Below are 123,157 nucleotides of genomic sequence, written 5' to 3' on the forward strand. Positions count from 1 at the left end.
CCTAACCCTAACCCTAACCCTAACCCTAACCCTAACCCTAACCCTAACCCTAACCCTAACCCTAACCCTAACCCTAACCCTAACCCTAACCCTAACCCTAACCCTAACCCTAACCCTAACCCTAACCCTAACCCTAACCCTAACCCTAACCCTAACCCTAACCCTAACCCTAACCCTAACCCTAACCCTAACCCTAACCCTAACCCTAACCCTAACCCTAACCCTAACCCTAACCCTAACCCTAACCCTAACCCTAACCCTAACCCTAACCCTAACCCTAACCCTAACCCTAACCCTAACCCTAACCCTAACCCTAACCCTAACCCTAACCCTAACCCTAACCCTAACCCTAACCCTAACCCTAACCCTAACCCTAACCCTAACCCTAACCCTAACCCTAACCCTAACCCTAACCCTAACCCTAACCCTAACCCTAACCCTAACCCTAACCCTAACCCTAACCCTAACCCTAACCCTAACCCTAACCCTAACCCTAACCCTAACCCTAACCCTAACCCTAACCCTAACCCTAACCCTAACCCTAACCCTAACCCTAACCCTAACCCTAACCCTAACCCTAACCCTAACCCTAACCCTAACCCTAACCCTAACCCTAACCCTAACCCTAACCCTAACCCTAACCCTAACCCTAACCCTAACCCTAACCCTAACCCTAACCCTAACCCTAACCCTAACCCTAACCCTAACCCTAACCCTAACCCTAACCCTAACCCTAACCCTAACCCTAACCCTAACCCTAACCCTAACCCTAACCCTAACCCTAACCCTAACCCTAACCCTAACCCTAACCCTAACCCTAACCCTAACCCTAACCCTAACCCTAACCCTAACCCTAACCCTAACCCTAACCCTAACCCTAACCCTAACCCTAACCCTAACCCTAACCCTAACCCTAACCCTAACCCTAACCCTAACCCTAACCCTAACCCTAACCCTAACCCTAACCCTAACCCTAACCCTAACCCTAACCCTAACCCTAACCCTAACCCTAACCCTAACCCTAACCCTAACCCTAACCCTAACCCTAACCCTAACCCTAACCCTAACCCTAACCCTAACCCTAACCCTAACCCTAACCCTAACCCTAACCCTAACCCTAACCCTAACCCTAACCCTAACCCTAACCCTAACCCTAACCCTAACCCTAACCCTAACCCTAACCCTAACCCTAACCCTAACCCTAACCCTAACCCTAACCCTAACCCTAACCCTAACCCTAACCCTAACCCTAACCCTAACCCTAACCCTAACCCTAACCCTAACCCTAACCCTAACCCTAACCCTAACCCTAACCCTAACCCTAACCCTAACCCTAACCCTAACCCTAACCCTAACCCTAACCCTAACCCTAACCCTAACCCTAACCCTAACCCTAACCCTAACCCTAACCCTAACCCTAACCCTAACCCTAACCCTAACCCTAACCCTAACCCTAACCCTAACCCTAACCCTAACCCTAACCCTAACCCTAACCCTAACCCTAACCCTAACCCTAACCCTAACCCTAACCCTAACCCTAACCCTAACCCTAACCCTAACCCTAACCCTAACCCTAACCCTAACCCTAACCCTAACCCTAACCCTAACCCTAACCCTAACCCTAACCCTAACCCTAACCCTAACCCTAACCCTAACCCTAACCCTAACCCTAACCCTAACCCTAACCCTAACCCTAACCCTAACCCTAACCCTAACCCTAACCCTAACCCTAACCCTAACCCTAACCCTAACCCTAACCCTAACCCTAACCCTAACCCTAACCCTAACCCTAACCCTAACCCTAACCCTAACCCTAACCCTAACCCTAACCCTAACCCTAACCCTAACCCTAACCCTAACCCTAACCCTAACCCTAACCCTAACCCTAACCCTAACCCTAACCCTAACCCTAACCCTAACCCTAACCCTAACCCTAACCCTAACCCTAACCCTAACCCTAACCCTAACCCTAACCCTAACCCTAACCCTAACCCTAACCCTAACCCTAACCCTAACCCTAACCCTAACCCTAACCCTAACCCTAACCCTAACCCTAACCCTAACCCTAACCCTAACCCTAACCCTAACCCTAACCCTAACCCTAACCCTAACCCTAACCCTAACCCTAACCCTAACCCTAACCCTAACCCTAACCCTAACCCTAACCCTAACCCTAACCCTAACCCTAACCCTAACCCTAACCCTAACCCTAACCCTAACCCTAACCCTAACCCTAACCCTAACCCTAACCCTAACCCTAACCCTAACCCTAACCCTAACCCTAACCCTAACCCTAACCCTAACCCTAACCCTAACCCTAACCCTAACCCTAACCCTAACCCTAACCCTAACCCTAACCCTAACCCTAACCCTAACCCTAACCCTAACCCTAACCCTAACCCTAACCCTAACCCTAACCCTAACCCTAACCCTAACCCTAACCCTAACCCTAACCCTAACCCTAACCCTAACCCTAACCCTAACCCTAACCCTAACCCTAACCCTAACCCTAACCCTAACCCTAACCCTAACCCTAACCCTAACCCTAACCCTAACCCTAACCCTAACCCTAACCCTAACCCTAACCCTAACCCTAACCCTAACCCTAACCCTAACCCTAACCCTAACCCTAACCCTAACCCTAACCCTAACCCTAACCCTAACCCTAACCCTAACCCTAACCCTAACCCTAACCCTAACCCTAACCCTAACCCTAACCCTAACCCTAACCCTAACCCTAACCCTAACCCTAACCCTAACCCTAACCCTAACCCTAACCCTAACCCTAACCCTAACCCTAACCCTAACCCTAACCCTAACCCTAACCCTAACCCTAACCCTAACCCTAACCCTAACCCTAACCCTAACCCTAACCCTAACCCTAACCCTAACCCTAACCCTAACCCTAACCCTAACCCTAACCCTAACCCTAACCCTAACCCTAACCCTAACCCTAACCCTAACCCTAACCCTAACCCTAACCCTAACCCTAACCCTAACCCTAACCCTAACCCTAACCCTAACCCTAACCCTAACCCTAACCCTAACCCTAACCCTAACCCTAACCCTAACCCTAACCCTAACCCTAACCCTAACCCTAACCCTAACCCTAACCCTAACCCTAACCCTAACCCTAACCCTAACCCTAACCCTAACCCTAACCCTAACCCTAACCCTAACCCTAACCCTAACCCTAACCCTAACCCTAACCCTAACCCTAACCCTAACCCTAACCCTAACCCTAACCCTAACCCTAACCCTAACCCTAACCCTAACCCTAACCCTAACCCTAACCCTAACCCTAACCCTAACCCTAACCCTAACCCTAACCCTAACCCTAACCCTAACCCTAACCCTAACCCTAACCCTAACCCTAACCCTAACCCTAACCCTAACCCTAACCCTAACCCTAACCCTAACCCTAACCCTAACCCTAACCCTAACCCTAACCCTAACCCTAACCCTAACCCTAACCCTAACCCTAACCCTAACCCTAACCCTAACCCTAACCCTAACCCTAACCCTAACCCTAACCCTAACCCTAACCCTAACCCTAACCCTAACCCTAACCCTAACCCTAACCCTAACCCTAACCCTAACCCTAACCCTAACCCTAACCCTAACCCTAACCCTAACCCTAACCCTAACCCTAACCCTAACCCTAACCCTAACCCTAACCCTAACCCTAACCCTAACCCTAACCCTAACCCTAACCCTAACCCTAACCCTAACCCTAACCCTAACCCTAACCCTAACCCTAACCCTAACCCTAACCCTAACCCTAACCCTAACCCTAACCCTAACCCTAACCCTAACCCTAACCCTAACCCTAACCCTAACCCTAACCCTAACCCTAACCCTAACCCTAACCCTAACCCTAACCCTAACCCTAACCCTAACCCTAACCCTAACCCTAACCCTAACCCTAACCCTAACCCTAACCCTAACCCTAACCCTAACCCTAACCCTAACCCTAACCCTAACCCTAACCCTAACCCTAACCCTAACCCTAACCCTAACCCTAACCCTAACCCTAACCCTAACCCTAACCCTAACCCTAACCCTAACCCTAACCCTAACCCTAACCCTAACCCTAACCCTAACCCTAACCCTAACCCTAACCCTAACCCTAACCCTAACCCTAACCCTAACCCTAACCCTAACCCTAACCCTAACCCTAACCCTAACCCTAACCCTAACCCTAACCCTAACCCTAACCCTAACCCTAACCCTAACCCTAACCCTAACCCTAACCCTAACCCTAACCCTAACCCTAACCCTAACCCTAACCCTAACCCTAACCCTAACCCTAACCCTAACCCTAACCCTAACCCTAACCCTAACCCTAACCCTAACCCTAACCCTAACCCTAACCCTAACCCTAACCCTAACCCTAACCCTAACCCTAACCCTAACCCTAACCCTAACCCTAACCCTAACCCTAACCCTAACCCTAACCCTAACCCTAACCCTAACCCTAACCCTAACCCTAACCCTAACCCTAACCCTAACCCTAACCCTAACCCTAACCCTAACCCTAACCCTAACCCTAACCCTAACCCTAACCCTAACCCTAACCCTAACCCTAACCCTAACCCTAACCCTAACCCTAACCCTAACCCTAACCCTAACCCTAACCCTAACCCTAACCCTAACCCTAACCCTAACCCTAACCCTAACCCTAACCCTAACCCTAACCCTAACCCTAACCCTAACCCTAACCCTAACCCTAACCCTAACCCTAACCCTAACCCTAACCCTAACCCTAACCCTAACCCTAACCCTAACCCTAACCCTAACCCTAACCCTAACCCTAACCCTAACCCTAACCCTAACCCTAACCCTAACCCTAACCCTAACCCTAACCCTAACCCTAACCCTAACCCTAACCCTAACCCTAACCCTAACCCTAACCCTAACCCTAACCCTAACCCTAACCCTAACCCTAACCCTAACCCTAACCCTAACCCTAACCCTAACCCTAACCCTAACCCTAACCCTAACCCTAACCCTAACCCTAACCCTAACCCTAACCCTAACCCTAACCCTAACCCTAACCCTAACCCTAACCCTAACCCTAACCCTAACCCTAACCCTAACCCTAACCCTAACCCTAACCCTAACCCTAACCCTAACCCTAACCCTAACCCTAACCCTAACCCTAACCCTAACCCTAACCCTAACCCTAACCCTAACCCTAACCCTAACCCTAACCCTAACCCTAACCCTAACCCTAACCCTAACCCTAACCCTAACCCTAACCCTAACCCTAACCCTAACCCTAACCCTAACCCTAACCCTAACCCTAACCCTAACCCTAACCCTAACCCTAACCCTAACCCTAACCCTAACCCTAACCCTAACCCTAACCCTAACCCTAACCCTAACCCTAACCCTAACCCTAACCCTAACCCTAACCCTAACCCTAACCCTAACCCTAACCCTAACCCTAACCCTAACCCTAACCCTAACCCTAACCCTAACCCTAACCCTAACCCTAACCCTAACCCTAACCCTAACCCTAACCCTAACCCTAACCCTAACCCTAACCCTAACCCTAACCCTAACCCTAACCCTAACCCTAACCCTAACCCTAACCCTAACCCTAACCCTAACCCTAACCCTAACCCTAACCCTAACCCTAACCCTAACCCTAACCCTAACCCTAACCCTAACCCTAACCCTAACCCTAACCCTAACCCTAACCCTAACCCTAACCCTAACCCTAACCCTAACCCTAACCCTAACCCTAACCCTAACCCTAACCCTAACCCTAACCCTAACCCTAACCCTAACCCTAACCCTAACCCTAACCCTAACCCTAACCCTAACCCTAACCCTAACCCTAACCCTAACCCTAACCCTAACCCTAACCCTAACCCTAACCCTAACCCTAACCCTAACCCTAACCCTAACCCTAACCCTAACCCTAACCCTAACCCTAACCCTAACCCTAACCCTAACCCTAACCCTAACCCTAACCCTAACCCTAACCCTAACCCCTAACCCTAACCCTAACCCTAACCCTAACCCTAACCCTAACCCTAACCCTAACCCTAACCCTAACCCTAACCCTAACCCTAACCCTAACCCTAACCCTAACCCTAACCCTAACCCTAACCCTAACCCTAACCCTAACCCTAACCCTAACCCTAACCCTAACCCTAACCCTAACCCTAACCCTAACCCTAACCCTAACCCTAACCCTAACCCTAACCCTAACCCTAACCCTAACCCTAACCCTAACCCTAACCCTAACCCTAACCCTAACCCTAACCCTAACCCTAACCCTAACCCTAACCCTAACCCTAACCCTAACCCTAACCCTAACCCTAACCCTAACCCCTAACCCTAACCCTAACCCTAACCCTAACCCTAACCCCTAACCCTAACCCTAACCCTAACCCTAACCCTAACCCTAACCTAACCCTAACCCTAACCCTAACCCCTAACCCCTAACCCCTAACCCCTAACCCCTAACCCTAACCCTAACCCTAACCCTAACCCTAACCCCTAACCCTAACCCTAACCCTAACCCTAACCCTAACCCTAACCCTAAACCCAAACCCTAACCCTAACCCTAACCCTAACCCTAACCCTAACCCCTAACCCCTAACCCTAACCCCTAACCCCTAACCCCTAACCCTAACCCTAACCCTAACCCTAACCCTAACCCCTAACCCCTAACCCTAACCCCTAACCCTAACCCTAACCCTAACCCTAATTCTGACACCCTCTATGACAGGGACTGAACCTTGCACTCATCGTGCTGAGGGAAATACGCCGGTCACAGGGGGAAAAATGCTCTCTTCTTCCCAAATAAACCCTTTTTTGCTGGTAGAAACCGGCAGTGTTATATTTAAGGTAAACAGAACTAATAACTAAGCACGCCCGCAGGATAGGAGATCAACACACAAACACCACGTGCACATCTACACACTCCCGACGACCCATTGGAAAGAGAAGTGAAGACACGATCCCATTTACAACTGCCTCAGAAGGAACGAAGGGCCCAGGAGGAAATCTAAGCAGGAGGTGACAGGCCTGCTCTCTGAGGACAGGGAACTGGGGACAGAAACGGAGGAAGACGCACAGGGACGGAAAGCTACTCTGTGCTCCTGGAGGTGGAGGAATCGATCCTGTGACCACGTCCGTCCTGCCCAGAGCGATCTGCAGATCCAGGGCCATCGCATCGAACTCCCCACGACGCCGTCACGGACACGGGACGGACACCCCGACCCGCGCGCGGAGACGGGACGGACCCTGCGCGGCCAGAGCGGCGGGAGCGCAAGCACCGCTGGGGCACTTGCTCCCGGACCGCGAACCGCGTAAGGACGCGGCGGGAACCGAGTCGGCGCAGAGCAGGAAGACGGACGCGCGGCCCCGCAGGCCCGGAGCTCGGAGCGGGATGACCCGACGGCCGCGCGCACAGCCCCGCGGGGGACACAGTGTTACCGCGCACGAAGCCGCTCCGGGCCCTTGCCCCGCCGGGTCTCCTGAACACCGACCCACTCAGCATCCCCGCTCCGGAAGCTCCTCCTCCCCGGGCCTCGCTTTCTCCTCACCTGCTCCTCCCGCAGCGGGTCCTGAGGAGACGGGTTCTTGTCGGCGTGGACGCGGCCCCACGTCCTCCAGAAGCCGCCACAGCGCAGGTCCTGAAGAAGCGGAGCTCCTGTCACGCAAGAGGCGGCCTGAATGCGCGTGCGCACGCCCTTGTCAGGGAGCGGGGCTCGGGCGCCCCCTGCAGGCAGTGGCGGTAGTGCGGGACAACACTGGGCTCACAGGTCCGTGGAGGCAGCGCCCCCTCCTGGCCGCCCGCTAAATCCATGACATTTTGGAAATTGAAACTGAAGCGGAGCTCACTATCTCCCAACTTCGCCAAAAATAGTTATGGAACAATTAATTGGAAACCATATGAAATGAAATGTACACACAAACTTTACAACCTACACCAAAATTCACTGGACCCGCAGATAAATTCAAAAGGCGAACAGAAAGAGCAGCTCTTCCTGCCCACAGGTTCTGTCCCTGTGCTTCAATAAAATCACCTTTGTGCACCAAAGATGTTTTCAAGAATTCTTTCTTGGCATGGACTCAGGACCCCGCGAACCCCACTATCACCCCCAAAAGCCTCATCATTTATATGGCGCCCATCATGTGGGGCAATGAGTCTTTTCATCTGTACTCTGAGCTGGTGCAAACTTGATGAGTACTCTTTCCTTCCTTTGCCTTCATTTCAGGGCCTTTTGAGAAGAATGTTCTTATTGGAACACTTTCATGTCAATCACGCAGGCTGCAATCCCCTCAACCGTGGCTACTCTACGGGGAGAAAAAGCCTGCCTTATGGCTGGAAGTTAGTACCCTGGCCAGAACGGTAACATTTTTAAGGAACTAAGAATGACTATGAAGCATGACGCCAATAAAGCCCCTTGGAAATGTTGGCCTGATACCTTGCTTACAGAGTTCCCAGAAGCCTTACAAGGTGAGTAAAGAATGTCACTTCCTGGCAGGTGCAGGAACTTTAGGATACTTTGGGGAAATCATGAAGAAGAATCTGCCCAAAGCTTCAGGTTTTGCAGGCAGGTCTGACGGCAAGTACTTGGCTTGGCTTCTGGCCTAGACAGGCTACTAAAATTTCAATCTAGAGGTTCCTTATGAAAGGTTCCAGCAAAGCAAACTTTCAAAGATCTATAGGATCAATCACTAGTCTTGCTGAGCTTATGTAATTAATTAGGCCAAGTTTGTGAAAACTGGACTTGTTTTACAAATCAATTAGTGTTGATTTGGCTTCCTCTGGAAATGACGGTTTTTAGAGAAAAAAACCTATGTTTCAATAATGCACCTTCATGGATGTAAAATTCTAGTTCTGATACTCTACAAATATTGTTTGCCTAAGCTGGACAACTTGAGATAAACTTGAAAAAAAAATTGTCACAATAGCACAGGTATGGACAATCTTCTTGCTTATTATTCTTTGCAGATAGTAACAGGACCCAATGGGCATATGATTGCTTAAACAACTAAAAATGGGATGAACTCCTCCAATGACTGCATATGGAAAGTCTTTTCTCACTGTAGACCTATCAATAGATAGACTATAGTGTTTTGTTTAATTATTCACTTGAGGCCAGGTTAATTGATACATCTCTAAATGAATATGCAAGTCATAGCCTTCCTGACCCTGATCTGACAGTTACCAGAAGCCCACCCCATATAAACCCAAAAGACATGATGTATTTAAAGGCTTGGAAGTCTAATATAGCAGAGGTTTTAACTCCAAAATGGAAGGTCCCCTTACTGGGTTGTATTATGTACTCCCACTATAGTAAAATTAGGTCATTCTTAATGGATTCACATATCAAGAATTAAACCTGGACCTTCCTCACAGGAATCTAGTATGCAAGCTGACATGCTTTTGTATTCCTGTGAACCAGTGGAAGGCCTCGAATCTCTCTTCAAATGACAGTAATGGACTGAAAGAAAATTACCAAAGGTTTGTTTTTTCTTTTATATTTAGGCTTCTCTTTCTCATAATATGAACCCTATTTTGTTGTCTTTTCCAGTGTCTCCCTGCCTGGTGCCAACACTCCTTCACAGCCATAACTTCTAGAAGATAGCTGATCCTTTCTACTCAAGGAGGTTCGTATATGTTGTCTACCTTGGATTGGCTGCCTCTGCCAGTGGTAACTCCTATGTATAAATACCTTCCCCCAATTGACCAATATTGGCCCATAGGTAGGGACATCTCTATGCCCCTACTCAGCAGGAAGAAGTTACAGAAGATGAGACCTTCCACCCTCAGCAACCTCAAAGATTTTAAGGGCCAAAATTGTCCAGGGGGGAATGATGTGGGAAACAAAGGCAGAAGGAAATGGCAGATAAAAGTAAATTTCGCTATAACCTGCAGCCCATTGGCAAATACTTGAGGAAGGTTTCTCCAGGAACTCCCTACTGTCTCAATGCTAATGATTTCCTTAGGGGGAAAGACAATATTAGCTTGACAATAGCTAGTCCTCCAATATCCAGTGAGTCTTCTTTAGCATATGAAAATCTCACTAGAGGGACACCTGGGTGGGTCAGGCTCAGGCCCTGACAGCTCAGAGCCTGGAGCCCCCTTCAGATTCTGTATCTCCCCCCTCTCTCTGCCCCTCCCATGCTCATGATCTGTCTCTATCTGTGTCTTAATAATAAATAAACGTTAAGAAAAACAGAAAAGAAAATCTCACTGGAGACTCCCCCTGGACTTTATCTCCCCTGACTCCATAGTATATATGACCAGTCTTTCCTCATGGTCCCAGGGCAGCTCTCCCTGTCCACGGGTTCTGTCCGCATGCTTTAATAAAATCACCTTTTTGCATAAATAAATAAACTGAATTAAATTAAGTTAAATGCAAACACAAGGGGCGCCTGGGTGGCTCAGCGGGTTAAACGTCTAACTCTTGATTTCCGCTCAAGTTGTGATCTGTGAGATTGGTCCCACATTGGGCTCTGTGCAGATAGCACCAAACTCTCAAAATAAATAAACATCAAAAAATAATAATAATAAAACACACAAAGACCAATCCAAAAAAGAAAAAATGATAACACGGACTTTATAAAATTAAAACTTGTATTCTGATAAATCTTGTTCAAAGAACCAAAAGACAAGCCACACAGACTGGGAGAAAATATTTGCAAACCACGTATCTGATAAGGAATCTGTATTCAGAATGTAACCTGATCCTAAATCCTAGCTCTCAAGGTCTTCTAGTTCTAGGTTGGAACCCACAAACTCTAGTTATTAAGTCTAGTGCTCTCCCTAATGAGTCCTCTGGACAACTGGGTTCTCCTTGGATTTTCCACCGCCCCAGCCCACTTTAACCATTATCTCCAATGACTCAAGGCTCACCCTTGAAACAGGGTGATATCGAAAAAAAAAAAAAAACACCAGATGCCGAATAGAAGCGAGGCAAGATTTTATTCACGGCCAGGCCAAACCTGATCTCCTGATCTTAAGGAGAAAAGTGCAAAGAATGGCCCCACACAAAGGCAGCAGTGGGCTTATATGGATTTTAGCAAGTCAGAATACATCATTATTTGGCCAACCAATTACCAATTACTAGCTGCAGGGAGCAGCTAGTTTCATTGCTCTCTGCCACCTGTTCACATAGTGCCTTCTGAGCCCCAGGCCTGCAGATGCCTCTGTGGGCTACCCGGCCACATACCTGAGCTAGCACCAAGGAGTATGGAGAGCTGAGTTTTCTGACCTCTGACTTGGTCTCCTTCTGTGGAAAATGACCAAGGTATAGGAAGGGAATCCACAGGTGGGGAGCTGCCACAGGAAACAAATGTCTATCTAGCACAAGGAGAAATATCTAAGCCTCTGAATGAAGGCAGTATTGGTAGGGTTGTGGTTAAGGGAACAGAATGGAGGCCCCAAGCAGTATGGTCAGCTGGACCTGGTATCTCATAAGATGGCAGGAGAGGGTAAGAAGGACCAACTAGGTGATTCCCCAAGTGAATACATCAAGAGCAAACCACCCACATCTGGAAAGAGAAGGTATACATAGGTAAAATTCCTGAACATTTTTCTGGAAGCAGATGGTTTTTCTCTAGATGAGAGGCCTAATTCAAATCCCCTGCTGACACTTATGTGCCTCTAAATATGCAACTGGTTCTATAAACAGCACCTTCCCTGGTACCCAGGGTGGGATTAGAGGCAGGTTTCCAAATAAAAGCTTATTAATTCCCCAAACTCTACTGTTTATGTTTTCATAAAAAGAGGTTTAAAATATACATACTTTGGGTGCCTGGGTGGCTCAGTCACTTGAGTGTGAGACTCTTGATTTAATTACAGCTCACCATCCCAGGGCTGAGTTCTGTGCTTAGATTCTCTCTCTTTTATTCTGCCCCTCTCCCCTGTGCACCTCTCTCTCTCTCTCTCTCTCTCTCTCTCTCTCTCTAAAATAAAAAACAAAATTAGAAGTAGCAAAAATAATTTTTTAATTAATTAAAAAGTAAAATAAAATATTACCACGTATCTGCTTTGTTGGTGAAAATATTCCTGCAAAATTGTACCTAATTTACTTTTGTTAGTGAGTAGTGCTGATCCTTACACACACTAGGGATTTTACTGAGTTGTGACTATTGGAATCTGGAGGGTTCACTCTTTTAGAAAAAGAATGTTTAGCTCTCATGCTCCAAGGTTCTAAGAGCAGAAGGGAGCTTCATTCCTATCTTGGAGGTTCTAAGATATGTTTAATAAGATAAACCATCTTTAATAAGATAATCTTTAATAAGATAAACCATCAAGTTTGCTGCTTCACTAGGATTCACAAGACTCACTTTCAACTTATATGGGGGGTTCGGGTTTATTACAGCACAGGGATGAGTGCAAAACAACAGGAAGAATTTGTGCATTTGGCAGGGCCCAGAGAGACCAGGCACAAGCTTCTAAGCTCTTCCCTGTTCAGGGACACTCAAGATGTGTTTTGTCTCTAACAATAAACTACAGAAACATATGTGAAATGGATTTCCCAGGGAAATCCATCTGAGTCTCAGGGTCCAGGGATTTTATGGAGGAGGGCTGGTCACATAGGCACATCGGCTCCAATCAGTCATGGTAAATGAAACTCAGGACCCCAACAATGAAATCAAGTGCACATCATCAATCTTGATGTTTGTGCAAAGCAATTCTGACAAGCTGATGTGTCATGGCCCACTGCTCCAGATGTACAAAACAAAATCATCAACAGTTAGCATGAAGAACTTTCCCAAGGTCACATTCCCAGGAATTGAGCCAGTCATGATTTCAGGCTCCCTTGGAGATGTGCAAAGACTGAGCAACCAGACCTGCTGTGTTAGCTCTTTCTTCACAATTCATGCCCTGACCCTGGGTCAGGGGTCAGCAAAGTGGTAATAATTATTTGGTCCTTTTGATTTTTTTCTTTTCTCTTCTTTCTTTTTCTCTTTCTTTCTTTCATTTGTTCATTCATTCATTCTTTCTTTTGTAATCTTTTTCTTTCTGTAAACTCATAGAAATTTGTCCTTATTTTGGGTGTCATTAAATGCCACCATAGTCGAGATATTTTGTTCTTTTTTTTGTCTTTTTTTTTTTTAGAGAGGGAGTGAGCAAGTAGGGGAGAGGGGCAGACAGAGGGAGAGGGAAAGGGAGAGAGGGAGAGGGAGAGGGAGAGAAGGAGAGAGAGAGACAGAGAGAGAGAGAGAGAGAGAGAGAGAGAGAGTGAATCCCAAGCAAGCTCCATGCCCAGTGCAGAGCCCTATGTGGAGCTCGATCCCAGACCCCTGGATCATGACCTGAACTAAAATCAAGAGTCAGACTCTGAACCAACTGAGCCATCCAGATGCCCCTATTTTGTTATTTTCTTATTTGTTGTTTATCCCATCTGTTGAGGTTTGTTTCTGTTTTGTTTTGTTTTTTACAGATTTGTATTTTTGTATCTGCTATATCTACTTGGTTCTTCTTTATAAATTTTATGTTTGCTTTATGTTGCCATGTCCTCCTTTATCTTTTTTCATGTGTTATTACACATACTTAGAACCTGAACTACCTGAGGCTTTATGTGCCTTCTTTACACAGCTCTGTTCTCCAGATGCTCAGGTACTTTCCTCCCGAGCTGCTGGGGGCTGGCAGCCTGCACTGCTCTAGCTCATGACTCTGTTTGCAGATGTCTCAGTCTGCTCAGGTTGCCATAACAGAATACCAGACCACCTGGCTTAAAACAGCAGAAATTTATTTTCTCAAGGTCCTGGAGGATGGAAGTCTGAGACTGAGGGCTGGCATGGTGGGGTGCTGGGGAGAGCTCTCTTCCTGGCTTACAGATGGCCACCCTTTCACTGTGTCCTCACGTGGAGGTGGGAAGGAGGGAGAGAGGAGGGGGACTCTCAGGTGTCTCTATTTATGATGGCACTAACCCCATCTCAATGGCCTTACTCTCATGGCCTTCTGTAAATCTAATTATCTCCCAATGACCCCATCTCCAAATACCATTTATTGGGAGTAGGGCTTCAGTAGGGCATGGAGTGCCCCTGGGCACAACCTAGACTGGGCCTCTGTGGACCTCCCCCTGAGCCTTGCTCCCTTCCATGAGCTTCAGTGTAGGACAAGAGGCAGGGCAGGAGTGTGGGCACAGACCACCTGCTCCATCCACATCGTTTGTTGCCTGCGTGCCACCTCCACTGGGCATCAAGATGACTCAAAATGGCCCACCTTCCATGGACACTGGGAGGCACTACTGCTTCTCTGTCCTGGGTAGTAAAGGGGTCTGTGCAGTTGTCGGCAGGAAAGGCTCATGGCTGGGCTCCTTCTGACCTAGACAAGGTCGGCCTCAGGACCTCTCTGTTTGACACAGGCCAGCTGCCTCCTCCCAGCACAGTTACCTGCTGCCCACGGTGTCCTGGTTTCCATGGTGGTGGTTCAATCCACACACTTTCTGTTTTGCTGCTCCCCAGCCTCAGCATGAGGCCAGAACCTTCCCTCTTCCCATTTCTTCCAGAGGCCGCATGAGGATCTGGGCTTCTGGCAGGTCATGAGACAAAGACTCCAGAAAACTTGCAAATTCTTCAAAAGAGCTCTCCATTCAATCAAAGAAATCACACAAAATCTATTCCGAAGGTTGTCATTTGAAATATTACCATCCAGGGCAACTAACCTCAAGCAATACAATCTACTTTACAAGATAAGGCATTATACAAATTAAAAATGACTTTCTAGGGGGGCCTGGGTGGCACAGTCGGTTAAGCGTCCGACTTCAGCCAGGTCACGATCTCGCGGTCCGTGAGTTCAAGCCCCGCATCGGGCTCTGGGCTGATGGCTCAGAGCCTGGAGCCTGTTTCCGATTCTGTGTCTCCCTCTCTCTCTGCCCCCCCCCCCCGTTCATGCTCTGTCTCTCTCTGTCCCAAAAATAAATAAACGTTGAAAAAAAATTTTTTTTAAAAATGACTTTCTGAAAATTACGTATACTTTTTGAATCTGGATTGCTTAGAAGATTCTTTTGTTACAGATGATACTTCAGTGGTTACATAAAACAGAACAGATTATATATAGTTAAAAACTTCATGCATCTGCACTAAGAAGAAAAATACTGTTGTCTGGGAGCACGACAGGTGCTGCATCAGTGGCGCCCTTGGACTCTCCCTTAATGCTCAGACTTTGCCTGCCTGTGAGGACAGCAGGCAGGTGCTTCTTCATCTTTCCTTCCTGGTCAGCTGCCACCCAGACGGTCTCTCCGCAGCCTCAGCCCTAGCTGCACATTAGGGTCTCTGGGATGGGGGCCAGAGGTCAGTATGTAGTAAAAGTTCCCCCCAGGTGATACTGATGTGCAGCTGAAGACAGAATGTCCCCTCATACATTCTAACAGTGAAGTAAGGGATTCAGCAGTTATTATCTGTAGAAAAGAACAGGTATGATAAAATCTAAAATCCATAAAATAAAAAAGAGTATTTTAACAAATGGAATGTGGGTTTGCCCTGCTTTTCTCCTGGGGAAGGAAGCCTCTGTTGTTTTCCACTTCATGCTCACTCTTCTGAATTCAACAAAGGTCTCCAGACAGAAGAATGCTTCCCGCCTAGTGCTGGGTTAGGGATGCCCTACCCCCACCCCAGCATTCTGAGTCAGCTTCTGGAGCAGAGCCCAGAAATCTGCATTCCTGACTGCTCCCTGTTGCTGAAGCTGCTGGTCTGTGGAACACACTCTGAGTAGCAAAGCGCTAGATGGCACCACAGCCCAGAAAATGAAGTGCTGCTCCATCAATAAATGGCAAAATCTCCTCACCGCAAAACCCTTCATCCTCTAGGCAGGATCCCCCAAGACAAGACCATCATCCCAGAACCTGATGTTGCTCCTCCAGTGCTTCCAGAGTTGGGGTTGCTACTCTAATGTGCTCAAGTGCCCATTTTCCCCAAGTTCTAAGGAATCAACAGCACTGGTGAGAATATCAGAGTATCAGCCATATAGCCATAGAATTTTCAAAACTCAAAATTTGTTAAACTGCAAAATGTCAATGTACCAAGCCTACTAAGAAGCAGTTCCAAGGGAACATGGTTTTCCAGACTCTCTGTCTTTCTCTCCAACTCTCTCTCTCTCTCTCTCTCTCTCTCTGTGTCTTTCCATCTCTGTCTCCATCTCTCTCTGTCTCTGTCTCTCTGATTATCTCTCTCTGTCTCTGTCTGTCTCTGTCTTTCTCCTCCCCTTCTCTGGCTCTCTCTGTGTGTCTCTGCCTGTGTCTGTCTCTCTTTCCCTCCCTCATTGTTGGTAATTTCAGTATCCACAAGCTGCTCCTTCCTACACCCTGGCTTCAGGGGGCTTGGATTTGCTCAGCCCCAACCATCTTGCTGATCAACCCTTCTCAGCCCCCAATACCTCTGGGGTACTCTACACCTTGCCTTGACCAATGACTGCCCTCCATCATTTAGTTTCAATCATGGAACTCCAAGACCCCTGGCATTCAAATTCCAACCCTCTGGCCTCTCGGCCCTCCACCTCTGCCCTACCTCCTGTGCTATCCATAGATTTGGGCCCATCGCCGGAGGCATCTCCACCCATTCTGTCCACAACCAACAAACTGCAGTGTTCCTGGAGTTGTCCCTGTCAAAGTCACAATGACCTCCTCCTTGTCAATTCTGGCCTCTGGAGCTCAATGCTCTGGTTCCTCCACCCTTAGCCCAAGCCATGGAGGGGCCCCTCACTCTTATAGTCTTCACAAAATCCTGGTTAGACCTTTAACTGGAAAGTCTTTGGTGCACCCCTTTATACAGCCTAAGATGGCACATCCTCTCCACTCTCTTGGCCCCAAAGAGCCACAGCCCCAGGACAGACCTCTGGTTCCTGCAACCCCGGTCAGCCACTCCTGTCTGTGAGGTCCACCAGAGGGCCCCCAAAAGAGGAAAAGTGCCTCTACAACGCAGACCAGCCCTCTGAGTCCCAACCTCCAGGGACTTCAAACTCAGCTGCAGCCATTGTGACCAGATGTGTGTATATGAGAGGCATGTGCTGCAGAGAGCAGCCACAAAGCTGCAGCTGCAACACTTGGGACTGCCCTCCCCAGACACCTCCCCTGAGATGCTCAAGAGAACATGTGCACAAGGGACACCAAGGATCTGCAGCCAATGTTGCCAGTCCAGGACTTCACAGCCAGTGAAAGTTACTCCTGCTCCTGCCTACCCAGGGTGGCCCAGGTCCTTTGGTGGGCCTTCAGTGCTGCCCCTCCAACCTATGCAGTCACAAAGCCACTGGTACTTTCTGGGGGAGCCCACACATGTCGAGTGGCCCCAGGATGTAAGTTTGTCCCTCTCCTAGCACCTGCACACTGCCCAGCATAAAAGCGCTCATGCAATATCTATTTAATGAAAAATGGAGGACCTGGGACATTTTCCTGGATAAGTGTCTGTGGAAGAACAGGTCCTAGGAGCTTGAGAGCCACCCCCATGGCTCAGCTTCCTGCAACCTCCTACAGAATAACCTCCCATTGCCCCTACCCGCATGTGGACCCAGACAATAGGAGCCTTTCCTTTGCATTAAGGCACAGCATCCAACAAAGACAGAGTCCAAGAGAAGATGAGGTTTGGAAGGGGCTCCTCAACTCAACTACCCCATCCAGAGCTTGGGAGATTGGACTACAGGCAGATACAATCCCCCCTCCAGCCATGGCCTTTCTCTGCCCCAAACCTTGGTCCCACACAACCTTCGGAGCATCCTCACCCATTCAGCTCTATCTATCCCATGTGGGATTCCCCAGCCCATCTCTACAACATGGCATGATGAACAAGCATCTCCCTGTACCCCCACTCACATCCCCAAACCCTCCTCTAGATGCCTTCAGTGAGTGTAAAGCCCAAGCAGTACCGAAAATGGCTTGAAAGCACAGGGAAAGGAGACTAGCCTGGCCTTTTACTGTGGCCAGGGATGAGCCACGGTGAGAGTTCCTGCTGTGGGCAGGGACTTTCTTGGTTTGGATCTTCCACCTGCCAAAGGAGGGAACACTGAGCTGTCTCACCAGCTTGCCCAGACATGGGACAGAAGAAAAGAGGGAGGTGAGACTGGAACACTGTCAGCAGTCCAACATCAAAAACCTTTGCAATTAAGAGTCAGACTCTTAATTACAAAATCTTTTATCACCCCTTGGTTTAGGGGACAGAAAGGGATGCCATGTGATCAGACAGCCATTGAAAATTGGCAAGTTTCAGCCACATTCATATAAATATTGCTCCCTCCACTGCCCACCCTGAGGAGGTCACTCCCCTCAGGGCTGACCATCTGACCTGCTGTCAGGGACTCACCCCTCAGTTACCTTCCTTAAGTCCCGCCCTTCTCACCAATGTCCAGGCACCTCCTCTCCAACAACAGGGTCTGGAGCATTGTGACTGCAGTGACAAGTGCTGGAAGCAAGAGAAACTAACTCTACCAAAGCAAATGGGGATTTAGTGAGGAAATGAGGGCCATTCCTCACTGTGTTGAGGGTAGAAATAGACACTTGGTTAAGATGGAGTCCAGGCTGCTTCAAGAATTGTGGGTGCCACCATCACACCCTCTCACCACTGCCTTTGGTCCCTGGGTGTGTCTGCTCAAGATCTGAGTTCCAGGAAGAGAGAAACTGATTGGTCTAGGTTAGGTAGCGTGCCTGCTCCTTAATTCAACGGCTGTGACCAGTGGGCTGGGGTCCTCATACTGGCCCAAACCCTAGGCCTACCACTGAGACAAGGATGGGGAAAGTACTATAACCAACATTGCAGGCACCATCCTCAGAAAGGGTATGTGAGGAAAATGAGGTTCAGAGAAGTTAAGTAAAATGCCCAAGGTCACACAATGAGGAAGTGGTGATACATTATTCCTTTATGTATTACTGAATCAATTTGCAGGTATTTTTGTTGAGGATTTTTCTATGTTCATGGGGGGATACTGATTTGCAATTTTCTGTTCTTATGATATCCTTGTTTAGTTTGGTATCAGTGTTATCCTGGGCTCATAAAATGATCTGAAAAGTATTCCCTCCTTTATTTTCTAAAAGATTTTGTGTAACATTGATTTTAAATCTGCCTTAGGTTTTTAAATTTTTCTTTATTTTATTTTGAGAAAGAGAGAGAATGTGAGCAGTGGGGAGGGGGCAGAGGTAAAGAGAGAATCCTAAGCAGGCTCCATGCTCAGCACTGAGCCCAACATGGGGCTCAATCCTATGACCCTGGGATCATGACCTGAGCTGAAATCAAGAGTTGGACACTCAACCAACTGAGCTACCCACGTGCCCCAATTATTCTTTCGGTTTTTGATAGATTTTACCAAATGAAACCAGTTATGCCTGGAGTCTTCTTAGTGGGAAAGTTATAAATTCCACTTTTTTATTGTAATTTTGAAATAATCACAAACTTAGAGAAAATCTAGACATGCATTTGTGAGAAAGCTGCTAAACTGACACCTCATCACCCCTGAATATTTTGACACATATTTCCCAGAAACAAGAACTTTTTCCTACACAACTGTGGTGCATCCATGAAAATCAGGAGTTGCCATGGATGTAGAGCTGACACCTAATCCTCGGAATACACTCGAGTCTCATCCAACATCCCAGGAACCTTGCAAAGTGAAAGGGGCCCCTCAACATCCCTGCTGCACTCAGTGTCTTGTCACCAGTTCCTGGGGACTTTCCAGGATAACAGGCCAGTTGTTTGTGGAACGTGGAAGGTCCCTCATCTGGATCGTCTGACATGTCCTCATGATAGGTTAAGGTTCTCCTTCCATGACAAACATCCTTAGGTGGTGCTGTGCCTGTGTCCTAGCAGGAGGCATGCAGCTTCTCCTTGTACCACTGACAATCACCCACTGAAGCTGGGGTCTCCGGGGGTGTCCATCATAATACTCTTTCTCTTCTGAAATTACTAAGCATTTTGGGGGGGGATACTTTCAAACTATGTAAATATCCCCTTCCTCAGAGAATTGTCAATGTAATCACTTATGTAATTATACCTGAATGCTGTTACAGCTTCCTATTTTACTCAGTGCATTACAGTCTGTTATCTCACTGTTTATTTTGATGCTCAGACTATTCCAGACTTGAACAATAGGATGCCACCCAGGCTGGCTCCTGTGTCTCTGTGGCATGTCTCCAGTCACTCTGTGAGCACCTCCTTCCTTTTTGCACTAGATGTTCCAAGGTTTACCTTGTAATTTCCCTAATATGGCCCTGGAATCATCCACCTCTCCAGAAAGCTCTGGTTTCTTGGATGAAAGCTGTTTTTAGAAGTTAGGATCTGGGCTCGTTGTTATTGGATGTTATAGTTAGGTACTTTCTAGCTACTATCTATCTATCTATCTATCTATCCTTTATTATACACCTTATTATACCTTACTGTAACAGTACACCCCATTACTAGTTTCTACCTTAATACTGTTGTGGCCAGAGCACACAGAGTGGCTCACTTCTCCACAGAATCATGGCCTAGATTTCCGGTTTCTGTCTCCCCAGGTGGTGGAACTCACTGCTTACCATCTGCATCTGATCAGCTTCATTCTGCTCAACTTCTCAGTGCCTGAAAGAGTGAGCACTTTGAGAGGAAACAGCAGGAAGTCAGACTCTCTTCAGGGAGTCTCCTTGGGATTCAGATCCTCCAATTATTTGTTTCCTAAAGCATTCTAATTTAAACTATTAATATGACAAGTACAACAAAAGAGCAAATGAGGGAGTTTATAGTTTGACAGTTGATGGTGGTTCATATCAGAGGAAAGCCAGCCACTTGTGGGCACAGGTTTAGGAAATTTCTCCAGACTCAGACACGATGTCCTTTTCATGTTGAGAGGAGCAAAGGAGCTAAAGTGCTGCAAGTTCTGTCTTTGTTTCCTTCAGATGCCTCCTTCTATCTCTGCTCCTTGGCTCCACTACAGGCAGGTTCTACATTCCTCCTGCCTGGGTCACTTTTAGACAAAAACTCCAGGTTGAGTAGCTTTACCAAGCACCAAGGGTCAAATGCCACAAACTTGCATCAATTTTTCCAAACAAAGGGAAGAAGAGGAACACTCCCAACTCAGTATCTGAGGCTAGCATAACCTTGATACAAAAGCTGGACAGAGATGGTAAATAAAAGGAAAATTAAAGCCTAGTGTATAATTGCTAAGCAAAATATTATAAAATTAAACCTAACAATGTAAAATGCTATCAAAATATAAAACAATATTAAAGGATAGTACAATGTGATAAAATGGACTTATTCTAGAAAAGCAAGATTGGTTTAGTATCCAAAAATCAACTATAAGTAGGGGCAGCTGGGTGGCAGAGTCAGTTAAGTGTCCAACTCTTGATTTCAGTTCAGGTCATGATCTCATAGTTCATGAGTTCCAGCCCCACATTGGGCTCTGCACTGATGGTGCAAAGCCTGCTTGGGATTTCTCTCCCCTCTCTCTGTCCCTTCCCTGCTTGCTCTCTCTCTCTCAAAATAAATAAACTTAAAAAAATTTTTTTCATCAACTTAAGTAATTAACCATATCAACAGAACAAACAGAAATAACCCATATGATCATTTCAGTGGAGGCAGAAGTATCATTGTATAAAATTAAAAATCCATTCATAATAAAAAGAAAAAATTTTTGGCAAACTATATGAATAGAAGGAAAATGATTTAATCTTTTAATGTATCTTCAAAACAGTTATGCCAAACATCAGGCTTCATGGTGAAGTCATAAAATCTTTCTCCTGGAGACTGGAAGCAAAATACAAATAGCCATTTGCACTGAATGTTGTGCTGGAGATGCCACCCAGGCAATAAGGCAAGAAAAAGAAAGGAAATAGATAAAACTGCCATTAGTTATTGATTACATGATATGAATACTAAAAAAATCCAAAGAAGTCTGTAAGTAACTATTATGATTAATTAGCAAAGTGCAGCACCTGTGTGGCTGTCAGTTAAGCATCCAACTTCAGCTCAGGTCATGATCTCACAGTTCATGAGATCGAGCCCCACATCTGGCTCGCTACTTTTAGCGTGGAGCCTGCTTCTGATCTTCTGTCTCCCTCTCTCTCTGCCCCTTCCCTGCTGGCTCTCTCTCTCTCTCAAAAATAAATAAACATTTTAAAATGCAAAATCAAACACTTAGGAAAAAGCCTAATGAAATATGTGCAAGAAAAAAAAACATACAACATTATTGAGAGACTTAAAGAAGACCCAGACCAAAAAAAAATATTACTTGTCCATGGATTGGAAGACTCTATTACAAAATGTTAATTCTGCCCCCAACTTATCTATAGAATCTAAGCAATCCCATTCAAAATTCCAGCAGGTATTGTGGAAGTCAACAAGTTATTTCTGAAATGTATATGGAAATGCAAGACTAAAATAGCAAATACAATCTAAAAAAAGAGTAAAAAAGAAGATTTACATTACCAGATATTAAGACTAATAAAACCTACAATAACACAGACAGATGATATGGGCATAAGAATACACAGGGGCACAAGAGTGGCTCAGTCAGTTGACAGTCTGACTTCAGCTCAGGTCATGATCTCACAGTGCATGAGTCTGAGCCCCACATCAGGCTCTGTGCTGACAGCTCAGAGCCTGGAGCCTGCTTCAGATTCTGTGTCTCTGGCTCTCTCTCTCTGCCCCTCCCCTGTTCATATTCTCTCTCTCTCTCTCTCTCTCTCTCTCTCTCTCTCTCTCCCTCTCTAAATAAACATTAAAAAGAAATTTTTAAAAAAGAATAAACAAAGAGATCAATGAAACAGAATAGTGTTCACTGAGCACAACCACTTTGGAAAATTATTTAGCAGAATCAGGTAAAACTTATCATATGGAGATTCTACCACCCCATAAGTCCTCCCTCTCCTGGGCAAGTAACCGTGGCAGGTGGAATGATGGCACCCCAAAGATGGCCACATGCCAAGCCCCACAATCTGAGCATATATTGCTCTACATGCAAAAGAGAATTAAGGTTACAGATAGAATTAAAGTTACCTAATAAGTTGACCTTTAAACAGAGAAATTATCTGGGATTATTCAAGTGGCCCCAATCTAATGAGATAAATCCATGGAGAAGGAAGGCAAAAGAGTCTGTGAGAAGGACTGGACTCACCACTGCTGGCACTGAATATGGAGGAAGAGGCCATAAACCAAGGCATGTGAGTAGCCTCTAGAAGCTAGGAATGGCCCTCAGCTTATAACCAGCATAAAAATGGGGACCTCAGTCCTATAACTACAAGGAGCTGAATCCTGCCAAAAACCAAAATGAACAGGAAACAGCTTGTCCCCTGGAGTTGTTCTTTCCCCAGAAAGAAATGCAGTCCTGCTGACACCTTGAGTTTATCCTGGTAAGACCTATGCGAAACTGCTGACCCCTTGCAGAACTGTAAGAGAATTTGTGTTGTTCCAACCCACCAAGTAATTTGTAATTTGTCACTACAGCAACTGAGAATTAATACAACAGAGCAAACAGGAAACATGAAATATCCAACTACAGTCCATGCCTTGGCTCCTGAGTGTGCATGCGTGTGTGTGTAACTGGTAATTTCCCTAACTGGTAATTCCAAAGATGACCACTCTTAACATAATGCAACAATCCTTCTTTCAATCATAAAAGCACTCCTCCTCTCCCCTTGGGAGATGGCTCAGGACTGGGCCCAAGCAGTTGATTCTGCAGCAAGCCAAGGACTTAGAGGCGCTGTCTGTGCATCCTGGAAGGTACAAATGTGGAGTTTCCTGATCTTGCAGCCTCTGGGTTCCAAAGACTTAACAGTTAACCAGATACCTAACCTAATCAATGAGGGAAAATAGAATAATCAAAGTAAAAACTTTCTTTCACAAAAGGGAATGTAAATCCAGTAATCAGTGATCTGAGTAACACAGTATGTCCCTTTGGGTATGGAGGAAGTTAGGGACAGATCAGTGGACACCTTGCCTGGCTGGGTTCTGCCTGGGTGGAAGATTTGTTTCTGTTCCCTTCTGTTCTCTATGGCCCAGCCTGAGAGGGGTGTTGGGAAGGGTTATAGCCCGGGGACAACATTCTGAGGGTGGAGGTAACCATCCTGGAGGTGGCCTTGGGGAACAGTAAGAGGCCACTGCGCCAGGGCACTTTTTGCTGACACAATCTCAAACACTATTTTGATGCCAATTGATTTGTTTCCTCTAAGTCCTGCCATGACTACTGCCCCTGTCTCTATGACTCTAGTCAGTGGCTTCTGATCCAGCCTCCTCTCTGCCTCCAAGCAGTGGGAACAAAGAACTGAGGTAGCCAGGCAGCCCCAACCCAGTCCAGAACCCTGCTCAGGCCCTAGACCACAACCACATCCAGATGTATGGCAGATGCGGAGGTACAGAGGCAGGTGAGAACCTTTGTCAGGAGCAGGCACAGCAAGAGTGGTTTAGGAGGGTCCCAGGATCCTTCCCATCTCCCAGGCTATCACATCCCAGTTCCCAGAATACCACAGATTGTCAGTCCCCGCTCTAAATCTGCCTTAGTACAAAGAATTCAACTTTTGCAATTCAAGAAAGTAGGCAATTGCTGGATTGTACAGTGGCCCTGGTACCCTGGCCCCAGGCAGAGTCCATCTCTTAAATCTCAGGATGCTTTTCCACCTGACAGCTTTCTGCTGTCAAATCAGCAGGACTGAAACCAAATGGGTTGGCCTTGTACTGCCTCACCAGCAGTCTTGATAAATAGCCAACACTATTTACCTAATAACACTATTCTGGTATCTAACTAATATCTAACAACATTGGCTCCTCCACCAAGAGTCCTAGGCCCCAAGACCCAGTGCCCTTGCTGAATGATAAACACAGCATAATTCAATCATAAAATGAAACACACATCCTGGTTCTTTTAGGAAACCTACCAACGTCTCTTATCTAATTAATTATTACTAAGTTTTCCTTGTTATAAAGTCTAAAGAAAGGGGCCTGGTTTGATACATTATCTGGTCATCTGTTTTCAAGAAACACCAGACAGGGAAATTAGGCAAGAGCATCTGAACTCAAGTGGTTTCTAAGAATGAAGATTCCACTGAATCAGGAAGCAGAAGTTTTAAAAGTCTTTTCTGAAGAAAGATTGTAAAGGACTTAGAGACTACTTTTTCAGCACCCCGCACATTAGAAGTAAAGAGGGTTCCATGTGCTGATCTCTGGACCTGCAGCCAGATCTCTGGACCTTTCCAGACTTTGTTGGGACTGGCCTTTCCTCTCACCTGGGAGGAGAGGGAAGAAGGACTTTATTTATTTGGGGGTCTTCAGCTATGGCTGTGGAGGGACTGCACGGGCAAGGCTGGTCCTGAGGAGACTGAGACCCCTTTCCTGCCAACCTTCATCTCCTCCAGCCCCTCCACAAATGCCTCCCACTGCAGTTAAGAGTTTGCTGAGGTGGTTTTGGAAAACTTGAGTGCTGTTTTGAAGTCTGCAACAGCCTGGCTGCATGGTGCTCTCAAGACTGGGGCTCGGTGTTTCTGCCTCCACTACTCTAATCAACTTCATAAAATTCAAAGTAGGAATCTGATGCTGATAGGAAAATACTTAGATTCTCATTATGCTTTCTGAAGAATCCAGAGTCACTAATGTGTTTTATTACTGTTTTTTTTTAATGTTTATTTATTTTTGAGACAGAGAGAGAGAGAGCATGAACGTGGGAGGGTCAGAGAGAGGGAGATACGGAATCTGAAACAGGCTACAGGCTCTGAGCTGTCAGCAGAGCCCCACGCCGGGCTCGAACTCACAGACAGCGAAATCATGACCTGAGCTGAAGTCGGCCGCATAACCGACTGAGCCACCCAGGCGCCCCAATTACTGGGTTTTTTTTTTAAGTGTCCTGGATTAGTTGCCATTTTATGGACACTGAAAGAAAACAAAAGCACTTCTTGTTAATCATCCCCATGCCGAAGTGAGTGGTTTGAAGTCCTGAGGTCCCGGTAATGACCTAAAGGAAGGCAAGGAAGCTCCCCCTGGGATAGCCACACCTCACCTGTCACCTGTTACCTGTCACCCTGCATGTGGGAACGCTGGGAGGCATTTCCATTACTTACTTAATACCTGGCCCACAAAAACAACGCAATCATCTCACACACACACTCACACACACACACACACACACACACACGCACACACGCGCGCGCGCACACACACACGCAGCCGGTAGAATGAAGTGTAATGGCCCCTGGGCACAGACTTATGCAGAGGTTGGATGTCAGCCAGTAGCCACTGCTGTTCTGGAATAAACCTTCCTGGGCAGGCTCCTCTGGCCGCGGCATGAGCGTCGGGGCGGCCCGGCCGGGAGGGTTCCTCTGTCCGCAGCGACCACAGGTTCAAAGGGGCTCCTGGTTCAGTTCCGAGTCTTTCGCGCCCCCGCGACACGTCTCTCCTTGGGGAACCCCCTCCCAGGGAGCGCGTTCCCTGGCGCCCAACCGCACATCGAGGGAGCCCGTCGGGGGTCCTGCTTTCTCGAGAGGGGGTCCTGCTTTCTCGAGCAGACCTGCAGAGCGGAGGCGCAGCGCGTGGGGACGAGGCCCTCTCCCGACTCGTGCCGGGGGCTCGTTCGCAGACGAGAGCGCTCTCCCTGCGGCTGGTGTCGCGGACTTGCCACTGGCGAGTGCCATACGCACCTGCAGACGAGGAAGCCCGCGTTTGTCTGCGCTGAGGGCCCCTAGAGGGAAACCGGCCAATCGCGCGCCGCGGGCCCTCGTACCGGGAGGCGGACAGCCCTCGCCCCCGACCCCCGGGGCGCGCGCTCCAGTCCTGGAAACGGGTCGGGACGCACCCAGCAGGCAGCCTTCCGGGCGGGGGCGCCTCTTCCCTGGCGCTGGGCGGCGACGCCCCGGGTCCGCGCCCCTTTGTGCGGCCGCCGGCGGGCACCATGCTGTCCATCGGGGGCAGGTACGCGGGGAAGAAGAGGAAAAAGCCGGCGCGGAGGAGGTACTAGGGCCCAGGGGGCGCGGGCGGCGGGTGTGGGTCCCATGCCAACCGCACCCGGAGCTCCGCGGGATCCGACGCCGAGAGTACCGGCCTGGGGAGGGTGGAATGCGACGTCAAGATCCCCCAGTCCCACCCCAGAAGTATCTCTGGGGGTCTTGCTCAGGTCTGGGGGCGGAGGGCGCTGACTGAACGAGCTCTTCGGGAAGGGCGCGCGGGGTCTCCCGGACCAGGGCGCGCCCAGGAAAGGGTCTCCCGGGTCCACAATCCCGGGACCAGGGCGCGCACGCCGGCAAGGGAAGGGGTCCGGAGTCACGGTGGGAGGTTGGAAGGGAGAGACCTTGCGTGGATGGGTGACTTCCACACTTCACCCCCATTTACCGACGGGATGCCAAGGCCCTGAGCACGGTCCCGACGCGGCAGGGTCCCTTCCACGTTCCTGGCGGGAGAGATCTGTGTGGCCCCTGGAGCTGGGCAGACGTTCCTGAGGACAATAAATCACAAGCCTGTGGAGAGGACACTCCTTGGGCAGCGTCCTTGGACCAGATACCCCAGGGTCTGCGCGCGTCCCGGAGCGGCTGGGGCGGGGCCCTGGGGCTGGACCACACCTGGCAGCGAGGGCCTGGCGACAACCCGCCCTCAAAGCACATCCCCAGGAACGCAGAGACCCTCCTTCCACCCCCACCCCCTCCCCACCCCCACTGGCGCAAGGGAACCAGCTCCTGGAGGCGGGTCTGTGAGAAATTTCCAAAACCTCTCAAAATATCAATTCTAATTCCATGTCGTTTTAAAATACATAAAATGCCATGGTAGAAGTGAAGTACAAAGGGGAAAATAGCCCTTGATACCAGTGATAGGAAATGCTCAGAACAGGTAAATCCAAAAGTAGATCGGAGGTGGCAAGGGGGTGGGAGAGGAGAAGTGACTGCTAAGGGTTAGGGGTTTCTCTCAAGGTGCTGAAAAAGTTCTGGACCTGGGGAGTGGTGATGGCGATACAACATCCTGAAGGTGCTTAATGCCACTGAACGGTACACTTTAAAAATGGTTACATTGGTAAAAATGTATGGTGTTTGCATTTTACACAATAAAAAATATACACACCATGAAACTTCTCAGTAGGGGCATAGCTCAGAAACAAGCTCATCGTAACTTATTTGTCCAGGGCAGTGAAACCAGCCATCACTGGTTAATTGAAAAAAAAAAAAAAAGTTAAAATGGGGGGAGGCATCCCTAAATGTATTACATATACTGTACATTTTTTTTAATTTCACATTTTTATTTAAATTCTAGTTAACTAAAATTAACTTGGTAAGCTTGGTTTCCAGTGTAGAATTTAGCAATTCGTCACTTACATATAACAGCCAGTGTTCATCACAAGTACCCTCCTAACTACCTATCACCCATTTAGCCCATCCCCCACTCACCTCCCTCCATCAACCCTCAGTTTGTTCTCTATCATCAAGAGTCTCTTATGGTTTCCTTCTCTCTCTCTCTCTCTCTCTCTCTCTCTCTCTCTCTCTCTCTTTTTCCCTTCCCTGTGTTCATCTGTTATGTTTCTTAAATTCCACATATGAGTGAAATCATATGGTATTTGTCTTTCTCTAACTGACTTATTTCACTTAGCATAATACACTCTAGCTCCATCCACGATGTTGCAAATGGCAAGATTTCATTCTTTTTGATGGCTGAGTAATATTCCATTGTGTATGTATACCACATCTGCTTTATCCATTCATCAGTTGATGGACACTTGGGCTCTTTCTATAGTGTGGCTATTATTGATAATGCTGCTGAAAACATTGGGGTGCATGTGCCCCTTTGAATCAGTATTTTTGTGTGTTTGTTTTTTTATCCTTTGGGTGCAATTGCTGGGATGGGATGGAGGGTAGTTCTATTTTTAACTTTTTGAGGAACCTCCATACTGTTTTCCCGAGTGGCTGCACCAGTTTCCATTCCCACCAGCAGTGCATGAGGGTTCCCCTTTCTCCACATCCTTGCCAACATCTGTTTTTTCCTGAGTTGTTAATTGTAGCCATTCTGACAGGTGTGAAGTAGTATCTCATTGTGGTTTCGATTTGTATTTCCCTGATCATGAGTGATATTGAGAAGCTTTTCATGTATCTGTTAGCCATCTGAATGTCTTCTTTTGGAAAAATGTCTGTTCATGTCTTCTGCCCATTTCTTCACTGGATTCTTTGTTTTTGGGTGCTGAGTTTGATAAGTTCTTTATAGATTTTGGATACTAAGACTTTATCAGTTATTTCATTTGCAAATATCTTCTCCCATTCTCTAGGCTGCCTATTATTTTTGTTGTTTCCTTCGCTGTGCAGAATATTTTTATCTTGATGAAGTCCCAATAGTTCATTTTTGCTGTTGTTTCCCTTGCCTTCAGTGACATGTCTAGCATGAAGTTGCTGCAACCAAGGTCAAAGAGTTGCCGCCTATTTCTTCTCTAGGATTTTGGTGGTTTCCTGTCTCACATTTAGGTCTTTCATTCATTTCACAAATTTTTGTGTGTGTGTGGTGTAAGAAAGTGGTCCATTCTATATGTTGCTGTCCAGTTTTCCCAACACCATTTGTTGAAGACACTGTCTTTTTTCCATTGGATATTCTTTCCTGTTTTGTCAAAGATTAGTTGGCCATATAGTTGTAGATCCATTTCTGGGTTTTCTATTCTGTTCCATTGATGTATGTGTCTTTTTTGTGTGTGCTGGTACCATATTGTCTTGATGGCTACAGCTTTGTAATATAGCTTGAGTCTGGAATCATGATGCCTCCAGTTTTGCTTTTCTTTATCAGGATTACTTTGGCTATTCAGGGTCTTTTGTGGTTCCATACAAATTCTGGAACTGTTTGTTCTAGCACTGTGAAAAATGCTGTTGGTATTTTAACAGAGATTGCCTTAAATGTGTAGATTGCTTTGGATAGTATAGACATTTAAACAATGTTTGTTCGTCCAATCCATGAGCATAGAATATTTTCTTTCATAAGTGTTCTATAGTTTTCAGAGTACAGATCTTTTACCTCTTTGGTTGGTTATATTCCTAAGTATCTTATGGTTTCTGGTACAATTATAAATTGGATCAGTTCCTTGATTTCTTTTTCTAATGCTTCATGATTGGTGTATAGAAATGAAACAGATTTATGTACATTGATTTTATGTCCTGAAACTTTGTTGAATTCATGTATCAGTTCTAGCAATGTTTTGATGGTGTCTTTTGGGTTTATACAAAGAGTATCATATCATCTTCAAAGAGTGAAAGTTTGACTTCCTCCTTGCCGATTTGGATGCCTTTTATTCATTTTTGTTGTCTGATTACTGTAGTAATTTTTGTTAGTCTGATTACACACAGACTAACATCATTAGCAAACCACAAAAAACTTGCACAAGTTTTCAAAACCTCTGGGATGCAGCAAAGGCAGTCATAAGAGGAAACTATATAGCAATCCACACCTTCCTAAAGAAGGAAGAAAGGTCTCAGATGCACAACCTAACCTTACACCTTAAAGAGCTGGAAAATGAACAGCAAATAACACCCAAAACCAGCAGCAGACAGGAAATAATAAAGATCAGAGCAGAAATTAATGCTATCAAAACCAAAAACACAGTAGAACAGATCAATGAAACCAGAAGCTGGTTTTTTGAAAAAATTAAAAAAATTGGTAAACCACTAGCCAGTTTGATCAAAAAGAAAACGGAAAGGACCCAAGTAAATAGAATCAAGAATTAAAGAGGAGAGATCACAACCAACGCAGCAGAAATAAAAACAATAATAAGAGAATATTAGAGCAATTATATGCCAATAAGATGGGCATTCTGGAAGAAATGGACAAATTCCTGGAAACATACACACTACCAAAACTGAAACAGGAAGAAATAGAAAATTTGAACAGACACATAACCAGTAAGGAAATCGAATTAATAATCAAAAATCTCCCCAAAACAAGAGTCCAGGGCCAGATGGCTTTCAAGGGGAATTCTACCAAACATTTAAGGAAGAGTTAACACCTATTCTCTTGAAGGTGTTCCAAAAAGTAGAAATGGAAGGAAAACTTCCAAACTCTTTCTATGAAGCCAACATTACCTTGATTCCAAAACCAGACAGAGACCCCACTAAAAAGGAGAACTACAGACCAATTTCCCTGATGAAAATGGATGCAAAAATCCTCAACAAGATATTAGCCAACCAGATCCAACAATACATTTTAAAAAGTATGCACCATGACCAAGTGGGATTTATACCTGGGATGCAGGGCTGGTTCAATATCCAGAAAACAATCAGTGTGATTCATCACATCAATAAAGAAAGGACAAGAACCACATGATCCTCTCAATAGATGCAGAGAAAGCATTTGACAAAATACAGCATCGTTTCTTGATAAAAACCCTCAAGAAAGTAGGGATAGAAGGATCATACCTGGAGATCATAAAAGCCATATATGAATGACCAAACGCTAGTATCATCCTCAATGGGGAAAAACTGAGAGCTTTCCTCCTAAGGTCAGGAACAAGACAGGGATGTCCACTCTTGCCACTGTTATTCAACATAGTATTGGAAGTCTTAGCCTCTGCAACCAGACAACACAAAGAAATAAAAGGCATCCAAATCAGCCAGGAGGAGGTAAAACTTTCACTCATCGCAGATGACACAATACTCTATATGGAAAACCCTAAAGATCCCACCAAAAAACTGCTAGAACGATTCATGAATTCAGCAAAGTTGCAGGACATAAATTCAATGTACAGAAATCGGTTGCATTCCTATACACCAACAATGAAGCAACAGAAAGAGAAATCAAGGAATCAATCCCATTTACAATTGCACCAAAAACCATAAAATATCTAGGAATAAATCTAACCAAAGAGGTGAAAAACCTATATGCTGAAAACTATAGGACGCTTATGAAAGAAATTGAAGAAGACACAAAAAAAATGGAAAAATATTCCATGCTCCTGGATAGGAAGAACAACTATTGTTAAAATGTCAATACTACCCAAAGCAATCTACATATTCAGTGCAATCCCTATCAAAATAATGCCAGCATTGTTCACAGAGCTACAACAAACAATCCTAAAATTTGTATGGAACCAGAAAAGACCCCAAATAGCCAAAGCAATCTTGAAAAAGAAAACCAAAGCAGGAGGCATCACAATCCCGGACTTCAATCTATACTACAAAGCTGTAATCATCAAGACAGTATGGTACCGACACAAAACAGATACTCAGATCAACGGAACAGAATAGAGAACCCGGATATCAACCCACAAACGTATGGCCAACTAATCTTTAACAAAGCAGGAAAGAATATCCAATGGAATAAAGACAGTCTCTTCAGCAAGTGGTGCTGGAAAAACTGTACAGTGACATGCAGAAGAATGAACGTGGACCACTTTCTTACACCATACACAAAAATGAACTCAAAATGGATGAAAGATCTAAATGTAAGACAGGAACCCATCAAAATCCTAGAGGACAAATCAGGCAAAAACCTCTTTGATCTTGTGCGCAGCAACTTCTTACTCAACACGTCTCCGGAGGCAAGGGAAACAAAAGCAAAAATGAACTATTGGGACCTCATCAAAACAAAAACTTCTGCACAGCGAAGGAAACAATCAGCAAAACTAAAAGGCAACCGGGGCGCCTGGGTGGCGCAGTCGGTTAAGCGTCCGACTTCAGCCAGGTCACGATCTCGCGGTCCGTGAGTTCAAGCCCCGCGTCAGGCTCTGGGCTGATGGCTCAGAGCCTGGAGCCTGTTTCCGATTCTGTGTCTCCCTCTCTCTCTGCCCCTCCCCCGTTCATGCTCTGTCTCTCTCTGTCCCAAAAATAAATAAAAAACGTTGAAAAAAAATTTAAAAAAAAAAACAAAAACTAAAAGGCAACCTACAGAATGGGAGAAGATATTTGGAAATGACATATCAGATAAAGGGTTACTATCCAAAATCTATAAAGAACTTATCAAACTCACCCAAAAAACAAATCATCCAGTGAAGAAATGGGCAAAAGACATGAATAGACACTTCTCCAAAGAAGACATCCAGATGGCCAACCGACACATGAAAAAATGCACAACATCACTCATCATCAGGGAAATAAAAATCAAAACCACAGTGAGATACCACCTCATACATGTCAGTATGGCTAACATTAACAACTCAGGCAACAACAGATGTTGGCAAGAATGCGGAGAAAGAGGATCTCTTTTGCATTGTTGGTGGGCTTTCCAGCCACTCTGGAAAACAGTATGGAGGTTCCTCAAAAACCTAAAAATAGAATTACCCTATGACCTAGCAATTGCCCTACTAGGTATTTATCCAGGGGATACAGGTGTGCTGTTTTGAAGGGACACATGCACCCCAATGTTTATAGCAGCACTATCAACAACAGCCAAAGTATGGAAGGAGCCCAAACATCCACCAATGGATGAATGGATAAAGAAGATGTGGTATATATGTACAATGGAGTAGTACTCGGCAATCAAAAAGAATGAAATCTTGTCATTTGCAAGTACATGGCTGGAACTGGAGGGTATTATGCTAAGTGCAATTAGTCAGAGATAGACAAATATCATATGACTTAACTCATATGAGGAATTTACGAGACAAAACAGATGAACATAAGGGAAGGAAACAAAAATAATATGAAAACAGGGAGGGGGACAAAACATAAGAGACTCCTAAATATAGAGAACAAACAGAGGATTAATGGAGGGGGTGTGGAAGGGGGGATGGGCGAAGTGGGTAAGAGACACTAAGGTATCTACTCCTGAAATCATTGTTGCACTATATTATAACTAATTTGGATGTCAATTTTAAAAAATAAACTTAAAAAAAAACTGGCACAATGTTCTACACCATGGCATCTATGTTTTGTAATTGATCCTTAGGCAACCTAGGAGGTAGAGACTTCTATTATCATCCCCCTCTTAGGGCTGAGGCATAGAGCCTGGGTGGTGAAGGGGCTTCCCAGTTTACCTGCTGCCTCACTTGGACCTGGCCTCTTTCTGTGGCTTGTTGAAAGAGGCTGGGATCCTGCTGGAGAAGACGAGGGAAAACCTCATGAGACAGGGTCACCTGGTGAGCAGGTTCCAAGGAACCTTAGGGGGTAGTGAGCTGAGCTGTTGAGCCCCCTCCTCATTCATTTGGCTGGCTGGTCCCCCCAGTTCAGGCTATTATGAATAAGGTGCTATAAATAGTCTTTTGTGGACATATACTTTCATTTCATCCCAGTAAGTACCTAGGATTGGAATTTCTATGCCATGTTTAACATTTTAAAAAACTGAAATCATTTTCCAATGAATGAGAGTTCCAGTTACTCCAGATCCCCTCCAACACTTGATGTTGTCAATCTTTTTAATTTTAGCCATTTTAATATATATGCACAAGTAATTTATTTTAATTTGCAGTTTTCTGATGAAGTATAATGTTGCCTATGATCCCATATGCTTTTTGGCTATTAGTATATTTTCTTTAGTGAAGTATCTATTCAAATTATTTACCCATTTCTAATGGATTAGTGAAAGTCCTTTATATATTCTGGATACAATAACTTTTTTTCAACTACATATACTACATACACTTTTTTCCATACTTAGTTTCTTAATTTTGTTGAAGTCCAGCTTACCAATCTTTTTCTGTTATGGTTTGTGCTTTTTGTGACCCATCTAAGAAATCTTTGCACATCACAAGATCTTGAAGATTTTCTCCCGTTCATGTCTGTAGGATCTATAACTATTTCCCTTCCTTCCTTACTATTGGTAATTAGCATTTTCTTTTGGGGGGAATTGATTTGATAGATGATTATCAATTTCATTGATATTTTCAGTTTTCACTTTCATTTATTTCCTCCATTTTCTGTTTCATTGTTCTGCTTCTACTTGATTATTTTCTTCCTTGTACATACTTTGGGCTTAGTTTACTCTTGTGTTTCTAGCTTTTAAGAAGGAAACTCAGATCATTTACTATAAAACTTTCTCCTTTTCATATGTAAGTAAGGCAATAGTCTTCCCTCTACACATTGCATTAACTGCACCCCACAAATTTTGGTATCTTGTCCTTCATTACCAATTAGATTTTTTCTTATTTCCTTTGTGATTTCTCTTTTGGCCCATGAGTTGTTTTATTTTTCTAAGTTCATGTATCTGTTTTGCGAGAGAGAAAGAGAGAGTACAAGCAGGGGAGGGGCAGAGAAAAGGACACAGAATCCCAAGCAGGCTCTGTGCCATCAGCATAGAGACTGACACAGGGCTGGAAACTCACAAACTATGAGATCATGACTTGAACCAAGATCAAGAGTTGAATGCTAATTGACTGAGCCACCCAGGCACCCTGGGCACATGAGTTATTTTAAAATGTGTTAATTTGCAAATATTTGAGGATTTTTCAGATATCTTTGTTACTGTTTCTTAAATATCATTGTGTCTGAGAATGTACTCCGTATGATTTCAATCTATTTAAACATACTGAGACTTGTTTTATGGCCCAGAATATAGTCTCCCTTGATGAATTTCTGCTTGTGCATAAAAAGAATCTATATTCTGCAGCTGTTTGTTGTAGTGTTTTACAAATATCAATCATACTAAGTTAGAGGACAGGGTTCATGTCTTGTATATCCTTAATAATTTTCTAACTATCTGTCCTATCATTTAGTGAGAGAACACTGCAGCAGTCCCCAATTCTACTTATGAATTTGTCTGTTCCTCCTACCAGCTGTCTCAGTTCTTGATCCACATATTTTGAAACTCTGTGAATATATATATATATATATATATATATATATATGTTATGACTTTTTTTAAATTATGAAAACATCTTTCTTTATCTTTGGTAAGTCTTCTCTGTCTGATAATATAACCACTCAGGCACTCCAGCTTTCTTATGTCTAACGTGCACATGGTATGTCTTTTTCAATCCTTTTACTTTAACGTATCTGTGTCTTTACATTCAAAATGTGTTTCCTCTAGACACCATATATCGGGTTTTGTTTTTTCAGCCAGTCTGATATTCTCTGCTTGTTTACATTTTTGTAATTTCAATGTGGTTGAGTTTAAGTCTGCCATTTTATTTCTATTTGTTCCATCTATTCTTTGTTATTTTTCCTTCCTTTCTTTGGATTTAATTCTTTTTTAGTATCTCATATATCTCCTTTTGTGACTTATTAGTTGTACCTCTTTGCTTTATATTTTCAGTGTTTGCCCTAAGGCTTACAATGTAAATCTTAACTGATACTATCTACTTTCAAATAATATTATACTGCTGCATGGATAATGTAATCACCTCAGAATAATATAATTCCACGTCCCTTCCATCCTTTGTGCTATTGTTTTCATACATTCTACATATGCCATAAACACCACAGTGCAACACTATTATTTTTCTTTAAGTAGTCAATCATGTTTTAAGTAAATTAAAATCATTAAATTTTCATCATCTACAGCATTGTTTATTCTTTCATGGAGATCCATATTTCTGTCTAATATCATTTTTCTTCAGCTTGAAGAACCTTTTGTAATATTTATTGTAGCTCAGGGGCGCCTAGGTGGCTCTGTCGGTTAAGCGTCTCACTTCGGTTCAGGTCATGATCTCACAGTTCATGAGTTCGAGCCCCATGTCGGGCTCTGTGCTGCCAGCTCTCTGCCCCTCTCTCTCTGCCCCTCCCCCACTCACACTCTGTCTGTCTGTCTCTCTCCTTCAAAAATAAATAAACATTAAACAAATTTTAACATTTATTGTAGCTCAAATCTTCTGTAAACATTCTTTGAGTTTTTGTTTGTCTGAAAATGTCTTTACTTTGCCTTCATTTTTAAAGGATCTTTTCCTCAGTCATGGAATTCTGGGTTAACAATTCCTTCTTTCAGCACATTAAAGATGTCATCCCATTGCGTCTTGGCTGGCATTTTTTCTGATGAGAAGTGAGCATTCATTGTATCTTAATTCATCTGTATGAAATGGGTCTTTTTTCTCCGGCTCTCTCCATCACTGGTTTTCAGCAACGTAATTACAATGTACCTTGGTCTGTGTATGCATACAGAAAAGGAGAGACAGCATACACATAGATGTGTGTTAATGTAGGTCTGTGAGTGTGTGTGTGTGTGTGTGTGTGTGTGTGTGTAGGCTCAATTCTTAATAATTTCCTAAATGGAGTTTCAGCCATTTCAGTGTTAACTGTGGTATAGATTTCCTAATTTAAAAAATTGCATATGGATGCAAATATGTCAGGCTACCAGAAAGTGGGGAGGAATGGCCAGTCCCCGGCTCCTGGTGCTTTGAGGGCCACCAGGTCTAACATGTGCACAGTATGAAGTGGCCTCATCCATCCCCTGGGCCCACTGGCCAGGAGGGCAGAGCCTCTGTGGCGTTTTATGCATGGGCAGAACCTGAAACTGTAGAACAAAGGTTTCTGCCTCCAAACACCAGGAATGTGGGCCAGATAGTGTCTGGCACACCATTGGGGCCCTGTGGGTGATACAAGCGACAGTGCAGAGAAAGGCAGAGAATAATGGCTTCTCTCTCCCCGCCAAGTCCTAAACCACAGCCTCCAGAAGGAGCCAAGTCCAACCCTTCTAAACGGCACCGGGACCGCCTGAATCAAGAGCTGACCAAACTGACCAACTTGCTGCCCTTCCCTGAGGATGTGCGGGCCCGGCTTGACAAGCTCTCCATCCTCAGGCTGATTGTGGGCTACCTAAAGGTGAAGAGCTACTTCGCAGGTAAGTGGCAGCTGTGGTTCCAAAATAAGCTATGAGAGGAGCCTGTGCACACAAGCACTTGGAGTTAACCTTCTGTCCGGGCAAAGGCTGCACCATGGTGTTTGGTCTCAGGCAGAGGAAGAAGGCAGCATGGTCAGCACAGGTGCAGTAGGTGAACCAGAATGCAAGCGCGTAAGTGGATGCCCAACCTGATGTGTAAATTCTGGGCTCCACACCATCTCTCAGGCTGTCCATGGAAGGAGATGGACACAGGTCCCAGACTGGCTGTGTTTTGCACCAGGCTCAGAGACTGGCATATGCAGAAGTCCCTAGCTGATGGCCTGAATTCTTTCCTTCCATTGATTTGTCATTTCTTGTGATAAGCCAAGTGCTCCTCCACCTTGCAGAACTTTGGGTTTAGAACAACCATTTTTATGAAACTACGATATGAATTGAGATATCTTATTATCTTCTGGATCACTTATTCTCCTAAAGTTCTTTACCATGTAATGGGCACAGTCCAGTCTTCCATGTCCTGCCTGCTAATTCACTGTGTCATTGCTGAAAGGTAGTTTTAACCCATTCCTGCAAGTGGAACTTTTACTCAGTAAATCCAGAGATGCAACTGAGCACAGGTGAGCTTGTGGCCGCCAGTTTCTCCTGGAGGAGGAAAGTGTGTCCCTTCTTAACTGGTAACATGCAGTCCAGGAAGACAGACAGGAAGACTCTGGGCCTGGATAACATGTGACAAATTGTTACAGCAGCTCAAAATAGAAATTAAAAAATTAATTGGATCCAGTCAACATTGAAAATACATTGAGAAGGGGCGCCTGGGTGGTGCAGTCGGTTAAGCGTCCGACTTCAGCCAGGTCACGATCTCGCGGTCTGTGAGTTTGAGCCCCGCGTCGGGCTCTGGGCTGATGGCTCAGAGCCTGGAGCCTGTTTCCGATTCTGTGTCTCGCTCTCTCTCTGCCCCTCCCCCGTTCATGCTCTGTCTCTCTCTGTCCCAAAAATAAATAAACGTTGAAAAAAAAAATTAAAAAAAAAAAAAGAAAATACATTGAGAATTATGAAACTGCCCAAAATGCAGTGAAAACTTTAGAGGAGCAGCTGCTATTTAATCGCATATGACAGTAATGTGGAATAGCCATGTAATGGTCAAACACATTTGAGGTGCTGGCCAGGGGCCTGGGGTCAGAGGGCCAGGATGACTGCTGAACAGATACAGGGTTTTCTTTTGGGGTGTTGACAGTATTTTGGATCTCGATGGAGGTGGAGGTTGCACAACATTGTGAATGTGCTCAATGCCACAGGGCTGCTCAGTTTAAAATGGTTAATTTTACACTTTATGAATCCCACAGGGGCTGAAATCCTTTGAGGGAAGGGAAGCATAGGCCCTTCAAAGTCCTCTCATTACCCAGAGCCTTGCCTTGAATAGCCTTGCCTCTGTTTCCAGGCTGCCTGCCTAGAGCTGTGCCTGGGCCTTCTCTCCTCCAGATGTCTCTGGTTTGTGCCATGAGCACAGGGACTGTGCTGCAGGCCACTGACAGTGGTGGAGACCTTAGACCCTCTGACCTGGGTCTGGTTTCCCCCAAGGATGGCCCAAAGGAAAGAGGCACATATGTGCCCCTGGGATGCTCTGGAGAGCTGCTGTCTTTACTAGTTGTGTGTTGTGAACTGCTTTCACATGGTAACACCTTGATCCTCAGCCAGTCTAAAACCTGGTCTGTTCAGAGCTGTGGATCTCAGTCCTGTCTCTCCCACCACTTTTGTACACTCCTCCTCTGGGTCTCTCAGCCAGTCTAAAACCTGGTCTGTTCAGAGCTGTGGATCTCAGTCCTGTCTCTCCCACCACTTTTGTACACTCCTCCTCTGGGTCTCTCCTCTGAATGGATGAATGACTTCCAAGGCTGTTTCTCATGTAGGCAGGAGTGGGGACAGCCTGGGTGAGAGGCACAGCTACCTCAAGAGCCAGCCTGAGGAAAACAGTCCCCATTCCTTTTGGACCCTCAAACAGGCAGGAAGGCTGGACCCACAGGATCCACACACACAACGGCTTTGTTGAGGACCCACTACTGTCCACAGGATCCTAGCCTCCCCAAGCCATAGAACCCACTGAGCTGCCCTATCAAGGTCCCAGCTTCCTCCTGCCATGGCCTAAGACCTAGGCTAGGGCTTTCCCTATCCCTGCCTACTTCCGCATTCAACAGGACAGGTGCCATGTGTCAAAAGTTTCATAACTAAGCAGTTAACCCACATTCATCTGCTATATGCTCTTCAAATCCAGATGCCCGGTTCTCCCTTTCTTTGTGACTCAGCATTATATAATTTTCATATTATGTAATTCATAAGAAAGGATTGTCATCTATTGAGCATCCTCTATGAGCCAGGCTTTTTGTCCAGGTATCTCATCTGAGTCTGTGAGGCACTGTCATCATCTGCCAGTACTGATAGAAAAGTGAGGCTCAGAGAACTCAAGGATTTTTAAGGTGACACAGCAAAGAGAGAGAGCCAAGACTGAACCTGCTCTCACTGCACTAGGCAGAGTCTCTGTTGCCATGAAAATGAGGTAATTTGAAATCACAAACTCAAGCTAGAGAGAACTGGATGGCCCATCACTTGGGTCTTAGACCAGCTGGGGCCCACTGTAGAGTAAGAAGATAAAGAGACTTTGCTGGAGACCTGGAGATGGTGGCGGGGGTGGGGGGGAAGCACATAGTCACATGTCCCAAAGAGACAACCGGCTGAACGAGAACCCACTGTTCACACTCCTGTGGGAACTTGGGGGACAGCCTGGCTGGGACTGTTCTGCCGATGGAGGAGCACATTAGCACTCAGCTTGCAGGGAGGTGCAAGATCCTGAGAAGACATGGAATGCCTCTGTAGAGTGGTGCAGAACTGGAGGTGTGAGGGCATTCTAGATCCCTGCCAGCCTGGGCCTGGCCCAAATGCCTCATTCTTCACAGAAGAATGTCTTATTTCTAGGCTATCTCTATGTGGGGCTGCTCTTGGGTTGAATTCGTTCCCCAGCACCAGCCCCATACCTTAATCTTCCCCAGACAACCAGCTACGTCTCTAGCATGCAAGCCACTCCAGTGGTCCTGGGCCAGAGACAGAGGCAGGAGTGCCCTGGTTTCCACAGGGTTCTCTGATGAACCCTGTGATGAGCTTGTTTTTAAAACAACTTGCAGACCTCTCTGTACAAATGACTTTCCTCTGATTTCAAGCAGCCTCGACTTTTCACAGCTGCTCTGTCTTAGATGTTGGCTTGAACAAGCATGAGCAGCTCCAGTAGCCCTTGAGTTTCTTTCCAGGAATCATGACCAGATCACTTAATGGGCACTTCTGAGGCTGTAAGATGCTTTCCTTTTTTTCCCCCTCTTTATTTCAGAGCTATCATGTATTTTTTTTTATTTCTTCCAAATTTTTATTTAGATTCTAGTTTGTTAACATATAATGTAATATTGGTTTCCAGAGTATAATTTAGTGATGTATCACTGACCTATAACACCCAGTGCTCATCAGAAGAAATGCCCTCCTTAATACCCATCACCCATTTAGCCCATTCCCCCACCCAACTCCCTCCATCAACCCTCAGTTTGTTTCCTATTAAGATGGTTTCCTCAAACACAAGCTATACCAACAAGATTATTACATATTTGTTTTCAATGCCACCTTTGTCTTCCTCAGCCATCCTAAAGGACAGCATTGCAGACTGCTCAGGTGACCCACCCATGAATCCAGGAAGAAGTGAGCATACCTCTCCACAGGTCAATGCAGAACTGTTTTCTGAAGGGGACTTGCTTCTTCAGGTACTGTATGATATTTTCCAACTCTATTCCCTGTCAGTGGTTATAATTATAACAGAATCAGGCCTCAGAGTTTTCCAGAAAAATTTTGTTTCAACTCTTATTGAATTTATCTTTAATTGCCATGAACAGTTTCTGGTTGAATAGAGTATTCTATATCTCTTTTTCCCATTTTTTGGATAATTCTATAACTATTGTGCCATGTGGGTGGGAGTCACACATGAGAAGAGTCAGAAACCCTGGATGTCAGTCCTTAATGGCCACCTGCTAATCAAGTAGCAGCCAACTCTCCCCACAAGGATGATGCTGCATTTCCCTGCCTGCCTCAGGGGTTTTAAGACTCAGAAAGCTGAGTGTGCTTCAGAGTCCGAAGGCGGTGTGCTTCAGATCCAGGAAATCTTTACTTTCAGGACACTAAGGGGTATGTAGGTGCAGCCGGGGTTTGGTGCTGTCTTCAGATGAGTCATGTGAATCAAAGAGTCTGTTCCCTGGAGTTTGGCAGCACAAGCATTGGTTTGCAGTTCCTGATAAGGGCCTTTTCCATGAGATTAAAGAGCCTTTCTGGAAGTGTCGTTTCCAAAAGACAAAATTTCCAGGTTGCACGAGGTGGTGCTTAAGGTCTTTCACTCCTGGGAACACACTGTGAAAACATGTAGTCCTTATTCCCAGATCAGATGCCAAAAGTATCAAACCTGAATTTGAGAAAACTGAAAAAAATTTTGGAGACTTTATATCTCTTTAAGGCCAGAAAGTTTAACAGGTGAATACTGTCTTCCTGTGAAGAAGTTTAAGAAGCAAATCATCTACACATTGTGGCAAAGTAAAGCCTGAAGAAAACTATAGCATGCAGGTCAGCTTTTAAGTTTTGTGAAAAGTAAGAAGGACACTCTATGAAGCCCTGGGGCATTACTGTCCAGGTATTTCCATTCTTTCTAAGTGAAAGCAAATAGATGTTAGCTATCCCTAATCAACTGGAATACTAAGAAATGCACTGCACAGATCAATTGCAGTGAAAAAAATTTGCTATCATTAGGAATGGATATTGGTAACACACGGGGGTTAGGAACAACAGGGTAATGAAGGATTACAGTGTTATTTATTGCTCAGAGGTCCTGGACAAACCTCCATCCCTGGCCATTGGGTTTTATCACAGGTAAATTAGGAGTGTTACAGGGACTAGTGCAGCATATAATGAGGCTCTGAACCTTGTAATCTTCTATTATGGTCATAATGCCTTATAGGACTTCTTTCTTTATAGGCTATTGATTAATTCTGCGGAGAGGTTTTGAGGGATCTCTTTGAATCTTGATGGGAGGTGCACTGTAGATTCTGCCAGTAGCAGATGAAGATTTTGTCCATAAGAACGATGGTAGCTGATTCAATAGGAACAAATGATCAGTGTCTCCAGACTCAGCTAAACCACAAGAGATGGAGCAAACAGATTTCAAAGGGTCATTTAATTCACCTCATTGGCTATTTGATTAATACTGTCAAATTCTAGAATTATACCCCCCTCTACCGCCTTTGCCTCAGTTACTTTAGAAACAATATTTTTCAAAGATGCAAACTTAGAATCCTGAAAATTGGTACCCTCAAGGCACCAATTAAAGTAGTTATCCCATTCAGTTTGTTTACTTTGTTTTGTTTTGTTTGCAGACAAAGGTTTCTAATGTAATTATAAGAAAAAAATTGGGAAGATCAAATGTTCTTCCATATTGGCCATTGAAGTTCTACATTACTTTCAGTTAAGTTGGTATATTTAGTTAGAAATGCACATAGGGGGGCCATGATTTTAAAACATAAAATCGACAGAGGACCCAGAATGGAGGGGGCACCCTCAAAGCATTTTGATGATTGTGATCTGTTTTATTAGAGTCTTTTTCCTAAAACCAAAGAAAATTCCTAAACAGCACAGTTCCAGTAGAAACAGCCTGGTTTCAAAGGTATCGGACCAAAGTCAGCATATTTCCAACAGGCACAGTTTCAACAGGAAAAGTTCTAAAAAAGAGTGGGACCAAAGTCCAAATGAGTACTCTCAGAGGGCAAGGCCTTAACACAGATCCTTAATAAAGCATGGAGGAATCAAAACAGAGAGAGAGCAGAACTCAAAACCCAGAAGAAAACTTAGCCTCAAACTCCAAGGTTCACCAAGAAAGCAGTGAGCTCAAGTAGCTCTGTGGATACCAGTGGCTTTTGCTCATCACCCCAGGAATTGTTGAGGGGGGGAGGGGAGGGTCTTTTCTGGATCCCACTTCTGACACCAAGTAACATTTACCTTGAAAATAAACTGTCAGCTGTTTTACCAGAAAACATAGGTTTACTTGGGAGCCATAGGGAATTGTAATTTGGGACAAACAAATCTATTGAAAAACCATAGGCAAGTCCATAGAACAAAAGAGAAGAGACTCTTTTACAGAGGAGAAGGAGAAATTGGAAGGGGATGTTGTAAACAGAAAGTCCATTAGAATAAACTGGGAGCTGGAAGTATAGTGACTTCTCATTGGCTGGGGTGTGACAGTCTTAGGCTGAGATTTGAACATCTCTTACTGGCTAGGCTGGTTCGGGGGTGGGGGGGAGGAGGAAATCCTTCTTCCTCCTACTGGTAGCAAAATAGCTAAAGTAGTATCAACTTGCAAGATATATCTCTTCCTGTTGTGCTCTGCAATTGATGATGAGTTGTAAGACATGAGAGCTCCCCCTCTGATCCCCCAGCTCCATGATTTAAAAACAGGTTTTCTTTTATTTTCACAGAAATATTTGACTTCATTTTGTGGGAGCACGTTCAGATGTTTGGCATTCAAGATCAAATCAAATTTAAATCATTTCATTTTTCTAAAAACGCACAATTAAGAGGGTGAAATAGTAGACCAGCTAAAATTTAACAGAGAAAATCAGGGAAAGACACAATTTGGAAGAGCCACAGGGTCAGAAAAGTCTCAAAATCTACCAAAACCTTGCCCTTGTAATGTCCAACTGCAACTGGACCATCGTCTAGAACAATAGAGCAACCCATTAACAATTAGTGAAGGCTAACAGCTTGAAGTTTAGTTGGTGAGATCAGGGAAGGAGATAATAAACCGCAAAGGTAAACACTGTTGTCACTATCTGCTGATCAGGAAGACTATGTACATACCCAAGGCTATGCCTTATGGGGAATGAGATTAGAGGCTGCAGGGGGTGAGGGAATTAGACTTCACTGAACTAATCCATCCAGATCATTAAATAAACAAGCAAACAAGAGAGGTGGAGATCATTATCCAGTTAGTATATTACCTAAAGATGTAGTTCTCAACAATAAATCATGAGACATGTAAAGAAACAGTAAAGTGTGACTCATGTAGAGAACTAAAAGAGGGAATAGAAACTGCCCTTGAGTGACCCAGATGTTGAATATACCAGATAAAACTTCTAAGTGGTTTTTATAAATATGTTCAAAGAATGAAAGGAAATAATTTTTAAAATTAAAGGAAGATGACAAAGTCTCATCAAATACAAAATATCCATGAAGAGAGATATAAAAGGAACTACATGGAAATTCTAGAGTTGAAAAATATAATAACTGAAATGAAAAATTCACTAGAGGGACTCAATAGCATACTTGAGCTGGTAGAAGAATCATGGCAGGATTTGAAGATAGATAGAGATTATGCAGTCTGCAGCACACACATGCACACGCACACACACACACGATATGAACAGAGACTCTAAGAAATATGGGATACCATTAAATGCACACCAATACATATACTGGGGGTACCAGACAGAAAGAAGAGAGGAAAAGAAGCAGATTGAATATTCAACAAAATGATGACCTAATACTTCACAAATTTGATAGAAACATTACTGTACACACCAAAGAAGCTCAAAAATATCTGAGTAGAATAAATTCCAAGAGATACACACCTGGACACATCATAGTCAAAATATTGAAATGAAGACAAGAGAAAATCAAACACCAAGAGAAAAATGATTCATCATGTACAAGAGAACCCCCCACAAGATTAACAACTGACTTGTGATCAGAAACCATGAAGGCCAGAAGACAGTGCAGTGACATAAAGTGCTGAAAGAGAAAAAGAAAAAAAACCCACACATTTCCACCAAGAATCCTATATCAGCAAAACTATATTTCAAAATGAAGGTGAACTAAATATTCCCAGATAAACCAAAACTCAGGGAATTTGCTATTAGCAGACTCACCTTTTGATAAATACTGAAGGATCTTTTTCAGCCTGAAGGTAAGTGATATCCAACAGCAATTGATCCACGTGAGAAACAACAGCACTGATAAGGCAATTATCAGCAATTATAAAAGGCAAAATAATGTTTCTTCTTTCTTCTATATAGTTATTTTAAAAAGCAGTTTCCTGGGGAAACAAACAAGTATATAAATTGTGTTGAGCCTATAACACACAGAAATGCAATATAGTTTACAACAACAACAATACAGAAGGCAAGTGAGAGAAAATGGGAGAAAACTTGTGCTGAAGTAAGGAAATGACATCAGATGTGAACTCTAATACACAAAAATTGAAAAGAACCAGAAATGGTAACAAGAAGTTTAATAAAGTAATTCTCCTTAAACATATATGTGCTCTCCTTTCTTCTTTCAGCTGATTAAAAATGCATTAAATTAGGGCGCCTGAGTGGCTCCACTGGTTAAGTGTCCGACTTCAGCTCAGGTCATGATCTCCGTGTTCATGGGTTTGAGCCCCATGTCGAGCACAGTGCTGACAGCTCAGAGCCTGGAGCCAGCTTGGATTCTGTGTCTCCCTCTCTGCCCTTCCCCAGCTCTGTCTCTGTCTCTGTCTCTGTCTGTCTCTCTCTCTCTCTGCCTGTCTGTCTGTCTCTCTCTCTTTCCCTGTCTCTCAAAAATAAATAAACATTGGGCGCCTGGGTGGCGCAGTCGGTTAAGCGTCCGACTTCAGCCAGGTCACGATCTCACTGTCCGTGAGTTCGAGCCCCGCGTCGGGCTCTGGGCTGATGGCTCAGAGGCTGGAGCCTGTTTCCGATTCTGTGTCTCCCTCTCTCTCTGCCCCTCCCCCGTTCATGCTCTGTCTCTCTCTGTCCCAAAAATAAATAAACGTTGAAAAAAAAAAATAAATAAATAAATAAATAAATAAACATTAAAAAATAAAATGCATTAAATGTTAAAGTAATAAAATAACATTGTATTACAGATTTGTATCATATAAAGTTATAATATACATTAAAATATAGCAAAAAGGGAGGAAGGTAATAGAGATATATAGGAGTAAATTTCTATATCTCATTGGAATTAAGTTAGCATAAAATGAAGTATATTCTGATAATTTGTTATGTATATGCAAGCCACAGAGCAACCATTTTTTAACAAACTCAAAAAATACAAAAATATTACATTAAATAACTGAAATGCTATACTAGAATAAAAACTTATAGTAAAAGAGGAACAAAAGAAATATGAGACACAGGAAAAAAAAGCAAAACAGCAAATGTAAATCCCATAATATCAATAATAATCTTAAATGTAAATGATTAAACAATCCAATAAAAAGTCAATGACTATCTGGCTGTATTTCTTATAATCCCTCCCATATGTCTTCAAGAGATACACTTTAGATTCAGAGATGTAAATAGATACAAAGCAAAGGTGGAAAAGAATATACTGTACAAACAACAACCATAAGAGACCTGGTGTGACTACATTAATATGAGACAAAATAGACTTTAACACAAGAAAAATTATTGGAAATAAATATTTTATTTATTTATTTATTTACTTACTTACTTACTTACTTTTATTTTTTAGAGAGTGCAGAAGAGAGGGTCAGAGAGAGAGAATCTTTTTTTAAGGTTTTTCTTAATGTTTATTTATTGTTGAAAGACAGAGACAGAGCATGAGCAAGGAAGTGGCAGAGAGAGAGGGAGACACAGAATCTGAAGCAGGCTCCAGGCTCTGTCAGCACAGAGCCTGATGTGGGGCACAAACCCACAAGCTGTGAGACCATGACCTGAGCCAAACCAGGCGCCCTGAGAGACAGAATCTTAATCAGGCTACATGCTTAGCATAGAGTCTAATGTGTGGCTCAATCCCACAACCCTGGGATTATGACCTGAGCTGAAGTCAAGAGTCAATTGGATGCTCAACCAACTGAGCCACCCAGCTGCTCTGGTAAATAGATATTTTATAATAATTAAAGGGCCAATCTATTCCAAAGATATAACAACTATTAATATATATGCACCTAACAATTGAGACCCAAAATACATAAAGTAAAAACTGGTATAATCAAAGGGATAAATAATTCAAAAATAGTAGTTACTGACTTTAATACCCAACTTGCAATAATAAACACAAACAACTAGATAGAAGAGTAACAAGGATGTTGAACACTTAAGCCATACTATAAACCAACTAGATGTAACAAACAGTATAAAACACTCAACCAAACAACAGGACAATACACATTCTACTCAAACATGGAATATTTTCCAGATTAGACCATATTCCACCATTAAACATGCCTCAATAAATTTAAAAGAGTTAAAATCATACAAAATATGTTCTCTAATTTGGAACAAAAATAGATACATAGATCAATTCAGACCCCAGGAAAAAACCCACAATTATATGGTCAATTAATCTAAGAAAAAGGAGGCAAGAATATACAATGGGGGAAAGACAATCTTTTCAATAAACAGTTCTGGGAAAATTGGACAGCTACCTGTAGAAGAATGAAATTGGACCACTTCTAACACCATACACAATAATAAAATGAAAACTAATTAAAGGCCTAAATGTGAGACCATAAACCATAAAAATCCTTGAAGAGAATACAGGCAGTAATTTCTCAGACATTGGCCATTATAGTATTTTTCTTGTCTTTTTTTTTTTAATTTTAGAGTGAGCAAGGGACAGGGGCAGAGGGGGAGAGAGAGAATCTTAAGCAGGCTCCAGGCTCAGCACAGAGCCCAAAATGGGGCCTAATACCACAAACCTAGGATCATGACTAGAGCAAAAATCAAGAGTCAGACACGCAACTGACTGAGCCACCCAAGTATCCCCATGGTAAAATTTTTCAAGAAATGTCTCCTAAGGCAAAGGAAGCAAAAACAAAAATAAATTATTTGGACTATACAAAATAAAAGGCTTTGGCACATTAAAGGAAGCCATCAACAAAAAGACAACTTACTGAATAGGAAAAGATATTTGCAAATGATGTCTCTGATATCTAAAGAACATACACAACACCAAAAAGCAAACAATCCAATTTAAAAAATGGGCAGAGGATCTGAATAGACCTTTTTCCAAAGAAGACATACAAATGGCCAACAGACACAAGAAAAGATGCTAAATATCACTAACCATCAGGGGAATGCAAACCAAAACTACAATGAGATATCACCTGCCAGAATGGATAAAATTTTTAAAAAACCAGAATGGATAAAATTTTTAAAAAAAGAAAGAAAGAAACAACAAGTGTTGACAAAGATGTGGAGAAAAAAAGTACCCCTCCTGCACTGTTGGTGGGAAGGTATATTGGTCTAGCCACTGCAGAAAACAATATGAAGTTTCCTCAAAAAATTAAAAATAGAAATACCATATCATCCAATAATTCCACCATAGGATATTTTCCCAAAGAAAACAAAAACACTAACTCAAAAAGATATATTCATCCCTATGTTTATTGCAGCAGTATTTACAACAGCCAAGATATGGAAGCAACCTAAGGGTCTACCAATAGACAAATGGATAAGGAAATTGTGGTGTATACATACCATGGAATATTACACAGCCATAAAAAAGGATGAGATTGTGCCATCTGAATCAACATGGATGGACCTAGAATGTGTAATGTTATGTGAAACAAGTCAGACTAAGAAAGACAAATACCATATGATTCCACTTAAAAGTGTAATCTTAAAAAGCACAGGGGTGTCTGGGTGGCTCAGTCGGTTAACTGTCCGACTCTCGATTTTGGCTTAGGCCATGATCTCATGGTTCATAGGATTGAGCTCCACATTGCACTCTGCACTGACAGCACAGAGCCTGCTTGGGATTCTTTCTCTCCCTCTCTCTCTCTGCCCCTCCCTTGCTCTCTCGCTCTCTCTTTCTCTCAAAATAAATAAACATTTAAGAAAAGAAAAAGGAAACAGAAACAAATGAATAAACAAACAAAAAGCAGAATCAGACCTATACATACATACAACAAATTGAGGGTTGCCAGGGTGGAGGGGGTTGGGCAGTTGGGCAAAATGGGTAAAGGGGAGAGAGAAATATAGGTTTTCAGCTATGGAATGAATTATTGACAGGAATGAAAGACACATCATAAGGAAAAAATACATATATAATAAAATAAAATTTTATATAATCGATACATCTTTTTAATTTCTAGCAGTTGAAAGCACTAGGGGAAAAAGTTCTCCTACTACATTGGACTTAAATTAGAAATCAATAACAAAAGGACTATTTAAAAATATTTACAAAATACACACTTTCCTAAACAACCAATGAGTCAAAGAAGAAATCACAAGAGAAATTAGAAAATACTTTCAGATGAATGAAAACAAAAGTAATACAACAAAACTTAATCAAATGCTCTTAAGGCAGTTCTTTGAGGAACATTTATAGCTATAAATGCCTATATTTAAAAAAAAAATACAGGGGCGCCTGGGTGGCGCAGTCGGTTAAGCGTCCGACTTCAGCCAGGTCACGATCTCGCGGTCCGGGAGTTCGAACCCCGCGTCGGGCTCTGGGCTGATGGCTCAGAGCCTGGAGCCTGTTTCCGATTCTGTGTCTCCCTCTCTCTCTGCCCCTCCCCCGTTCATGCTCTGTCTCTCTCTGTCCCAAAAATAAATAAACGTTGGAAAAAAAAAAAAAAAGAACACTAGCTGGGCTTGAGAAAAGCATAGAGAACATCATGGAGACCCTTACTGCAGAGATAAAAGAGCTAAAAACCAATCAGGCTGAAGTGAAAGATATAACCAAGATCCAAAACCACTGGATGTAATGACTACAAAGATGAAAGAAGCAAGCAGAGGAATGAATAAGTGATATAGGAGATAGAATTATGGAAAATAATAAAGCTGAACATGAGGTAAAGAAAAATCTTCAAATGAAAGTAGACTTAGGGAACTCAGTGACTCCATCAAACATGATAATATTCATTTCGTAGGAGTCCCAGAAGAAGAGAGGAAAAAGGGAGCAGAAGGTTTATTCAAGACAATGACAGCTAAAAAGTTCCCTAATCTGGGAAAAGAAACTGACATCCAAATCCAGGAGACACAGAGAACTTCTATCAAAATCAACAAAAGCAGGCCAACACCAAGACGTAATGTAGTTAAATTTGCAAAATATAGAAATCAAAAATCCCAAGAGCAGCAAGACAAAAGAAGTCCATAACTTACAAGGGAAGACCAATAAGGTTCGCAACAGATCTCTCCACAGAAATTTGGCAGGCAAGGAGGGGTGGCATGATATATTCAATGTGCAGAAGGGGAAAAATATGCAGCCAAAAATACTCTATCCAACAAAGCTACCATTCAGAATAGAAGGAGAGATAAAGAGTTTCACAAACAAAAACTAAAGGAGTTTGTGACCACTAAACCAGCCCTGCAAGAAATATCATAGAGGACTCTTGGAGTGGGAAAGAAAGACTAAAATCTGGGGTGCTTTGGTGGCTCAGTTGGTTGAACATCCAACTTTGGTTCAGGTCATGATCTCATGTTTTTTGTGTTCGAACCCCACATAGGGCTGTGTGCTGACAGCTTAGAAAGGACCAGAGGGCATCAGAGAAACACCAACTCTACTGGTAACACAATGGCACTCAATCCATACCTTTCAATAATCACTCTGAATGTAAATGGACTACATGCTCCAATAAAAGATATAGGGTATCAGATGGATAAAAAAATCAAGATCCATCTATATACTGCTTATAAGAGACACATTTTAGACCTAAAGACACCGACAGATTGAAAGTGAGCAGATGGAGAAACATTTATCATACAAATATACATCAAAAGAATCCAGAGTAACAATACTTTTATCAGGCAAACTAGATTTTAAACCAAAGACTGTAACAAGAGTGAAGAAGGCGACTATATCATAATACAGGGGAACTAACTATCCAAGAAGATCTAACAATTCTAAATATTTATGCCCCCAACTTGAAGGAACCCAAATATATACAGCAATTAATAACAAATATAAAGAACTAGTTTATAATAATACAATAATAGTAGGAGAGTTTAACACCTCATGTACAGCAATGGACAGATCATCTAAACAGAAAATCAACAAGGATTCAATGGCTTTGAATGACATACTGGACCAGATGGACTTAACAGATATATTCAGAATATTTCAACCTAAAGCAGTAGAATACATATTCTTTTCAAGTGCACATGAGACATTCTCCAGAATAGATCACATACTAAGCTACAAATCAGGCCTCAACAAGTACAAAAAGATTGAGATCATACCATGCATATTTTCTGACCACAACACTATGAAACTTGAGTTCAACCACAAGAAAAAATTTAGAAAGACCACAAATACATGGAGGCTAAAGATCATCCTATTAAAGAATGAATGGGTCAACCAGACATTAAAGAAGAAATTTTTTAAAAAATACATGGAAACAAATGAAAATGAAAACAAAATGGTCCAAAACCTTTAGAGTGCAGCAAAGGTAGTCATAAGAAGGAAGTATATAGCAATGCATGCTTATCTCAAGAAGCAAGAAAAATCTCAAATAAACAACCTAACCTTACATCTGAAGGAGCTAGAAAAATAACAACAAATGAAGCCTAAAATCAGAAAAACAGAGGAAATAGTAAAGATTAGATCTGAAATAATTGATATAGAAACAAAAAAAAATAGTAGAACAGATCAATGAAACCAACAGCTGGTTCTTTGATAAATTAAATAAAATTGACAAACCCTAGCTAGACTTATCAAAAAGAAGAGAGAAAGGATTAAAAATTACAAACGGAGGAAAAATAACAAAATTCCCACCATAAATACAAATAATTATAAGAGAATATTATGAAAAATGATATGCCAACAAACTGGGCAATCTGGAAGAAATGGATAAATTCCTAGAAACATGTAAGCTACCAAAACTGAAACAAGAAGAAATCGAAAACTTGAACAGACTGATAACCTGCATAGAAATTGAATCAGTATTCAAAAATCTTCCAACAAAAGTCCAGGGCCAGATGGTTTCACTGGGGAATTCTACCACACATTTAAAGAAGAGTTAATACCTATTCTTCTCAAAATGCTAAAAAAAAAGAAAAAAGAAATGGAAGGAAAACTTCTAAACTCATTCTATGAGGCCAGTATTACCTGATCCCAAAACCAGACAAAGACTACACTAAAAAAGAGAACTATAAGCCAATATTCCTGATGAACATGGATGCAAAAATTCTCAACAAGATACTAGCAAATTGAATCCAGCAGTACATTAAAATAATTATTCACCATAATCAAGTGGGATTTATTCCTGGGCTGAAGTATGGTTCAATATTCACAAATCAATCAATGTGATATACCACATTAATAAAAGAAAGGATAAGAATCATATGATCCTCTCAATAGATGCAGAAAAGGCATTTGATAAAATACAACATCCATTCATGATAAAATCCCTCAACAAAGTAGGAATAAATGGAACATACCTCAACATCATAAAGGCCATGTATGAAAAACCCACAGCTAATATCATCCTCAATAGGAAAAAACTGAGAGATTTTCTCTATAGTCAGGAACAAGATAGGGATATCCACTCTCACCACTGTTATTTAACATAGTACTGGAGGTCCTAGCCTCAGCAATCAGACAATAAAAATAAACAATAGGCATCCAAATCAGCAAGGAAGAAGTCAAACTTTCACTTCTTGCAGATGTCATGATATTCTATACACAAAACCCAAAAGATTCCACAAAACATTGCTAGAACTGATACACAAATTCAGTAAAGTCATAGGATACAAAATCAATGTGAAGAAATCCATTGCAATTCTATACACCAATAATGAAAGAGCAGAAAGAAATTAAGAAAACAATCCCATTTACAATTCCACCCCCAAGTAATAAGATACCTACAAATAAGCCTAACCAAGGTGTAAAGGACCTGTACTCTGAAAACTATAAACACTTATGAAAGAAATTGAAGAAGACACAAAGATATGGAAAGACACTCAATGCTCATGGATTGGAAGAACAATTATCACTAAAATGTCTATACTACCCAAAGCAATCTACGCATTTAATGCAATTCCTATCAAAATACCAACGGAATGTTTCACAAAGCTAGAACAAGCAATCCAAAAACTTGTATGGAACCACAAAAGAACTTGAATAGCCAAAGCAGTCTTGAAAAAGAAAAGCAAAGCTGGAGGTATAATTCTAGACTTCAAGTTATAGTATGAAACAGTATGTTACCGGCACAAAAATAGACACATAGATCAATAGAACAGAACAGAAACCCAGAAATGAGCCCACAACTATACAGTCAATTAATCTTTGACAATTCAGGAAAGAATATCCAATGGGAAAAGAGGTAGGCTCTTCAACAAATGATGTTGGGAAAACAGGATAGCAACATGCAAAAGAATGAAACAGGACCACTTTCTTATGCCATACACAAAAATAAATTCAAAATGGATGAAAGACCTAAATGTGAGACCTGAGACCTGAAACCATAAAAATCCTAGAAGAAAGCACAGACAGTAACTTCTTTGACATCTTTGGCAATTTTTTTCTAGATATGTATCCTGAAGCAAGGTAAACAAAAGAAAACATAAACTATTGGGAGTTCATCAATATAAAAGCTTCTGCACAGTGAAGAAAACAACTAACAAAACTGAAAGGCAACCTATGGAATGTTATGAGATCACTGCAAATGACCTATCTGATAAAAGGTTAGCAAGTATCCAAAATATATAAAGATTTATCAAAGTCAAGACCCAAAAAAATGACTAATCCATTTAAGAAATGGACAGAAGACATGAATAGGACATTTTTCCAAAGAAGACAAGCAGATGGCCAACAGATACATTCAACACCGCTCATAATCAGGGAAATACAAATCAAAACTACCATGAGATATCACTTCACACCTTTCAGAAGGTCTGGAATCAACATTTTTTAAAGTAGCATCATAATTTCCAGCATGGAGTCAAAAACTGCTAGACATACAAGGAAACAGAAATATGACCCATAATTAAGAATAAAAAATAAGACACAAATCTAGATATGACATCAAAGCTGCAATTCACAGATGAACACTTTGAAATAGCTATTGTAAATATGCTCAGTGATTTAAAAGGAAAGATGGACATAAAAAGTAACATAAGAAAATAAAAAAAAATAGAAACTATAAAAAAGAACCAGATAGAAATTCTAGAACTGAAAACATAGCATATCTAAATAGAAAATGAGTTGATGGACTCACAACAGATTATATTCAGCAGAAGAAAGGTAAGTGAATTTTAAGACAAGTCAATGGCAAGCATCCTCATTGAATCATAAAAAATATAGAAGAAAATTAAAATTGTCTCAGTAACTTCTGGAACACTAACAAGCCATCTAGTATACATGCAATTGGAGTTACAAAAGAAATGAAGACAGGAAAAGATTGTGTAGAAAAAATATTTGAATAAATAATGGTTGAAATTTTTCCAACTTTAATGAAAAATATCAACCCACAGAGCCATAAGGACACAATTAAATTGAAGCAAGATAAATACAAAAGAACCCAAATTATAATCAATCATAATCAAATCATCATAATCAAATTCTTATAAACCAGGAGAATGGAAAAACAAATTATGGAATGTTTGTGTAATGGAATACTACTCAACAATAAGAAGGAATCACTGATACATTCAACATGCATAAGCCTCCAAAAACCTTATGTCGAATGAAAAAAGCAGGCATAAGAACATATACTATACCCATTTATATGAAATTATAAAACATGCAACACTAATATATGTTGATAGAAATCACAATAGTGGGTACCTCATTAGGAATGAAGAGAGGTAGAGACTGACTAGAAAAGAGTCACGAGTGAACTTTCTGGGATTGTGGAAATATTCTATAGCTGGGCAAGGAAAATGAATGCATTTGCCCAAAACTCATCAAACTATACACTTAATGTGTGTGCATTTCTCTGTGTGTTTATACATCAATTTAAAAACAAAAGGGTTGTACGCAGATTGGTGCCACTTAATACTACTTCCAAGGAGAAATAGGATAGTCAGAGTTTTTTTTAAGTTCATAAATTAAGGCAGCCCTCTGCTGGATATTATATCTTGATCCTGTAAGACAGGACAGAAGTATGTTATTTTATTTTTCCTAAACTGTCATCCTTTATTTACTTGAAAAATGTCTATAGTTATTTTTAAATACCACATTTATAATCTGCATTGTTCTCACATCTCCTATATAAGAACTGCTCAATTGTTTGAATTTCCCTTTTCCCATTCCATAGAAATAACAGAGTATTAAGACATATTTTTGTATTATTTAGAACTGCCTGAGAAAGTGTGGGTAGGATCTAGTGTACCAGTGTGTGGAAAGGTTGGGCTTGGCTTGGAAGATGAAGCGTTTGCCCACTGTAACAAGGGGGAATGCAAAGAATATAGACCCAAATAAAAGTAGACAGGAAGGGCGGGGGGGGGGGATCTTGTCATTTTATTCTGATTGCTTTTTATTTTCAGTGCAACAGGAAGCAAGACAGAGAGTGAGACAGGAAAAGAGGTATTGGAGATTTGAGAAGAGAGGAAAGGTGTGAAATAGTCACCTAAGAGAATGAAAGAGTGAATGGAACAGAGAACCTAACAGGACTTTTAAGTAGCATCAGAGGTCATTTAAGATCCATGGTCATGAATGTAAAGTGGGAAAAAGTGAGGGCACAGACATAGAGGAGACAGAAAGTTGACTGTTAAGAGGTTTATAATTTGCCCACTTGAACTCCATGAATCGTGAGAAGAGTAAAGAGTTTGAGAGTAGATGGAAAGTAACCAAAACAATGATAGATATAATTATATAGTAACACTGTAATAAGGAGAAAGGAGAATGTGATGTTCTCCAGCAGCGTTGCTATTACCATTGTCGTCATCATCATCATCATCATCATCATTATGAGTGTGAATGACTATCTCAGGTCACAAACTGAGGTGTGCAAGAACCATAGCTCCATTTTTCTAAAACTTAATACTTGAAGCCTCTGTCAGTTCATGAATTCCCTATTCTCTTTCTTGAAGTTGATCTAAGTGCATGGGGACATGCATAGCATTAAAGTTTGAGGGGCAGAAGGTATCTCATCAGAGTTGTCTATGCCGGCAACTTCTGAGGGGCTCCTGTTCCCTCCTATTCTCTGGACATGCATCCATGCAGTCCCTTCTGGCTTCCTTATTCCTGACCACTAGTCTCCTCAAGGTTCAGGATAATTTATGCTCTCCTACCCTCTCTGGACTGAGAAAACACTGTGACAGGTCACAGGAATCCTCTGGCTAGACTCACCAAATAATCACTTCTTAGATCTTACCCTGGAAGAGAGACTATTACTCTTTCATTAACCCTATTACACTTATCCTAGGAGACTGAATATACAAACAGACAATGCTCAGGACATATGTAAAAATAGAACTTTGACTCACAACCTACAGCAGCCTTCCCAGGAAACCAAACCCTTGTCTAAAATAAACATTTATCCCAGAAGCAAGCCTACTTTCAGTAAGACTTATAGAAAATCAGACTGCTATCTCTAGTAGCATTCAGGAAGCAGGACAATGATTTCTGTAACAATCGGCCCAGAATGGCCAGGACTTGATGAATAACTGACAGCTTCCCTAATTGTTCTCCCTCCTTCTAACTTACAACCAATGAAAGAAAGCCAACATGCTCCCCTGACCAGTCACATAGTAGGCCCTGCCTCTAGTTAGGCATCTCCAGCTTCCCCATGTGAACAGCCTCCAAACAAGCCCCATCTAAAGCCATCCCTTTCTCCACTAGGAAGCTTTCCTACTCCTCTCTCGGCCTTTGAGTCTCTGCTAAAACTCAAGTGACCATGGCTGACTCCCTTGCTGCAGCAAGCTCTGAATAAATAGCCTCTGCTTTTCTCATTTGGTTGGTGTTCCTTTATTTCCACAATCCTGAATGCATACATGAGATTTCTGGAGCAGAACAGATTAACTATTATTTACTTACAAGCAAACAACAATCATGTGGTTCTCCTGAGCCCCCATTCCTTGCTCTTAGGCAATGAGATAAAAGTGGAGTTTACTCTACTCTTTTGAGCCTGTATTATGGGCAAGGAATGCAAAAATACTAATTTAGGCATTTAAACACAAGCCATTAGGAGGAGCCAAGATGGCGGAAGAGCATGGAAGGTTTTTTTGCATCTTGCATCCATGAAATACAGCCAGACCAACACTAAACCATCCTGCACACTAGAAAACTGATTTGAGGATTAACACAACAATCTGCACAACCAGAACCACAGAACTCAGCAGGTACATGGTGTGGAGAGGTGAACTGGGGGAGAGAGAAGCCACAGAGGGCAGGGAGCTGTTTTTGCTTGTGGAGAGAGAATGGAAACAGTGGGGGAGAATATGGGAAAAGCACCCCCCCACCGCAAAAGCAGTTGGAGAGAAAGTGGAAAAGTGTAAACAGCCGCAGGGACTGAACTAATGAAGGAGAAAGGAGAAAGGAGAGTGTTTAAATTCCTTTAAGACTCTATAAACGGGGGGTGCAGTCTGAAACTCTGCAGCTCAATACCTGGAGGTGCTCTGGTGAAAAGGACGAACCCCCAGGAGCAGAGTGGAGTCCAGGGGTCTTCAGGCCACAAGGGGAAAGGCAGTTCCCCTGTGGGGAGGACATCTGGTAGAGGCTGTGTGGCCCCCACACAGGCAAAGACCCAAGTGGACCCAGGAGAACAACTACATTTGCTGGTGCTGGAACAAGGTCATTAAGGGTGAAGCCTGGTGCCATATGTGTGTTGTGATTTTCCATAATCCCTGAAACGCTGCTGATACATGATCGTGTGAACTTTTTCTGGGGCAGGCTGGCACCCAGCCGCAGTCTCTGGGCATCGGTAGCAGCATGGTCCTGCGAACGTTCCTGGGTGCAGCCAGCACCCAGCCATTGCTTGGTGAGACACTCCACAGAGGGTCAGAACAGGTCAAAGCCGCAGTCCCTCAGAAGTGAGGGGTCAGCAAACATAGCTACATCTGAGATAAAATCCAGGAGGGAGGTGCTGCCTGGGGCTTGGTCACAGACAGTGTAAAAGTGGGGAGTGGACAGAAGCTGGAGACAAAGGACGGGTGCACAATTGCTGATCGGAGAGAATAGAATTCCAATACTAGAGACCCAGTAGCTGGGTGACGCCATTTTCACCGTTCCTGCACATGTGCATACACCACCTACAAGCACCACAACAATCCACCCCAGTAAGCTAAGCAGCAAAAACTAATGGAGGATGGAGCCATTACACTAAGCCCTGCCTAACTGGGCCAACCTTGCTCTTCAGGAACACAAGTCTCTCCACCTGCTTAGTTTACAGACTATAATGCGCTTCATGGTTTGACTTCTATGGAAAACCAAGTAATTTCAATCGTATTTCAGTCTGTTTGCTGGTCCACCTATTCAATTTTCTTTTTTTTTCTCTCTTTTTCATTTCTTTTCTTTTTCTTGAATACAGAAAGAAATAATCTGTCTTTATTTTCAATTTTTATTAAAATATTTTTAATGTTTTTCAACTTTATTTTATGTAAATTTTTCAAATTCTATTTTACTTCCATCATTTCATTTTATTCTATTTCAGTGTATTCATTTTTTCAAATTTTCAGACAATTTCCTTTTTTTTTCTTCCCCTTTTTTCTCTAATCTATCAAGCCCCTTTCAACACCCAGACCAAAACACACCTAGGATCTAGCATCATTTACTTGATTTGTGTGTGTGTGTTGTTGTTGTTGTTAATTTTTTTATTTTAATTTTTTTTATTTTTTACCTCATTAATTCTTTTTCTTCCTTCAAGATGATGAAATGAAGGAATTCACCCCAAAAGAAAGAGCAGGAAGAAATGACAGCCAGGGACTTAAATAACACAGATACAAGCAAGATTTTTTTTTATTTTTTACCTCATTAATTCTTTTTCTTCCTTCAAGATGATGAAATGAAGGAATTCACCCCAAAAGAAAGAGCAGGAAGAAATGACAGCCAGGGACTTAACTAACACAGATACAAGCAAGATGTCTAAACCAGAATTTAAATTGTTTTTAAGGTTTATTCATTTTTCACAAACAGAGAGACAGAGCATGAGCAGGAGAGGGGCAGAGAGAGAGGGAGACACAGATTCTGAAACAGGCTCCAGGCTCTGAGCTGTCAGCACAGAGCCCGACGTGGGGCCCGAACTCACAGATGGCAAGATCATGACCTGAGCTGAAGTCAGATGCTTAACCAACTGAGCCACGCAGGTGCCCATGAACCAGAATTTAGAATCACATAATAAGAACACTAGCTGGAGTCGAAAATGGATTAGAATCCCTCTCTGAGGAGATAAAAGAAGTAAACGCTAGTCAGGATGAAATAAATGCTATAACTGAGCTGCAATCTCGAATGGATGCCATGGCGGCAAGGATAGATGAGGCAGAGCAGTGAATCAGCGATATAGAGGACAAACTTATGGAGAATAATGACACAGAATAAAAGAGGGAGACTATAGCAAAAGAGCACCATTTAAGAATTAGAGAAATCAGTGACTCATTTAAAAGAAACAACATCAGAATCATAGGGTTCCAGAAGATGAAGAGAGAGAAAAAGGGATAGAAGTGTTATGTGGGCAAATCACAGTGGAAAACTTTCCTAACCTGGGAAAAGACACAGACATCAAAATCCAGGAAGCACAGGGGACTCCTATGAGATTCAACAAAAACCGACCATCAACAAGGCATATCATAGTCAAATTCACAAAATACTCAGGCAAGGAAACAATCATGAAAGCAGCAAGGGAAAAAAAAAGTTATTTTTTCCCTTAACCTACAAGGGAAAACAGATCAGGTTTGCAGCAGATCTATCCACAGAAACTTGGCAGGCCAGAAGGGAGTGGCAGGATATATTCAACATGCTGAATCAGAAAAATATGCAGCCAAGAATTCTTTATCCAGCAAGACTGTCATTCAAAATAGAAGGAGAGATTAAAAGTTTCCCAGACAAACAAAATTTAAGGAGTTTATAACCAGTAAATGAGACTTACAAGAAATTTTAAGGGGGATTCTCTGAGGGGAGAAAACAGGAAAAAATACATACATACATACATACTGAAAACAACAAACACTAGAAAGGACCAGCGAACACCCCAGACTCCAACCATACAAACAACATAATGGCAATAAATTCAAATCTTTCAGTACTCACTCTAAACATCAATGGACTAAACCCTTCAATCAAAATCATTACATATAGTAACCAAATGGATAAGAAAACAAGATCCATCTATATGCTGTTTACAAGAGACCCACTTCAGACCTAAAGACACCTTCAGATTGAAAGTAAGGGGATGGAGAACCATCTATCATGCTAATTGTCAACAAAAGAAAGCCAGAGTAGCCATACTTATATCAGACAATCTAGACTTTAAAATAAAGACTGTAACAAGAGATGAAAAGGGCATTATATCATAATTAGGGGTTTATCCACAAAGAAGAACTAACAATTATAAACATTTATGCTATAATGTGGAAGCAGTCAAATGTATAAATCAATTAATCACAAACATAAACTCATTGATAATAATACCATAATACTAGGGGACTTCAACACCCCACTAACAGCAATGGACAGATGATCTAATTAGAAAATCAACAAGGAAACAATGGCTTTGAGTGACACACTGGACCAGATGGACTTAACAGATATATTCAGAACATTTCATCCTAAAGCAGCAGAATATACATTCTTCTCCAGTGCATATGGAACATTCTCCAAAACAGACCACATACTGGGACACAAATCAGCCCTAAGTAAGTACAAAAAGATTGAGATCATACCGTGCATATTTTCAGACCACAACGCTATGAACCTCGAAATCAACCATAAGAAAAAATTTGGAAAGGTAACAAATACTTGGAGACTGAAGAACATCCTACTAAAGAACGAATGGGCTAACCAAGAAGTTAAAGAGGAAATTAAAAAGTACATGGAAGCCGATGAAAATGATAACACCACAGCCCAAAACCTCTGGGATGCAGCAAAGGCAGTCATAAGAGGAAACTATATAGCAATCCACACCTTCCTAAAGAAGGAAGAAAGGTCTCAGATACACAACCTAACCTTACACCTTAAAGAGCTGGAAAATGAACAGCAAATAACACCCAAAACCAGCAGCAGACAGGAAATAATAAAGATCAGAGCAGAAATTAATGCTATCAAAACCAAAAACACAGTAGAACAGATCAATGAAACCAGAAGCTGGTTCTTTGAAAGAATTAACAAAATTGGTAAACCACTAGCCAGTTTGATCAAAAAGAAAAAGGAAAGGACCCAAGTAAATAGAATCAAGAATTAAAGAGGAGAGATCACAACCAACGCAGCAGAAATAAAAACAATAATAAGAGAATATTAAGAGCAATTATACGCCAATAAGTTGGGCAATCTGGAAGAAATGGACAAATTCCTAGAAACATATACACTACCAAAACTGAAACAGGAAGAAATAGAAAATTTGAACAGACACATAACCAGTAAGGAAATCGAATTAATAATCAAAAATCTCCCCAAAACAAGAGTCCAGGGCCAGATGGCTTTCAAGGGGAATTCTACCAAACATTTAAGGAAGAGTTAACACCTATTCTCTTGAAGGTGTTCCAAAAAGTAGAAATGGAAGGAAAACTTCCAAACTCTTTCTATGAAGCCAACATTACCTTGATTCCAAAACCAGACAGAGACCCCACTAAAAGGAGAACTACAGACCAATTTCCCTGATGAAAATGGATGCAAAAATCCTCAACAAGATATTAGCCAACCAGATCCAACAATACATTTTAAAAAGTATGCACCATGACCAAGTGGGATTTATACCTGGGATGCAGGGCTGGTTCAATATCCAGAAAACAATCAGTGTGATTCATCACATCAATAAAGAAAGGACAAGAACCACATGATCCTCTCAATAGATGCAGAGAAAGCATTTGACAAAATACAGCATCATTTCTTGATAAAAACCCTCAAGAAAGTAGGGATAGAAGGATCATACCTGGAGATCATAAAAGCCATATATGAATGACCCAATGCTAATATCATCCTCAATGGGGAAAAACTGAGAGCTTTCCTCCTAAGGTCAGGAACAAGACAAGGATGTCCATTCTCGCCACTGTTATTCAACATAGTATTGGAAGTCTTAGCCTCTGCAACCAGACAACACAAAGAAATAAAAGGCATCCAAATCAGCCAGGAGGAGGTAAAACTTTCACTCTTCACAAATGACATGATACTCTGCATGGAAAACCCAAAAGATTCCACCAAAATTGCTAGAACTGATCCATGAATTCAGCAAAGTTGCAGGATATAAAATCAATGTACACAAATCGGTTGCATTCCTATACACCAACAATGAAGCAACATAAAGAGAAATCAAGGAATCTATCCCATTTACAATTGCACCAAAAACCATAAAATATCTAGGAATAAATCTAACCAAAGAGGTGAAAAACCTATACACTGAAAACTATAGAAAACTTATGAAAGAAATTGAAGAAGACACAAAAAAAATGGAAAAATATTCCATGCTCCTGGATAGGAAGAACAAATATTGTTAAAATGTCAATACTACCCAAAGCAATCTACATATTCAATGCAATCCCTATCAAAATAACACCAGCATTGTTCACAGAGCTACAACAAACAATCCTAAAATTTGTATGGAACCAGAAAAGACCCCAAATAGCCAAAGCAATCTTGAAAAGGAAAACCAAAGCAGGAGGCATCACAATCCCGGACTTTGACGTATACTACACAGTTGTAATCATCAAGACAGTATGGTACTGGCACAAAAGACACTCAGATCAATGGAACAGAATAGAGAGCCCAGAAACGGACCCACAAACATATGGCCAACTAATCTTTGACAAAGCAGGAAAGAATATCCAATGGAATAAAGACAGTCTCTTCAGCAAGTGGTGCTGGGGAAACTGGACTGTGACATGCAGAAAAATGAACCTGAACCACTTTCTTATACCATACACAAAAATAAACTCAAAACGGATGAAAGACCTAAATGTAGGACAGGAGGCCATCACAATCCTCGAGGAGAAAGCAGGCAAAAACCTCTTTTATCTTGGCCGCAGCAACTTCTTACAAAAGCAAACAAAAGCAAAAATGAACTATTGGGACCTCATCAAAATAAAAAGCTTCTGCACAGTGAAGGAAACAATCAACAAAACTAAAAGGCAACCGACGGAATGGGAAAAGATATTTGCAAACAACATATCAGATAAACGGTTAGTGTCCAAAATCTATAAAGAACTTAACAAACTCAACACCCAAAAAACAAATAATCCAGTGGAGAAATGGGCAAAAGGCATGAATAGACACTTCTCCAAAGAAGACATCCAGATGGCCAACCGACGATGAAAAAATGATCAACATCATTCACCACCAAGAAAATAAAAATCAAAACCACAATGAGATACCGCCTCACACCTGTCAGAATGGCTAACATTAACTCCAGCAACAACAGATGTTGGCAAAGATGTTTGCACTGCTTGTGGGAATGCAAAAAATTGAAAATAGAACTACCCCACAACCCAGCAATTGCACTACTAGGTATTTATCCAAGGGATACAGGTATGCTGTTTCGAAGGGACACATGCACCGCAATGTTTATAGCAGCACTATCAACAATAGCCAAAGTACAGAAAGAGTCCAAATGTCCATCAATGGATGAATGGATAAAGAAGATGTGGTATATATATACAATGGAGTAGTACTCAGCAATCAAAAAGAATGAAATCTTGCCATTTGCAAGTACATGGATGGAACTGGAGGGTATTATGCTAAATGAAAATAGTCAGTTAGAGAAAGAAAAATATCATATGATTTCACTCATATGAGGACTTTATAAGGGAAGGGAAGGGAAGGGAAGGGAAGGGAAGGGAAGGGAAGCAAAAATAATATAAAAACAGGGAGGGGGACAAAACATAAGAGACTCTTAAATATGGAGAATGAACACAGGGTTGCAGGAGGGGTTGTGGGAGGGGGGGATGGACTAAATGGGTAAGGGGCATTAAGGAATATACTCCTGAAATCACTGTTACACTATATGCTAACTAACTTGGATATAAACTAATTAAATCAAATTTTTTAAAAATAGAAAAAAAATTAAACACAAGCTGTTACCCTCCCCTCCTGAAAAGAAGGATAAAAGCCTTGGAAAGGTTCATGAGTTCTTACTCTAACCATTTGCAATGTAAATAAACTTTTCTATGGTAACAATAAGACCATTGTCTACATTTTTACAACCTAGGATGACCCCATGTTCCCAGGTCTCAGTAAGGTTTCCTCAGAACCCCTAAGTGTGCAGAAACATAAAAAATATCTTCTCTAAAGCCCCTCAAACCTCAAATCTATCTGGGGTTTCTGCCATCCTCCATGGGGGAGAAGAGCCCTCATGCCCACCCTCCTGAGCTTTCTCAGGACCTCCCAGCATATAAGCTCTCTTCACTTCTCTCTTGAATCTTAACTCACATAGACTGGAGGCCCTCTCAAGTCTCACGGGCAGGGAGCTGTGCTGATGTCCTGTCATCCAGCACTGGCCAGGCTCTTGTCTTGACTGACCCATTAAGTCTTTCCTTTGTTGATGCCTGAGAACTTGGCCTTTGAAACAAAAATGTCAGGAAGGGTCCTCCATTTTTTTGTTAAATCACCTCTTCCCAAGGCGTGCAGGGTTCTCAGGGTTCTCAGAGTCCCCACCATGGGGACCAGACAGCAGGAAAAATGGGATATTTTGAGATGAAATATTGTGAAGTCCTGTCTATTCCCACCACACAAGGTTAGTGCCTCTTCCAGGCACATCTCTTCCCATCCACAAGCTCATGTGTTCATATTCTTTAAAAAAATGAGCTTATTCATATTTGAAAATTATAAACATAGGCAAAAATCACACCATCATAAATAACTTCTGAAAAAATTTTGATACTCACCTTCTTACACTTTCTTCTATGGTCAGTACATGGAAGTCACTCAGCACCTTAAACTTGGCACATACGTCCTGCCGTGCCCCCCCAACACCCCATCCCAGGAATGCTCTTTTCCTTCAAGCTAAACCACCTGCAGTCTTGAGGCCAAGCTCTGGCTTCTTGCCAGGGCCCAGATCCCACCTTCCTCTGTGAACTCTAGACCCCCAAATCCCCTACATCTTGCTGTGAAATGCACAGCAGGCTGCATTGTGTTGTTTGTTCTCTGTGCTCCCCACTGAGCCTGTCTCCCATGTAAATTCTTTTCTCCTGGAGGTCAATGGCTGTTTGTCACATTTGGTTTGGGCTTAGATTTGGGAACATGTGTGTTCAATAAATACCGCTAAATAAATACAGTTTTCCTAATGAGCATTTGTTTGTAATTTGTACCTGGAAATGTTGGGGATGGGGAGTGGCTTTAAACTACAGGTATATGTTTCCCTGACATAAGTATAGAAAAATGTTTCTAACTGAAAGCTTAAAATTAAAATGCATCTCAGTCACAACCAAAACTATGTCCTAAGATTGGATGCCTCCTTAGGATCTGCTGAGGAAATGGTTAAAAATGTATACTTTGCAAGTTTCTAATAGGGTGGCTCCCAGAAGGGGTTGGAGGATCAATAAGCACTTTTTTTAGCCACCTGTTGGGGTGAGACCAACATGCAGCCTCAGCTGATAGACAACAAGGAGCAGTTTTGTCGTCCACTACAGATGAGAAGACTTCAATGGATTTGTGTAACCAAAGGGTGGGACCCACAACAGAGATGCAGAGGGGAAAACAGCCCATGTGCATGTGTATTTGTTTAATTCAGTTTGCAGTGTTCTCAATAGACTGAAGCTGGAATTTGGCTGTACTTTGATGCCACACACACACACACACACACACACACACACACACACACTGTGCCTTCTTTTGGGAGCTGGCATGAGTCAGCAGATATGAGTAACCAGATATCCCAGGCCCTGCTTTAAAAGTGACCATTCAGGGTATGAGTGGCACCAAAAGAAAGCTCACAGAAACACCTAACAACCCTGATCCTAGCCCTCGGGAGCTCCACAAGACAGAAATGAGGAAAAATCTGAACTAACTCTTCTCTGCCTCTCCCCAGGCCCTCAACGGCTTCCTCATGGCAGTTACAGAGGATGGCTATGTTTTATACGTCTCTCCCACGGTCCAGGACTACTTGGGATTTCATCAAGTGAGTGGTTTTATTTTTCAGTTGAAGAGTTTGGCAAATCTAGGGGGTGAGGCAGGGCCATGTAATGCTTGTCTACATGGGGCTGTAATGGAATTTTGAAGACCTGGGTCTCCATCTCAGTCCCACACATGTACGTCATATGTCTTTGACTGAGCCTTCCTAGAGCACTGGCTTCTTTCATCCAGTGGAGGGCATGGTAACCCATATCCTCTGAGAAGCAGATGCCAAGGTAGGATGAGATGAACAAGAGATTTCTCAGGAGAAAATCCTGGGAGGACCCAAGAGGGAGCAGGGGTTGGGGAAAGCAGGTCTGTCCCTTGGGCAAGAGACCAGGAAGGAATGGGGGTGGGTGGAAGAGTCTTCTACTGCAGTGCAGGGCCAGTGGGACATCCTCAATCCAAAGTCATGCGGCAGGCAAGCTCCTCTTCTCCCAGGAACAGGCCTGCCTTGGTGTCCCTACCATGCTTAGTCACTGGCTGGGGGCAATCCATAGGAATTGTGGCCCCAGCACAAACAAGTGGTACATCAAAGAGAGGCAACCTTACAATAACCTCAGTCAGAAACCTAAGAGGCACATTATCATGGCCATCACACTCACTTCTTGTGCTTCACAAGTCTACTCCTCCACCAGGGTTTGCGGAGCAAATCCTCCTTGGTTACTATGAGCCTCTCTCCCTGGGGGAACCTCAAAAAAGAGAGGTGAGTGGGACAAACTCCAGCTGGTCTCAGGGTAGTACCTGGAACTCCTCTGCTCTCCATTCTGAATTCTTCTCACCCTCAGCCATCACCTCAGCACACCTTGATGGCTTAGCTAGAGGTGTGATGCAAACCTTCACTACTGAAGGGTCTGAGTCCCGGTATCCAGTGCCGTCATGGTCCTCACATCAGGGTGAAGGCCCATGGGGGCCAGATAATACCTGAAGTGCCAGCTAAAGTCTGGCTCACATCAAACCCGCAAAGTGTCAGGACCCACCCAGTGGTCATTTACCCATTCCATAAGCATGTAATTGGAATCAATCTAGTTGACAGCTGGTGTAACCCCCAGACTGGGTCCTTGGCCCATGGAGTGAGATATATCGAAATATAAACGGCCAAGGGGAAACCCCTGAAACTACCTGAAACTACCTGAACCTACCCCCAAACTGACTCCAGTCAAGATAGTAAATCACATGCAATATCATACATATCTCAAGGAGGTCATGGACAGTGGTGCTGTTGGATAGAAGGTATGGTCAATATCTTACCATGGCATTGTAGGGCCCTTCCTCCTAGGGACCATGCCCCCTCTTCAGCCAGTGGATTTCAGATCTGAAATTTGTCTCAGGTCCAGAAACTGAGCAAAGGATTGTCATTTTTCATCAAGGTAACAGCCCCCAGCCTACTGACCCTCCTTTGTTGCCTTTAATTGTAGATGTTAAGCAGCATCGTTGTTGGCTGCCCATCTCTTTTGCCCCTTGGGATGCCATGCTCTATTAACCATCTCCACAACTCCCTATGGTCCAAGCCCCCTTGATTATTTCTTCTACCTTGCTGGCCACCACTGTAATTGAAGCCTACAGGCTTGGTCAGTAATTGCTGCCATCTGACCTCTCTTACTTCAGGGCTCCATCATCCCAATGGACATTCATGAGCCCACCCCAGTGTCTTCCTCTCTTACCATCAGCCCTGACCTTAAAAGAACAGTCACCTTAATACCAAATTTCTTATGATGGGGCCCCTCCAGTAGTGCACTCCTGTAGGCCTTGGTGTGTGGTATGTCCCTGGGCCCACACATGGTATGCAATCTCTGGTGGGTCTTCTGAACTGATGAATTGCATTCATTCCACCACACCCATTTCACTCAGCCTTTTTGTCCCTTTCTCTGCCAACTGCCAGGACAACTCCGGTATTACCCTCTCACTGACCACTGGCTTTTTCCAGCCTCTAAGAGCCATCCCAGCATTTAGTTTGTCCCATTTTCTGAAGTTCCTGCAAGGGTGTAAAAATTGTATGTCCTAAAAATTCTGACCTGACCCTGGCAAGGAGACTTAGCCAACTGTACAGCTCTCAGGAAGCTGAACAGGCCAAAGGGGAGCCCTCATGGCCAAGTTGCCCATCAGAGAAGTCCCATCTCCCAGGAGCAGGCCTGCCTTACAGTTGCTGCCACAGTGGATTTTAGTGGGCAGCAGCTGGGACGTGTCTCAGTTATACTCCCTGCAGCTGGAGACCTGAAGGGCATTTTCATTGCTGATGCTGAGGGAAGACATTCCATGCTCCACACAACTGCCATGCAGACTGAAAAACAGCAATGCTTGTGCAAGTGCATTGCTCACCAAGAATACCACGCAGTGTAAGGGGTTCATAAAATGCCATAGCAACAGAAGGTTTTCTGAAATCAAGGCAATAGGAAGACTCAAAATCCCTCCATCTCCACTCCTCACATATTCCCATGCCCACCTTGCACTCATGGATGTGCGCAGCATACCCCACACCAGCTCTGGACTTACGCCTCACTTGTGATGAAAAGACACTGCTGAGAAGTTTTACGGTCTTTTCACCTTTCCTTTAGAAAAAATGTCAGTCAGTACCATTATGCTGTATCTGGTTTTCAGCTGAGAATCTGAGAAAGAGTTTTATTTGTCAAAGACAGACCTGAGGCCTGAGTGCTTGCCACACCTACACTGTCAGCATCAAACTTTCTGCCTCCTTGCCCTTGCTGAGGACAAACGTGATGTGAGGGAGGGTTCAGAGATAGGGACCCTTATAAGAAGACTTTACAAAAGAAAGAAAAAAATAAACTTGGCTAAAGCCCTTCATATCCAAGAAATGCAATGGGTTTCTCTGTGCAGTGTGGTTAGGGGAGGCAGGGCTGCCCTGCTGTGATGCTTTCCAGTTCAGAACCTCCAGGGGCAGTGAAAAGAGCTGCAGACAGAATGACAGCAATGTGGGTGAACAGGAGAGAAGTCAGGGTCACTGCCTGTGGCCTCTGCCTCTGTGCACAGCTCTCCCACACCAGTGCTGTGTATGGCTTTTAGAGTTCGACCAGGTAGAAGCAGGGAGCACGGATGTGTCGGGTGCTGGGCACTGTCAGAGCACTGTTGCATTCCTCCATGCTGTCTGTTCTGTTTTGCCCTGGTGGTCCCCTGGAAGCCCACCTCCCTTGGCTTCAGCCCCCATGCTGCCATCTCTGTTATTTCCCCTCCAATCTTCATACCATTGGCCCTTCACCTCCTTCCAGCCTGGAGGCCCATACAATGTCTCTGTCCTTTCATCAGCTAAGCCAGACGCTTGTAAATATTTATCACCATGCCATGTGCTGGGATGGATATGCTCCTGAAAAGTTCATTTTCCCTGAATTTAGTGCAGAAAATGGTTATATACAACAGGTTTCTGAAGATCATGCTTTCTGTGGGTTCAGAGATGCAGGGGAAGAGTGAAGAAGAATAACTTATCTGGGGTAGAATTTGGGCCAGAAAAACTTTTTATTGCTGACAGAAAACTTTCAGCTGCACTTAATTCCTCTCAGAAGATCAAGAATAATCCCAAACTATACTCAAATAAAACATAACTTAATAAATTATTCACTACAAGCAACAGTAGAGACACTCATTACATTTCTTACTTTTTTAATGTTTATTTTTGTCAGAGAGAGAGAGAGAGACAGAGAGAAAATGAGTGGGAGAGGGGCAGAGAGAGACAGAGACACAGAATCTGAAGCAGGCTCCAGGCTCAGTGCTGTCAGCACAGAGCCCGACATGGGGCTCAAACCCATGAACCATGAGATCATGACCTGAGCTGAAGCTGGATGCTTAACCGACTGAGCCACCCAGGCACTCTGACTTATTACGTTTTTAAAATTAAACCTGCTTGATTTACAAGGAATACAGTAAGACTTCTCAAGGCAAACTGGCTTGAAAACAATTTAACATTCTCCTTATGTGTAAAATATTTGCAAAATCTGTATGGGGATAGGATACCTTAAATTTTGTTCACATTCAAGTCACTACATTGCCAAACCCATTTCCTTTTTTTTTTTTTATGTTTACTTGGTTATTTTGAGATAGAGAACAAGCAGCGGAGGGGTAGACAAAGAGAGAGAGAGAATCCCAAGCAGGCTTCACATTCAGCCCAGCACAGGGCTCCAACCCACGACTATGAGATCATGCCCTGAGCTGAAATCAAGAGTCAGACACTCAACTGACTGAGCCCCCTGCCCGCAGTGCCCCTGAGCCCATTTCTTTAGAGTGAATACATTATATAATGTATAAATACATTAGCATTTATATTCACTCATCTCCTTCAACAAATGACAGAACAAACTTGGCTCTCCCTGGAAATGAGATTTTTGTTCTAATCCAGTTTAATTTTGTTATCCAGAAGAGCTCAACATTCTCCTTCCATAGAACTTTAAGCCAACTCTCCAGGGCTATTCAGTAGCTTCCAAAGGGTGTCCCCACCTCAGACATCTCCCTGCTAATGACCTGTGACTTGTCTGCTAGACAGTCATTCCTCCCTTGACCCCAAGCACTGCCACCCTTTTCAAGAGAGGATACAGACATGGCCTCCAACACCATGGGAGTGCCCACCTCATGGATGTTTTCTGGGTCTGGGGACAGCAGCAGCCTGATAAGATGGCTGTACAAAACCAGAGAAGGAAAACAGAAACAGTGCACCAACCAGACCCAGGATGGGGAGGGAAAAAGACAGGTGAGTACACGATGCCTGGAAGGATCAGAGGTGCTAGACATGACTTAGGTTCATTGGAGGTGAACAGGTCATACCTGGCCTCAGGAAGGAAAGAAGCATCCCCTGGAGTGTGACACTGCCCCTTGGTCTTTGCAGTCAGATGTCATCTATCAGAGTGTGTTCGAGCTGATCCACAAGGAGGATAGAGCCATGTTCCAGAGCCAATTTCTCTGGCCTCCAGATGCAGCACCTATCAGCAGAGAGGGAGAGCAGGACAACCACCGTAAGTCAGGAAGGCTTGGGGGGAAAAGGGCAAATACAAAATCAATCCTCTACATGTGTTTCAACACGGTATACATGTGTTTCTTCCATGAGGAAGAAATTAATGAGGAAGTCAGGCTTTCTCACTCAGATGTAGATTTCATTAAGCACTGATCGAGCACTCACTAAGTCCTACGAATATGAGGGAAAGAGAGGAGGAAGGACTGCAATCACGAATCAGGTAGTGTGCGTTGGCCCAGGACTCTACATCTCATATCTGTGACCTCATCTGGTCCTCCTAGGAACTGGAAACTATGCATGAGGCATGAGTACCTGTTGATTTTACTACCAGTAGGATGCAGGGAGGGATTTTTGATGATCTTGTTCACTGATGTATTCCCAGTGCCCGGAACAGTGTCTGAGACAAAGTAAACATTAGCTGCTTGAACAAATGAATGTTCAGATGAAGAGAGCGATGCTTGCCCAGATGGACCCAGTTGGTGAGTGATAAGACTCATGCTGGAGGAAATATCCTACTTGCCCAGGCAGGTGCATCCTCTGAACAATGATCAAGCTGGCACGGACTCATATTTGTGTATCTAGTGAGTATACAAGTTAGGTGGCCATTATGGCCATAACGTGTTACTCTGCCAACTGGTGGGATACCATAGGCAAAAGGCAATACTGTCCTTTACAAGTAAATGCCATTTTGTAAATCCAGATACAGGACCCCTCTCCAAGGATTTAGAGTACATTTAATGCATCCACAGAGGATGCAAAGAAAGGCTCTTCTGTGCTTTGTTGTGACGGATGGTTAGAAAAAAATAAAATACTCAAACAGAGGCTTCAATTAGAAAAAAAAAGGGAATCCATGTGCCAATATTTGCACACTAACGACATCCTTTTTGTGGTAGATAACCAAAAATATTAAGCAAGAATAAACTTACAAGGCTGACTATAATATATGGTTGTGTAAATTCGTAAGATACAGCTTTAACTCAATTCAGCTGTGGCTGCTGTGATTTTAGTCCATCTCTCTTCAAAGCCTGCTCCTACTTCAGACATTCGGCACAAGATTCTGTCTTAACTAGCCATAAATCCAGCAGGGTAAAGTTACTTATCACAAAATAGGACTTCACTTTTTTTCTTTCCCATAAGATTATCAGCTCATTGAAGGGAGGAACTTTGTCCTCAGCACTGAGCTTGGACCTCTGTGCGGACTGTTTCTGTGTCTCCACCCATGTCCGTGTTGACTAGCTAGGGTCAAAAGAGAAGGGAACATAAGTGTGAAGCTCAGACTTTTGTACACTGCCTGACACTGCCAAGTTTGAATTATGTCCTTAACAATGGATAGCCTGGAATTTTGCATCTAATTTCATGTTTTTAAATACTTTTTATACCCTTATACCTCTGTAGTAGCAGAAACCATACAGAAGTCTACCTACATATTTATAAATATATGCATAATTTTTTCAAAATACAAGCAAAATTTTAATGCAGTACTATAAACATGGAAGAAAGATATCTGAAGACCACCCAACTAATCCAAATTCCAGTTGATGTGTGCTTTATACATGTGTATATGTTCTAACATTTATTGATGGTGTACCATGTGCTAGGGGTTTTATTAAAGGAGATTACAAAAGTAGTAAAATTTATCAGATCATAAACCTGCCTTTGTTCCTCCCTAGCCTGCTACACTTTATTCTTCTGCAGAAAAATAAAGTCCAGACAAATCAATTTTCATGTGACAAAGGCAAAACCATTAGCACAACTATAATCATACTTGTCAGGTTGAGAATTATAGCAAAAGATAACAAATTTGGTTTTTGCCTCTTTGACTTTCTAATGAATCTGCAATGGTACTTTTGTATTTAACCCAAAAGTTTGTTTTTTCCTTTATTATCCTTTGCAAAGGATACAAACCCCTAGGACAGGGAAGAGAGCAAGCTGAACCAGCACTCCAAAACGAGTCAAAGTGGCATCCTTTTTTACGGATAAATGGAGGAGGGCAGTGCAGGTGCAAGAAATAGCATGGGTGCAAAGTCCCTGAGGCAGAAGTGGACTTGGCATAGATGAGGAATGGCAAGGAGGACACTGAGAAGGGCACAGAGAGTGAATGGGAAACTGGCAGGTGACTGAGTGGGAAAGGGGTGCAGGGGTGCAGGCCACTATAGACTTTGAGGTAGGAAGCCACTGGAGAGTTCTAAACAGATAGTTGACATGATCTGACCTATATTTTAAAGTTACTCTGGCTACTGAATGGAGAACAGACTATAGGGGCAGGGGGAGAAGCAGGGACACCAGTTAGAAGGCTATGGCAAAGTTAAAACAAGAAAAGAAAAAAATGACAAGAGTAACAGTCAATGTATAAAGGTTACAATGTGCCAGGCACTATTCCAAGTGCTTTACATATATAAATGTAGTTCTCATAATAACTTTCTTTAAACAGAGAGAAGAAAATTTTGGCCAATAGAGTTGTTAAATAACTTGCCCAGATTCATACAACAGGTCTGGGTTCAGGGTCTGTGCTGTTCTCGACCTAGACGGTCTGCCCAGCTGATGAGAGACTGGCCAGCACAATAGAGGTATAAGTGATGACAAGTGGTTAGTTCCAAGGTGTATTTCAACAGTAGAGCAGATAGGGTTCCTGGATATGTATGTTATGTACAGCATCTCATTTTTAACTTGATCCTCATGACACTGTAAAGCCAGCTTGAGTGGCTAATCAAGGTCATCCTGTCAGGCAAGGCCAAGGTTCACTGGGCCACAGGGCTTATGATCCTACATTCTCTCCACCCACCAGCTTCTTTCAGAGCTACAAATATTTTGGCTCTGTGGTGAAGAGTGTTCTAGTAGAGCTTCCTCACTTTTCTGTCTTCCCAGCTCTGCCTGGAGAGAACTGTCTCTCACTTAGTGGCACCCCCACTGACAGCCTTCAGCATCAGCCCTTGGAGGACCCCTCCTATCTGGAAAGAAGTTTTGTCTGTCGGTTCCGCTGCCTGCTGGACAACTCTTCTGGGTTTCTGGTAATCACGCTATCCTTACAGGCTCAGGAACTTCCTACAACAGAGCATGGCTCTGCTCAGATGGAACACTGCCCAAGGGGTGAGCCAGGCTTCCTCACCATCCCAGGAAGGGCCATCTGGCCTTCAGCTCACTGCCATTTCAGAATCCCAGGTTGTCTTTTGAACTTTCCTCTGCCTGGTTAAGATATGGGACATGTTTACTTGATATTTAGTTACACCTGTTACCTACAGTACAGTCCTAAGTGGAGATTCCTGGTGAACTCAGGATGTTAATATACACCTTCTTCATCCCCAAAATCAGCTAAAAGTGCCTATCAATTCCTGGAATCGTACACCCTCTCACAGCTCATTCAACTCTGTGGCTCTATGAAAAAGGCTGTGTTGGTCAAGGACCTAAGGGAGGATGGAGAAGCCATGAAAAATGATCAGGGCCAGATGGGCAGAGCAGAATGAGAAGGCTCCAAGCCTGCACACACCTATACTGAGGAGTCCTACCTGTTCAACTACAAGGAGGACACTGGACCCTCTGAGTTCCATAAAGGGAAAGTTGTATCAACTGTTTTAGCTACTTCACATCCTCTTCTCCTTTGTCTTCTCATTACATTTGGGGTCTGCTTTTTCTAGGAGCTGAATTTCCATGGCCATCTGAAACTCCTCCCTGGGCAGAACAATAGATCAGAAGATGGCATCCTCATGTCTCCTCAACTCACCCTGTTTGCAATTGCAACACCTCGCCAGCCACTCACCATCCTGGAGCTCCAAAACAAAACATTTCTTTTCCAAACAAAACACAAATTGGATTTCACACCTATAGCCTGTGATTCCAGGTACAACGCTCTGACCAGAAATCGTGACTCCTAGGGAACCAAGAGTGCTTGGACACTAGTTACTAGTTACTAGTTAGCCCAAATCCTGAATCTAGAACCAAAGGCAAGGCAAGAACAACTGGCCAATCCTGTCCAAACAGGTCCTGTAATGTTAGTTTAAAAGATGCTGCTTATGGGGGTGGTGTAGCAAACCTTCCATGTAGGAATATGGGGTTTAGGTTAGTGTGATGCAGAGAACAAATCCTTAGTGATAATTTTCTCCCTCTTAAAGACTTCTAGTAACTAATCATCGTGAACCCCCAAGAAGTCCCACTATAAAAAATCTAATTTAGTTGGGTTTGACCCAACTTTTCCCAAATTTTATTTGACCACTGAACCTTTCTTGGGGAAATCAATTAACATGCCCCTTAGAACACATTCTAGAAAGCAAGTGATTCAATGTGTTGTTACAACTATAATATGCACGTTTTATTTCTTACTCAAAGACTGGTCCTTAGCATGCTGGGGAGCCACAGAGCCCTTTGATGAAAGCTGTGGGACTTCTCCTTAACCAAAGTTCACTTGTTCACCCACATGAGTAACTGTAGGTACAGACAGAGACCCCTGTTCCACAGCGCAGACAAGTAAGCACAGGCTTAAACAGCATTTTGGATTACAAGTGTGGTAGAAGTGTCCGAGACGATCCTGTCAGTGCGGAGGCCTCTTAAAGGTCCTGCTCCAACCCTGTGGCAGGAGAGGTACCCTTGCCGGACCTGGAGTGTCCTGGGGAAGACCGCTCCTGGGCGCTTCGGTGGGTGGGCACAAAGCAGAAAAGGCTGCAACGGAGAACTGTTAGGAGTTTGAGGGATGAACAGCAAGGCCGTAACATAAAGGAGTGCGGTGTCTCCTCTGCACAGAGGCAAGGTGGTCCTGGGTTACACCGACAGCGAACTCTGCAGGAAAGGATCGGGCTACCAGTTCATCCACGCGGCTGACATGATGCACTGCGCCGAGAATCACGTGCGGAGTGAGTTCGGGAGGCGCCCTCAGGGCCCAACCCCGCCCCGCGGGGCTGGGGCAAATCCTCCCCCCCCCCCCCCCCGCCTGCTGTCCCCCCTCCTGCAGAGGGCTCCCAGGGAGGGCAGGTGCGCGTCCGAGCTCCGATGCGAGCGCAGGCTCTCTCTGCAGTGATGAGGACGGGCGAGAGCGGCCTCACGGTGTTCCGGCTGCTCACCAAGCAGGCCGGCTGGCTGTGGGTGCAGTCCAACGCCCGCCTGGTGTTCCGTGGCGGCCAGCCGGACTGCATCGTCGCCCGGCAGCGGGCCCTGACGTAAGTGCGGCCCCGGGGGACGGGGGGCGCGGGGGGGGGGGGGTGGAGGGACCTGTCGTAAGGGCGTGACGTCCGCTGGGGCCCAGCGGCAGTGCGAAACCCGACAGAAATGAAGTCCTTGAGGTCCCCCTGTGAGGACCCTGTCGTAAAAGCAAGGTCCCGACGTAAGTGTAATCGTGCAACAAGACGTAACTAAAAGCCCGTACGGTACGACGAGATCCTTGTGCAGAGGACCCAATGCAAATGAGAACCGGAAGGGAGGGTCTGAAACCCTGCCTTGGGAGCGAGGTTTCCTCTAGCCTCGAGTTGGCAGCCTCTGACGTCCACCCAGCTTTCAGGGGCCAAGTAAAGCTGCAGCTCATCAATAGTTGTTTGGCCGTAGGCAGGACGCTCAATTCCCGTGAGCCTCAATCTCGGCCAACAGTAGGGTAGGCGGAGCACTCCACGAGGGGGAGGGGAGGCGCTTTGTGAGCACATGGGTTCAGTTTCATGGATTCAGTCGGCCTTGTCCCAGTGAGGCTGGCGGAGTCTAGGAGAAAGAGACTAGCGCAAGTATCCGTGTGTGCCTTTGGCTTTTGTAATGGACTCGCCTGCTTCTGCTGAACAATTAGTGCAAGCATGTACATGCACACCTTTTTTCCCTAAAAGAACCACAGACAGGGCTTTATGTCAAATTCTCGTATTTGCCTGGGTCACCGATTCTCATATTCGTGGCTCCTTGGGCCTATACCAAAATGGCTGCTCATATCAAGGCCCTGAAAACTGCTTACAGAGAATTCCCAGGTTCCTATTTACCCAGAGTTCAAATTCTGAACATAGAATCTTTCGTCAGCTATATTCAAAGGAAGTCACTGCTTCCCATTGCACTCTGCAAAAATCTGACCATGTGTCTCTCCTCAGAAATGTCATTCCTTCAGCCTGACTTCCCCACTTTTTTGCCACTTTTCTGCATTGGTAACGTGGTTTAGGGAAGAAGAGAATCAAAGCTATCACTCTTAGGCTCTCCTCAGTAGGGTACACGTTCTGAGTAACACAAATCTGCCACTCAACGTCCAGAAGACCCGGGCTTCATGGCCACTTTCTCATCTATCTGCAGCATACTTTGTGAGCTGTAATATGCATACAAACAAGAGGAGTCTAATTGTTACCAACATGTTAAGACCACGAAGTGTTCTCTTTCAGCATGTGAACTTACATGGCCAGACCCCATTTGGGTCTATGGCATACATGTATAACATAGATGGTCACAGTTGGAAATGTAGGGAATGATGAAAGAGCCTAGATAAGTCATCTGGCCCAGGTCTAATTAGTGTCATATTTTGAACAGTGACCAGAAAGCCAATAATGCCAAAATATGCCACACATAACAAAACGTTCCTGCTTTCTGAGCCTACAGCCTTCCTGAATAATGCTTAGATCACAGGAAATTATAGAACTGCATCAAATCACTTGGATTCTGAGCTTGATTTCACCCTGGTCTCAGATAAAACACCTCGTAAATGTGCCTCAGTTTGCTGCCTTGCAAAAATAAGAGAGCTTCAGTATGCATTTTCTATGGCTCTTAGCAGCTCTATTACTCCTTGGCATCACTGAGCCAGATGTTCAGAACCCAGTAGTTTTGTTGAGTGATGTTGATTTCATTAAGTATAAAAGTAATACATTCCCATTCTTGAAAATTTAGAAAATGAAAAACATTGCAAAAGTGAAATGAGAATCAGCTGTTATCCTACTACTCAGAGAAATTGTTGTCAATATATTGATGTATTTCCTTCAGGTATGTTTTGGCTCATATTTAAGTTTTATACTTGAAACTATATTCTATATATAGTTTTATATTCTGGTGTTTCCACCTAAGAATAAGTTGAAAGCAAGTTCTCATATCAAAAGTATCCATAAATATCTTTATGACAGTACAGTATACTCCTCTTTGGATACATCATACCCTTTTATTAAATATTGGAATTAGGGAGGGTTTTTTCCATTATTATGAAGGCATTGTGATGAACACTTTTGTATATAAATATCTGGCTGCTATTCTGATTTCCTTAGGAGAATTCTCAGGAGTGGAATATTTAGGTCAAAGGGTTAAAACATTTCAAAGGCCCTTGATACTATTATCAAATGGCTTTCAAGAAAAGTTGTACCAAATTATTCTCTGGCCAGTCTTACTGCAACACCAACTTTAGCACAGATTGTCCTAGCACCAGATAGAGCAATGAAGAAGCAAGGTGTCAAGAAACAAAACTACGTTAACATATGAAAAATTAATTGCTCAAATAAGAAGTGTTTTAAATCCACAGAACAGGACAAAGTAAGTGAGGTTGGGGCAACAAAGTAACCATTTGAAGGATAGGGAAAGTTAAATCATACCTTTTTACAATGAAAGGTATTTACCTTCATACCTTTTACAATGAAATTTTATCCACATTTGATTCTCTTTTTGTGAAACTTTCATGGAACAGTTCTGCTGCTGGTAATTTTTGCATCAGCCCTCCCATAAGTAACAGCTATAGTAACAGCTATAACTAAAACTTCTGGACAAAATATTATAAAACAACAACAACTAACCAGTCACTGGAGAATCAACACTGGAAAGAAGGGAATGGCACTGGGTGAGTTTCCTGGGTTTTACTGCGTTTAGTCTGAAGGAAGACTGCCCTGGGGGCTGGGCAGGTTAACACCCAAATAGAAAATTTATGGTCTCAATGACATGAGAACTAGACAACAGAGTGCAGTGACCGCAGCAGCTGCAAAATGAAATAATAATTTCTAGTTTTTAACTTCTCTCTTCTAGAGAGAGAGCTGAAGAGAAAGAGCCCTCAAGTTCTGTGAATAAACTTAGCCCAAATCCGCTCACCCCTGAACCATGTATGTGTGGGATGGATAGCCAACCTGAGGCCTAAAGAAACCAAACAGATTCCAGCTGTTGCCCATCACAAGGGAAACAGAATTTGCATTTTCGGTCAAGTTCAACAAAGCAAAAACGTCAATGGTCTTTGGAGGAACGTGACAGAATAAGAATCTACAGTATATCATCACAATGTCCAGGATTAAATCCAAATTTACTTGTTGTTTGGTCAAGGATGCAACCCAAAATTACCAGATATATGAAGAAACAGGAAAGAAAGTTTCAAAACTAAAGGCAGTCCCTGGAGACCAGCTCTAAGAAGGCCCAAACACTAGATAAGAATTTTATAGCAACTATTATAATTATGCTTATGGACATGAAAGAAAATATGCCTATGATGACTGCTATGATGAATTCAGAACAGAAAAATAGAAACTATAAGAAACAAATTTTTTTCATCTCCAAAGTTTTATTTAAATTCTCATTAGTTAACATATAGTGTAATGTTGTTTTCAGGAGTAGAATTTAGTGATTCGTCACTTACATATAACACCCAGTGCTTATCCCAACAAGTGATGCCCATCACCCATTTAGCCCATCTCCTACCCACCTCCCTCCATCAACCCTCTTTGTTCTCTATTGTAAAGAATCTCCTTTGGTTTGTTTCCCTCTTTCTCTTTTTTCCCCTTTGCATTTATTCATCCATTTTGTTTTCTAAATTACACATATGAGTTAAGTCATATGGTATTTGTCTTTCTCTGATGGACTTATTTTGCTTGGCATAATACATTCTACCTCCATCCATGTTGTTGCCAATGGCAAGATTTCTTTCTTCTTGATGGCAGAGTAATATTCCGTGTGTGTGTGTGTGTGTGTGTGTGTGTGTGTGTGTGTGTATTCTTCATCCGTTAATCAGTGCACACTTGGGCTCCTTTCATAGTTTGGCTATTGTTGATAATGTTGCCATAAATATTGGGGTGCATGTGCCCCTTCAAATCAGTAATTTTGTGTCCTTTGGGTAAATACCTAGCAGTGCAATTGCTGGAGTATAGGGAAGTTCTATTTTTAACATTCTGAGGAATCTCCATACTGTTTTCCAGAGTGGCTGCATCTGTTTGCATTCCAGTGTAAGAGAATTCCCCTTTCTCCGCATCATCACCAACACTTGTTTCCTGTGTTATTAATTTAGCCATTCTGACAGATGTGAGGTAGTATCTCATCATGGTTTTGATTCCTATTTCCCTGATGAGTGATGTAGAGCATCCTTTCATGTGTCTGTTAGCTATCTGGATGTCTTCTTTGGAGAAATGTCTATTCATGCCTTCTGCCCATTTCTTCACTGGATTATTTGTTTTTTGGGTGTTGAGTATGATAAGCTCTTTATAGATTTTGGATGCTGACCCTTTATCAGATATGTCATGTGCAAATATCTTCTCCCATTCTGTAGGCTGCTTTTTCATTTTGTTGATTGTTTCCTTCACTGTGCAGAAGCTTGTTATCTTGATGAAGTCCCAATAGTTATTTTTGCTTTTGTTTCCCTTGCCTCTAGAGCCATATCTAGTAAGAAGTTTCTCTGGCTGAGGTCAAAGGGGTTGCTCCCTGTGCTCTTCTCTTGGATTTTGATGGTATCCTAACGTTTAGATCTTTCATCCATTTTGAATTTCTTTTTTGTGTCTGGTGGAAGACAGTGGTCCAGTTTCATTCTTTTGCATGTTGCTGTCCAGGATTCCCAACACCATTCGTTGAAGAGACTGTCTTTTTTCCATTGGATATTCTTTCCAGCTTTATCAAAGATTACTTTACCATATAGTTGTGGATCCATTTCTGGGTTTTCTATTCTGTTCTATGTGTTCTGTTTTTGTGCCAGTACCATACTGTCTTGATGGCTAAACTTTGTAATATAGCTTGAAGTCTGGAAACATGATGCCTCCAAATTTGTTTTTCTTTTCCAGGATTGCTTTGGCTATTCAGAGTCTTTTGTGGTTCCATACAAATTTTAGAATTGTCTGTACTAGCACTGTGAAAAATGCTGTTGGTATTTTATTTTATTTTGTTTTATTGTTTATTTTTTGAGAGAGAGAGAAGGTGCAAGTGGGGGACAGCAGAGAGAGAGAGGGAGGCACAGAATCTGAAGCAGGCTCCAGGCTCCGAGCTGTCAGCACAGAGCCCTACGCAGGGCTCAGATCCACAAACTGTGAGATCATGACCTGAGGCGAAGTCGGATGCTTAACCGACTGAGCCACCCAGGTGCCCCAGTTGGTATTTTAATAGGGATTGCAATGGGGCGCCTGGGTGGCGCAGTCGGTTAAGCGTCCGACTTCAGCCAGGTCATGATCTCGCGGTCCGTGAGTTCAAGCCCCGCGCCAGGCTCTGGACTGATGGCTCAGAGCCTGGAGCCTGTTCCTGATTCTGTGTCTCCCTCTCTCTCTCCCCCTCCCCCGTTCATGCTCTGTCTCTCTCTGTCCCAAAAATAAATAAACGTTGAAAAAAAAAATAGGGATTGCATTAAATGTGTAGATTGCTTTGGGTGGTATAGACATTTTAACAATATTTGTTCTTCCAATCCATGAGCATGGAATGTCTTCCTATTTCTTTGTGTCCTCAATTTTTTTTCATAAGTGTTCTATAGTTTTCAGAGTACAGATCTTTTACCTCTTTGGTTAGTTTTATTACTAGATATCTTATTGGTTTTGGTACAGTTATAAATAGGATTAATTTCTTGATATCTTTTTCTGATGCTTCAATATTGGTGTATAGAAATGCAACAGATTTCTGTACATTGATTTTATATCCTATGACTTTGCTAGATGCATGTTTCAGTTCTAGCAATTTTTTTGTGTGGAGTCTTTGGGGTTTTCTACATAGAGTATCATGTCGTCTGAAAATAGTGAAAGTCTGATTTCTGCCTTGCTGACTTGGGTGCCTTTCATTTATTTTTATTGTCTGGTTACTGAGGCCAAGACCATCAGTACTATATGTTACATATTAGTGGTGAGAGTGGACATCGCTGTCCTGTTCCTGAGGAAAAAGGACTGTTTTTCCGTGACGTAAAGCTCTCATTTTTCCCCCATTGAGGATTATATTAGCTGTGAGTCTTTCATATATGGCTTTATGATGTTGAGGTATGTTCCTTCTATACCTACTTTGTTGAGAGTTTTTATCAAGAATGGATGCTTTATTTTGTCAAATGTTTTTGCCACATCTATTGAGAGGATCATATGGTTCTTATCCTTTCTTTTATTAATGTGGTATATCACATTGATTGATTTGTGAATATTGAACCACACTGCAGCCCAGGAATAAATCCCACTTGATCATGGTGAATGACTATTTTAATGTACTGTTGGATTCAATTTGCTAGTATCTTGTTGAGAATTTTTGCATCCATGTTCATCAGGAATATTGACCTGTAATTCTCTTTTTTAGTGGGGTCTTTGTCTGGTTTTGGAATCAAGGTAATGCTGGCCTTGTAGAATGAGTCTGGAAGTTTTCCTTCCCTTTCTTTCTTTCTTTCTTTCTTTCTTTCTTTCTTTCTTTCTTTCTTTCTACAGTTTGAGAAGAATAGGTATTAATTCTTCTTTAAATGTTTGGTAGAATTCCCCTCTGAAACCATCTGGCCCTGGACTTTTGTTGGGAGATTTTTTCATTACTGATCCAATTTCTTTGCTGGTTATGAGTATGTTCAAGTTTTCTATTTCTTCTTATTTCAGTTTTGGTAGTTCACACGTTTCTAGGAATGTATCCATTCTTTCCAGATTGTTCAGTTTGTTGGCATATAATTTTTCATAATATTCTCTTCTTAAAATTTTTTTGAGAGAGAGAGAGAGCATGCAGGGTAGGGGCAGAGAGAGAGGGAGACAGAGACTCCAAAGCAGGCTCTGTACTGTCAGCACAGAGCCCAGTGTGAGGCTTGAACCCACGAACCGTGAGATCATGACCTGAGCTAAAACCAAGAGTCAGATGCTTAACTGCCTGAACCACCCAGGTGTCCCCATAATATTCTCTTATAATTGTATTTCTGTGGTGTTCCTTGTGATTTCTTCTCCTCATTTGTGACTTCATTTGGGTCCTTTCTCTTTTCTTTTTGATAAGTCTAGCTAGGAGGTTATCAATTTATTAATTCTTTCAAAAATCCAGCTCTTCATTTCATTGATCTTTTCTACTACTTGTTATTGTTTCTATGTTGTTTATTTCTGCTCCAATCTTTATTAATTTCCTTTTTCTGATGACTTTAGGCTTTATTTGCTGTTCCTTTGCTAGCTCCTTAAGGTGTAAGGTTAGGTTTTGTATTTGAGACTTTTCTTGCATCTTGAGGTAGACCTGTATTGCAATATACTTCCCTCTTAGGGCTGCCTTTGCTGCATCCCAAAGGTTTTGGACTGTTGTGTTTTCCTTTTCTTTGGGGCTTCCATGTATTTTTTTTATAAGAAACAGAAAATTTGAGATAGTATCTAAAATAGAAAGCTCACTGGGTGGATTTAACAACAGATTGGAGATGACAGGAGAGTTTATGACCTGAAGCTAAATGAATAGAATCATCCAATCAATAGAACAAAGAGGGGAAAAAAGATTGAAAAAAGAAATAAACAGCCTGAGGGATCTATGGGACAGTATCAAAAGGTCTAACATGTAGGTAAATGGAATGCTGAAAAAGAACAGAGTGGGCAATATATCTATATCTGTCTATCTGTCCATCCATCTGTGTGTGTGTGTGTGTGTGTGTGTGTGTGTGTGTGCAAGCATGTGTCCATATGTTTGAAGAAATAATGACCAAAAACTTCCCCAATTTGATGAAAATTGTAACTGCAGATTCAAGAACCTCAGTGAATTCCAATCAGGATAAATACAAAGAAAACCACACCAAGGCATAGTCTTGTCAGATGTTGAACACCAAAGATAAAGAGAAAACTTTAAAGGCAATTTAAGATAAAAAGGACATTACATATAAGAAACAATGATTCCAATTATTGTGGACTTCTCATCAGAAACAATGGTGATCATAAGACATTAGAACAATATCTATGAAATCCTTTTAAAATTTGTCAACTCTGTATTCTGTGACCAGTGAACATATCCTTCAAAAATAATAGCAAATAAAGACATTTCTATTAAACAACAACACCAAAAAAAAACCCTAACAATTTATTGCCAGTAGACCTACTGTTTAATAAATGCTAAAAGAAATACATCAGGCTGAAGGGAAATAATATCCACTAAGACCTTAAACCTCAAAAAAAGGAGTGGAGAGGATGAGAATGGTAAACATGTGGATAAATATTAAATATTATTTTTTTTACTTTTTAAAGAATACATACAACTGCTTACAGCCAAAAATAGAATATAATATGTGATTTATAACATATGTAGATGCCATATATGTGACATCACTAGCATAAAAGATTGGTTTTAGAAGCACATGGACTATACCATGGAAAGGTGCATGTTTTATGTAAGTGACACAGTACTAATTATAAGTAGACAGTGAAATGTTGAAGGCGTATTTCATAAGTTCTAGCAGCCATTATAAATATAATGCAAAAGATAGAGCCAAAATCCATTACATAAATGAAAATTAATTTCTTAAAAAAGTAATATATTTAGGCAGGAAAGGGGTGGATGGGGGTAGGGGAAGAAGGGACAAAAAGAAAGTAAATAGTAATATAAAAGACCCCAATCCAGATATGTCAATAATTCCATTAAATGTTAATGGATAAAACACTCCAATTAAAACACAAAGATTATCAAAATGCATTTTAAAAAGTGCGCTCAACTATATGTCTTCTACAAGAGATATGTTTTTAAATAGTGTCACAAATAAGTTGGAAGGAATCAGATGTAAAATAAAACATATGTAATAAAAACAGTAAGCACAAGAAAGCAAGAATGGCTGTATTCATGCAAAGTAGACTTAAAGACAAAGGCTATGACCAGAGATCTTCAGGTGAGATACCGGCTTCTCTAAAGGCCCCTCCAGTGATGGGGATCCCTATGCCCATAGCATCCTGGTCAGCTTCTGCCAAAGGCACTCCTTTTAGGTCAGTTTTCCTTTGTAGAGCTACAAATCAAATGGAGTCAGCCCAGCTGAAGGTTTTTCACTTTGCTAAGCATGATGTTACATGACTGTTGGGGCAGCCCTATAGCAGCCATATCCCATGAGTCTTTTGGAAGGGAGAGGAGGAAGGAAAACTATTTTTCCCAATGAAAAACAGATGTGTATGTCATATTTGCATAATAACTTATTCTTTTCACAGTAAACTTAAAGTTTAGGGAATTTCTACATGGATTTTTGGACTACTCCCACAAATAAGCAGTTTCCTCAGACTACTTCAGAATCCAAGACAGAAAGTGCTTACCAAGAATGTAAGAGAGGAGCAAGTTCGATATTGTGGCTTCTCCCTTGTATGGACAAGCCAGAACAGATGATGTCCTGCCCTTTGCTCAGTTACTTGGCCACTATTGTCCCCTGACCAGGAGAGCCCCGTTTTCATTCTTATATCAATTTTCAGATGTGGTCTTTTGTTTCGTTAACCATAGGAATGCAGAGGGGGAAGATCACCTGCGCAAGAGGGCCTTGCAACTGCCGTTCACCTTCACCACAGGGGAAGCCATTCTGTATGATAGCAGCCCCCTGAGCCCTCTGACTTCCCTCCCAGCCAGGAAGAGGATCCGGGCAAGGAAGGGCACCCCCACTGGTCAGGGCCCTGTGCACCCAGGCTCTCTTCTGGGAGCCATGATGCGGCAAGATGAATCCATGTATTTGTCCTGCATGGTCCCAACCACCCAAGGCTCACCCTTGGAGAGGCAGGGGTCCAATGGCAGACATGAGGACAAGGAAGAGAAAGAGAAGGAGGAAGACCACTCCTTCCTGTCCCTCATTGAGACCCTGCTGGAGAAGGACACAGAAGAACAGCCTGATCTCTGCTCCACTCTCCAGCACCTGGGGGTCACTGACCTCAAGCAGTATTTGTGGGAAGAGAGCCTTCTCAGGGCTGACTCAGGCCCTGCAGGGTCTCAGAACTTCCACCCACTGCCCTCCAGTCAGGGAGGGGGCTCCCACAGGGAAAAGGAAGTACTTTTTCATGACAGTGGAAATGTGGCATTGCCCCCACCAACCAGCACAACTGTTCCACAGACCCTAAAGCCACAGCCTTCTCTGGGCTCAGGCCAGCTAACTGGGGAAGTAACTCCACCTCAGAACATGGGCACAGTGCCCAGCTGCCTTCACACACACACCCAGCATTTTTTCACCACTGGCCCTACATTCCAGAGCCCTCCACAGTGGCAGCCTCAGCACACCCAGGCAGCACCTTTAAATTTTGGGATATGCCAGAAACCAACCATATTTGACTGCAGCCCCCTCCCCGAGGCCTCCAGCCCCAGACAGCCTGCTCAGGTGTTTCAGCCAAACCACACATCTTTGCTCCCTTTAGGAGAAAATGTTGTCCCTGGACACCTGGATCAGCCAGACCCTGGTTTTCTTGATTTTTGCAAAGAACCTATGCTCTGGACAGCCTCACACAGTGGTCAGTGTCAAGGGCCCTTCATCTCCTCAGACCCTACCTCCTGGGGCACCCATCCCTCGGAGAGCATTTGGGATTCCCCCATCCAAGGCCAGCCAGTAATGGTCCCTGTGGAAGTGGAGGCAAGGCAGGCCCAGCCTGACCCCTTCCACCACCTGAAGTCAACCATGGCCAACTCATGCCCTCCATGGGCAGGGCCAGCCAGTGACATTCCTCCTGAATTGTGCTGTGGTTTGCCCCCATCTGTGCAGGGGGCACTAGGTACCCCAAAGGACACACTTGGGAGTCAAGAGCACCCACCCCACTCCTTGGTGGTGAGTCAGCTCTCGGGGAGCCCTGCCTGTCCTTCCCAGGAGCTCCTGCACAGACCCTTGGCTATGCAGGACTCTTACAGCATGGACTGCCCCTGCCCAGCTGCCAAGCAGCAGCAGTGGCTGCAGACCCAGGAGGCATACGGGCCAGTGAGAGAAGGATTTCCAAGCGTCCAGCACCTGGGTGGCTGCTCAAGAGATGCCATTCCCCCCGCCCTGCAGCCGAGCCCCTTCCTGTCCTCCAAAAGCAGCTCCCCAGGTATAGGCAGCAGCCAATGCAAGAGCCCAGCAGAACCCACAAGGCGGAGCAAGGACAGACCGGTCATTCTAGCCCCAGGTGCTGTGGTAAAATCCCAGGTGCAGTCCAGCCCTGTTCTTCCTCCCTGCCATCCTGACCCTGCCTGCCCATCTACGTCTACGCAGGGCAGCCATGACCTCCAGCTCCAGGTAGGTGTTGGCAAGCAGGACCATGGGAATTTGGGGGTAGCAGGAAGGGGTGCTCCAAATGCAGAGCTGCTGGCAGATCTGAATATGAGGAGGCATCAGCCCAGCTAGCCAGTATTGTTGGAAGATCCCCCAGCCCAGCTGGGCCTAGGTACAGCATTGCTGTGAGGCTGCAGAGCAGGCACACATGGAGGGATTCTGCAAACATAGCAGGTCACTGTCAGTGTTGGTCAACTGAGGCCAGTAATGGTGGCAGGAGCAGCTTTACCCCTGGGAGTAGCCTGGTTATGACCTGGTAGGCCCTCCAGCTGTAGTCTGCTCCGACTCTGGTGTCTCTTGGGCCATCACTGAGCCACCTGGACACCTGCATGTAATTTAGCCCAGTTTTGGACACCCAGAGTTGGGTTGGTTGTAAGAATTTTGAATTTGATGCCCTTTTCTGCTGTGCTCCCCTCCTGGAACCATTTCTACTACCCAAAAGCAGGTTACCACAGGAGTGCTATTCATCGTCTGGTGCTAACAGGGAAGCAGGACCTCCACACACAGATTCTTCAAATAACTGTAGCATACACCCCCCAAAGCAGCTTTGGATGGAAGTCACAGCAGCGGTGTTGTGGCCCCTCCGCCTCACACAGAGGAGCAGATGTGCCTTTCTGGTGATACAGGGATGCCCTTAGCGCTAAGAAGGAATGTGGTGTCCCTGAACCCCAGGTAGCCCCATATGACTTCAGTAGGAGCTCCCCTCACTTCTCTGGATATTCTGCCCAGTCTCGTGTCACTCTGCCACCTCTCATTTCTGGGGTCTTCAGGCTCCTTCAGCTCACACCCCTTTTCAATTTTTTATTTTCCATCTGCCATAAGTTAGAAAATCAAAAGACCAAATTTGTTAGACTTATATCTGAAACCAAAATAATTCCTAATTAAAGCCTCAAATTTACATCTTTTGTAATCAAGTATCAATTTTAGAGTCCTTGGATTAACCCTCGTGTTCTATAATTTTGTTCTAACTGTTCTAAATGTTTCTCATTTTCCCATGGCAGTGTTATCAAAACAAAGTGCACAGCACCAGAGCACCTGGGATTGCAAGCCTCAAAGGAAGCACGTTTTCCTCCAAATTCTGACTTAGGCCATATCGTGCTCTTCACCCCTGTCTGTGAACGTGGTTTGGAGCCTTAACTATTAACATTTTCCCTTGAATTGAAGTATCTTAAATTTTCATATTTCTGGGTCAATAGTTAACTGTTTTCTATGTGTAATTACACATATCTGAAACCTTATTCTCTGTATCCCAAAGATATGTGGGGTTTTTTTCCTCATTTCATTCTGTGCACTTTATACTCAAGACACACACAGAATTCTCATCCTTGTTAGAAAAGTAACTTTTGATCCACAAAAATGTTCATAGGAAAGAGACATAATGGGCATCCAACCCCCTAGACACATTCCAACATTTGCCTTCACAATGACATTTCCAAGCTCAGAGCTGAGGCTCAGCATCAGACAACCTATTTACAATCAGGGCCACCCAGACACATGGTTCTTACAGCACAATGACATGCTGAGAGCCACACGTGGAGAAGGGATGTGAGCCCTTTGGCCTAGACCCCTGAAAAGGGTTTGGCCTTCACCCAGTATCTAGGACACGGGAGAAGAGGGTCCTCTGTGAAGCCCATGTGCAGAAAGAATCGTGTCCTGCCTGAGAGGAAGGCATGGGGACGCTGTAGATGGAAGATCCAGACAGTGGTGCACCCTTGAGGCACAGAGTGCATGGACCTCAGTCTCCCAGCAGACCAAACAGAAACACTGGCGGCCACTACTTCTCCTGCCATAAAGGACTCAGAACGGTCGAGACTCACAGTAGCACTTCCACTGACTTGTGAGGCTTCAACCACAGGACTCATTGTTCAGGAGCTGAATGGATGAAACATCATCAAGTACAACCGCCATTGGACTTGTTCACCACTGTCACCCAGAACCAGGCACACAGTGGGTGCTTAATGAATGGTAATAAACAAGTAGTCAGGAGTGGCCAGAGGGGCTGGCTATACTGGTTCACTCTTTTGTGGGGTGTGGCACACACTACCCTCTAGGGTACAGGGCTCCAACCAGCTCAAGGAACCAAGGGAGCTTCTTCCATTACAACTCAAGGGAAGGCCCAGAGACTCTGGCATAAAAATCACCAGAGGGTCCTCCACTGCTGCAGAGTTTGTAAGTTCAGACAGGGAGGGGCTGCACTAGGTTCCTGTCCGGGACCTTCACGGATTAGGAATATGCCCCCTCATTAGCCAAGGTCATGGAAACCACTCTTGGAGCTGGGGGAGGGTTCCCACCAAGCATGTGGGCTGACAGTGGGGTAGGGAGTTTCGTAGAGGGAATTTACGGTTCTCTTCAGGGATTATCAGAGAAGATGCTATTGAAAGCATAAACAGAAAATCCAATTCTGTCTGATTTAAATAGATCAGGGGTTGCTCCCCAGATAGAAGCCCAGTGCAGAAGAGAGTCTTTGGGATACTCCAGTGTTGCTGATGTTTCTCTCTGGTTCTTGGTGCTTCCCTGTGTAGTGTGTTTGCTTCGCTCTGGACATGTGGCAGTTCCAGAGCCCAAACCACAGCCACAATGTGCCACACAGGAGTCTGTCCTTCCTTTCTGTGCCTCTCTTTCAAGAAAAGGTAAAATTTCCCCAGAAGTTCCCAGCAATAACTTTTACTAACCTAAGATGAATCATGTGCCTTTGTGCGAACTAATCATGGAAGAAGAACACAGGGAGGATGGGGATGCCTGGGTTTCTGGGATTTCCCAGGTAGATTTGGGAGGCCCAGAGCACAGCACTGGACCTGGGATCATCTCTCATTCCCGAGTTGCTACTCAGTAGAGGAGAGGTGACTGTACCATGGGTGGAGAGGCTTTCGGTACATAGGCAATTCATGAATCTTCTGAAGGCTTGGTGGGCTCTCTGTCTTTGCCATCTAATGATCTCTGATTCCTGCAGCTGAGCTAGGCCCACAGGTGGCCACAGGAAACACAGTAACACAGGGGCTGGAGTCTAGACAGACCCAACTCTAAGCATGAAGGCCTACGAAAGTCCAGGGCAGCTCTCACCCAGCTCTGACTGGAAAACCCAATATCACAAAGTATTGGTATTTATAGTTGGCCTAAGGACTCAGTGAAATTCCAGTCAAACTTGCCAGGTTTCTCATAAAACTTGAAAAATTGATTCAAAAATATATAAGGCAGGGGTGCCTGGGTGGCTCAGTTGGTTAAGCATCTGACTCTTGACTTCGGCTCAGGTCATGATCTCATGGTCTGTGACTTCAAGGCCCACATTGGGCTCTGCGTTGACACCGCCGAGCCTGCTTGGGCTTCCCTCTCTCTCTCTCTGTCTCTCTCTCTCTGCCCCTCCCCTGCTTGCTCTTTAGCTCTCTCTCAAAATAAATAAAAATAAACTTTAAAAAACTTTAAAATGTATAAGGCAGATGAAGGACCAAGATTAATCAAGATATCTAGTCATAAAGAAGAACAAAAGGCTATAGTTGCCATATTGCCTGTCAAGGCTTTCATAAAGCACAACAATGAAGAGAGTATGGTATTGGTGTGCAGTCACACAGAGCAGAGGAACAGATTAGGAGCCCAGAAATAGACCACACATCCAGGAACTCATATGCCAGAAGGGATCAGAACTATGGTTCTGAATAGAACTGGTTTATTCTAGTGCACCTGGAAGTCTCACAGATCTGACTCCTGCTTCAACAGTATTTGGATGGAGCAGACCCTGGAACTCCCCTTCTTCCAGTCTCCACCCACCCTCCAAAATTTTTTCCAGTGGCAACCTTCAGAGCCATCTTCTCAGCACTCTCTGCCTCCAGGACCAGTCAGCACCCTACTTTGAGCTAGCTCCTTATTACCAATAAACCATGAGCTCCTAGGTTTGTCAGAATTATTCCCCCACGGTGGGGTGTCAACCACCTCACCAACATGCATCTGTGGCCCTCCAGCACCTATCTCTCTCTAGGCTTCTATTTCTACTATGAAGACATGGCTCTGGAGGGCATGGGCCACTTCTGCAAGTTGGCTGAGGAGAAGCCCAAAGACACTGAGCATCTCTGGAAGATGCAAAACCAGCATGGCAGCTGCATCCTCTTCTAGGACATATGAGCTGTCCCAAGATGAGTGGAGTAAAACCCTGGATACCATGGAAGCTGCCCTGGCTCTGAAGAAGAACCTGAACCAGGCCCTTTTGGGTCTGCATCCCCTGGATTCTGCCCATGCAGACCCCTGTCTCTGTGACTTCCTGGAAAGCCACTTCCTGAATGAGGAGGTAAAACTTATCAAGAGGATGGACACCACCTGACTCACTTCTAGCAGGCTGGCTGGCCCCAGGCTGGGTTGGGCAAGGATCTCTTCAAAAGCCTCACCATCAAGCATGACTAGCAGCCTCTGGAGCCCCACCGCCTTTGAGGGGCCCCTCTGGTAATCCTCTGGTGCCAGGGCTTCTGCTTGAGCTTCTCTATGCAACTACTAGGCAATTTTTTAACCACCCTGGAATGCTCTACCAAGTCACAGACCAAATGGAAGCAATAAAACAATAAAGCTTTTTGCAGGGGGGAAAAAAAAGCTATAGGGCACAGATAGGTCATTCAGCAATGGAGCTAAAATGATTGGTTATCCATATGGAAGATAATAAAATCGGGTCTTAGTCTTATGGAGCAGATAATTAATAAAGTCTAAATGGAGCAGATCATTAGGAAAAGCAAAAGTTTCAGCATTTTATTTATTTTTTTAGACATTTGCTTTTGAGAGAGAGAAAGAGAGCACTAACATATGGGGGGAGGGACTGAGAAAGAGGGAGACACTGAATCCAAAGCAAGCTCCAGGCTCCGAGCTGTCAGCACAGAGCCGGATGTAGGGCTTGAACTCACGAACCACGAGATCATGACCTGAGCTGAAGGTGGACACGTAACCACTTGAGCCACCCAGGCAACCCAAAAGTTTCAGCATTTTAGAAAAAACTATAAGAGATTATATTTATGACCTCAGGATAGGAAAGAATTTCTAAAACAAGACATAAAGAGCAAAAGCAAAAACAAAAAAAAAAAAAGGAAAGAATGGGTAAATACTTTTTAGATACGTTAAAAATTAGTAACCTTTATTCATAAAATATGCCACTTGAAATGGAAAGACAAATAAAAACAAACTATTGGGACTACACCAAAATTGAAAGAAAAAACTATCAACAAAAGGCAACCTACTGAATGGAAGAAGATAGTTGCAAATGATATCGCCAATAAGAGGTTAATATCCAAAATATATAAAGAACTCCATACAATTCACCACCAAAAAAAATCCAACTTAGAAATGGGCAGAGGACCTGGACAGACTTTTCTCCAAAGAAGACATACAGATGACTAACAGACACATGAAAAGATGATCAACGTCACTCGTCATCAGGGAAATGCAAATCAAAACCACAACTAGATATCACCTCACACCAGTCAGAATGGCTAGAATCAAAAAGACAAGAAATAAGGATGTTGGCCAGGATATGGAGAAAAGGAAACCCTTGTTGGTAAACAGAGTTGGGTTTTCTGTTTATGATTTCCAACAGCAGCTGGGAATGCAAACCGGTGCAGCCACTGTGGAAAACAGTGTGGAGATTCCTCAAAAAAATTAAAAATAGGGGCGCCTGGGTGGCTCAGTCGATTGGGCGTCCGACTTCGGCTCAGGTCATGATCTCGCGGTTCGTGAGTTTGAGCCCCGCGTCAGGCTCTGTGCTCAGAGCCTGGAGCCCCTCCCATGCTCATGCTCTGTCTCTCTCTGTCTCTCAATAATAAATAAACGTTAAAAAAATTAAAAAAAAAATTAAAAATAGATCTACCCTAGGATCCAGTAATTCCACTGCCCAGGTTGAGGAGGTACAAAGAGCTGAAAAGAGGATGAACCCAAAGGGGTGGAATATATTAGACTCTACTTGTGAGAGTTTACATTGTTATAAATTTGGAAAAGAATTCAAATTTGGAAAATAATTATCAGTGAAGTTGAACAAGTGCACACTACTCTTCCTAGATACACAAAAGAAGATAAATGATTGCACAGATATATTGTGAGATATTTACAGATATTGTGGTGGCTGCAAAATCCTTGAGACACCAACAAGGCAAGCAAATTCTGTAATAGCCATATGATGGGATACTGCATTCATCAATGGAAACTAATGCATGCATTAACATGGGTGAATTTCAGAGACATAATGTCAGATAAAACATGTAAATTGTAGAAGAATACACATAGTATGATACCATTTATATAAAGTTTAAAATAATTAAAATGAAACTATTTTATTAACAAAACACACACATGTATTAAAGAATGATAAAGCCTAAATATCAAAACTGTGGGGGCAGGGGGTGAAAACAAAAAGCAAAAAATAGGATGTGATTGGGAGGGGCAAGCAGGGTGTTCCCAATATTGGTAATGTTCTGTTTCTCTCACCAGTGGTGGGCTCATGGGTGTCCTTTTTTTTTTTAATTTTTTTTAACATTTATTTATTTTTGAGACAGAGAGAGACAGAGCATGAACAGGGGAGGGTCAGAGAGAGGGAGACACAGAATCTGAAACAGGCTCCTGGCTCTGAGCTGTCAGCACAGAGCCCGACGCGGGGCTCGAACTCACAGCCCTCATGGACCGCGAGATCATGACCTGAGCTGAAGTCGGCCGCCCAACCGACTGAGCCACCCAGGCGCCCCTCATGGGTGTCCTTTTATTATTAGTGGGTATGTATGATGCTCCATAACATTAAAGATACTTTTTAAAATTCTCCCTATGCTTCTATTGTGAAAGGGACCAGTTACATAAAATGGCACTTCCCAAAGTGTGGGATCCTCAGGATGTGATGTAGGGGGTCTTGTTAATATCCAGGATAATCCCCCAGTGTGGTTCTGTGAAGTCCGTAATGCCATAAACATCTATTCTTTTAAGCAGAAACTAGGGCTCAGCTGGGTACTTTCCCAGTAATAGTACCTAGATGGAACAGCATTATTTTATTTTTACATTATTTAGGAGGTCTTGCTTATCTATTCATGGCAAGGCATATATTTTTTCCATTTTAAAAAAAGAATTCTACCCCCAGGAAAACGCTGACTTTTCCCCTTATTCTTTTACTAGGTACAACTGAAAGCCCTAAACATTATGTATAAGACACACATTTTTAAAAAGGCTGAAGTGGAGAGAATAAGACAGAACAACTAGAAACATTAGACCCCAAGGGATAACACAGCACTGAGTTACCTGTTTTGTTTGGTTGTTGGTTGGGTTGGGTTTTGTTGTTTTTGTTTGTTTGTTTGTTTGTTTGTTTGTTTAATGTATCCCAGACTTGGAGCTGAAGAAGCCAACTGAAAACACCAATGAGCACAGACTAAGAGAGGTCCAATAAAAACTGGCTCTCTCTAATCAAGTAACCAGAAGGGGGACCACCTAGCAAAACAGAAAACCTTTAGATATGATTTCTGTACTCCACCCAAACACCACAGAAAATACTGTGACCCATAGTCAATCATATGAGCAAAGAACAAGACTTTCACCGTCTCCAGGCAGTACAAACCCTCCGCCAGGGTGCAGTCACAGAATACCAGGTAGGGAGCCAGGACTTTTGCTCCAGTGGGCACTAACAAGACCCAAGACCCAGCAGTGTCAGTGGAGACCAGATGGGGAGCAGTGACAAGCCACTCCAACCCCACTCAGCCAGAGGTATTAGTAGAGGCTTTGAGGGGAGCCAGAACTCTCATCCTTGCCCTGACAGCAAGAACCTCTTCCTCAGTGTCAATGGTGGCCAAGTGTGGAACCTAGACCTCTACACCCACCTGGCTGTAACAAGGCAGTGTTCCCACTTCCCCTGCTAGAGCAGTGTCAGGAGAAGCCAGCTAAAATAGAAGATCTAAATTAAGATCCAGAGTCTCATAACATAATACCCCAAATATCCAAGTTTCAGTTGAAAATAAATTGTCATACCAAGAACCAAGGAGAGCCCAACATGAATGAAAAAAGATGATCAATAGATGCCAACACAAGGTGACAGATATGTTAGAGTCACCTGCAAAGAACTACTGGGTATTTATCCAAAGGATACAAAAATGCTGAATACATTGTCCAAATGTCCATCAACTACTGAATGGATAAAGAGGATGTGGCATGCATATATATATATATATATATATATATATATATATATATATAGTGAAATATTTTTCAGCAATCAAAAAGAGCAATCAAAAAGAATGAAATCTTGCCACTGCAACAACATGGATGGAACTAGAATATATTATGCTAAGCAAATAAGTCAATCAGAGAAAGACAAATGTAATATGATTTCACTCCTATGAGGAATTTAAAACAAAACAGATGAACATAGAGGAATGGAAGGAAAAATAAAATAAGATAAAAAGAGGCAAACCGTAAGAGACTCTTTTTAAAAAATGTTTATTTATTTTGAGAGAGTGTGCTATCTGGGAAGGGGCAGAGAGAGGGAGAGAGAGAATCCCAAGGAGGCTCCATGCTGCCAGCACAGAGCTGCATGCAGGACTTGAACTCATGAACCGTGAGAATGGGACCTGCACCAAAATCAAGAGTTGGATGCTTAACCAACTGAGCCATGCGGCACCCCTGTAAGAGACTCTTAAACAGTAAGAGACTCTTAAACATAGAGAACAAACTGAGGGTTGCTGGAGGGGAGGTTGGTGAGGGGGTGGGCTAGATGGGTGAAGACATTAAGGAAGACACTTGTTGGGATGAGCACGGGGTGTTATATGTAAGTGATGAATCACTATATTCTACTCCTGAAACCAATACTACACCATATGTTAACTAACTTGAATCTAAATATTTTTTAAGTTTGTGGGGGGGGAAATGAATTGCCTGCAAAGATTTTACAGGAACCAGCAAAAAAAAAAAAAAAAAAAAAAAAGCTTCAGTGAACAATTACCAAAACACATAAAACAAATAAAAAAATAGAAAGTCTCAGCAAAGAAACAAAAAATAAAGAAAAATAAAAAATTTTAGAACAAGAAAATATAATACATTACTGCAATAAATTCCATGGATGGACTCAACAACAAGGGAGTGAAAAAAACAAGTATCAATGAACTGGAAGATAGAACAAGAGAAAGTACCCAATCTAAACAGCAGAGAGAAAATAGATTGGGAAAAAAAGGGGGGCGGGGAGCAGAACCTCAGGGACTTAGGGAACCATAATAAAAGCTCTAGCACGTGTGCCATCAGAGTTCAACAAAGGATGAGGGGAGGGCTGAAAAAGTCCTCAAAGAAATAATGGCTGAAAACTGCCCAAATTTGGCAAAACACATAAACCTGTAGACTCAAGAGCAGAGAAAAACCAAAAGTGATAAACTCAAAGAAATCCCCACCAAGATACATCATGGCAAAATTTCTGAAAATTAAAAAAAAAGAAGTCTCGAAGCATCAGCTGAGAGATGGCACCTACCTGTGGGAGGGATCACTATGAATGACACTGATTTCTTGTCAGAAATCATGGAGGTAAGAACAAGGTAGCACTGCCTTTCCAATGGTTGAAAGAAAAGAATTGTCAATCCAAATCCCTGTCCAGCAAAAAATATCATTCAGAAATAAAGAAGAAATCAAGACATTTTCAAATGAAGGGAAATTAAGAGAATTTGTCACCAACAGAACTACCCTTTATAAAATTGGCTGAGGGGCACCTGGGTAGTTCAGTCAGTTGAGCATCAGATTCTTGATTTTGGCTCAGTTCATGATCCCAGGGTCATGGGATCAAGCCCCACGCTGAGCATAGAGCCTGCTTAAGATTCTCTTTCTTTCCAATAAAATCCTGCCGTGTGCAACAACATGGATGGAACTGGAAGGTATTATGCTAAGTGAAATAAGTCAGTCAAAGACAGATATCATGTTTTCACTCATAAGTGGAATTGGGAAACTTAACAGAAGACCATGGGGGAAGGGAAGGGGTAAAAATAGTTTCAAACAGAGAAGGAAGCAAACCATAGGAGACCCTTAAATACACAGAACAAACTTAGGGTTGATGGGGGCAGTTTGGGGGGAGATGGTGACGGGCACTGAGGAGGGCACTTCTTGGGATGAGCACTGGGTGTTGTATGCAAGCGATAAATCACAGGAATCTACCCCCAAGACCAAGAGCACATTGTATACACTGTATGTTAGCTAACTTAACAATAAATTTGTTTAAAAACAAATTTAAAAAAAATTCTCTTTTTCCCTCTACCCCTCTCCCCTGCTCATGCTCTCACTCTCTCTCTCTCTAAAATAACAACAAATTTTAAAACTGAAGAAAAAAATTTAACTGGCTGAAAATCATGCTCTAAAGAGAAAGGACACAATAACAAAGGAAACTGTAACACCAGAAGGAAGAAAGAACATGGCAAAGAGTAAGGGTAAATTAAATAGATATTCTCATCATGAATCATCTAAATTAGGTCTGACAGTTGAAGCAAAAGTATAACACTATCTGAAATGCTTTCTACCTTAATTAATGTGGAGGAAATATTCAAGATAACTATATTATAAATAAGGGAGTATAAAAGAACATAAAGAAATGTAAGTTTTCAGGGAGACTGAGTGGCTCAGTCAGTTAAGTGTCCAACTTCAGCTCAGGTCATGATCTCGCAGTTCATGGGTTCGAGCCACACATTGGGCTCTGTGCTGACAGCTTGGAGCCTGGAGTCTGCTTTGGATTCTGTGTCTCCCTCTCTCTCTGCCCCTCCCCGACTTGTTTTCTCTCTCTCTCTCTCTCTCTCTCTCTCTCTCTCTCTCTCCCCCTCTCTCTCTCTCTCTCTCTCAAAGATAAATAAACATTTAAAAAAATGTATGCTTTCCACATTTTACTAGCCTGGTAAAATATGGATACCTATAAACAGAAGATATATAAATATAAATATTATATACAAGACAGAGAGAAAAACCAGAGACCCAGAAGAACAAATGGTTCTTTCCTGAAGGCCTGAGAACCAAGAGAACCAATGGTGTAGCTTGATTCTGAATTTGAGTCTGCAGGCAGGAGAAGACCAATGCCCTGCCTCATAAGCAGGCAGAGAACAGATTCTCCCTTCCCTTTCTCAGCCTTTTTCTTCTATTCTGGTCTTCAATGAATTGGATGAGGCTTACTCACATTGGGGAGAGCAATCTGCTTTACTCTGTCTACCAAATCAAATGTTAATATCATTCAGAATCACCCTCACAGACACACCTAGAATAATGTTGAACTAAATATCTGAGTACCCCACAGTCAGGTTTATATGAAGAACACTGTAGGTAAATCAAACTGGAATTTTAAAAATTGTTCAAGTAATCCACATGAAGGCATGAAAACAGAGGAAACAAAACAAAAATAAAATAGTAGACATAAGCACTAATATATAAATAACTACACGAAATATAAATGGTCCGAATAAATGAATGAAAAGACAGACTGGTAGACTGGATTAGAAAACATGATTCAACTGTGCTGTCTACAGGAAACTCACTTCAAATATAATAATATAGGCAGGTTGAAAGTAAAAGGATAGAAAAATGCATCATGAAAATATCAACATAAGAAAATAAGAGTGGCCATATTAGTATCAGATAAAGTAGACTTTGCAGCAAAGAAAATCATGGTCCCCACGATCAGTGGGTGCAGCATGCCCCCATGGAAGGGGTCTGTCCCAGGCTGCCTCTTTAAGGTCTCCTCAGCAGGAGATGAGGAGTGGGGCTGGGGCCTGTCCTACACTGGGAAGAGAGCACCACGGACCCCTGATCCCACTGGCTTGTCTTCAGAGACATTATATCATGACAAAAGGGTCAACCCACTAAGAAGACATGGTAATCCTAAATGTTCGTGCACCAAACAACAGAGCTACAAAATACAAGAAGCAAAACCTTATAGAGCTGAGAGGAGAGCTAGACAAATTCAGAAACATAGCTGGAGGTTCTATCACTCCTCTCCGGATGGTTGCTGAACTGATTAAACAGGGAATCAGCAGGGCTATAAAAGAACTCAGCAACACCATCAATCAACAGCAGCTACTTGACATTCATAGAATCCTCCACCCAACAATGGCAGAATGCACATTCTTTGCCAGTGTGCAGGGGACATAGAGTAAAATAGACCACATCCTGAGTCATGAAACAAACCTCATGAATCTAACATAATTGAAATCATGACTAGGGTGTTCTCCTCCACAGCAGAATCAAACTAGAAATCAGTAAAGGAAAGATAACAGGAAAATCTCCAAACACTTGGACACTTTGCATGCAGCACATGAGACAGTCTGGGGAAGGGACTCAAGTGTGAAAGGGATGCTACCTCATCACCCTCTGGATGACTGTCCCTCCCCCGCCCCCCCCCCCCCACACACACAGAGTACATCCAAGGAAGATGGAAAACATAAGGTGCATTGCAGGAGGGCATCTGCCCACCTCCCCATCCTGTTTCCCTTATTGTCCTTGGAAACCCCTCAGGTTTTGGTTGTCGGGGCCCATGGTGACCTGTGTGATCCCAAAGCTTTGCTGACTGACTTGTGGAAACCAACGATCTTGGGCTGGAAGTGAGAATCTTATATAAACCAAGAAAGGAACTCATTTTAAAATTACAACCATATGGGAAAGAGGTACATACTAGTTACTGCTGTTTTGTGCACACACACAAGTACATAGATTGGGGTCTAATTTTTAAGGGTTCTGGGGTTTGCTAGCTTTGACATCTGAAGGATAGGTTTACACCCAGCATGAAAGAGAGGCCTTCCAAGGGGCTAGGTCCAGCTTGGGAAACTCCTGGCTACCAAGCATACTCCATTCTGCAGATCTTGTCTTCTCCTGATGCTCCCACCAAGAAACCTGGAAACACAGAGCAAGAAAGCCCCGCATCCCAGGCCCCAAGCACCCTGTGCACCATGGTCCCCATGATCAGTGGGTGCAGCATGCCCCCATGGAAGGGGTCTGTCCCAGGCTGCCTCTTTAAGGTCTCCTCAGCAGGAGATGAGGAGTGGGACTGGAGCCCGTCCTGCACTGGGAAGAGAGCACCACGGACCCCTGATCCCACTGGCTTGTCTTCAGAGCAGGGATAGGATGCAGGCTTCTGGGCGCCTGTGCTAATCAGCCTGTGACCCGCCCCGTCCCCACCCAGGGCTATGCCTTCTCCCAAACCCACGACCTCTCCCACCAGTGGTTTCCTGGGAACCCGTGGCCCCTTGTTTTCCTGTGGGGCTGGCACTTGTCTCCACAGCCTTGTCTATCTAGCAGGAACACAGCCCAAGCCTGTGGGCTACCATGTGTGCCCTTCATCTGACCCCTGACAAAACACTGACGTGCCACTTTATTTCCCAGACAATGCTTTGAAACGGGCAGGGAATATCTGAGTCCCACTTGATCTGTTGAAACAAAAGCACAGCCAGGCTACTGGTGCACCCTGCTCTCAGAGCCACCCTGAGATGCTGCCGCAACAACTCTGGCTCAGGATGTAGGAAAATGAGTCACCTAGCCCAGAGAGCTGCACCCAGGGAGGGGGATTGTGATGGGTAGCTGGGCATCCACTGGCCTTGGTGGGCCCAAGTGAGCATAGACCATGATCCTGTTCATCCAGGGGGGTTGCTGCATCTCCTGTGAAGACAGATCTGCCCACCATTCCATAAACCCAGCTCTTGCCAGGTCCCAGAAGAGTACAAGAGGAAATGACAGGGCTTCCTGCGCTATCAGGGTCAGGCTCAAGGCCAAAGGGAGGAGGGCTTATGGCTGTAGGCTCTGTTTCCTGCTGCTCCCTCAGCCTCTCTCTTTCATATAAACTTCAACCTGTGCCCTTAGCAAGGTAATCACAGCCACCTGGGTGCACCTCACAACAGCAGAAAAGGGTGGGCCTCCCCCCTGGACCTCCCCCAACAGGCCAGAGCCACATGCCCAACCTGAGCCATCATTGGGAACAGATGCGGCACCAAGTTGGCCTCAGCAGTCAGGATTTGCCTAGAGGTGCAAGTGGGTCACCCTTCCTGCACCACACAGGGGAGGGTGGGCAAGAGCAGACGGAGCTGGCTTGGCCAAGCACAGGCATGTGAGAGCAGCACTGGGTGTACGGCCAGCCTCTGAGCTCTGGACTCACCCCCAGTGCTCCAGATCCTGAACCTGATTGCCACCCAGCAGCAACCACAGCTACTTCCTGGAGCCATCAAGGCTTCTCGCCCAGGCCTCAGGATGGAGGTGGCATTTCTGAGCCAGCCTCGGCAGCCCTCCGGGATCTGGCCCTACGCACCTCCCTGCAGCCCCATCCAGTCAGGGTACAAAACATTTCCATTACCACAGGGTGCCGTGCTGTGGCCACCTCCTCTTTGGGTTCCAGCATCACTGAGAAAGGTAGAGTGGGCAAGGATGGAGTGGGGACCCCAGAGGTGCTGCTGGCCAGACATGGGGATGAGGGCCAGGGGAGCTCACAGTGACAGGCAGTGAGTGAAGGCTTGCATCTGTCTCAGGAGCAATGGAGGTGACAATTATTGCGGATATTCTCGGTATTTTACTGTATCTGCCTAATGACCCTCTGAAGAACATACATTATTATTCTTACACATGGGGAATCTGAGGCATGGTGAGGTGGAGGCAGAGTTAGGTCTTGAAGCCATAAAGTCTGGGGTGATCAAGGGAGGGACTTGGGTTGTGAGTCCTGGGACCATCAGATTCACTGGTCTGGAGCTTAGAAGAGAGGCCTGAGGCCCTTGGGGTCATCAGTCAGTGTGGGGTTATGGGGTTAGTCTGTGAGAGCTGGTGGGCAGGCAGACCTTGGAGAAACCTCAAGATTCTCTACAGGGAAGGAGGAAGGAGGGGGGGGAAGCCTGAGAGCATCTGGTTTGTTGGGAGGGGACCCAGCCCGCTGTGAAGGTGCAGACCTGCACGCAGATGTCTGAAAGGCCACGGGTCCCAAAATGAGGTGGCCATTCCTCTAGAGAAAGGTTGAGTGGAAAGCAACTGTCTCTAGGAGGCAAGAGTGGGGATTTTCTTTCTTCTCTGACATCACTGCAAGTGGTCTGTACAAGGAATGTCTTGATTGTGCAATGGAAAAAAAATTTTTTTTTAATCAAAACAAGCCAAAATAATAAAGTAGTGCTCCGCAGAGCTCTGGCCACCTTCCCGTCCCCGCCTTCACCGGCTCACTCGGCCCAGCTTCCGGCTCCAGCAGCGTATGTGCTTTTGGCAAAGAGTTTTCACACGATAGGAACCCTCAGAGAATTGCTCCACACCCCTGCTGCTCCCCGTTAAGCTCCATGACTCAAATTTTGTTGCTGCATTCAGGGGAAGTCTAGTGAAGAAAATGAAATCTGAAAGAGGTCCGATAACCCTGTCCATTTTTATGGTTGTTGTTGTTGTATATTCTGTGCAATCTACCTCCCTCTGCTTGTACATAAAGTGACACTCTTGTTACTCAGCAGGTGATCCGGGGAGCTGTTGAGAAGAAAACAGTGGCAGACTTCAAAATTTAAAGGAGCTCTTCCAATTTTCCTGATCCTTACAGGTAACAGATTTGCTTGCCTGCTTAGGATAATGTCTTCAAAGATGCAAATTTATTAATTAGGGTCACATGTACATTCTTGCATAAATAGGATATATAGCTGCCACCTTTTCTCCACGCTGCATGTTCCACAGGTCACCAGATCCCACTGCTGCACCAGCTGCTATGTTGGCATAGCTCCAAGGTACCCTGTCCCCACCATCTCCTGGAGATAATCATTTTCCTTGATTTCTGGTTTACTTTTAATGGTTTCTTTTGGAAAAATAAATATATGTATGTGTGTGTTTATATTTTCTCATACAAAAAGTAGCATACTAATACACTCTTTTGTACCTTGTTATTTTCACTCAACAATATATCCTGGGAATCAAACCAAATCAGTCCATAGAAACTTTCATTTCTTGACAGCTACATGGTATTCCATTCTACGGATATATGAGAATTAATTCAGCCAGTCTCTTATGGGTGAAGGATATTCCAGCCCTTTGCTATTACCAAGTACTACCTCAGTGAAAAGCTTTATACATATTACTACTGCACGTTTGTGCAGGTGCAGCCTCAAATGTTAACTTTAACTACTGGGGTGTGGATGTTGTCTGAAACCCTGTGTGTGTGTACGAGGAAGGAAGAAAATGTGATGTGTGACTCCCTTGGAAGGGTGGCTTGATGTCTCTGCAATAAACGGTCTTATCTGTTGAAAACGAAGAAATGAACAAACCTTGATAGTCTGCTCTGGGTGTGAAAAGCATGGCTCCCAAGGCTTGGAGGGAATCAAAGAAACAAAGATGCAAGTGGCTTTGTCTAAGAAAGACACACAATCCTGAGGTGGGAGAGGACACATGGCAGAACCAGGTAGGACCAAGAGAAAAGCACTAAGAGTTCAGTGGAGGTTTGGGCTTCTAGAAACATGGTAGCCAGAGGCACAACTGTAAGTATTGTAAACACTGCTCTCAGGTGCTCTCACAGCACCCCCTGCCGACCTCAGAAATGCCCACCGCACACACTGAGTAAAAGCCATGTAAATATCAAAGAATAGGGTGGCCTCAGCTCCCATCTGTATTCCAACAGAAAAATTACTTATGCCCACTTTGCATAAGCTACATTTTGTTCATATCCTAAAAATTATCCCATCCAACAATGCAATATCATGTCTATGCTTCAGAAGATGTTTGGGGGACTCACAGCATCTTACAGGGTGAGGGGTCAGAACGGACATTAGACACTGCTGCTCACCAGAGCACAGGACTCCCAGGCAGAGGCTTCAGCAGGGGTCTCAGCAGGAAGACAGACAAGCAGACTGTTCAGTGTCCATGAAACATGTGGGACCCTCAGAATGATGAAGCGCTAAGGGGGGGAGGGGAGGCGGGGGGGGGGCGCTCAGCCGCAGGAGCAGTGGGATCCAGAAGCTGCCACTGTTGTGCCCCCAACTACACCCCAAGGGTGGACCCAGGCTCCCAAACTACAAAAAAGTGGCTTGTCTGTGCTGCATTTTGCAACCTAGTAACTAAAATGATGCTCTGCTCAACATAAGCCCTCCTGAGCCAGCATGGAGCTGCCCACCTGCCCAAACCCTGCAGGTGGCAGAAAAGATATGCTTTCACTAAATAGGTTGTCCATAGCACCTCCACAAACCAAAGACCCAAAACATGAAAAGTAAGTGGAACTTGCATTGAAGGAGGGAAAACCATAGCCCGAGAGCACGCAGAATGGAACAAAAGGTGAAGTGGCCCGGGTTCGAGTCAGCAGGTGTCTGGTACAAGGTGGGAGCTGAGGCACCTGACAGAATGATCAGTGTGGATCTCAGGAGCAGACACACTCACACCACAGACTGCACACACTCACACACATGTGCAGATTGGACAGCGCACTCAATGGTATTAGTATGAACAGATCTAGAAAGTAACCTTTTGAAAAACCAAGTTGCTACCTACTGTCATAGTATACCTGTGTCTCAAAACAGTCATATTTACACAATAATGACTAGAAAAAGGTACGTACATACCTACACATGTAAATACATAAATTATAGAAATAACGTCTGAAGGTGTTTGCTGCTTTCTTATCTTACCTGTATGAGACTGATTTTTATTTTACAAAGTTTGGTTCATGGTTTCAGTGATGAGCAACAAAGGCAAATGTGGAAAGGGATCCTTCTAACCACTACGGAAATTACTATACTAGTATTTTCACAAGGCATGTTGAGAAAATAAGCCAAATCCAGACAGGTAGGGTGGGGTACTCAGTCAACCAAAATCATCATGTCTCCATCAGTTCTTGTTGCACAACAAACTTCTCCAAAAATTAATGGTTTGTGGGGTTATTTGAGAGGGAGAGCCAGGGAGAGCAGCAGAGGGAGAGAGAGAATCTTAAGCTGAGCTGAGAGCATGGAGCCCAATGTGGGGCACGATCTCACAACCCTGGGATCATGACCTGAGTTGAAATCAAGAGTCAGACACTCAGCCAACTGAGCCACCCACGTGCCACCAAAAATTAATGGTTTGAAACAAGGATCACTTATGAGTTCAGGACTGTGGTTAGCGATCCCTCTGAGTCAGCTGAAATTCTCTGGCTAGTAGTATCAGGCTCACTCCCACATCAACAGTCAGCTGGCACTCCACAACAGGGTTGGCAGGCTGAAGAATGACCCCCCCAAAATATCAAGTCCTAATCCCTATAAATGTTGTCCTATATGGAAAAGTGATCTTTGTGGATGATTAAATTGAGAGTCTTCAGATGGGGACTGTCCTGGAAAGCATTTTCCAGGTGGGCCCTAAATGAGGGTCCTCATAGGGAGGGTCCTGGAGAGAGGCTCCAGACAGAGCAGAGGAGGAGTTGAAGATGGAGGAGGAATAGAGCCATGCTATGTTGCTCTAGAAGCCGGGAAAGGCCAGGAGGCTGAGCCCCACTCCACACCCTCCCCACCTGTACCCCAGCTGAGCCTCCACAGAGGATGCATAGCCCTGTCGACACGATGGGTTAGTCCAATGTGACTGATTTTGGACTTCTGACCTCTAGAAGTGTAAGAGGATACATTTCTGGTTTTCAACAAACAAGTTTGTGGCAATTAGTTACAGCAGCCATAGGGACCTCACTTCTGACTCCCCGTTCATGCTAGCTATCACTGGGCCTGGTGTCTCCAGCAAATGGCCTGGGCTTATTCACACAGAGGTGGGCAGCAGAGGATGGCAGGCCCAGTGTAAAAGCACTTTTCAAGCCACTGTCTTCTTGGCCAGAGAAGTCATGTGGACCAGCCCAGAATCCATGGCTGGAGAGGAACAGATTTTACAGAGGCAAAGTCACATGGCAAAGGGGCACACTTACGGGGGGGGGGGGGGGGGGGGGGGATTGGTAACTGCTCTGAAATCTGCCACATATCAGCTCCTTCGTCTCCAAAAGCAAGTCAAACAGACTTCCAACACTACAGTCCCACCTTCCAGTGCCTCCAGTGCCCTCAGGGACTCTTTCTCCTTCTTGGAACAATTTTCCAGAGCGCAGTGCTCTGGCTCATGAGCACACTGGGGTGGTAACATCACCCTTACGGCTCCACGGGATGGCCCACGGCAGCTCTCTGGGGCTGGAGTCCTGTGCCCAGGGCTCCGGGCAGCTCCCTGAGCCTATTCGCTCTGCACCCAGTGGAGATGGCACCACGCAGACATCACCCAAGTTTGCTGCCCGCATCTTTGGAGTGGTGGCCACCACAGCCTGTACCACACCAGGGCCCAACAGAGCCACACCTGGGGTGGCAGAGGAACGGGGCCAGAGATGTGAGGTGGTGCTGGACAGCACACACCGAGGTCCCACAGGCACAGTGGCCCCACCTTTGATGGGAATGGCAGCTCTGACCATTTCTGAACTGTTTCTGCTACTGTCACAGAGAGTAGCTCCTGGCTTCTGCGGAGACAGATGACTTTACTGACCTCATCAGTCACTTGGCCACACTCTAGTGTTCTCACTTTTTGTAATGTGGATAAGCTAAGACTTTTCCAAATCTTTAAGTTCTGCTTTCTTTTTGCTTAATAATTTCATCTTTAAGTCATTTCTGTCTTCTCACATTTTGTTATAAGCAGTCAGGAGCAGCCAACCCACACCTTCAACACTTTGCTTAGAAAGAGCCAAGTACCCAGTTTCATCACTCGCAAGTCCCACCTTCAACAAAACCCTAGGATATGAACCCAACTGAACCTAGTTCTTGCCACTTTGTAACAAGGATGGCCTTTCCCCCAAGCTTCCCATTACGTGCTCCTCCTGGTTTCTGTTGCAGGCCTCATCAGAATAACCCTCACCCCCCACATTGCCACCGACATTCTGGTCAGGATTACTCAGCAATTCCTCTGGATTAAAGCTCTCTCTACACCCCTCCTCTTTCCCTTCTGAGCCCTCAACAGAATCACCACTAAAAGTCCAGGCACAGCAGTGGCTTTTTCTAGCTCCTCAGAACACTTGCAGCCTCTGCCCATCACCCCATTCCAAAGCCACTTCCTCATCTTTCAGGTGTTGGTTACAGCAGCCCCTCACTCCTCTGTACCGATTTCTATCTTCATCCATTTGCTGCTGGAACAAAATAGCATGGACTGGATGGTTTATAAACAACAAAAACTTATTCCTCCCACTTCTGGGAACTATGCCCCTGCTCCCCATGGAGGTCTTATCCCTGCCCCTACATTCCACAGTCATTCCCACCTCAGGACCTTTGCTCATACCATGCCTCTGATCTCAGCATCCCCTGGATCTTCCCAGTGCTCGGCCTCTGTCATTCTTGCATGTGTTCAGATGGTGCCTGTGGAAAAGCAGCCCTGGCCATCCAGGGGCTGTGCCTGTGCACCCACAACCCCCCACTGGCTGGGCTGGCCTCATCCGAGCTTTGCTGCGCTGCATCTGAGTGCCTCCCTTGCCAGACTGCAGGCTCCAGGAGGAGGCATGCTTCCCATCTTCTTCACAGCTATGTCCCCAGCACTGAGGGCAAAGCAGCTCAACATTCATCAAATAAATAAACTTCAGCAGTTAAGGGATCAACCCAGGGAAAGTCCTTGGTCACCTAGGAGTGACAGGGCTGTGTGCCATTGAGCATTTTGAGTGGTTTTTTCTTACTTGGGGCGGGGGCTATAAATTCTTCCTGGACCTTCTCTACACTACCAAATCCAGTAAGAGTATGTGAGAAGCAGTATTGTGCCTGGACACCACCCCCCCCCCCCCAACCCCCGCCCCGCGTCCTGGAACTGTGAGCCAGCCGCACCTTCTTCGCAGGCCTCCCCAAGGGCTCTGTCATGCTGTGTACTTGGGAGCAGAGGCTGGGGTGGCCTGGATGGGTCTGTCCCTTTAAAAACAGCCCTGTGTGGTTCTCAGCTGGGTCTTGGCTGTTTGGTGGGTTCACTCTGCAGCTGAGTCAGTGTCACTAGGGCTACATCACCTGGGGGCTCACCGGGGGTGAGTGGTGACACACAGCCTCTCTCTCCCACCCAGGGGGGTTTCAGGAGGCGGGAGCAGAGGTTGCTGGGAGAGGGAGAGCCAGTCAGCCCGCTGGCGGCTGGGTCAGGCGACCCCTCACTTCTGCAGCAGTCGCAGGCCCCGCCCACGTTCAGGCCCGACAAGGTCACGGTGAGGAGAACAGGTGGGAGGGAGCTGGTGCCACCTGACTGACCAGGCCACGTGCCCTGGGATCACAGCAGGCCTGGCCACTGTGCAGAGAAGCCCCCGAGGCTGTTTCCCCAGCAGCCGCCCACCTTCCTCCACAGCTCAGAGGACCAGGCGGACCCGGAGCCTGCACCCATCATCCATCCCAGCTCCTGCCTGCCTGCCCCTGCCGGTGAATCCCATGAGCTGCTGGAGGACGGGATGGGGTGGCGGTCCTTGAGGCCGGGACTGTAGACAGGCCTCCTCCTCCCCTCCCCCTACTACTTTTCAGAAAATAAACAAACCTCACTTCAAACAAAGTCAGGAACCCCTGAAGGGGAAAGAGCCTCACCACTGCGCAGCTCAGCAGAAGCGGGATCTCCTCTCAGGGGCCAAAGCAAGCGGCCCTCGCCTGCAGCCAATGAGAAGCAGCCACCACCCTCCAATGGGCTTTCGTTCCAAAGCAGCCCCGCCCACCCCCTTCTCTATAAAAGAGCCTCCCCGGGGTCGTTGCCCAGATTTGCATGTGCTTCTCCGCTGCCTGCTTTCCCTGTTTTGCGGTTCCCCTGTTGCTCCCGGGTAAACCCATTTTGCTGGTGAAATAACCGACTATATTATCTTTTAAGGCCAACACTTTCCAGGCTGTGAATCATCCAGCCCTGCATGAAAAGTAGAGAAGCCAGCTTGAGGTCTTCAGTTTTGTCTCTCATCTGTTTATTTGGTGGCGTACGCTGAATCAGTTAACAGTGTTAACAGTGTCATAAGTCACTAAGATCCGTTGTTTTGTTTGTTTTTGCTGGCTACATGGCCTTAAGAAGCAACCAATAAGGAATTTTGCCCTTCAAAAAACATTTATTTGCTCCTAAGCCTATTTTTGTTTGATGTTGCTTCGGGCTTTGCAGTGCTATATAACCCACTTCCTGGGTTTTCAGACAAGACATGAAACCCAGGAAGCGTGAAATATGTTATAAGAACAACCTGGGAGGAAACCCACCTGGTCACCAAATTGGCTTCCCTTTATTGAGATGTGTTGTCTGTCAGGTTGCATCTGAGAAAAGTATAAGATGTTTTTAAATGTTTTCTGCTGAGTTTCATAAATATGCTTTTGGAACAATTTAATGTCAATCTTATGTAATCTACCATTGATCTCAATATGTGATCACACTATATTATGAGGTTTGTAAAATGTTTAGATTACAAGGTCACCTGGCTGGCTCTGTTGGTGGAGCATGTGACTCTTGATTTGGGGTTGTGAGTTAGAGCTTCATATTGGGCTATTTTTTAAAAAATAAAATTTTTATTTTATTGGTGGCCCAATTGGTTGGACATCCAGCTTCGGCTCAGGTCATGGTCTCGCGGTTCATGGGTTCAAGCCCCATATCAGGCCTCTGCTGTCAGCGAGGAGCTGGATTTGGATCCTCTGACTCCCTCTCTTTCTGCCCTCTTCCTTGCGCATTTTCTCTCTCTCTCTCTCAAAAATAAATAAACATTTGGGGTGCCTGGGTGGCTCAGTCAGTTGAGTGTCCGGCTTCAGCTCAGGCCAGGATCTGGCAGTTCGTGGGTTCAAGTCAAGTGTCAGGCTCTGTGCTGACGGGTCAGAGCCTGGAACATGGTTTTGATTCTGTGTCTCCCTCTCTCTCTTCCCCTGCCCTGATTGCACTTTGTCTCTCTCTCTCAAAAATTAACATTAAAAATTTTTTCAAAAATAGTTAAATAAGTAATTTAAAAAAATAAAGAGTATAAATTATTTTTAAAAAGAAACTCTGAAAGGAAAATGCAGAACTGATGCTATATGCATTCACTAATTCCTGAAAAGTTGGATTAGCTCATCAGTTTGCATTGAATGGAAACACTGTTCAAATTTGTGAAATGTTTATTCACAATTCCAAGTATTTTCTGGAAAAAAAACAGTTATTCATTCAACACATATAAGTATTACAAGAGCTAGGATACATCAGTGAACAAACATGTTGCCCTAATGAAATTTATGTCCTAGTGCAGAGATGGGAATGTAGAAAGAATAGTTGGGTTTATTAAGGAACAAACTTGGAAGCGCGTGACTTTTGTCTCGTATACAAAGGGAGTATGAGGTGCACTTGAAAGATGCCTAAAAGAATTTCAACAAATACAATTTTACCAACACAAATTCAAACTGTTAAAATATTTTTTTAAACTTTTTTAAACTTGTATTTCTTTTTGAGAGAGAGACAGAGCACAAGCAGGGAAGGGCACAGAGAGAGGGAAACACAGTATCTGAAGCAGGCTCCCCGCTCTGAGCTGTGTCAGCACAGAGCCCAATGTGGGGCTCAAACTGGGGAACCACGAGATCATGACCTGAGCCGAAGTCAGATGCTTAATTGACTGAGCCACCCAGGCGCCCTGTAAGATTTTTGATATGGAAAGTCAGTACAATGTGTTAATAGAATTATTTATATCTACTTATACGTATATGTAAACATGCAAGTTTTTAATATTTACTAGGTTTACTTATTTTATACTTTTGTTGATGAAAATATCTAAACATACACAAAAATAGTGCAATGGGCCTCATACACATCAGCGGCTTAGACAATCCCCAGCATTTTGCCATAGTTGTTTCACCAATCCTCACCTTTCTTTTTGCTGGAGTAATTTCAAAGTAAACCCCAAACATCATGTCGTTTCACCTGCAAAACCATCAGTTGCATCTCAAATAAAAAAGACATTTTCTTACCTGACCACAATGGCATTTTCACACCTATGAAAACTCACCCTAATTTCTTAATGTCAGTTTGTGCCTATTTCAAATTTAAACTTCCCATATTGTCCAAGAAAGAAAACGTTCTTTCGGTTTTATTCATTGGCTTTATTATGATCAGGACAGTGGCACGCACACTGTATTTTGTTCCTGTGTCTCCTAACCCTCTTCCTGCCACAGCTCCCTCCCAGCCCACCCCACCCCCACCCCCTAGTGTGAGTGCAGACAGGATCTGTCCTGTCACTGCCATGTCAGGTGGCTGAGTCATGCATCCCCCAGAATTCCTAAATCCAGACCTGGCTTCTGCAGATGCTATTTCACTAGTCCTTCTGCCATCTGTGTTTCCTGTAGAGTAGAAGTTAGCTCTAAATGTTTGACTAGATGCAAGACCCTTTTTTAAAAAGAATATTTAAGTAACTATGTTCTTTAAAAAATGAATGGTACTTGTGATGGTTAATTTTGTGCCAACTTGGTTAAGCGTATTTAGTCAAACATTGTTCTAGATTTTTCTATGAAGTTATATTTTAGATGTGATTAACCCTTAAATCATTAGACTTTGAGTAAAGCAGTTAACCCTCTCTAGTCTGAGGAGCCTCATCCAATCAGTTGAAGGTCTTAATAAAGAGAAGACTGATCTCCCGGAGAAAGAGAGGCTTCTGACAGCAGACCACCTGCAGACCTGAACTGACCTGTTCTGGTCTCCACCCCATGGGGAGAGAGGAGAGGACGCCAATATGCACAGATACTGATGACGAGGATAAAGGTGTAAATAATGTAGATGGATATGTAAATAGAGAGAGATGATACAGATACACACACATAAACCCTATTGGTTCTGTTTCTCAGGAGAACCGTGACAAATACAGTACTTTGTAAGGGAATTTTAAGGGAGAATATTTCAACAAAAATAGCTCCCCAAAATATGAAAAGGGCAAAATGAGACATCAAATTAATAAAAGATAATGCTGAAAATATTGAAGTTATGCTTGCCCCCTTTTTGTCTCTTCTGTTCAGATTGAACTTTGATGAATTTTGGAGGTCCGCTGCTACACTTGGTTGGAAAAGAGTGAACTGTTGAGGGCTACAGCCGTGTTTTCCTATTTACTTATTTATTTTAGTAGAACTCATTTAATATTAATTATGTTCTAGCACACTAAAAACAAACACATTTATTCCTGCTAGGGCTTCAAGCAACCTCTACTTTTATGTATTTTTTAATGTGTAGCCAATTTCCTTTTTGTAAAGTTGGCGATAATAATATCGGCCTTAGGATGCTACATACAGAGTCTGGCCCCAAACAGATCATCAATGATCATTGCCAATGATCATCATTCTCATCAGCGTCACTGCAATTCTGCTCTGAATCCATGCTGAGCTCCTCACATAGCAGAGAATGCATTCACTCTGGTGTGAGTGTATGAAATGGCATTTTAGTTTTTTAAAAATGGGACTCTTTCCCAGGCCACACTTAACAGGACTCCCAGCTGATGTGGCCAATCTTCCCCCAAAGCCAACCTTTTGCTCTCCCCAGAGGTCCCAGCTCCTCCCGCATTACTCACGGCCCTCTGGGCTGTGTGCAGTGGAGCAGAACAGCTCAAATGAGGTTCGTGCATTAGGGAGAAAGCAAGGGCTGCAGGGCAATGAAGAAACCTGCCCATGCCTGCCCGTCCCCACTCCTTCCTGACCCACAAGGGGCCTTCTCTTAACACACCCGAAATTACCATCTGTCACGCCAGTGCCTGTCACAACATGTGGTCAGTCGGGTGCCTGCCTGGCAGCTTGGCGACCTTGGGGAAACCTCTTAACCTCTCCAAGTTCCATTTATTAATCTGTAAAAGAGGGATAATGTGACTTTCAGGGCTCTGTGAGCATCTGCATTCATGAGTGTGAACGGAGCTGACTACACCAAAGAAAGCTCAATAAAGGCAAATGGACAAACAGATAAATAGACAAACAGACGGATGGATGGACAGAGGGACAGACAGACGGCTGGATGGAGTGTATCTCTTGCCTTGCAGATTCCAACACATTTCCATATACCTGATCCTCACTACATCCTTGTGATAAGGGCAAGGAAGGTGAAGTCTGCTTGAAAATAAGGCCACCATCCCAAGACCCTGGAAACCTGGCTGGTTTCCACAGTGACTTGCAGCATATCCTGCTTACTTCTCACCACGCTATGAAGTTGAGGACATGTGTCTTGTGTTAGGTCAGTATTTCTTGCATGAGTAATGTATGGACAATTTCCAAAAAAAAAAAAATTTTTTTTCACTAATGTCAACCTAAATTATCTTTATCATATAACTTAAATATATGCTAATATAAACCCAAAACAAATGCATAAATTGAATACCAATAAACCCTTGTGCCCGAGGCCTCCAGGCTGCCACAAGCCGCAGTGAGGGGGTGGGGTGGGGGGGGAGTTCCCAAGATGAGCTGCACAGCAGGAGGCCCTCCCACCTACTTCCTCAGGTCTGGTCCAGGACCATCAGGCCTTTGTATGGACTCTACTTTGTACTTTCCTAATTTCTTGTGAAAGTAGAGTGGCCCTGGTCACAAGATGGATGCTGGGACACAGCATCGATCCCAGATGGGCTTCTTTCAACATGTTGGGTCATCACAAAGATCTTTAAGCTCCCAGGAGAAATGTGCAGACAGGCAAAGGGCAGCATCTAACCCAATGCCCGCCCTGGCCTGTCCTGGCCCTTGCCAGGGCAGAGCCACGAAGTCACCCTCTGACCTTCCTACCCTACAACTGTCCTCACATCTGCCCTTTCTTGCTCCTGGGGAGGGGATATCCCCAAAGCCTCCTCTCTTCCCACGCAGATAGCTTGCTGTTCACCCAAGGCAAGTGGTGCATGCAGGCCCTGCTCAGGGCATCAGCCCTGCTGTGCCCACTGGCGGCTCTGACCCAGGACCTGGCCCCTCCCTGAGGGCTGACCCTTGCTCCAGGGCTGGCAGGGCTGCCGAGGTCCTCTGGCATGGCCTCGGATGACCAGCAATGTGCTTTCCACCTGTCCTCTCCTACCTGGAGGCTGACCTGTAGGGACAGCACCAGCAGGCTCCCTGGCCCTCAGTTTCCATTGTTTGGAGACTAGCCTTGTCCCTCTCTCTTGGGAGGCCCCCCAGCCACCTGCAGGTTTTCTCATAAACTCTACACAGGAGCCCGTGTGCAGAGATGGGGTCCCGGCCCGGGATCCCAGGTCCCAGATCTGCTGGGGTCCCGGCCCAGGGATCCCAGAGCCTGGACCCCCTCTTCTCCTCTCAGCAGCCACTGGCCAATGCCTGAGTGTCAGCCTTGGGGTAGAAGGAGGCCAGAGTTCACTAGCTCTGCTCGTCTCAGGGAAGGAATATAAATCTTCAACAGGACCAGCCAGATGAACCCAGGCTCCACCACCTGACTAAGGGGCACCCAGAAGCAGGGAAGCTAAGGAAGCCCCTCTGGACCCACCAGGCAGGGGTGCAAATTCGTTCTAGAGGTGTGCGGGGGCCAAAGCCCTTCAGCCATGGCTCCCTGTCCCTGTCCCAGCCCCTGCCAGGCACAACATGAGGTGGGGATGCTGGGTTGGAGGCCACGAATTTCACTTCCCCCACAAAACCCATGGAGAGAGGAGGCAGTGAGGAAGGAGGCCCATGCAGGGTCAGTAGGAGGAAAACAAGGACCTAAGTTTCCGTGTGGGGGTCAGTCACCAGTTTATCTGCTGCTCCTTCTTGCATTGCTCCAAAGACAGTGGGCAGAGCTGATGGGCACAGAGACCCCTCTGCTAGCCACAGAGCACAGCAGTTGTCCCGGGGACACCAGTGAAATGTCGGGAGGGCTGTCTTCAGGGCAACAAGGCCAAGAGCAATTGAGGCACAGTTGGGAGTGGGAGACTGACACAAAGCTGGAACTTGACCCAGGTAAACGCCCAAGTTCTATTTCCAGGCTCCAATTCACTAAAGAACCCTCCAAGAGCCTCCTACTTAAAGGAAAAGCACACCAGGTACTTCCACAGACAGAGAACCTACTGGCTTCAATGGGCTGCAAGAGAGCCAAGCAGTGTGCCTCAGTGAGGGTGTCCACAGACAGACCTACAGTCCTCTGCTGGTGGACACAGGCTCTCAGTCCACCCGTGGCCAGCGTCCTCAGGCCCCTCTGCCTCTGCACCAACCGCCTTCCACAGTCAGGTTTATACCTATGCGTGCCTGGACCCACCTCAGCTGTAGGGTGGGGAGGGAGTTCCTGCCCTTGGTGCTGGCTGTGGGGTGACTTGTGTGGAAGAATGGGCCCCGCAGGGCTGAAAACACCGGTGCTGAGTGTGGGCCTCTCATCCCCTTTGCCGAGCAGGAACGTTCACACTCAGAGAACCCCTGGTGAATGGATTGGCCAAGATGAAGGAAAAACTTGAGAGGCCGGACCCAGGCCAGCAACAGCCCTTCAGATGCCCCAGCCTATGTCTGCCTGAGGCAAGGGGGAGCCGAGAACCTGCTGCTGCAAACCTGCCGTCGCCTGGCAGAGAGATCACGGTGGCTGGTAGTCCTGCGGCCTGGGGTCTCATCTGAGCTCACATGGCTGCACACACATTAGTTAGCTCCCTGCTGGGCAAAAAGGCTGCTGATGGAGTCGGCAGCTGAATTCCAGAGAAAGAAGCCCTGTGCACCCGGTCTGGACCCCTGGGGCACCATCTGCATGTGTGCCAAGCATGTTTTGTAAAGAACCAGCCAAATGCATCTCACACGAGGTCTTCCTGTCACAATATTGAGATTGCTTCGTGGCCTCTGGGGTCAGATGCTCACAGCTGTCAGTTCAAGGATGCAAAGGACTCGGTGCACAGAAACCACAGAGCGGGGACCAGGACCAGTGAGCAGACAGGTATTCCTAAACACAACTTGCCCCAAGCAAGGGCCAATTGCTTGTCTGCCCAGCTCCAGAGCCAGAAAGGAATGGCAGCTAGGACTCTGGAGAAGGGCTGGGAAAGCTACTCGCTTTCAGGGCGTTGGAAAGCTACTCGCACTCTGGATGACATAGGATGGGGCTCTGCAGCTTTTTCGGCTCTAGCTAGAGACTCTGAGGGGCTGAGGCGGGGAGGACCCTGGGAGGACCAGTGCCCAGAGGCTGCGGAGACCCCGACCCCACAGGGCCTTTGCACTGTTACCCTTTGCCTGCAGAGCCCACTTTCCTCAGGCCACCTTCTCAGATACGTGTCTTCTACCTGCCCTCTGAACTACACCCAGACTGACAGCGTCTCTCACTCCTGATGTAAGCATCCAGAACATTCTCTTCACAGCTGTATACCATCACCTGACCTGCTGAGTTTGTTGGCTTTGTTCTCCAGAGTGTAGAAGCTCTCTTATGGTTGCTTTGTTTTCTCGATGGATATGGAAAGCATGGCCATCAGCTCAGACTTGGGGCTTCAAGGAGGGCAGGTGCGCAGTGGTGACACCACTGATGGGTCCTGGCCCGACCAGACCCCAACAGACCCAGAAACATGTTTGGTGTAGTGTTACCATGAATGAGAAACCATATTTTAGAAACATTTGAATATTCGATTTGGTGTAACATGAGTAGGTGTCTCTTCTAAGTCTTTTTTTTTTTTTTTTTTTTCTTTTTTTTTTAAATTTTTTTTTCAACGTTTATTTATTTTTGGGACAGAGAGAGACAGAGCATGAACAGGGGAGGGGCAGGGAGAGAGAGGGAGACACAGAATCGGAGACAGGCTCCAGGCTCCGAGCCATCAGCCCAGAGCCCGACGCGGGGCTCGAACTCACGGACCGCGAGATCGTGACCTGGCTGAAGTCGGACGCTTAACCGACTGCGCCACCCAGGCGCCCCAATCTAAGTCTTTTTTTAATATCATTTTTAGAAATGGACAAATTTTAGATTGCATCTATTATCTAATTAAAACTTATTGTAATGTAGCCACACATTTCTTCCACCCTCAGTTTTAGGTTTGTAAGTATGTACACATGTTCTCACTAAAGATAAAAAGTACATTTTTAAAGGTTATTTACTTATTTGCAGGGGAGAGGGGAGACAGAGAATCCCAAACAGGCTATCAGTGCAGAGCCCAACACAGGGTTCAATCTCATGAACCGTGAGATGACCTGAGCCTAAATCAAGAGTAGGGTGCCGAACCGACTGAGCCATCCAGGCACCCCAAAAAGTGCATTTTAAGTCTAGATAAGTAGTGTACCATTCTTTAACCAAAGGAGGAGGGGGTGTTTCATTCAGTTACATTTCCGAGGACTGCAGTCAGAGCCAAACAGGTTTTCCTTGTCCCTACAGACGTGCTGCAGAGAGAGCCCTGGCTAGACTCCAGATGTGCTGCAGAGAGCAAGCCCCACTGACGAGAAGGGAGCACCGTGAGGACCAAGCCCCCGTGCACCCAGACTGGGCTCCCGCCTGGCACAAGGGCTGTGTGCTTGGCGCCCCTGGGCAGGTCAGGGCTTCCGGGGAGCACTGCCTTTGTTCTTTGGTTGCGATAGGAACCCTGAGTCACAGGATCAGCCAGGGAGATACCCTTTGCAACTTCTGCCAGCCCTCTGACACCCACTCCTCTCCATTTAGGACATGGCTGTGGTGAGGGGTAGGTGGTGAGAGGGGGACCCTCAATTCCATGCCACTGTGGCCCTGCCCCAGTTGGTGCGCCAGCTGGAGACAGAGCTGTCTCCCCGATGGTGCCTCACCTGTTACTTAGGACCGTCACCCTTTCCCTGGATTCCTCCCCAGCCTGGCCCTTCTCGCCGTCTGCCCACTCACCTCCAATGCCCAGAGGACGGTGGCCCGGTGGGGCTTCATGGACCCAAGCCTCCTACGCATCCTCACAGGGCTGGAGTCTCAGCCTCTCCTCCTGGGAGATCTCCACATTTTACAGACAAGCTCCGACCATATCTGCAAAGTGACCTCCTCCTCCCGCACCAGATCACCCAAGCACAGTCTCCATCCTGCTCCACTGCACCAGCCTGTGGGCTCACCCATCCCCCACTTGGTTTTCAGTGGTCCCTGGCCGTCCCAACCATGTGTTTGCTCCAGGAGCCACGCTGACACTCAGTTTCCTTGGAACCCATGGCCACAGACACCCTATGACAACAGGTGACTCGGCAAGTTCAGGCAGTTCTTCTGGGCTGCACCTCCCACTTGGTGCTCCAAGGGATGTTCCATCCTGCTGGCTTGGGTCTGCCTCCCCTTCCTCCTGTCCTCCAGGGTGGAAGCTCATCTGTACCATCTGCTTGGTGTCTCCCAGGTATTGAAAAAAACCAGGGGCTCTGTACCCTGAGTACCCCATACTCACCATGGCCATGGCCAGGGAAGCACCCCAGGAGCCCAGGATCAGACATGGAAGAGAGGGCAGCAGGAGGTGGAGAAGCGGTCATGGGACACAGCGAAGCGGCGGCACAGGTGTCAAGAAGAATGAAAAATAAAGGTTGTAGAGTCGGCGGGGGCACAGCAAGTAGTCTGCTAGCAAATGTGTGACTGGAAGCCAATACGAAGAGAGAAAACAGGGCAGAAACAAGTAAAGCAAAAATCTCCAGAATGTTCTAAGGCTGATGAATAATATCAACCCACAGATTCAAGAAGCTCTGTGAACTCCAGGCTGTTTTAAAGGTTAACACAGAGGAGCAACAGTTGGTTAAGCGTCTGACTCTTGATTTCAGCTCAGGTCATGATTTCACGGTTCGTGAGTTTGAGCCCCACATCAGGCTCTGTGCTGCCAGCACAAAGCCTGCTTGGGATTCTCTCTCTCCCTCTCTGCCCCTCCTCTGCAGTTACTTACTTTCTCTCTCTCTCTCTAAAAATAAAATAAAATAAAGATAAAAAATAAAAATTAAAAGTTTGCAGGGCACCTAGGTGGCTCAGTCAGTTAAGCATTCAACTTCGGCTCAGGTCATGATCTCACAGTCCGTGGGTTCGAGCCCCACCTCGGACTCTGTGCCAACAGTTCAGAGCCTGGATCCTGCTTTGAATTCTGTGTCTCCCTCTCTCTCTGCCCCTCCCCCGCTCACACACTCTCTCTCAAAAATACATAAACATTAAAAAAAATTAAAAATACAATAAAATTGGGGTGCCTGGGTGGCTCAGTTGGTTAAGCGGCCGACTTCGGCTCAGGTCACAATCTCGCAGTCCGTGAGTTCGAGCCCTGCGTCGGGCTCTGGGCTGATGGCTCGGAGCCTGGAGCCTGTTTCGGATTCTGTGTCTCCCTCTCTCTGACCCTGCCCCATTCATGCTCTGTCTCTCTCTGTCTCAAAAATAAATTTAAAAACAGTTAAAAAAAAATACAATAAAATAAAAAGTTTACACAGAAACAATGTGATAAAAGTGCTGAAGACCAAAGCCGCAGAGCAAGTGTTAAAAGCAGGAGGAAGGTGGGTTTGGTGGCAGAGCCACCAGCCAGGAAAGGGAAGGGCACCAGGGCCCTCACACCCACCACCGTCTTTCCCTCCCCAGAGAGCAGCAGGGTGGGCTGCTGTCCCAGTGGGTATCCGACCAAGGAGGGTCAAGGGTCCTGAGGAGCTGGTGGAATTTACCTCGCTGGGTTTTAACCCTTTTGTTCCTCCAAGTTCTCCTCTGGAACGCAGTGTCTACAATGTGCCTGTCCCGTCGCCGTTCCAGAATTCTGCCCCAAGGTCTGGCGTAGAGGTGGCTTTGGAGCAGGTGCTGGAATAGGTTGAGACTCTGGGGCTGTTGGGGCGGAATAAATGTATTTTGCATACCAAAAGGACCTGGATTTTGGGGGCCAGGAGGCAGGATGCTATGATCTGAACTGTGTCCTCCAAATTCCGTATGTTGAAGCCTGTCTGCTCCAGCTGCCATAACAGAAGATCACAGACTGGGTGGCTAAGGTCATTTCTCATGGTTCTGGAGGCTGGGAGTCCAACATCAAGGTGACGGCATGGTGTCTGGTGAGAGCCTGTTCCGGTTTCCAAATGGCCTTCCCACTGTGCCCTCACTTGGAGCAAGGGACCAGGTGCTTTCTGGGGTCTCTTTTATGAGGGCACTAATCCCACTCATGCAGTCTTCATCCTCATGACCTAATCACCCCCAAAAGGCCCCAGCTTCTAACACCATTGCATTAGGGGATTAGATTTCAACACGGGAACTTTGGAGGGACACCAACACTCAGTACATATCAAAGCCCTAACCCCCAATGTATCTGTATTTGGAGACGGGGGCTTTAAGGAAGCAGTTAGGTTAAATGAGGTCACTGAGGTAAAGCCTTCACCCAGTTGGATGTGTCCTTACAGGAAGAGACACCAGAGAGCCCATGCTCCCCGCCATGGGAGGACACCTGGAAAAGGTGGCCATTTAGAACCAAACTGTCCTGGCCCTTGATCTCGGTCTTCCCAGCCTCCAGAGTTAAATTCCCGTTGTTTCAGCCACCCAGCCTGCGGTGTTCTGTTCTGGACACCTGAGCAAACTAAGAGACTTTAAATCCTGCTGACAGAACAAGCAGACAAAACTATCAGTCAAGATCTAAGTGTCTGAACAACACAACTGATAGACGTGACCTTAATGGTGTATTGAGAGCTCCATGTCCTCTTACAGGACACACCTTCTTCTCAAAAACTTGCGAACACCACTCAGGTTGTTGAAATCACTCAGGTTGTTCTCTGACCGTGGTGAAATTGAGCTAGAGATTAATAAGGAAAAATAACTAGAAAATCCCATCTTTTGAAATTAAGCCAAAATTTCTAAAAAAAAAAAAAAAAAGCCCATGGTACAACAGAAGAAATTGGAATTGGAATTAGGAAATACCTGAAACCAGGAGACACTAAAAGTGTATCGAGATGAGTTGTTGCAGCTGAAGCAGCTCTAGAGGAAAATTCAAGTGTCGGAAAGGAAAAAGTTGAAAACCAATGATCTAAGCATCTACCTCATGGGGGAAAATTGATCTCAACCCCCTCCCTCACATCAGTGACAGAAACCAAGGCCAGGTGGAGTGCTGATTTATGTGCCAAAGGTAAAAACAATAGAAGCTATGGAAGAGACTCCAGGAGAACAGCTTATAGATCTTGGAATAGGAGAAGATTCCTTAAACAGGACACAGGAGGTGTTACTCATAAGGAAAAATAATGTCAAACTGAACAAAATAAAACTTAAGAAAGACTTCTGTTTATCAAAATACTCCAAAGAGAGGGAAGAAGAAGCCAGAGTACAAGTTCACAGAACAAATCTTTGAAGGACTCCCAGCCGGATTACATCAAGAACCCCCAAAAAATTAATGAGAAACAGACAATCAACCACTACATCCATACACCCACCAGGCCGGTGGAGATGAGAACCCCAGATGACAGCAGGGACTGACATGTGCATCGCAGTGCCCTGCAGGCCTGCCGTATGGACATAAGGCTCTCTGACTGTGAAGGACAATCCGGCCATTCGTACCTGGGTAAGCTCAAGTCCAGGTGTGCCTCCAATAGAAACGTGCACATACATTCATGCTCCAAACACACACCCGCACAGACCCCATTAGCTGAACACAGGGAACAATGCAGCTGTCCAGCAGTGGAGGAAGACCCGCAGAGAGTGGTACATAAGACAGCAGGACACCACACAGCAACATGAAGGCCACACGTGCACACAACCCACGGACGAGTCTCACAAACGTCACAAGAACTGAGGAAGGCAGACACAAAAGGGTACCATCTTACACCGCACAGGCTGCCACACCAGGCCACCCTGACTGAGCAGCTTCAACATTAACTTATTTCTCATGGTCTGGGGACTGGACATACATCAGGGCACAAGCCCATTTGGTGACCTGCTTCCTGGCTCTCAGATGGCCTCCTCCTACTGGGCCCTCACGTGGGGGCAGGGAGAGGTGCCCTCTGGACACTCTCCTAGATGGGCTGATCCCCCACTGATCCCATCGTGGGGGCCTCTTCTTATGGCCTGACCACCTCCCAAAGGCCCTGACCCCTAATATTGTCACTCTGGGGGTTAGTGTCCAACCTATGAATTTTAAGAAGACATAAACTGACTGAATACTCTTTGGAAAATAGACAATTTATAATTCCACTCATATAACGTTCAAAACCAGGCATACCAATCTACACTGTTAGAGGTTAGGTATAACCCTTGGAGGGTACTGAGTGGAAGGGGCACTTAGGTCCCTAGTGGGTTGAAGTGTCTTGGAGTGAGTGCGAGTTACATGGATGTCCACTCTGTGCAATTTCACCCATCTCAGGGCACGTGGGTAGTTCAGTCAGTTGAGACTCTGACTCCTGATTTTGGCTCAGGTCAGGATTTCAGAGTTTGTGGGTTCAAGCTCCATGTCTGGCTCCAGGCTGAGGGTGCAGAGCCTC

At 44.3% G+C, this 123,157-nt stretch overlaps 1 protein-coding gene and 1 pseudogene across 2 annotated transcripts; both read left to right on the forward strand.

Annotated features, from left to right (window-relative positions):
* The first annotated feature begins 25,695 nt into the window (after nt 1-25,695).
* LOC125159062 (aryl hydrocarbon receptor-like) lies at nt 25,696-90,036 on the forward strand. Of its 2 annotated transcripts, XM_047846893.1 has the most exons (11): nt 25,696-26,871; nt 37,388-37,575; nt 41,245-41,366; nt 66,701-66,790; nt 71,612-71,738; nt 74,603-74,745; nt 75,370-75,572; nt 76,469-76,578; nt 76,740-76,881; nt 86,264-88,007; nt 89,045-90,036. In XM_047846893.1, exons 1-11 carry the CDS (start codon nt 26,813-26,815, stop codon nt 89,123-89,125), a joined length of 3,009 nt encoding a protein of 1,002 aa, XP_047702849.1. In that variant the 5' UTR covers nt 25,696-26,812; the 3' UTR covers nt 89,126-90,036. The 2 variants fall into 2 exon arrangements, with proteins under 2 accessions (XP_047702849.1, XP_047702850.1); XM_047846894.1 differs by lacking the exons at nt 86,264-88,007; nt 89,045-90,036 and adding an exon at nt 79,676-80,061.
* A 1,879-nt stretch (nt 90,037-91,915) lies between these two features.
* Nucleotides 91,916-92,559, forward strand: LOC125159065 (ferritin light chain-like; annotated as a pseudogene).
* Nucleotides 92,560-123,157: the final 30,598 nt, after the last annotated feature.

Source organism: Prionailurus viverrinus, unplaced genomic scaffold (genome assembly GCF_022837055.1).
Source record: "Prionailurus viverrinus isolate Anna unplaced genomic scaffold, UM_Priviv_1.0 scaffold_42, whole genome shotgun sequence".
In the NCBI taxonomy this organism is placed as follows: domain Eukaryota; kingdom Metazoa; phylum Chordata; class Mammalia; order Carnivora; family Felidae; genus Prionailurus; species Prionailurus viverrinus.

Excerpts from the sequence above, each read along its gene's own strand:
- LOC125159062 (XM_047846893.1), top strand. The coding sequence starts at position 26,813 with ATGCTGTCCATCGGGGGCAGGTACGCGGGGAAGAAGAGGAAAAAGCCG. Across the intron at positions 66,791-71,611 it reads ACTACTTGGGATTTCATCAA|TCAGATGTCATCTATCAGAG; the intron begins GTGAGTGGTTTT and ends TGGTCTTTGCAG. Across the intron at positions 75,573-76,468 it reads CCTATAGCCTGTGATTCCAG|AGGCAAGGTGGTCCTGGGTT; the intron begins GTACAACGCTCT and ends TCCTCTGCACAG.